The 137,500-nt window shown below is 44.6% G+C and overlaps 5 protein-coding genes, 3 long non-coding RNA genes and 1 other non-coding gene across 16 annotated transcripts in view; 4 read left to right on the forward strand and 5 right to left on the reverse strand.

Moving 5' to 3' along the window:
- Nucleotides 1–28,146: 28,146 nt before the first annotated feature.
- Nucleotides 28,147–43,499, reverse strand: LOC127924442 (cytoplasmic dynein 1 light intermediate chain 1-like). 3 transcript variants are annotated; one of them, XR_008117915.1, is made up of 14 exons: nt 41,813–43,311; nt 41,564–41,637; nt 37,035–37,151; nt 36,619–36,849; nt 36,239–36,407; nt 35,894–36,024; nt 35,513–35,648; nt 35,276–35,387; nt 34,734–34,793; nt 34,495–34,539; nt 34,205–34,295; nt 32,694–32,806; nt 32,292–32,402; nt 28,147–29,049 (listed from the first exon to the last, which is right to left on the reverse strand). XR_008117915.1 is itself a non-coding variant. In XM_052509175.1 (13 exons), the coding sequence occupies exons 1-13, from the start codon at nt 43,357–43,359 to the stop codon at nt 28,967–28,969; spliced, it is 1,368 nt and encodes a 455-aa protein (XP_052365135.1). In that variant the 5' UTR covers nt 43,360–43,499; the 3' UTR covers nt 28,147–28,966. The 3 variants fall into 3 exon arrangements, 2 of the variants coding, with proteins under 2 accessions (XP_052365135.1, XP_052365134.1); XM_052509175.1 differs by lacking the exons at nt 32,694–32,806; nt 41,813–43,311 and adding an exon at nt 43,352–43,499; XM_052509174.1 differs by lacking the exon at nt 32,694–32,806 and having other exon boundaries at nt 41,813–43,305.
- Nucleotides 29,056–32,285, reverse strand: LOC127924443 (uncharacterized). Of its 2 annotated transcripts, none has more exons than XR_008117917.1 (3): nt 32,122–32,285; nt 31,996–32,058; nt 29,056–31,890 (listed from the first exon to the last, which is right to left on the reverse strand). It is a non-coding gene; the product is annotated as an uncharacterized LOC127924443 (long non-coding RNA). The 2 variants fall into 2 exon arrangements; XR_008117916.1 differs by having other exon boundaries at nt 29,056–31,911.
- Nucleotides 43,500–43,631: 132 nt separating the features above from the next.
- On the reverse strand, nt 43,632–50,149 carry LOC118376539 (H-2 class II histocompatibility antigen, E-S beta chain-like). 4 transcript variants are annotated; one of them, XM_052509178.1, is made up of 7 exons: nt 49,882–50,149; nt 49,404–49,668; nt 49,006–49,287; nt 44,503–44,775; nt 44,096–44,377; nt 43,869–43,982; nt 43,632–43,779 (listed from the first exon to the last, which is right to left on the reverse strand). In XM_052509178.1, the coding sequence occupies exons 2-7, from the start codon at nt 49,660–49,662 to the stop codon at nt 43,724–43,726; spliced, it is 1,266 nt and encodes a 421-aa protein (XP_052365138.1). In that variant the 5' UTR covers nt 49,663–49,668; nt 49,882–50,149; the 3' UTR covers nt 43,632–43,723. The 4 variants fall into 4 exon arrangements, with proteins under 4 accessions (XP_052365138.1, XP_052365137.1, XP_052365136.1 ...); XM_052509177.1 differs by having other exon boundaries at nt 43,699–43,982; nt 49,404–49,642; XM_052509176.1 differs by having other exon boundaries at nt 43,699–43,982.
- Nucleotides 50,150–50,340: 191 nt separating this feature from the next.
- On the forward strand, nt 50,341–50,955 carry LOC118376537 (uncharacterized). The gene is made up of 2 exons (XR_004824050.2): nt 50,341–50,503; nt 50,590–50,955. It is a non-coding gene; the product is annotated as an uncharacterized LOC118376537 (long non-coding RNA).
- Nucleotides 50,956–52,021: 1,066 nt separating this feature from the next.
- Nucleotides 52,022–52,094, forward strand: trnat-ugu (transfer RNA threonine (anticodon UGU)). The gene has a single exon. It is a non-coding gene; the product is annotated as a tRNA-Thr (tRNA).
- A 271-nt stretch (nt 52,095–52,365) lies between these two features.
- ino80c (INO80 complex subunit C) lies at nt 52,366–55,406 on the reverse strand. Its single transcript, XM_052509180.1, has 5 exons — nt 55,075–55,406; nt 53,696–53,812; nt 53,474–53,585; nt 53,216–53,283; nt 52,366–53,079 (listed from the first exon to the last, which is right to left on the reverse strand). The coding sequence occupies exons 1-5, from the start codon at nt 55,291–55,293 to the stop codon at nt 52,948–52,950; spliced, it is 648 nt and encodes a 215-aa protein (XP_052365140.1). The 5' UTR covers nt 55,294–55,406; the 3' UTR covers nt 52,366–52,947.
- Nucleotides 55,407–75,185: 19,779 nt separating this feature from the next.
- Nucleotides 75,186–77,897, forward strand: LOC127924440 (myb-like protein F). The gene is made up of 2 exons (XM_052509171.1): nt 75,186–75,448; nt 76,886–77,897. Exons 1-2 carry the CDS (start codon nt 75,186–75,188, stop codon nt 77,895–77,897), a joined length of 1,275 nt encoding a protein of 424 aa, XP_052365131.1.
- Nucleotides 77,898–82,228: 4,331 nt separating this feature from the next.
- LOC127924438 (polypeptide N-acetylgalactosaminyltransferase 1-like) overlaps nt 82,229–137,500 on the forward strand; it is a 64,098-nt gene continuing 8,826 nt past the window's right edge. Inside the window, exons 1-4 of one of the 2 annotated variants that reach the window (XM_052509169.1) lie at nt 82,229–82,906; nt 113,594–113,705; nt 131,817–131,956; nt 132,142–132,310. In XM_052509169.1, the coding sequence (XP_052365129.1) occupies nt 131,818–131,956; nt 132,142–132,310 (308 nt within the window). In that variant the 5' untranslated portion in view covers nt 82,229–82,906; nt 113,594–113,705; nt 131,817. Of the gene's footprint in view, nt 82,907–113,591; nt 113,706–131,816; nt 131,957–132,141; nt 132,311–137,500 lie in introns of both variants that reach the window. The other variant, XM_052509170.1, reaches the window with a different exon arrangement.
- Nucleotides 122,641–123,996, reverse strand: LOC127924439 (uncharacterized). Its single transcript, XR_008117914.1, has 3 exons — nt 123,919–123,996; nt 122,782–123,085; nt 122,641–122,714 (listed from the first exon to the last, which is right to left on the reverse strand). It is a non-coding gene; the product is annotated as an uncharacterized LOC127924439 (long non-coding RNA).

A 137,500-nucleotide genomic window follows, 5' to 3' on the forward strand; every position in this document is an offset into this window, starting at 1 on the left:
GACAGCATACTGCTCTGAGGATCTGTCCCCACGCCGGACAGCATACTGCTCTGAGGATCTGTCCCCACGCCAGACAGCATACTGCTCTGAGGATCTGTCCCCACGCCAGACAGCATACTGCTCTGAGGATCTGTCCTCACACTATTCAGCTAGACAGTGATAAATGGCTACCGAAAACCCACAATAGACAGCAAACATGTTCTCACTGTAATACGGTGCTGAGCATAATGTGCCATATGTGGTTAAACTGTAAAGTATGTAGGCCTTTGTTCCATATTACAAGGTAAAATGCATCATGGTCTGTTTCCCCCCGGCCATAGTGTTAATGAAGCCACAGCTCTATATCTGAAGCTTTATTACATGACCAGACAGTCTGGCGTCAACTCTAATAAAGACTGGGCCTCCTACTCAAGAGGACATCTTCTGCAGCACCTTTAAGACTTCCTTTACAGTCTGTTGTGAGTGTGTGTTTAACTATTCTTGTGGGGACCAGTTAAATAAAGGTTAAACCAAATATTATTTTTAAGTACCCACAAGAAGAGTAAATAAACAACCATTTTGACCAATTGGGGGGTCAAGATCAAATGCTATTTCTAGGGGGTTTATGGTTAAGGTTAGAAATAGTGTTCAGGTTAGAATACGTTAAGCGTTAGGAGCTAGGGTTAGGTTTTTGGGATAAGGTTAGGGTATGAGTACAGGTTAGGGAAAATGGGATTTTGAAAAGCACTGAATTGTGTGTTCCCACAAGGTTAGCTGTGCAAGACTGTGTGTGCTCTCCACAATGTTAGCTGTGCAAGACTGTGTGCTCTCCACAATGTTAGCTGTGCAAGACTGTGTGCTCTCCACAATGTTAGCTGTGCAAGACTGTGTGTGTTCCCACAAGGTTACCTGTGCAAGACTGTGTGTTGCTCTCCACAATGTTAGCTGTGCAAGACTGTGTGTTGCTCTCCACAATGTTAGCTGTGCAAGACTGTGTGTTGCTCTCCACAATGTTAGCTGTGCAAGACTGTGTGTTGCTCTCACAATGTTAGCTGTGCAAGACTGTGTGTTGCTCTCCACAATGTTAGCTGTGCAAGACTGTGTGCTCTCCACAAGGTTAGCTGTGCAAGACTGTGTTGCTCTCCACAATGTTCTATGAACACACAACTCTTGTGTTGCAAGAGAAAGAGCAGAGAGCTAAAAAGCATTCGATTTGAGGGTTCTTTGTGGCTTTAAGCGGAAAATGCTTTAAATTACATTAAAATCCACAGATATTTATGTCCAATGAGCTTGCCAAGCATTCTTGCAATGTTGATCATATTTGGAGGAATCCATTGTTTCTCTCACACACAGTAAGAAGGTCAAACAGCAAGGCTTAAAATAACCCTGGTAATGACATTTTGCATCTGGCTGCTAATTTCATTTGCAGTGCACCGCTAGATGGTATTGGTAACACCTGACTCTGATTAGCTTGACTAAGGACCCAGTGATCTGAGGAAGACAGAGCCGTGTCATCACTGTCTGTCTCCAGACTGCAGTTCCACAAGAGACAAACTCTGAACCAACTCAGATTTCCTGCTTCAGAAGGAGATGAAATTCATTTTTTTTTCCCCCTGGACTAAGAGCTCAATCACAAACTATGGCAACTAGTAAACCTCGACCTCTAACCTGCTTACTCACAGGCCAACCAAATAGTACAAGAGGTGCCCTCACCCAAACAAGCCCTCCCTCTGCAGGGAAAGAGTTTGTTTCAAGATCTTATTAACTGGGGAGAAATACAAGATAGCAGCCATAAACCATGTGATTTGAATTCAATTGAAGATCATGTTTCACTGCAGTTAGGAAGGCAGTCAAATAGTTGAAGCCTTGACATTGGGGTCTAGGAATAAGAGTAAGCCATTCATGATATCCAGTTCAAATGTAGACATGTCACAGCTCTGCCACTTGTGATGACCAGCGGGACACAGAAAGGGGTCAAACATGAGTCAACAGCAGTCTGCTGTAGTAGCCTCATCCAATTCAACAGCAGTCTGCTGTAGTAGCCTCATCAATTCAACAGCAGTCTGCTGTAGTAGCCTCATCCAATTCAACAGCAGTCTGCTGTAGTAGACTCATCCAATTCAACAGCAGTCTGCTGTAGTATCCTCATCCAATTCAACAGCAGGCTGCTGTAGTATCCTCATCCAATTCAACAGCAGTCTGCTGTAGTATCTCATCAATTCAACAGCAGTCTGCAGTATTCAACAGTCTGCAGTCTCAACAGCAGTCTGCTGTAGTAGCCTCATCAATTCAACAGCAGTCTGCTGTAGTAGCCTCATCAATTCAACAGCAGTCTGCTGTAGTATCCTCATCTCAGTCTGCAGTATTCAATTCAACAGCAGTCTGCTGTAGTATCAACAGCAGTCTCATCCTCATAATTCAACAGCAGTCTGCTGTAGTATCCTCATCCTCAACAGCAGTCTGCAATTCAACAGCAGTCTGCTGTAGTATCCTCATCTCAATTCAACAGCAGTCTGCTGTAGTATCCTCATCAATTCAACAGCAGTCTGCTGTAGTATCTCTCATCAGCAGTATTCAACAGCAGTCTGCTGTAGTATCCTCATCCAATTCAACAGCAGTCTGCTGTAGTAGCCTCATCCAATTCAACAGCAGTCTGCTGTAGTAGCCTCATCCAATTCAACAGCAGTCTGCTGTAGTAGCCTCATCCAATTCAACAGCAGTCTGCTGTAGTATCCTCATCCAATTCAACAGCAGTCTGCTGTAGTATCCTCATCCAATTCAACAGCAGTCTGCTGTAGTATCCTCATCCAATTCAACAGCAGTCTGCTGTAGTATCCTCATCCTCAATTCAACAGCAGTCTGCTGTAGTATCCTCATCAATTCAACAGCAGTCTGCTGTAGTATCCTCAGTCTGCAATTCAACAGCAGTCTGCTGTAGTATCTCTCATCAATTCAACAGCAGTCTGCTGTAGTATCCTCATCAATTCAACAGCAGTCTGCTGTAGTATCCTCATCAATTCAACAGCAGTCTGCTGTAGTATCCTCATCCAATTCAACAGCAGTCTGCTGTAGTATCCTCATTCAATTCAACAGCAGTCTGCTGTAGTATCCTCATCCAATTCAACAGCAGTCTGCTGTAGTATTCAACAGCAGTCTGCTGTAGTATCAACAGCAGTCTCATCAATTCAACAGCAGTCTGCTGTAGTAGCCTCATCCAATTCAACAGCAGTCTGCTGTAGTATCCTCATCCAATTCAACAGCAGTCTGCTGTAGTATCCTCATCCAATTCAACAGCAGTCTGCTGTAGTATCCTCATCCAATTCAACAGCAGTCTGCTGTAGTATCCTCATCCAATTCAACAGCAGTCTGCTGTAGTATCCTCATCCAATTCAACAGCAGTCTGCTGTAGTATCCTCATCCAATTCAACAGCAGTCTGCTGTAGTATCCTCATCCAATTCAACAGCAGTCTGCTGTAGTATCCTCATCCAATTCAACAGCAGTCTGCTGTAGTATCCTCATCTAATTCAACAGCAGTCTGCTGTAGTATCCTCATCTAATTCAACAGCAGTCTGCTGTAGTATCCTCATCTAATTCAACAGCAGTCTGCTGTAGTAGCCTCACCCAATTCAACAGAATTGCTTTTAAAGACACCCCCACACCGAACATATGCGCACCACACACACACACTGACTTAAGCACGGCTGCTCTTTCATATAGGCAAACACGGAGGCATTTCAATTGTCTAAAATGGTTTCCGACCCAGTCTCCTCTTTAATATGTGAGCTAGGTGATATGTCCAACTGGAGTGCTGTTCTAGACAGGCTATATAGAGCTAAAGATACAGGATCTGATGTCAGCTACCCTCAACTGGTTACAGCAGCTCCATAGTGACTGATTTGGACTCTGAAACGTGAAAAACAACATAGCCGTCTTAGGCCTGACGATCAGTTAAAGGTTCCTGAGGGTCATCTATATGCTGACAAATACCCCAGGCCATCATGAAGGGGATGTGGGAGGACTGGTGGTGGTCTGATGAGTGTGTTCTGATGGATGCATCATCGCTGTTGCAACTGTTCTATAGAATGGTCTGACTTTCACATTTCAAGGAATAATCAAGAAAAACAGCTGACAATGGTCACACCCTAAGAAAGACAAAGGTTATGGTTTACAAACTGGCCTGTTAATTGTGGGGTAGAAAACCCCCAGTTTCTGGGAGCCGGATCCAGTTACATACAAAACAATGGTAGCATTTGAAAATCTGCATATTCTATTTATTACACGCAGACCATCCACTTACAAGGAATTTGGTATCATAACTGGCAAGGGAGATAGTAGGTGTTTATACTTGGACATTTTACATACTAACTTGTTCATCTGGTCTTATATCTGGAGCACAAAGTAAACATGTGATGACACCACTAGATAAAAGTCATATTGTCACCAGAGTTGATCTAACCCTGTTTTACTACTTGGTGCCATCAGAACAGACAGAAAGGTAGGAAGACAACCTTCTGGTCTCTCCTCTGAAATACAGAGCACAAATATAAAATGCAACCATTTCTAAGATGTTACTGAGTTACAGTTTATATAAGGGAATCAGTCAATTTAAATAAATGCATTGGGGCCTAATCTATAGATTTCACTTGACTGGGAATATAGATATGCATCTGTTGGTCACAGATACTTTTTTTAAAGGTAAGGATCAGAAAACCAGTCAGTATCTGGTGTGACCACCATTTGCCTCATGCAGTATGACATCTCCTTCACATAGAGTTGGCCAGGCTGTTGTGCGAAGTTGCTGGATATTGGCGGTAACATGAACACAATGTCGTACATGTCGATCCAGAGCATCCCAAAACGTGCTCAATGCGTCTGGCCATTGTATAACTGGGACATTTTCAGCTTGCAGGAATTATGTACAGATCCTTGCGACATGGGGCCGTGCGTTATCATACTAAAACACGAGGTGATGGAGGATTAATGGCATGACAATGGGCCTCCAGATCTCGTCCCGGTGTCTCTCTGCACTCAAATTGCCTTAGATAAAGTGCATTTGTGTTCATGGCCCACAGCTTATGCCCATACCATAACCCCCCACCACGGGGCACTCTGTTCACAACGTTGACATCAGCAAACCGCTCGCCCACACAACGCCATATACAGGGTCTGTGGTTTTGAGGCCGGTTGGACGTACTGCCAAATTCTCTAAAACGATGTTGAACATTCAATTCTCTAGCTACATTCCTGCAGTCAGGAATGTCCACCAGAGTCAGTCAGCATGCCAATTGCACACTCCCTCAGAACTTGAGACATCTGTGCGATTGTGTTGTGTTACAAAACTGCACATTTTAGAGTGGCCTTTTGTCCCCAGCACAAGGTACACCTGTGTAATGACCGTGCCGTTTAACCAGCTTCTTGATATGCCACACCTGTCAGGTGGATCAATTATCTTGGCAAAGAAATGCTCACTAACAGGGAGGTAAACAAATTTGTGCAAAACATGTTAGAGAAATAAGCTTTTTGTGCATAAGGAAAATGTCTGGGATCTTTTATTTCAGCTCATGAAACATGGGACCAACACTTTACGTTTGTTTGTTCAATGTTATGCTTGGATTAAGACTTGCCCAACACAGTGGAACATTAACAATAACAGTATCATAACAAGAACTATGACAAGAATATGACTTACCACTTCCACCACCTTTATCAAACATCGGACTTTATCCAAATTATCTGTTGGTACAATGAACCACTTTTTGGATTTGGTCTCTGAAACTGTTGTTGGACTGTAGACTGGTTCCGCGGCAGCCATGGTGTGACTGAAATGAATAGATTTGAAGAAGAAAAAGTACAACTTCAATAAGACTGCAACTATGTACTTCATGTTACAGTGTAGGCCTATAATGTATTAACAGTATCAGACCCGGGGCAAACTACAGAGCGAAAGCGTGGCATTTTGTTAACTTCAAAAGTCACGATGGAAGAAATAACTTGCTGTTAAATGTAGGGTAGGTAGCCTGTCACTGGACATTTTAAGAAGTATCGACTGATACTGACTCAATGTAGTCGAAAATTCATCGCCTCCGTACTCAACTCCATCGGGTATCTTGGCTAGGGTAGACTGCATCAAACACTCACATAAGTGAGAACATACAGCTAATAAAGATTAAATCAAATTGAAGGGGGCAACTAATAAAGGCTAAACAAGTATAAACGATGGACTCACGCGTCAAGTTTGGAGCAACCAACTGAATAGGTATGCCTTAGCGATAGATATCGTATTTCCACGACTTTCCAATGCAATGCCCTTTGTTGTTGCGTTCTTGTTTAAAACCTAGATCCACACTTCCGCAAATGAACGGCTTGTCTACACCCCTGTCGTTAACAGAAGAGTATGGGGGGTGACAAGTGCCAGAATTAAGCTTTAGGCAACTGTACCACCGTGTGGCTGTTGCCTACCATTGAACGTCTGACTGACATTACATGATACCAACGCCTTACTAACGTCTGCGTGACGCCTACATGTAACTAACATGTCGTCAGGATATATAGTATTTCACATTGTAATACATTACCCCTACATGACATTGTATTATAGGATATATACATATTTTACATTGTAATAAACTACCCCTACATGCCATTCTGTGCTGGAGCTATGGGTTTATTTTCCACTGACACTAGGCCTACACATTCACACTCAAACTGAATTGAATGGGGAATGCATAAGTACTTTTCATTGAAGAAGGGAAACGAGGTACAACATACAACTTTGATCAAAGGCCTAAAATCCTGCCTGACAAAGCCAATGAAATAACGGTATCCTAATATAGTCTGGATACAGGAGTAGCCTATTCTACAATAATGTAACTGTATATACTAGTATTATTTATCAAATTGATCAATGAAATTGTAAATGTGGGTGAATACGCTACTTCAATCAGCCTCACTGCAGCTGTTTTACCCACCACCCACACTGTTCTCTCTCCACAAGCAACCACATCCTCTTCTCCTGTTCAACTAATTTGCCGCCACACTGGAAAGGACTGTACATACAGTACCAGTCAAAAGTTTGGACACACCTACTCATTCAAGGGTTTTTCTTTATATTAATATTTTCTACATTGTATAATAATAGTGAAGACATCAAAACTATGAAATAACACACATGGAATCATATAGTAACCAAAAAAAGTGTTAAACAAATCCAAATATATTTTATATTTGAGATTCATCAAAGTAGCCACCCTTTGCCTTGATAAAAGCTTTTCTCAACCAGCTTCATAAGTTAGTCACATGGAATGCAATTCAATTAACAGGTGTGCCTTGTAAAAAGTAATTTTTGGAATTTCTTTCCTTCTTAATGTGTTTGAGCCACTTAGTTGTGTTTTTTTTATGGCAAGAACAGCTCAAATAAGCAAAGAGAAATGACAGCCCATCATTACTTTAAGACATGAAGGTCAGTCAATACGGGACATTTCAAGAATTCTTACAGTTTCTTCAAGTGCAGTCGCAAAAACCATCAAGCGCTATGATGAAACTGACTCTCATGAGGACCGCCACAGAAAAGGAAGACCCAGAGTTAGCTCTGCTGCAGAGGATAAGGTCATTAGCGTTGCCAGCCTCAGAAATGGCAGCCCAAATAAATGCTTCACAAAGTTCAAGTAACAAACACATCTCAACATCAACTGTTCAGAGGAGACTGCGTGAATCAGGCCTTCATGGTCGAATTGCTGCAAAGAAAATACTACTAAAGGACACCAATAAGAAGAAGAGACTTCATTCCATGTGTTATTTCATAGTTTTGATGACTTCACTATTAATCTACAATGTAGAAAATTGTAAAAAAAAATTAAAACCCTTGAATAGGTGTGTCCAAACTTTGGACTTGTACTGTACATACCCCTGTGCCCATCTCCTTGCAACATGATCCATCCAAGGCCTCAACTGGACACCTAAAATGTGAAAATTGTAAACAAGATGCTACAGCTGTGTGTGTGTGTGTGTGTGTGTGTGTGTGTGTGTGTGTGTGTGTGTGTGTGTGTGTGTGTGTGTGTGTGTGTGTGTGTGTGTGTGTGTGTGTGTGTGTGTGTGTGTGTGTGTGTGTGTGTGTGTGGAGTTCCAAGAAAAGACATGAGAAGATGGCAAAGGAGATAGTGATGAAAGTGAGAGCATACAGTGTGAAAATAAATACCCCTTGGGATCTAAAATGAGGGGTGCCTCTTGTGTCTCCTTTTTGTCCATTTGAGGATACTACAGTCACCCCTAGTGGAAGATCTTGGAACACTGCTATTTAATTCTGAGCAGAGGTTGCCGAAAACGTTCAGAGTTGCATGTTATCTTGAATACCAGGCAGATGTTTGAGTACAGAATTAAATTGTGTAAATGTAGGCTAAACTTGTTGAGTACACTCTTTTAGAAAGGGGTTCCAACAGGGATCTTTCGCAGTCACCAAAAGAGAACCCTTTTTGGTTATAGGTAGAAGTATTTTTGGTTCCATGTAGAACCTGCTTTGGAATGGAGCCCAAAAGGGTTATACCTAGGCACAGAAGGGTTTCTACCTGGAACCAAAAGGGTTATACCTAGGCACAGAAGGGTTTCTACCTGGAACCAAAAGGGTTATACCTAGGCACAGAAGGGTTTCTACCTGGAACCCAAACGGGTTATACCTAGGCACAGAAGGGTTTCTACCTGGAACCCAAACGGGTTATACCTAGGCACAGAAGGGTTTCTACCTGGAACCCAAAAGGGTTATACCTAGGCACAGAAGGGTTTCTACCTGGAACCCAAAAGGGTTATATCTAGGCACAGAAGGGTTTCTACCTGGAACCCAAAAGGGTTATACCTAGGCACAGAAGGGTTTCTACCTGGAACCAAAACGGGTTATACCTAGGCACAGAAGGGTTTCTACCTGGAACCCAAAAGGGTTATATCTAGGCACAGAAGGGTTTCTACCTGGAACCCAAAAGGGTTATACCTAGGCACAGAAGGGTTTCTACCTGGAACCCAAACGGGTTATACATTTACATTACATTTACATTTTACATTTAAGTCATTTAGCAGACGCTCTTATCCAGAGCGACTTACAAATTGGTGCATTCACCTTATGACATCCAGTAGAATAGTCACTTTACAATAGTGCATCTAAATCTTAAAGGGGGGTGAGAAGGATTACTTATCCTATCCTAGGTATTCCTTAAAGAAGTGGGGTTTCAGGTGTCTCCGGAAGGTGGTGATTGACTCCGCTGTCCTGGCGTCGTGAGGGAGTTTGTTCCACCATTGGGGGGCCAGAGCAGCGAACAGTTTAGACTGGGCTGAGCGGGAACTGTACTTCCTCAGTGGTAGGGAGGCGAGCAGGCCAGAGGTGGATGAACGCAGTGCCCTTGTTTGGGTGTAGGGCCTGATCAGAGCCTGGAGGTACTGAGGTGCCGTTCCCCTCACAGCTCCGTAGGCAAGCACCATGGTCTTGTAGCGGATGCGAGCTTCAACTGGAAGCCAGTGGAGAGAGCGGAGGAGCGGGGTGACGTGAGAGAACTTGGGAAGGTTGAACACCAGACGGGCTGCGGCGTTCTGGATGAGTTGTAGGGGTTTAATGGCACAGGCAGGGAGCCCAGCCAACAGCGAGTTGCAGTAGTCCAGACGGGAGATGACAAGTGCCTGGATTAGGACCTGCGCCGCTTCCTGTGTGAGGCAGGGTCGTACTCTGCGGATGTTGTAGAGCATGAACCTACAGGAACGGGCCACCGCCTTGATGTTAGTTGAGAACGACAGGGTGTTGTCCAGGATCACGCCAAGGTTCTTAGCGCTCTGGGAGGAGGACACAATGGAGTTGTCAACCGTGATGGCGAGATCATGGAACGGGCAGTCCTTCCCCGGGAGGAAGAGCAGCTCCGTCTTGCCGAGGTTCAGCTTGAGGTGGTGATCCGTCATCCACACTGATATGTCTGCCAGACATGCAGAGATGCGATTCGCCACCTGGTCATCAGAAGGGGGAAAGGAGAAGATTAATTGTGTGTCGTCTGCATAGCAATGATAGGAGAGACCATGTGAGGTTATGACAGAGCCAAGTGACTTGGTGTATAGTGAGAATAGGAGAGGGCCTAGAACAGAGCCCTGGGGGACACCAGTGGTGAGAGCGCGTGGTGAGGAGACAGATTCTCGCCACGCCACCTGGTAGGAGCGACCTGTCAGGTAGGACGCAATCCAAGCGTGGGCCGCGCCGGAGATGCCCAACTCGGAGAGGGTGGAGAGGAGGATCTGATGGTTCACAGTATCGAAGGCAGCCGATAGGTCTAGAAGGATGAGAGCAGAGGAGAGAGAGTTAGCTTTAGCGGTGCGGAGCGCCTCCGTGATACAGAGAAGAGCAGTCTCAGTTGAATGACTAGTCTTGAAACCTGACTGATTTGGATCAAGAAGGTCATTCAGAGAGAGATAGCGGGAGAGCTGGCCAAGGACGGCACGTTCAAGAGTTTTGGAGAGAAAAGAAAGAAGGGATACTGGTCTGTAGTTGTTGACATCGGAGGGATTGAGTGTAGGTTTTTTCAGAAGGGTGCAACTCTCGCTCTCTTGAGGACGGAAGGGACGTAGCCAGCGGTCAGGGATGAGTTGATGAGCGAGGTGAGGTAGGGGAGAAGGTCTCCGGAAATGGTCTGGAGAAGAGAGGAGGGGATAGGGTCAAGCGGGCAGGTTGTTGGGCGGCCGGCCGTCACAAGACGCGAGATTTCATCTGGAGAGAGAGGGGAGAAAGAGGTCAGAGCACAGGGTAGGACAGTGTGAGCAGAACCAGCGGTGCCGTTTGACTTAGCAAACGAGGATCGGATGTCGTCGACCTTCTTTTCAAAATGGTTGACGAAGTCATCTGCAGAGAGGGAGGAGGGGGGGGGGAGGAGGATTCAGGAGTGAGGAGAAGGTGGCAAAGAGCTTCCTAGGGTTAGAGGCAGATGCTTGGAATTTAGAGTGGTAGAAAATGGCTTTAGCAGCAGAGACAGAGGAGGAAAATGTAGAGAGGAGGGAGTGAAAGGATGCCAGGTCCGCAGGGAGGCGAGTTTTCCTCCATTTCCGCTCAGCTGCCCGGAGCCCTGTTCTGTGAGCTCGCAATGAGTCGTCGAGCCACGGGGTGGGAGGGGAGGACCGCGCCGGCCTGGAGGATAGGGGACATAGAGAGAAAGGATGCAGAAAGGGAGGAGAGGAGGGTTGAGGAGGCAGAATCAGGAGATAGGTTGGAGAAGGTATGAGCAGAGGGAAGAGATGATAGGATGGAAGAGGAGAGAGTAGCGGGGGAGAGAGAGCGAAGGTTGGGACGGCGCGATACCATCCGAGTAGGGGCAGTGTGGGAGGTGTTAGATGAGAGCGAGAGGGAAAAGGATACAAGGTAGTGGTCGGAGACTTGGAGGGGAGTTGCAATGAGGTTAGTGGAAGAACAGCATCTAGTAAAGATGAGGTCGAGCGTATTGCCTGCCTTGTGAGTAGGGGGAAGGTGAGAGGGTGAGGTCAAAAGAGGAGAGGAGTGGAAAGAAGGAGGCAGAGAGGAATGAGTCAAAGGTAGACGTGGGGAGGTTAAAGTCGCCCAGCACTGTGAGAGGTGAGCCGTCCTCAGGAAAGGAGCTTATCAAGGTATCAAGCTCATTGATGAACTCTCCGAGGGAACCTGGAGGGCGATAAATGATAAGGATGTTAAGCTTGAAAGGGCTGGTAACTGTGACAGCATGGAATTCAAAGGAGGCGATAGACAGATGGGTGAGGGGAGAAAGAGAGATTGACCACTTGGGAGAGATGAGGATCCCGGTGCCACCACCCCGCTGACCAGAAGCTCTCGGGGTGTGCGAGAACACGTGGGCGGACGAAGAGAGAGCAGTAGGAGTAGCAGTGTTGTCTGTGGTGATCCATGTTTCGGTCAGTGCCAAGAAGTCGAGGGACTGGAGGGAGGCATAGGCTGAGATGAACTCTGCCTTGTTGGCCGCAGATCGGCAGTTCCAGAGGCTACCGGAGACCTGGAACTCCACGTGGGTCGTGCGCGCTGGGACCACCAGATTAGGGTGGCCGCGGCCACGCGGTGTGGAGCGTTTGTATGGTCTGTGCAGAGAGGAGAGAACAGGGATAGACAGACACATAGTTGACAGGCTACAGAAGAGGCTACGCTAATGCAAAGGAGATTGGAATGACAAGTGGACTACACGTCTCGAATGTTCAGAAAGTTAAGCTTACGTAGCAAGAATCTTATTGACTAAAATGATTAAAATGATACAGTACTGCTGAAGTAGGCTAGCTGGCAGTAGCTGCGTTGTTGACATTACACTAATCAAGTCGTTCCGTTGAGTGTAATAGTTTCTGCAGTGCTGCTATTCGGGGGCTAGCTGGCTAGCTAGCAGTGTTCTTAGGTTACTTTTAATATAATCTCTCGTGGACAGATGAAACAGCGAGATTACGAGCAACAGTAGTTCTTGGTTTGGGGTTTTCGTCATTGATTATTTGGATGAATCGGGATTGGACGCAGGCGGTGATTAAACTGGTGCAGTGATTTTCAAGCCTGTGTGCGGATGATAAACGGTTTCCACTAGATTCCACAGTCACAAAGTCCAAATTGGCTGTATCGTAAAAACAAAAACAACATGATAAACACGGGTGAAATTAGTGGAAGGGAGGGGTTTGGCCAAGAGTTTCCGTTTGCGAGGGAGGAGACTTCGCTTCCTTCCTTTGCACCAGTGGTGTAAAGTACTTAAGTAAAAATACTTTTAACGTACTACTTAAGTAGTTTTTTTGGGGTATCTGTACTTTACTATTTATATTACTTTTACTCCACTACATTCCTAAAGAAAATAACATACTTTTTAATCCTTACATTTTCCCTGAAACCCAAAAGTACTCTTTACACTTTGATGCCTAGCAGGACAGGACAATTGTCTAATTCACACACTTATCAATAAAACATCCCTGGTCATTCCTACTGCCTCTCATCTGGAAGACTCACTAAACACAAATGCTCCCTTAGTAGATGTCTGAGTGTTGAAGTGTGCCCCTGGCTATCGTAAATTTAAAAAAAATATATATATTATTTTGATACTTAAGGATATTTTAGCGATTACATTTACTTTTCATACTTAAGTACATTTAGACTTTTACTCAAGTAGTATTTTACTGGGTGACTTTTACTCTAGTAATTTTCTTTGAAGGTTTCTTTACTTTGGGTACCTTTTCCACCACTTGCACAAAGATAATCACAATTGTTAATGGCATTCCCCAAAAGTAAAACAGAAAACGACAAACTTTTACGAGAGAATATTACTTCTGAGTTACCAGGATTACTTTTAAAATAAAGACTGTCTTTTACAGTTATATCAAGACTAGCCAAGAAAGACTAGATTTGTCTAAAAACACCAGATTAATGTGGAGGAAAGATTCCAGGTAGACTATAGAGTATACCTAGGCACAGAAGGGTTTCTACCTGGAACCCAAACGGGTTATACCTAGGCACAGAAGGGTTTCTACCTGGAACCCAAAAGGGTTATACCTAGGCACAGAAGGGTTTCTACCTGGAACCCAAACGGGTTATATCTAGGCACAGAAGGGTTTCTACCTGGAACCCAAACGGGTTATACCTAGGCACAGAAGGGTTTCTACCTGGAACCCAAAAGGGTTATACCTAGGCACAGAAGGGTTTCTACCTGGAACCCAAACGGGTTATACCTAGGCACAGAAGGGTTTCTACCTGGAACCAAAAAGGGTTATACCTAGGCACAGAAGGGTTTCTACCTGGAACCCAAACGGGTTATACCTAGGCACAGAAGGGTTTCTACCTGGAGCCCAAAAGGGTTATACCTAGGCACAGAAGGGTTTCTACCTGGAACCCAAAAGGGTTATACCTAGGCACAGAAGGGTTTCTACCTGGAACCCAAAAGGGTTATACCTAGGCACAGAAGGGTTTCTACCTGGAACCCAAACGGGTTATACCTAGGCACAGAAGGGTTTCTACCTGGAACCCAAACGGGTTATACCTAGGCACAGAAGGGTTTCTACCTGGAACCCAAAAGGGTTATACCTAGGCACAGAAGGGTTTCTACCTGGAACCCAAACGGGTTATACCTAGGCACAGAAGGGTTTCTACCTGGAACCCAAAAGGGTTATACCTAGGCACAGAAGGGTTTCTACCTGGAACCCAAACGGGTTATACCTAGGCACAGAAGGGTTTCTACCTGGAACCCAAAAGGGTTATACCTAGGCACAGAAGGGTTTCTACCTGGAACCCAAAAGGGTTATACCTAGGCACAGAAGGGTTTCTACCTGGAACCCAAAAGGGTTATACCTAGGCACAGAAGGGTTTCTACCTGGAACCCAAAAGGGTTATACCTAGGCACAGAAGGGTTTCTACCTGGAACCCAAAAGGGTTATATCTAGGCACAGAAGGGTTTCTACCTGGAACCAAAAGGGTTATACCTAGGCACAGAAGGGTTTCTACCTGGAACCAAAAAGGGTTATACCTAGGCACAGAAGGGTTTCTACCTGGAACCAAAAAGGGTTATCCATCTTGGCCATGTTCTGTTATAATCTCCACCCGGCACAGCCAGAAGAAGACTGGCCACCCCACATAGCCTGGTTCCTCTCTAGGTTTCTTCCGAGGTTTTGGCCTTTCTAGGGAGTTTTTCCTAGCCACCGTGCTTCTAAACCTGCATTGCTTGCTGTTTGGGGTTTTAGGCTGGGTTTCTGTACAGCACTTTGAGATATCAGCTGATGTACGAAGGGCTATATAAATACATTTGATTTGATTTGATTTGGGACAGTGGAAGAATCCTTTTAGGTTGTAGATATCACCTTTTTGAGTGCAGGCCTATATTGCAGTAGTGGTTCTGTTTTTTTGTAAAAATAAATGCAACAGGCCCTGTGCGTCTCTGGAGGATCTAGCAAGATAGCGAATGAATGCATCACCTACTCAGTATGACAATAATGAACATGCCTAATCTGCACCATTATGCAATTATTAAGAGACTAGATACACATAGATAATCCTGGCGACCAATGCTCTAGCATTAATGAATTGAGGCAAGCAGATCAGAGATGTCAAGGTGGTACCCAATAATATGCTACAGTATGTGTATAGTGTAAATAACAACTACCAATAGACCTTCTAAATTAGAATAATTTAGTCAATCAAATAATGACTCTGTAAACAAGGAATGAAGTTACTCTATTTAACTAATAGCATGAAATAATTGACACAAAAAATGACAGTGTACATGAAATACCTTATACATGACATAATAACACAGAGTATATGACTATCACCAATAGGCTAAAACAACGTGGTAACACGTGTCTTCAGTTCAGAATAGAGGCTCGAAGAGAAAACACAATGTGTGTCTGATACACACAGGAGCTTGGTAGCAAGTTCTCAAATTATGAACAAATTCACTGTCCTTTAAACCAAATTCAAGCAGAAACTGATACCCAACCTGAATGAACATTTCTTTGCACTTTTGACTGCTTAAAACAAAAGACAGGAAGACAGCCAGATTCAAATCTAATCAACTCAATGTAAATGATAGGAGTGTATCCTTGTGTCGCTCCCTCTTTAAACTATACGCTGCCCGACGAACAAAACAACACTCCCTGTAACAATACATCCCACAGCACTTACACTACAATAAAATATATACACATGTGTAGCTCTTTGTGAACTCTTGAAAAATTCAAACATGGCAATTCAATTGACATAGTAACATTAATTTAGTTGATTGACGTTTTCATCTGTCTTCACACCTCTCCTGGCGTCAGTGACCCCAGGACTTCCATGAGAACGTCTCTTCTTAGAGATTGCCATAGATACGGTATGTTTGAACCTTGTGATAGCCATCTGCCATGTAATAAATGGTGCTTGAGTCATTATGCTGGGCCTCGCACGCCAGCTCGTAACCAGTCGCGAGTATATCATCTTCTCTCATTCTTCTACTACAGTCGTCATTCATGGGAAACAAATTAAAAATCAAAGGGCCGAAACGTTTTGTTGTTTTTACCGATGCCTGTTTATTCATAAAAAGTAGACGATAGTAAATACCATTAATCACAATGGTTAACCTACGCAAATTAATAGCAAAACATTTCAAGCGTATTAATAGGATTACATTTAGCCTAATTGGGTACACATATGGCATGGGGAAAAGGCAAAGCAAGGAAAACACAACCAGATTCTAATCTAATCAACTATATTTAAATGATAGGAGCGCACCCTTGTGTCACACAGCCTGAACTATCCACAGTTTCCCTGTAACTATAAATCCATAGCACTAGCAGTACAATAAAATATATAAAAATTTAATAAAAAATTTTAAAAATCGTGAACTCTTGAACAATCCAAACATGACAATTTAATTCACAGTTACATTAATTTCTTTGAATCACCTTTACATCTGTCTTCACACCTCTCCTGGCGTCAGTGACCCCAGGACTACCATGGGAACGCCAGCCAGTCAGGAGTATTATCACCATCTCATCTTTCCACTACAGTAGTCATTTATGGAAAACAAATAAAACATTAACGGGCCTGTCATGCCAAATAGTGTTCCTCTGCAAAAAAAAGGTCTTTGGGTTTCAAGGACTTCACTGCCCAAACATTGCAGACAATACTGGTTGAAGATGCTTTTCTTTCTCAGGCCCCAGAGCCTGCAGGGATGGGTGTTGGCAGTTGAATCTGATTAAAGGATTATGTTGGGTTTTGTTTTTGTTTACTTTGTTAAGTATTTGGGCTGATATACAGCCAGGGCAGTGGATGGCAGCATGAGCCTGAGCCTGTGACACTTGTTTGCAAACCGCCATAGTATCAAAGAAGAAGACTCCGTATGTAGTTTGACAAATGTTTTCTTTACCATATATTTGTCTTCATATAACAAAATATTAAATAGGGGAAAAAATTAAGCTGCTTTTGGATTGGAATTGCTAGCTACTGTAACGTTACTTATTTACTTACATCAGCCTCCCTAGTCAGCTAGCCAGACAGATTTGTTTAGCTAACGTTAACTAGCTAGCTAACTGTTTTTGTAGCTTTCTGTTTGTATGTAGCTTGCACTTTAATGGCATCCCTCAAGGAGATGTTATTTTATCTTTCCAACCAGGTGAAGTACTATGAAGGCACCACTGATCTCGACAAGAGGCGCAACATTCGTAGGAGGCAGAAATTCACTATTCAGGGTAACGTAAAGCGGTTAACTTCTATTACATAACTGGAAGGATTTAGCTATGAACAACCATTTTTCAACAACCATTTTCCATCTAGAAGTTGCTAGTTATACATTTAGTTAAATGTCTGTCATATTGAGGTATCTAGCTATAAGTTAACCCTGATCAATCAAATGGATAGGTCTTACCAATTATGGTCATTCCAACTGCCCTTAACTAGCTCGCCTCCCTACCACTGAGGAAGTACAGTTCCCGCTCAGCCCAGTCAAAACTGTTCGCTGCTCTGGCCCCCCAATGGTGGAACAAACTCCCTCACGACGCCAGGACAGCGGAGTCAATCACCACCTTCCGGAGACACCTGAAACCCCACCTCTTTAAGGAATACCTAGGATAGGATAAAGTAATCCTTCTCCCCCCTTAAAAGATTTAGATGCACTATTGTAAAGTGGCTGTTGCACTGGATGTCATAAGGTGAATGCACCAATTTGTAAGTCGCTCTGGTTAAGAGCGTCTGCTAAATGACTTAAATGTAATGTAAATGTAGGTGTCTTTGCTAGACAGACACACAGACAGAGATGGGGAGAGGGATAAAGAAAGGATGAAACTGAGAGTGAAAGAGAGAGGTGGGGAGAGAGTGAAAGACAGAGAGAGATGGGGAGAGAGAGAAACAAAGAAAGACAGTCGTGCAAAATTACTTGGACTTGAGTATTTCAACAACTCTTGTATTCAAACCTGTTAGGCAATTACATGTACCTATGGGGGAAGGGTGGCCAGCCACACAGGAGGATGATTTTCACTGAGATGCATGGTGGCCATTTCAGTTTGAAGCCCATGATTGCCAAAATCAACATTCGCTTCTTTTCCCCCTAATTTTTCCCCCTTTTTGTGGTATCCAATTGTTTAGTAGGTTACGACAGAGCCTGGGCACGAACCCAGAGTCTCTAGTGGCACAGCAGTACAGCGCCCTTAACCACTGCGCCACCCAGGAGGCAACATATGCTTCTTTTGGCATGGGATTGTCAAGGATGTGGACAGCTGGGCAAGTAAAATAACCTTTTGTTTATCGATCACGTTCTATTATATCTGAAATGATTATGATTTCAATGAATGTCATACCAGAGACAACACAATGTTTCAATTTGTCACCTTGTGCTTAAAGGTCTAGCTTGACAGCAGTTTGAGAGGGTGAAGACTAGCGTAAGAGTTGAAGCCCATCAGTTGTTTTACCATGGCACATGATCGGTAAGTGTCGCAGTACAAATTTTTCCCTGATAAGTTGTTTTGTAATGGTTGCTTTATTTGACCAAAGCAGAGTTCTATAATATAGATGGTGTGTCTTACCCGTACAAATATGAAAATCTGCATACTGAACGACAGATATGGGTAAGAATTAAGTAATCTTCTCTCTACGACTTTCTATGTTTGGGGTGGACCTCATTGGACCCTTGACCAAATCCAGGAATGGCAACAGCTGGTGTCTGACGGCAACCAATTATTTTACCATATGGGGGGAGGCAGTACCCATTAAGGTCTGTAAAGGAAGAGAATGTGCTTAACTCTAAATTCCCTTCTGTAACCCATTTAAAAAGGGTGCTTGGAACCAAACATTTAGTTTATTTTGATGATACCCATCAAGGACAAGACTGGCGAGGCCACCTCCAAGGTGATGATGGACATCTTCAACACCTACGGTTCTCCTGAGGTCATCTTGATTGACCAAGGTCGTGAACTCTGAAACAAGGTACTATTAGTATTTGTTTTTCCATGGTACATAATCAGACATTTCAATATCTTCCATTGTCAGTAGATATCCCTTTCCTAGCCCCTCCTCTAGGTTTTGATGAACAGACCAACCACACCCTCAAGACTGCCATGGGCAAGTCCCTTGACGGGCTCCAGGAATGGTGGGAGGACAACCTGAAGGTCATTCTCTTTGCAATTCGAGCCCTGCTTTTAACCATAAGACATCTCCACAGAAACGTATAGCCTAACGATTGCATGGTGACAGTGATTGTGTCTGTTAAACCGGTAAACAGGAAGCTCAGGGGGGGAAAACTAGTTCACGTTATGATATCAGTGTTTTTCAGGTCAGAGAAAGATTTTCTGAATTGGAATTCCGAGTTGGATGACCATTCAAAACTATTTTTCCCAGTCTGAGCTTGCTTTTTTCCGAGTTCCCAGTTGCAGAGTTCTGAGTTTTTTTGAATGGCCACTAGAGAACTAGGCTACCTCTTTTTTCTGAATAGGGCTACCTCCAACAAAGAAGCGCTTGTGTCTGTATTGATGCGAGAAATAGGCATATCTTCACAGTCATGGTGGCTGGCTGCGATATCAACTAGCCTAATCATTTTTGTATTGAGGTGATATTCAATTGACAAATTTCAATTGAAATGGATTAGATTACTCTGGCAATGAAACATATTTAGATGTAAGGCGTTCATAGTGAGATCTTTAATAATAAAGTAAACAGACACTTAAACTAACACGACGCGTAACACATGTGGACGTTTAAGGCGCTCATGGTAAGATCATTCATAATAAACTTACAAGCAAACTGACACATGACGTATCAGTGCCACATTAATACATCTGTCTACATGACATATACGTGTCATGAACGTGAAGTGAACATGTCAGCAGTTTGACTTCTTAGAAAAAAACTGTCTCCATTGACAGTCCATGTTAATTCATGGTGGTATTTTATGACGCGAGGAAGACATTAAGTGACTATGTGAAAGGTATCAGCAGCTTCACAAGGCTTAATTCTGGCACTTATCACCCCCCATAGTAGAGTAGTCTAGCCTAGATAGACTACAGTCTAGTCTTCATACAGGATACTGTGACGCAACAATATTGTGAAACAAGTCAAAAGGCTTCTTATTCTTCTATGCTATAATGGCATTCGCAAAAATTAGATGTGCATTCCGCCACCTACTGTGAAGGTGGATAATAAGGATCCCAAAAAGGAAAACATTTGGGTAAAAATAAATAAAATATTATACAAACTATCAAAAAAGAAATTAACTAAACAAAATCAACATGCTTTTCTGTAAAAAACTCATTCTAATCAGGTCCCAACACAGCCTCAGAAGCCTCTGGTGAGGGCAGGACACAAAAGTCCTTGTAGTGCTTCTGCGGTGAAGTCTTGGAGCCCCAAAAACTTATCGGTGATCCGCTGTCAGCCCTGATCCTTGACACCTCGACCTCCTTCACCCTAACAGCGCACTCAAGTAAGTCCGGAGTATGATCCCCACCACAGTTGCAACATTTTCCATTCACAGATTCTTCAATATCATACTTCTTCCATCTGCAAAAATGTAACCCGTGCCCATGTGACCGATGTGAAATGGCTAGCTAGTTAGCGGTGGTGCGCGCTAATAGCGTTTCGATCGGTGACGTCACTCGCTCTGAGACCTTGAAGTAGTGGTTCCCTGTGGCTTTTGTGGAGCGATGGGTAACGATGCTTCGTGAGTGACTGTGGTTGATGTGTGCAGTGGGTCCCTGGTTCGAGCCCAGGTTGGGGTGATGAGAGGGACGGAAGCTATACTGTTACACCCATATCCTTTACAATTTCCACACTGTAATGGTTTGGACACAAATGTTCTCACCACATACCTCACATATTCAGGTAGAGTCTCCTCAAACAACAATAATATCGACAGGCTTTTCTCCTTCCTTCCATTTACCATACGGGTCAGGTGACGTGCACAGGCCACTCCTAGGGATTTTCTGACTAAGGTACTCATTATCTACATCCAACGAGACTCCAGCTATAACTCCTTTGGCAGGTGCCCTGCTCCGAAGATCAATACATCTAGGCAGATCCAGTGCAAGATTCTTCTGTTCTTCATCAACGCAATTAACCAAAACAAGGCCGCTTCTTGTCACCTTTATTGAAACCACCTTTCCCACTGCTTTCTTCACAGTACTCGATATTAACAAATGGATTTCCAAAATGAATCTCCTTGTCCAAAAAAAGGCAGTCTAATAAGAAATGCCTTATTGGACCGGTCCTTGTCTTCTATTACAACTTTTGCTTGTTTTGTTCCATTCTTTGATGTCACTATTTTCCATTCATTATTACACACTTTACTTGCCGTACTTTTGGATTCAAGCACAGTCGCCATTTCCTCCTCCTGTCCCACACCAGATTCACAGGCTCATTCGCCTTCCGTATCAAGGCTCCCCTTGCATCCCTTGAACAGAAATAAAGCATTTAAGATACAACTCTTCTTCGTCTTTTGGATTTGATATGGCGGGTGGCAACCAACGTTAAGGTGCATTACTGCCACCAACTGGACTGGAGGGTGGACCAGAGACAGTGAAGGTCAAAATCCTACCCAATAATCTCTTCTCCCTAAGGAAATGAAATACATAATTAAATAATACATCCCCTGAAGATTTCCCCAGCAGTTCACTTAATACTGGCTCTTCAGCCCCCTTACTCCTAAAATCTAATAACAATCACTCCCTTTCTCTCACATATTTCTGGCACTGAAATAGAACATGTTCCACTGTCTCCATCTCCTCTTGACAATGATCATCTCATTCTCTCTCTCAACTCTCGCAGGACCTGAGCCCTAGGACCATGCTTCAGGAGTACCTGGCCTGATGACTCCTTGCTGTCCCCATTTCACCTGGTCATGCTGCTGCTCTGGTTTCGGCTGTTCTGCCTGCGGCTGTGGAGCCATGGACTGTTCACCGGACATGCTGCCTTGTCCTGGACCTGCTGTTTTAGACTCTCTCTACTGCACCTGCTGTCTCTAACTCTGAATGATCGGCTATGAAAAGCCAACTGACATTTACTCCTGAGGTGCTGACCTGTTGCACCCTCTACAACCACTGTGATTATTATTTGACCCTGCTGGTCATCTATGAACGTTTGAACATCTTGGCCATGTTCTGTTATAATCTCCACCCGGCACAGCCAGAAGAGGACAGGCCACCCCTCATAGCCTGGTTCCTCTCTAGGTTTATTCCTAGATTCTGGTATTTCTACAGAGTTTTTCCTAGCCACTGAGCTTCTACATCTGCATTGCTTGTTGTTTGGGGTTTTAGGCTGGGTTTCTGTACAGCACTTTGTGGCATCGGCTGATGTAAAAAAGGGCTTTATAAATACATTTGATTGATTGATTAAACCCTTGGTTTTACCGACTGACAATTTTATCTCAACATTAGGATGGTTAAGAGCCTGCTTGTTTATAACATCCACCACCTCATTCCCCTCTATCTCAAGTGAGCTGGTACCCAGAGGAAGATCACAAATACACCGTCTCTTTCACCCTATACAAGCACTGCAAAACCTCACCCGTGCTGCATAGGAGTCAGAGCAGATTACACCACCTCCACCCACTCTGCAGCCAATAGTATGGCCAACAACTCCATTGTGTAAACAGATAAATGATCCATTGCTCTTTTCGTCACAGCCACCTTAAACTCAGGAACACCTAAAAACTGGTCCTGTCCTTCCTGTTTTAGGGTCCTTAGATCCATCTGTGAATATATTCAAGAAAGCATAGTATTGTGTTCTTAAATGTTCCCTTACAACTGAATCTACTCCTTCCTCAACATCTCTTACCTTCTCAAGCAACCCTAGACCCATCACTGGCTGAGGGAGAAACCAAGGTGGGATAGCAGGAAGAACCACAGAGGGGCTAAACTCCCTCCCAAACAACCCCATCTCTCTCTCCATGTAATTGCCTATCCACCCAAAGTTGTATTCAGATTTCTATTCATGTTCCCAGCCCTCTAAGAGCACCATTTTTGGAGGATGTCCTTGTAGATTTACCCAATATGTCATGGCTAACTGTTGTTTTCTTAACTTTAGCAGCATCTCTCCTAAATCTACCTGCATCGCTGCCACCAGGAGGTCCTAAGGGCTCCACAACATATTGTTAGGGCTTGAGCCTGGATAACATCCAGCTTTTTTAAAGATGTCTGAGCTGCTGATCCATATGCTATACTTCCATAATCCACTGATGAAATTAACAGCGCTATATATATCATTTTCAACACCATTCTATCTGTTACTCCATTCCTGACAAGCAACGCATCACACTCAATATTTTCTTTCCTTTGACAACTACTCAGTTAATATGCTCCGCCCATGTCATTTGAGTGTCAAACCAGACCCCCAGGAACCTAAACACCTCCCACCCTCTCCAGATTCCTTCCATACAGCTTCAAGTATATTTCCTCCCCAATCTTTCTTCTAGAAAAAAACACAGTCTGTGTTTTCTCAACTGAAAACTTGAAGCCCCACCTGAGGGACCACTGCTCTACTTTACGAATCACTTCTTGAACTCTCCTGGCTGTATGGGTAATATTTCTCCCACTCTTCCACAGTGCCCCATCATCCGCAAACAATGACCTCCCATTATCAGGTCTCACCTGGGAGAACACATCAATCATAGCAGAGAACAACAAAGGACTAATGACACTTCCCTGGGGGGGCCTTCCCTCCACATTATAAACCTTCTCTACATTGAAGAAAACAACTACCACCACCTCCTTATTTCCCTGTGCCTTCTATATGATTGACTCTAGGCACAGTGCAGGGTCAATCGTTCCCCTGCCTTTCCTGAACCCACTTTGATCTGGTGACATTAGTCCTCAACAGAACATACGTCAGCCTTTCTATAGTTTACATACGTGAGATGTCAACACTATCTGCCTATAGCTTAAAGGACTAGTAGGGTCTTTCCCTGGTCTCCGTATTGACACCACTACCGCCTGCTTCCAACTTCCAGGCAGTTTCCCTTCCTGCCCCACCTTATTGTAAAGGCCCAATACTTTCCCCATTGCAGTGTCACTGAGATGAGCCATCATGATGTAACACATCTCATCCTTCCCAGGAGATGTTACCCCAGCTTTAGCTAATGCACTCATCTCAGCCAACGTAAAAGGGCCATTCAATGTATCCCCCACCATCTCTCTCTGATCCAGGACCCCCAGATGTTCTCCTCTGACCCTCTCTCTCCCACCCTACCCCTCTTCTGTCAGATTATTTGAGTTGTGCACCTTCACAAATGCCTGGACTCGCATCTCCCCCTTTTCAGCACAGGGAGATCCCAATCTCTTCTGACCCCACTCATCCTCTTAATCATCCACCATACCTCTCCCACAGGAGTGGTCCTGCCCTTGTTTCCTGGCGCCAATACGCCCTCTTAGCTGTCCTAATGATCCTCCTTACTACTGCTTGTTTCTACTGTATCAGGTGCTGGTAATTATGGGTCCTTTTCAACATTCTGAAAGCCCTGTTCCTACTCTTCACTGCTGCTCTACACTCCACCAGGGGATTGTGTTACTCTTACCCATAGGAATCCCCAGTCCCCCCCATAGGAATCACCTACGGAACTCTTTCTCCCCCTGTACCCATAGGAATCACCTGCAGAACTCTCTCCCCCTGTACCCATAGGAATCACCTACGGAACTCTTTCTCCCCCTGTACCCATAGGAATCACCTGCAGAACTCTCTCTCCCCCTGTACCCATAGGAATCACCTGCAGAACTCTCTCCCCCTGTACCCATAGGAATCACCTGCAGAACTCTCTCCCCCTGTACCCATAGGAATCACCTGCAGAACTCTTTCTCCCCCTGTACCCATAGGAATCACCTGCAGAACTCTTTCTCCCCTGTACCCATAGGAACCTTTGCAGAACTCTTTCCCCTGTACCCATAGGAATCACCTGCAGAACTCTCTCCCCTGTACCCATAGGAATCACCTGCAGAACTCTCTCTCCCCTGTACCCATAGGAATCACCTGCAGAACTCTCTCCCCTGTACCCATAGGAATCACCTGCAGAACTCTCTCCCCCTGTACCCATAGGAATCACCTGCAGAACTCTTTCCCCCTGTACCCATAGGAATCACCTGCAGAACTCTTTCCCCTGTACCCATAGGAATCACCTGCAGAACTCTTTCCCCCTGTACCCATAGGAATCACCTGCAGAACTCTTTCTCCCCCTGTACCCATAGGAATCACCTGCAGAACTCTTTCCCCCTGTACCCATAGGAATCACCTGCAGAACTCTTTCCCCCTGTACCCATAGGAATCACCTGCAGAACTCTTTCTCCCCCTGTACCCATAGGAATCACCTGCAGAACTCTCTTTCCCCTGTACCCTTAGGAATCACCTGCAGAACTCTTTCCCCCTGTACCCATAGGAATCACCTGCAGAACTCTTTCTCCCCCTGTACCCATAGGAATCACCTGCAGAACTCTCTCTCCCCCTGTACCCATAGGAATCACCTGCAGAACTCTTTCTCCCCTGTACCCATAGGAATCACCTGCAGAACTCTTTCCCCCTGTACCCATAGGAATCACCTGCAGAACTCTTTCCCCCTGTACCCATAGGAATCACCTGCAGAACTCTTTCCCCTGTACCCATAGGAATCACCTGCAGAACTCTCTCTCCCCCTGTACCCATAGGAATCACCTGCAGAACTCTCTCCCCCTGTACCCATAGGAATCACCTGCAGAACTTTCTCCCCCTGTACCCATAGGAATCACCTGCAGAACTCTCTTTCCCCCTGTACCCATAGGAATCACCTGCAGAACTCTTTCTCCCCCTGTACCCATAGGAATCACCTGCAGAACTCTTTCTCCCCCTGTACCCATAGGAATCACCTGCAGAACTCTTTCCCCCTGTACCCTTAGGAATCACCTGCAGAACTCTTTCCCCCTGTACCCATAGGAATCACCTGCAGAACTCTTTCCCCCTGTACCCATAGGAATCACCTGCAGAACTCTCTTCCCCTGTACCCATAGGAATCACCTGCAGAACTCTCTCCCCCTGTACCCATAGGAATCACCTGCAGAACTCTCTCCCCCTGTACCCATAGGAATCACCTGCAGAACTTTCTCCCCCTGTACCCATAGGAATCACCTGCAGAACTCTTTCTCCCCCTGTACCCATAGGAATCACCTGCAGAACTCTCTCCCCCTGTACCCATAGGAATCACCTGCAGAACTCTTTCTCCCCCTGTACCCATAGGAATCACCTGCCTTACGACCCCTACTAAATTGTACCTCTTACTCTACATTATTGCCCATTTATATCTGAACTGAGATCAACCTGAGAGAGCTCCTGTTCACTCAACTCCTGAAACTGATCCCACTCCGTTTTCCCAAATATCCATCTCCTCAATCCATTTCCTACTGATTCTTCCTGATTCTCTCCTCAATCCTACAGTTAACAGGACAGTGATCACTACCCCCTGTAGATTCCTCCAACGCCTCCCAACTACATCTGCCTGCCATTCAACTTGAGAATAAAGTAAGATCCAGAGCAGATTCAATCCCAGTTACTGGGTCAATCCTGGTTCCCCGGCCATCATTAAAACTCACAAGGCCTTTCTCATCCAGTAGTTCCTCCAACACTTGTCTGTCTCTTATCAGTCTGTAACCCTCCCCAGAGCGTACTATGAGCATTAAGATCCCCCCCATCACATTACCTGTCTCCTATCTTTACCTTCTACATTTCCAAGGGCCAGAAACTCTTACACGGCTTGTAAAAGTTGACTATTACCATTTCCCCCCTTCCCTCCCAACCACAACATACTCCTGTCCCACACACCTATATGGGATCCCCTGCATTATCATCCCCCCTCCCCACCCTTATGTTTACAGACTGCAACATAACCTTGTAATACAACATCTAGACAAGGTTTTAGCCATGTCTCCTGGAGACCTATCACATCAGGTTGGCTGGTAACTCAAGAACCTGTTTGAACTCCTGCCCATTCACCATCAAACTTCTGGCGTTCCATTGAAGGATTAACACCATAATGAAAATTAACCAATACATGATTCCTGGCTGGACTGATTCTCAATCTTATCGAGGTCATCTTGTACATTTTCCCCTGTCAGTCCTGTGATCCCAAGATACCTCACTGCCTTCTCCACTATGATCTGTATCCGCATAGTCTTTGATTGTCATTTTTCTGTGCAATTGATTGCTGCTGTCACAAATGTAACAACCTTCCTCATGTCTACTACCATTCTTGTGTTCTCCCCCATTCTGCTCTCTACATCTGGCCCAACCTGCATTCCAATATGCCCTGGCATACCTGCTCTCCTCAGTGCCTCGATTGTTTCTGCCTGAACTACCTTCACTGCTTCTACATATGAGATGTTACGCTCACTCCTCACCTGCTGCACTTGCACCAGTCTTTACACCACTGAACAAGCCCCATACGTCACACTATGGGCGCCTCCCCACAGTTCCAGCACTTTAACTGGACCGTCTCCACGTATGTATGCCCCCCACCACCACCACACCACATGCCCAAACCTTTCACAGTTACAGCAACGCAATGGTGTCGGAACATATGTTCACACATAGTAACTCATACCCAATCCTAACTGTTCCTGACAATAACAATAGTAGCACTGACAAGCTATCCACCTTGCTTCCCATCTCATGTCATCTGGAGGTGCTTTGCCTCAATAAGAGAGCCGACCTTCAAGTGGTCCTTTATTTCTGGCATGTTAACACTTTCTGGAACTCCTGTAATAACTCCTGTAATAACTCCTGTAATAACTCCTGACCCACTGCCGTCCAGTTTGATCCAGCAGGCTACCATCAACCACACTTTACATACCTGCTTGAGTTTGAGCACCTTCTCATACTGTAACATTGAAACACACCAAACTTCCATCACAAAGAAATTTAGCAGACACCTCTCCTACTTCCTCACTCAACCCTAACCGCCCGACCTTCCTATCCATCTCTGCTCCAATCACAGCCCAGTGTTGCTCAACCACCTCCACTGGATTTCTCCCCGTTTCGTCAAGATCTTCTCCCTATTTGAAACTGAACGACGATGATTTTCTTAAGCACCCCGTTCCACGACCTCGTCTCCTTTTCGTATTTCAGACTTCCCGGCCAGTACCAGGATAGAACTCAATAATAGTGGTGTAAGTTACACAATACCATTGGCTATTGCACCATGCAAGAGGTACCGTAGGCCTAAAGAAACATGACAGAGACAAAAGCAGAGTCCTGATTAGTAATACAGCTTTATTGAATAATGGCAGATTTAACAGTTGAATAGTTCATGAGAACTTGACTACTTTAAGATTGTGATAGATGATTCCCCTATGCCAATAAAACACTCCAGAGGTCTGCCTATTCCCTAATCCAAACCAAGCAAATGAACACAAGTTAAAAAAAATAAAGAATAAATCATTTCCCTGGTTTTAGAGCATCATCCTTGACTCTGGATTCTTGAGTTCTAACAGAACCCTTGATTATGACCATTATAAGCACTAAAACACCAACTATTTCCATCATTCTGCCTGATTGTACAGCAGTCTTCATCCATCAGTGTTTCAGTGCATTATGACGTCACATAACAATGGACCTGCTGTCTACCAAAGACCCATCTCCACAAATGGCAAACATCAATCTCCTCCACTTTGAAAACCTCCTCGCAGACAGCCACAGTGCTCAGAGTGATATCAAGGATGTGCACTTGTCACAGTGGCTTCAAGACCACCCGCAAGATATCCAGTTCCTCTCATTTTAATGTTGCTGTCAAATAAAGCAACAACGAGTCAGACTTACTCCATTTCCCTCCAATATCCTGTGAGCTTATCTTCTATATAATACATTGATGGTTTTCAGTAAGTCCATGTTGTTTTGCTTTGGTGGTGGTTCAACGGATTGGCATGCAAGGCTCGGTCTCACGGCAACCGCTCCAAGACCGCTCTGTTCTGTTTCCAGCCCAGCTTCTGATCCATCTGACAGTCGAGGGTCTAAAGAGCGAGAGGACCCAGCAAGTGTGTGTGGGTGTGTGGTGGTGGGGAGGGTTTGGTGGTTCAGGACTCCTCCATGTCGGCTGGGGGTGAGGATGAGGTCGGGGAGGACGCCTCTGGCTCACCGTCAAGTCCCACCTTTGATACTGGAAGAGTTTGCAAAATAGGTGTAGGTGTTAAAAATACACTTTCTCCCAATTACTAGTATCGGGACAAAGATCAGTCTGCAGTTGTACTCTCTGTGGCAGCATTAGAAAACGACAAATAAAACACACATTTGAAACAAACTGATACAGTAAATTCTGAAAACAAAGAAATGAGTTGTAACCAACTACTAAGGCCGTGAAGACGCAGAGACATACAAAGGCCCAGAGACATACAAAGGCCCAGAGACATACAAAGACCCAGAGACATACAAAGGCCCAGAGACATACAAAGGCCCAGAGACATACAAAGGCCCAGAGACATACAAAGGCCCAGAGACATACAAAGGCCCAGAGACATACAAAGGCCCAGAGACATACAAAGGCCCAGAGACATACAAAGGCCCAGAGACATACTAAGGCCCAGAGACATACTAAGGCCCAGAGACATACTAAGGCCCAGAGACATACAAAGGCCCAGAGACATACAAAGGCCCAGAGACATACAAAGACCCAGAGACATACAAAGGCCCAGAGACATACAAAGGCCCAGAGACATACAAAGGCCCAGAGACATACAAAGGCCCAGAGACATACTAAGACCCAGAGACATACTAAGACCCAGAGACATACTAAGGCCCAGAGACATACTAAGACCCAGAGACATACTAAGACCCAGAGACATACTAAGACCCAGAGACATACTAAGGCCCAGAGACATACTAAGGCCCAGAGACATACTAAGGCCCAGAGACATACTAAGGCCCAGAGACATACTAAGGCCCAGAGACATACTAAGGCCCAGATACAGGTCTACAACCAGAGAGGATATGGAGGACATGAGCTCTGTGCTGTCTGTTAGTGGCAGACCTGCCTGACGTCTGGGGAGCCGATGGAGCACCCAGCCACTCATTTGGGCCAGGCAGGCTCTGTGCTGTCTGTTAGTGGCAGACCTGCCTGACGTCTGGGGAGCCGATGGAGCACCCAGCCACTCATTTGGGCCAGGCAGGCTCTGTGCTGTCTGTTAGTGGCAGACCTGCCTGACGTCTGGGGAGCCGATGGAGCACCCTGCCACTCATTTGGGCCAGGCAGGCTCTGTGCTGTCTGTTAGTGGCAGACCTGCCTGACGTCTGGGGAGCCGATGGAGCACCCTGCCACTCATTTGGGCCAGGCAGGCTCTGTGCTGTCTGTTAGTGGCAGACCTGCCTGACGTCTGGGGAGCCGATGGAGCACCCTGCCACTCATTTGGGCCAGGCAGGCTCTGTGCTGTCTGTTAGTGGCAGACCTGCCTGACGTCTGGGGAGCCGATGGAGCACCCTGCCACTCATTTGGGCCAGGCAGGCTCTGTGCTGTCTGTTAGTGGCAGACCTGCCTGATGTCTGGGGAGCCGATGGAGCACCCTGCCACTCATTTGGGCCAGGCAGGCTCTGTGTGCGCAGGCATTCAAATAAGGCAACACAAGGGCAGGGAAACAGGTCGTTCGGTCTAATTGACCAAGTACAACATAAAATAAGGGTTTGTTCAATGTTAATATGGCAACAGAGTGAGCACGCTCCGTGAATATGAACACATGCAGGAGAGTTACATGATACACCGACCTTAGCAGGGCCAGCATCCACTAACTAACACACACACACACACACACACACACACACACACGCGGCTCTAAAATACAATCCGTATTGACAACTCAGTTATGATCAATTGATCTCCCCTCCACATCATTAGACAAGTATAGATTACGTCACAATTATTAAAAGAAGGTTGAAAACCAGCAACAACAAAAAAGGTTCATTTAGGACAGAAATATTAACTACTGTGACCAACAGATGTATATCTGGATCCCCAGTTATGTGAAATCCATAGATTAGGGCATAATGCATTTATTTCAATTGACTGATTTCCTTTTGTGAACTGTAACTTTGTCAAATCTTTTAAATTGTTGCATGTATTTATATATTGTTCCATGTAAGATTGGTACATCCATCCATCTCTGAACCTGTGTTGATATGTAGCCATTTGTATTGGGAATATTTCAGATGAAAAAAGTTAATATTACCACAATACTTATTTATATGTTCTCCCTTTATGTAAAACACATGATTTTGAGTGTTTTATTTAGGACACTCATTGTTTATGGGTTGCTGGTCACTAGACTTGATAGTGAATGTTATGGATGTGCTCATATCTGTTGATAGTGATTGATGCCAGACTGGAGGTACGAGGACACTGATTGTTATTGTATTCTGTAGCACTAGCAGATGATGCCGTGACTTCCTACAAGCCTCTCGGCGGCGGGTGTTCACAGAACACTGTGTTGTGAGATTAGAACATAGGGCCTGCTTAGAGAAGGCCAGTTGGAAATGTTCCATTCTGGAGATTGTCTCCCTGTTGCAACTTGTATTAAACAGGATTGATTTCTGATTGATTTGATCAATGACTGCTCACCTTCTGGTTCTCATGGAAATTCTCTATTACACCAACAACTCTTAAAGAATATAACTTGTAAATGCCTTATGAGCTTAGTTACTGAGGTTTAGAACCGCTGGTAAAGACAATGGAAGGAGTGCGAGTCAGTCTAATAAAGGAGAGATCAGGGGGACAGAACACACACGTGCTCAGTGCACCTAAACAACCGCACCTAAACAACCGCACCTAAACAACCGCACAGTGCACCTAAACAACCGCGCAGTGCACCTAAACAACCGCGCAGTGCACCTAAACAACCGCGCAGTGCACCTAAACAACCGCGCAGTGCACCTAAACAACCGCGCAGTGCACCTAAACAACCGCGCAGTGCACCTAAACAACCGCGCAGTGCACCTAAACAACCGCGCAGTGCACCTAAACAACCGCGCAGTGCACCTAAACAACCACGCAGTGCACCTAAACAACCACACAGTGCACCTAAACAACCACGCAGTGCACCTAAACAACCACACAGTGCACCTAAACAACCGCGCAGTGCACCTAAACAACCGCGCAGTGCACCTAAACAACCGCGCAGTGCACCTAAACAACCACACAGTGCACCTAAACAACCACACAGTGCACCTAAACAACCACACAGTGCACCTAAACAACCACACAGTGACGGACTTACAGTGAGATGACAGAATGGATGTTTTCTATTTCATGTCTTTCTGTGGACATTTGGGGAAGAATACCTGTCACTGTGCTCCCTAGAACTTTACTAGAAGGTGTATGACAAAAGAGTTACAGATCTTCCATGTGTGGAGCAGTACCTGACTTCCGGACTGTTCTGGGCGTGTTGTTGGCCCCGCCCCCTTCCCCGGTCTTCTTGCTCAAGAGACTGTTGAAGAAGTTAGCCAGCACACCCTCGCTGGTCTGCCCGCCTAATGGCACAGCGAAAACAAAGAGACAAAACATCAGTTACTCAGCGAACTTGCACACACAAGGTTGGCAGGTATTGTTTAGAAAAAATAACAGTTAGGCTGGCGGTGTTATTCCCTACGTACAAAATATACAGTGCATTCAGATTTACACGTTTTCTTATGTTACAGCCTTATTCTGAATAGACGTGAATAAAACAAATCCTCAATCTACACACAACACCTCATATTAAAAAGTGAAAACTGGTTTAACATTTTTAGCAAATGTAATCAACATTAAAGAAACAGACATACCTTATTTACATAGGTATTCAGACCCTTTGCTATGAAACTCGAAATTGAGCTCAGGTGCATATGGTTTTCATTGATCATCCTTGAGATGTTTCTACAACTTGATTGGAGTCCACCTGTGGTAAATTTAATTGATGATTGGACATGAATTGGAAAGGCAGACACCCATCTATATAAGGTCCCACAGTTGATAATGCACGTCAGAGAAAACAAACAAGCCATGAGGTTGAAGGAACTGTCCGTAGAACTCCGAGACAGGATGTGTCGAGGCACAGATCTGGGGAAGGGTACCAAAACATTTCTGTAGCATTGAAGGTCTCCAAGAACACAGTGGCCTCCTCCATTCTTAAATGGAAGAAGTTTGGAACCACCAAGACTTCCAAGAGCCAGCCGCCAGGCCAAACTGAGCAATCGCGGGAGAAAGGCCTTGTTCAGGGAGGTGACCAAGAACCTGATGGTGACTGGCAGAGCTCCAGAGTTCCTCTGGGGACATGGGAGAACCTTCCAGAAGAACAACCATCTCTGCAGCACTCCACCAATCAGGCCTTTATGGTCGAGTGGCCAGACGGAAGCCACTTAAAAGGCACATGACAGACCGCTTGGAGTTTGCCCAAAGGCACCTAAAGGACTCTCAGACCGTGAGGAACAAGATTCTCTGGCCCGATTAAACTAAGATGGTATTCAGGCCAAATAATTAAAAGTGTCACATCTGGAGGAATCCTGGTACCATAAAAACAGTGAAGCATGGCGGAGGCAGTATCATGCTGTGGGGTTGTTTTTCAGCAGCAGGGGCGGAGAGACTAGTCAGGATCGAAGGAAAGATGAACGGAGCAAAGTACAGAGAAATCCTTGATGAATACCTGCTCCAGAGTGCTCAGGAACTCAGACTGGGGCAAAGGTTCACCTTCCAACAGGACAACAACCCTAAGCACACAGCCAAGACAAATGCAGGAGTGGCTTTGGGACAAGTCTCTGGTTCCACTCAAGGACACTATATGTCCTTGCGTGGCCCAGCCAGAGCCCGGACATGAACCCTATCGAACATCTCTGAAGAAAATAGCTGTGCAGCAACGCTCCCCATCCAACCTGACAGAACTTGAGAGGATCTGCAGAGAAGAATGGGAGAAACTCCCCAAATACAGGTGTGCCAAGCTTGTAGCGTCATACCCAAGAAGACTCAAGGCTGTAGTCGCTGCCAAAGGTGCTTCAACAAAGTACTGAGTAAAGGGTCTGAATACTTATGTAAATGTGATCGTTCAGTTTTATTTATATACATGGACAAAAACTTCTACAAAACATGTTTTGTTTGTCATTATGGGGTATTGTGTGTAGATGAATTAGGATTGACTTTAAAAAAAATCAATTTTAGAATTAGGCTGCAATGTAACAAAATGTGTAAAAAAGCCAAGGGTCTGAATTCCAAATGCACAGTAGGTGCAAACTTAATACAGGTGTCAAAGCTAATCTTTGTCATTTCAGTAGAATGAGTTATCGGGGATCTATGGTCTCAGTACCTGGTTGCATGGGCATCACATTGGCCACGTTTGCTGTTGCCGAGCGATTTGACACCCGTGGAGAGCCAGAGGGTGCTCTGTTTGTGGTGTCCTGAGATGAAAAGGAGAAGGAATGAAGGAGGGATGATACAGGAACAGTAGAGAGGAGAAGAAGAGGATGAGAAGGGAGGGGAGAGAAAGAGAAGAGACAGGAAAGGAAGAAGGAGTAGAGGATCATTAATTGCATATATCAGAAGACTTACATGAACTCTTTAGGTCCTTTACAGTAGCATGTTTCCCCAGACACTTACCACTGGTCTGCCTGCTGCCGCTGGGGGCTGCTTAGACAACAGGGTCTGTTAATAGACAACACAGAGCATGTAGTGTGAGAGTCCAGATAGAGTCTGAAGCCCTTAATACCACTAACCTAATTCATATGGTAACTGGCAGAATTAAACTTATCACAGCTGATGTCAGATTAGCATTATTACCAAAGTAATGTGTTGGGTCATACCAGCTGTACAAATACACACTGTACATTCTCCCTTACCTGAAGCTTGAGGAGAAACACTTGGTCATCCTCCGCACCTAGTTCCTTTTCATGTACAAACTGCTCAAAAAAACAAAACATCATAAACAAACACATACCTGTATACCTTTTCTCCACAAAATGACATGAAAGTCATCCTAATGTGTTAGTTTAGTGTACATCCGATGAAGTACATATTTGCCTGGCCTTGGCACCATAATCTGAGTACAGGCAGGCTCATCCTGGTAATCTGATGTTATTTGAGATTAATGGGCCCCTCATCCCAGGGCCCATTAAAGTCCAGAGGAGAGGACTGAAGAGAGCAAACACCCAGAATCCCCCAGTCCACCCAGGCACAGCACCAACCATGCATGCCGGTAGTAATCTCTGACCCTGATCAGGGCTAAGGATTTTGGATTCAGTCACAATTTTAATCAACTCCAAGATACTACCACTAGAGTGTAGGTCAGTTAAAAGGTCTGTTAAATTCTGTTAAATTACACTTGTTTCTAATATTTCATGTCTGTGCCAAAAATAAAAAGAAGATCTGGGAGTGATATTACCTTTCTAACAGGAGGCTGGATGATAACTTCCTCAAACTTGTCTTCCCTTTTCAACGACTGAAAGTTTTCATATAAAATGGCAACCTTTTTTTCATTATCCCATCCTGATGGGCTGGAAGACAATGAACCACAGAAGCATACAAAATATATATATTAAAAAATAACTCATGTCATTGTTAACAGCACATGAGAAAAAGGCTAAATGTTTCATTAGTGAGAACACTGAGTCACACTTACATGAATACTGAGTCTTTGTCCACCACCTGGGCCAGCATGTCAAAGGGAAACCCGTATAATCTATGGACCAGGTATTTATACAAAAGGTCTAGGTTTTTGTTTTCCTTCATTGACGTGTATAGCAGCGCTGCGCCATCTGAGAGACCACTACTTGTCAAGGATAGTATTATTGCTAGAATGGCCAACCATATCTTAAAGAGCCTCTACTACCTAGCTCAGAATAAACATGCTCACTTCACACAACAAAGAACAACCTGAAACTGGTGCCTGCACATGGTTGGTACATCTAAGAAAATATGAAAATCCATTAGTTTGAAAGAATAACGGCAGAGGAATGCCAACTCTTAGGGCAGAAAACCAGTCGGTGAGGCAGAAGGATACACTGCAAGCAGAAGTGTCGGATGTGAGACTGGATGAAGTCAAAGTGTTCTTCCCGGTAGTCATGCTCTTTCTCTAGACTGAGAAACATGTCACACTGCAAATGAGGGAAGTGAAGAGAGGGAAAGAGAATACTGAGAGAGAGAGAGGGTAAGCCACACAAGACAAGAATGAAAAAGAAATGTAAAGCAAAGATGAGAAAAGTGTAAAACAAAATGACAGATTTTACATCCTTTATACACATGAATAAAGAAACCATACCAATGCCGCTGAAAGTATCCTTTGATAAGTTGAGTTAACAAGGCAAGTTAATTTCTTTCCCTAATGCCAGAGCTTTGCCCACCTTACCTTTGTACACACCACCATAACAGGCACGCCCAGGTTGTGTGTGAGTGTGTTCTCTCCCAAGGGGAGCACCACACACTCCTCCTCAGCCTCCCCAGCCACGGGGTTCCTCCTCTTGGGAGAGGTGCTGTGGTCACCCCCTGGCTCTGAGTACTCCTGAACTGTCGGACCACTAGCGGTAGGGGAGAGGGTGGAAGAGATTCCGTTTTACAGCTATTGCTATTTTACCCTTTTTAATTCAAACTCTAAACAATTCATCTCAATTAACTTTATAGTTTATATCTCATGACTACTTAAAGTTAAAGAAATACTGTTGAAGTAGCTATTTCAAGTCTTTAATGTTATAAAGTAAGAACGTCTCTCTCTCAGATTCATAGACGTACATCTCTGTTCCATGTCCCTCAGTGTCTCTGGGTTGACTCGGAGCTTGTCGATGTGTTCTCGTAGCACACTGGCCCACTTCTGCAGAGAGTCCAGCACCGTCCACGGCCTGGACATGTCCACTACCAGCAGGGCCATAGTGTCGGCCATGTTCTCCCCACACACAGCAAACTTCTGGAGGCCTTTGTGGTACAGGTCACCGTCCAGAATCCATGCGTTACACATAGCATGATCTGCACACACACACACACACACAGTTTGGGGTCAAATCACACCAAAAGGAGAAATTGTACAAGGCTTTCCTATTGATCGCTACTGACCCATCATACACTGACACCCAAAGCTATATTATGAACTAAAACAAATCATCAAACTTAATAACCTTTGTTTTCTCATTATGTCCAAAAGACACACTTACCATCGATGTCATCATCGTGAACGTTAAAGTACAGGTACTCCAGTCCTCTGCCTTTCATGTATTCTTCAACTCCCTGCAGTTTGGCTATGAGAGTGGTCTTCCCTGCCCCCGTCTCACCTGTAGCATATATGAAACACATACGTGCAGGTAAACTGCATGCTAAGCAAAATCATTCAACTCCGTTATAGCCTACTGTAGGCTACATTAGGCCTTTAGGTCAGCTGCCTGCTGTGGCCAGTGTTCTAGGCCTATAAAACGTATATCATTTTGCATCAATGCAGCTATTGCTCACAAAATCAGTTAGGCCTATATGCAGGGCCGATACAATACCTTCAGAAAATACTCACACCACTTCACCTTTTTCAAAATTTTGTTCTGCTACAAAGTGGAATTCAAATTGATGTAATTGACCTTTTTTGTAAACGATCTGCACAAAATATTCTGTAATGTCAAAGTGGAAGAAAAATTCTAACATTTGTAAAATAAAAGATATATAAATAAATGAAACTCTTGATTAGATGTATTGACTCAGGGGGTTGAATACATGTTAGAATCACCTTTAGCTGAGATTACAGCTGTGAGCGATTTCAGTTTAAGAATTATTCCCACCTGGATTGCACAACATTTGCACATGACTATTTTTTTTTTAAGTTCTTCAAGTTGATTGTTGATCATTGGTAGACAGCCATTTTCAAGTCTTGCTATAGATATTTTTAAGTCAAAACTTTAACTAGGCTATTCAATGTCATCTTGGTAACCAACTTCAGTGTATATTTGGCCTTGTGTTTTAGGTTATTGTCCTGCTAAAAGGTGACCATCTCTCAGTGTCTACTGGAAAGCAGACTGAACCAGGTTTTCCTCCAGGATATTGCCACTGCTTAGCTCTATTAGATTTATCTTTATCATAAAGAAAACTCTAGTCCTTGCCAATGACAAGCATACTCATAACATGATGCAGCCACCCCTATGCTTGAAAATATGAAGAGCGGTACTCAGTGTTGTGTTGGATTTGCCCCAAACAGTGCATTATTGCAAACAGGATTAAGAGCCAATTCATGCTTGATCCAAAATGTGGTTGGAGGCACTGTATGAATGGTTCGACGCAATTGCGGACCTTCTGAAGGCACGTAGAGACCAAATTGAGCACCATACCGCATCGCTGTGCGCCTCCCAAATTTTTCCAACAATTGTTTATAGACAGATTATTTCTCTGTATCACAATTCCAGTGGGTAAAAAGTATACATACACTAAGTTGACTGTGCCTTTAAACAGCTTGGAACATTGAAAACAAATTATGTCATGGCTTTAGAAGCTTCTGATAGGCTAATTGACATAATTTGAGTCGATTGGAGGTGTACCTGTGGATGTATTTTAAGGTCTACCTTCAAAATCCGTGCCTCTTTGCTTGACATCATAGGAAAATCAAAAGAAATCAGCCAAGACCTCATTTCCAAATGCCTGAAGGTACCACGTTCATCTGTACAAACAATAGTATGCAAGTATAAAACACCATGGGACCATGCAGCAGTCATACGTTCTCCTAGAGTTGAACGTACTTTGGTGCAAAAAGTGCAAATCAATCCCAGAACAACAGCAAAGGACCTTATGAAGATGCTGGAGAAAACAGGTACAAAAGTATCTTTATCCACAGTAAAACAAGTCCTATATTGCCATAACCTGAAAGGCCACTCAGCAAGGAAGAAGCCACTGCTCCAAAACCACCATAAAAAAGCCAGACTATGGTTTGCAACTGCACATGGGGACAAAGATTTTACCTTTTGGAGAAATGTCCTCTGGTCTGATGAAACAAAAATAGAACTGTTTGGCCATAATGACCATCTTTATGTTTGGAGGAAAAAGGGGGAGGCTCGCAAGCCAAAGAACACCATCCCAACCGTGAAGCACGAGGGTGGCCGCATCATGTTGTGGGGGTGCTTTGCTGCAGGAGGGACTGGTGCACTTCACAAAATAGATGACATGAGAGAGGAAAATTATGTGGATATATTGAAACAGCATCTCAAGACATCAGTCAGGAAGTTAAAGTTGGTCGCAATGGGTCTTCCAAATGGACAATGACCCCAAGCATACTTCCAAAGTTGTGTAAAATTGGCTTAAGGACAACAAAGTCAAGGTATTGGAGTGGCCATCACAAAGCCCTAACCTCAATCCCATAGAAAATATGTGGGCAGAACTGAAAAAGCGTGTGCGAGCAAGGAGGCCTACAAACCTGACTCAGTTACACCAGCTCTGTCAGGAGGAATGGGCCAAAATTCACCCAACTTATTGTGGGAAGCTTGCGAAAGGCTACCCGAAACATTTGACCGAAGTTAAACAATTTAAAAGGAAATGTTACCAAATACTAATTGAGTATGTAAACTTCTGACCCACTGGGAATGTGATAAAAGCTTAAATAAATAAATCATTATCTCTACTATTATTCTGACATTTCACATTCTTAAAATAAAGTGGTGATCCTAACTGACCTAAGACAGGGAGTTTTTACTTGGATTAAAATGTCAGGAATTGTTAAAAACGGAGTTGAAATGTCTTTGGCTAAGGTGTATGTAAACTTCCGACTTCAACTTTAGCTCCGCATCGACATGATTGTTTGACGATAGGCGAGGGTGGGAGGTCCTGTAAACACAAACTCACTTCCTTGACAACTTCTTTCACAACAGGTCTGTGCTGCTCGGCGAAGCTCAAGAAGTATGAATGCCCTGACTTCTGCAGAGGCTGTGTCACCATAAATGCTGCAAGGCCAACGCAGACGTCGGAATGACCAAGCAGCACCTTTCATACACACTCCTCTGGCTCAGCAGCTCCAGAGACGTGCCTCCAACCCCCAACTGTCTGGCATATTTGCACAGGAAAATAAATCATGAGCATAGAGAAGACAGACATATCTAGAACTGATAATTGGTTGTATGGTGCAAGAATGACTGCATTGAATTGATTTAATGTTAAGATGGACACAGCTTAGTAGAACCAAACCATACACAGCCTCTGCTCAGCAAACTCGAACTTGAGAACGAATCCTTTGGTCGGCTGCAGTTCGTGAACGACTGAACTCTCCCAGCAGTCAAGCAATGCATCCCACCAAGAGTCGTTCACAATCTAGTCCGGTAGCAGCCACAGCTAGATGGACCTCGTTTCAAATGTATCAAGAAATAATGTAATTTGTATGCCTAGCAATTAACAAAATGTACATTGTTTAAAAGCACACATTTACAAGTCTCAGTCACAAATGACAGCTCCAATAAGCCCCCTACTGTGAATGACAGTCTTCAGTTTGTCGTAGAGCTGTTGTTAAGGATGTGAGTTTGTGTATACACAGGACTTATCGCCCTCACCTACCACCAACCAATCATGTAAATGCGGAGCCATCCACATAATTACAACATTTGAGCGGAGCACGGTGATGCGGTACAGAGCTCAATTTGGCCTCTGTGTGCCTCTGGAATTTCCAGATTTGAGTCACACGATCCATTGGGCGCCTCCGACCATATTTGGGATAAAGCATAAATTGGCTCTTACTGACTCAAATGAACAAAATTAGTCAAAAGATTCATTCTTTTGACTGAACGGGTCAATGATCTGAGTCAGTGAAAAGAGACGACTTCACCATCACTGAGTTAGGAAGGACGCCTGTATCTTTGTAGTGACTGGGTGTATTGATACATCATCCAGTAATGAATAACTTCACCATGTTTCAATGGGATATTCAATGTTTGCTTTCGGAATTGGAAAACCTTTGTGTTTCTGTATTTGAATCTGTGTTTAAAATTCACTGCTCAACTGAGGGATAATTGTAGGTGTGGGTTACAGAGATTCAAAAATCATGTTAAACACTTTGCACACAGTGACTCCATGCAACTTATTATGTGTCTTGTTAAGCACATTTTTACACCAAAACTTATTGACTCAAGACATTTCAGATTTCATTTTTGGTACATTTCAAAAAAACATACTTCCACTGTTACATTATGGGGTATTTGGTGTAGGCCAGTGACCAACTAATTTAAATTTAATCCATTTTAAATTCAGGCTGTAATAACAAAATGTGGAAAAAGTCAAGGGGTGTGAATACTTTCTGAAGGCACTGTAAACCACTAGTCGACCAGATAAGAAATATATGTAATCTCATTTGCTCGTTGAGGGATTTATTTTACAGATAAAACTAGCAGGTGTTGAATATAATCATTCTTTCAATGTGATTGGATCAGAGCCGATCTGACCTGCAGAAATTGCCATTTTTAGTCGTCTATGAAACACTGTCCATATTTTGTTGGACAATTATAAGCGGTGCTGTTATAAATGCATTCAACAATAGCCGGTTAATAATCAATTGGTTCTCAAACCTCGCAACAATAGTCCAATACTGTCTGTTATTGACATTGTAATGGAATACAGAACGCGTGGTGAGGCACTCCTTGTCTAGCATCCCGCACACTCTGAAGTAGCGGAGGGAGCAGGTGGTCCATCCCGTGCCAATATTACACAACGCAAGCAGAAAATTAAATAGGCTTACCCATAATAAGAACATTTTTCCCAGACGGCAATTTTGACCGTGAACGCGTCGAGACCTCACTCAAAATAGAGGACCTGCAAGAGAGACAATGACATCAGACAAATACCAAGCACCCATATCCCTGCTTTTCAGATGCGCTACTCCCTAGAACCAGATTTTTCAAACCCTAAAACCATTCAAAGTGGCTCTGCCAGGCGAGCCAGGCCTTTCTTACGCCATATTATTGTATAGTTCAGGACCAATATTCACCATAAATTCTGGCCATCCTCGTCGCTAGTTTGATTTTCTATAGAATTTAGTGTATTTGCAGTTGACGTAATTCTCACTGTCGAAGCCATCTTCTATCAGCCTTGAATGGATTAAGTGCCCGGATGTTTGAATTGGCATAATACAGGGCGCGTTCCAGATGCCCTTATTTATAAGTGCTGCGGTCACGGCAAGTTCAAATTTGAAACAAGGAAGCCACGCAGAATCACTGATCTAAAAATAATCAACTTGCAGCAGATCTGTGCAGCACCATGCACAGAGTGAAGGAGACATTTTAAACACGGGTATGTACAAAATGATAAATGATTCAATTATGCAGTTATACAATCTGTGTGTGCTCGGAATGGAAAAAGTTGCATTGATATATTTTTTGAAATTGACATTTTACTTTCAAGTTGTCTTCCAACTTGTATGTCATCTTTTTTGCAGTCACGCTTTGTAGATGAGCGTCACAACGTCTGGACTGTAGAAAGGCTCAGGAACCACATGAATAAGATACAGCAATCTTATTGAGCAAACTGTGGCTGCAAAAAAAGATGACCTGGAACGCAAACTAATCCTCTGGCACGGAGTGTCTGCTGGTGCTGGACTTCTGTGTCCTAGCCTCCTTTCCTGTGACCTAGCCTAACCTCTTTTCCTATGTCCTAGCCTAGCCTCCTTTCCTGTGTCTTAGCCTCCTTTCCTTGATTTGCACTGATCTGAAAGCAAAGGATGAGTGAAAACAATATGGAGGATGTTTATTTTCAAATGGCTTTCATTATTTAATTTTATTTTATTTTTTGCATAAGTGTCCATGAAGGAAGGGAAAGCATGAGAGGAAGTAATTTGACTTATAGCCTTATATAGCTTTTCACTAATATAGACATTTATAAACTGGGTAGTTTGGCTTCTGGATGCTGATTGGCTGAAAGACGTGGAATATCAGACGGTATGGTTGCTTTCCACTGCTTAGACGTTGCATGAATCAACCAATGGTTGCATGCCACGTCATCGACTGTCGACTGTGTCCATCGACTTGTCATCGACTGACAGATTGCTATGACATATGTGGTTAGCTGAAAGGTAAAATACCTATCTAGGTGTTGTAAGATCTGGCAGCGTCTAAGCAGTGGGACGTGACCTGAACTACGGGTATGATGCAACATTTCTTGTTTACAGTCATTTATGTTGGTAACTTGTTTATAATAACAATAAGGCACCTTGGAGGTTTGTAGTATATGGCCAATATGTCACTGCTAAGGGCGGTATCCAGGCACTCAGCGTTGTGTCGTACTAAAGAACAGCCCGTTGGTATGGTATATTGGCCGTATACCACACCTCCTTGGACCTTATTGGTTAAATATAGCCTACCCCTTGCGAATCTATCAACAAATACCCAAACAAATGAAAACTGCAAAATAAAACTATTTTCACTAGTTAACAATAACATCATTTGCCAATAGAAACAAGAATTAGAATCAAAACCTAAGGATGAACAATTCCATAAACCAATCGTGTTTGTCGCATCTGAAAATGTCTTACCATATCATATCCTAGGTCTAACGTCTCAGACGCACAGAATGTGGACATAGATTTGATCAAGTTGGCCACTCGGTGGTAAACTCTTGATTTGAATGCCGGGATTCTGATCCCCATAGAAGGGCCTTGGGAGTTTCTGGCTGCAACCTCTCCTCCAATGCAAAAGGCCTGGGAGACTGAGAAGACATTGTGCTTGGAATTATTAAGTGGTAGTCTGGGTACCAGTCTTTTTAGCTGACATTCCACTACTTGACCTCCTTGGCATATGTCACGGAAAAGGCAACAAGGAGTGGAATGTTAGCTAAAAAGACTGGTACCCAGACTAATTAAGTGGGTTCAGATCACAACCTTCAGAAGGAAGACTGGTGTGAACCACTAGATGGTGCCATAACTTTCTGGCAGCGCCATGGTCGGCACCAACACTCGTCCTTCTGAAAGTGAACGAAAAAGATAAAGTTGCATTTCAAATTTGGACTTAAAGTATTTGGTTGGTTTGACATAGAATAGCCTGTCTCCTCACCAGTAGATTTCTTCATGTAGTAGATCAGTCCAGCTGCTATAAAGACCACCCCCAGCAGCAGCCCACAGGCCCCGATCACCATCTTATTCTTCTCAGGACCCGGCATGGAGGGGTCTGTAATCACACAGACAATTAAGACATACATCTTATAATAAATAGACTTATAAACCCTCCCTCCCAAGCACTCGTATCTCATTCAGACACTCCAAGTCCACACACACACTTACCCCAGTCATACAGTTTGGGCTCAGTGAGGCTGAAGTGCTCCACCATACAGGCGATTCTCTCTCCAGGTGTGGGTGTGTACTCCAGGTGCGAGTGGATCTGGTAGGTCCAATCCCCATTGACCAGCTCCTCTGTGGAAGTCACATTTGAGGTCACTTCCTGTCCGTCCCTCAGCCACATCACTCTGATGGGTTTGGGGTAGAAGTCGTAGGCGCTGCACACGAGCATGGCCAGATGTCTGATACTGAACGGCTCCACTGACCTCAGCTTGATGTAGGGCTCAACTGGAGAGGGAAGAACATACTAGGTTCTTCAGGGCTCGCCTCATGCTTTTTCATGATGTTCATCTATCTCATCTAGTATGTACTCCTCCTTATCACTACCATTAAGTATGTACTCATTCACTCACCTGCCTTATCTAGTAAGTACCCATACACCACAGGAACGTTGCTGCTGCAGTATTTCCTCATTTCGTCTCTCCTCGCGGCCAGAAAAGCAGGGCCTTTGCAGGCCGTTTCAGTGAAGTTCTTCATCCATTGTGTGTAGACCGTACATTTCTCTGTTGTGCTGTTGTATTGTCCCAGTAACTTCTTGTTGCCGTAGACCTGCAGCAGAAACTCAATATCACGGGGCTCCTCGGAGCTGAACCGACACCTCATCTCAAAGTGTCCAAAATAGCCATCTGTCAAATAAACAGTCACAAACAAGATGAGATCTGGAGGTCTCGTTTCTCTTCTATCATAATGTGGATTTCACTCTTTATGTATCTTTGTCTATAGAAATATAAGATGGAATAATTCTTTATCAAAATACAAACATGTTTAGTGCACGATTTCATCAGTGCACGATTACAAGAACGCAGAGGATGACACACTTTGGCCACTACTTAAATCAAGGGTGAAATTGTAGTGTAGATATTGGAGGGGGGTATTTTGGAGGGGTATTTTGAAAACACAGTATAAGTGGAAAGTTGAAGGCCCCTCCCCCCAAGATAAAAAAAAATGAATATCATTTTTAGGGAAAACAAACTTTGGGGGGGGGGGAAACAGCTAAGAGAACATTTTGCAGCTTTATACTGCTATTCTACACATTTTGTCATGAATCAGAGACAATTTTGAAGTTTAATGTGATTTCTTGCAATTCTACACATTTTGGACAGAGAAAAAAAATGCTATTTTATAGCTCATCTCATGCTATTCTTCAGATTTTTTCCCTTCAGTTTTAAAGCAGGTTTCCTGCTACTCTACACATTTTGACATGAGGCTGAGAGAAAATGTTGCCATTTTAAAGTAACTGTCCAGTGAAAATCTCCCTTTTAAAAGTGAATATTCTGTTAACTCATTCTGTTGATGGGGTACACCCACACCATTCTTTTGATGGGGTACACCCACACCATTCTGTTGATGGGGTACACCCACACCATTCTGTTGATGGGGTACACCCACACCATTCTGTTGATGGGGTACACCCACACCATTCTGTTGACGGGGTACACCCACACCATTCTGTTGACGGGGTACACCCACACCATTCTGTTGACGGGGTACACCCACACCATTCTGTTGATGGGGTACACCCACACCATTCCCACCCACACCATTCTGTTGATGGGGTACACCCACACCATTCTGACGGGGTACACCCACACCATGGGGTACACCCACACCATTCTGTTGATGGGGTACACCCACACCATTCTGTTGGGGTACACCCACACCATTCTGTTGATGGGGTACACCCACACCATTCTGTTGACGGGGTACACCCACACCATTCTGTTGATGGGGTACACCCACACCATTCTGTTGATGGGGTACACCCACACCATTCTGTTGATGGGGTACACCCACACCATTCTGTTGATGGGGTACACCCACACCATTCTGTTGATGGGGTACACCCACACCATTCTGTTGTTGGGGTACACCCACACCATTCTGTTGTTGGGGTACACCCACACCATTCTGTTGTTGGGGTACACCCACACCATTCTGTTGTTGGGGTACACCCACACCATTCTGTTGTTGGGGTACACCCAGACCATTCTGTTGTTGGGGTACACCCAGACCATTCTGTTGTTGGGGTACACCCACACCATTCTGTTGTTGGGGTACACCCACACCATTCTGTTGTTGGGGTACACCCACACCATTCCAAACCTGAATGGAAAACAGTTTCACACTTATTGTAATTAATTATATATCAAATTTCATAGAAATCTGGAAACACTGGACAGTTACTTTAAAAGTCAAATTTGGGCAAAATCCCCAGCAAAAACAACAGCTTTAAACTGTATAACTGATCAACCCACCATCATACCAGGTCATGTAATGTTTAAAAAAAACTCAAATGGATGAATAAGATATTTGGCTACTTTTGGCCATTTCTTACCAATCTCTACAGCTTCCATCCAGAAACAAATCCTGTGAAATTATATCAATACATATTGGAGTTATTCCTAAAGAAAAGAATGTACTTTTCACTCCGTACATTTTCCCTGACACCCAAAATTATTCGTTACATTTTGAATGCTTAGCAGGACAGGAACATGGTCCAATTCACGCACTTGTCAAGAGAACACATGGTCATCTACTGCCTCTGATCTGGCAGACTCACTAAACACAAATGCGTCATTTGTAAATGATGTCTGAGTGTTGGAGTGCGCCCCTGGATATCTGTCAATTTTAAAAACAAGAAAATGGTGCCGTCTGCTTTGCATAATATAAGGAATTTGAAATTATTTACACTTTTACTTTTGATATTTAAGCATATTTTAGAAATTATATTTACTTTGATACTTAAGTATATTTAGAACCAAATACTTTTAGACGTTTACTGAAGTAGTATTTTACTGGGTGACTTCCACTTTTACTTGAGTAACTTTCTATTAAAAAGGTATCTATATTTTTACTCATGTATCACAAGTGGGTGATTATTCCACCACTAGACTTCAATCCCTTCAGTCTCTCTGTACAGAGACCACAAACAACAGCATTAATGTTGACTATCTCACCACTAGACTTCAATCCCTTCAGTCTCTCTGTACAGAGACCACAAACAACAGCATTAATGTTGACTATCTCACCACTTGTTCTCAACTAGCCTACCTGGTTAAATAAAGGTGAAATAAAAAATAAATAAAAAAACTAGACTTCAGTTCCTTCAGTCTCTCTGTACAGAGACTACAAACAACAGCATTAATGTTGACTATCTCACCACTAGACTTCAGTTCCTTCAGTCTCTCTGTACAGAGACCACAAACAACAGCATTAATGTTGACTATCTCACCACTAGACTTCAATCCCTTCAGTCTCTCTGTACAGAGACCACAAACAACAGCATTAATGTTGACTATCTCACCACTAGACTTCAATCCCTTCAGTCTCTCTGTACAGAGACCACAAACAACAGCATTAATGTTGACTATCTCACCACTAGACTTCAATCCCTTCAGTCTCTCTGTACAGAGACCACAAACAACAGCATTAATGTTGACTATCTCACCACTACAAGTGTCTATAATGGCAGTCATTTTGCAAAGCTCAAGACGATAACTGAGACTTCGGACTAACTTTGTGTATCTTGATCAATTCAAAGTCATTCTGTGGTTCCTGTCAAACCTGATCACATCTATAGGACAGGAGCAGATTTTTACTCACCTACTCCAGACAGAGAGGAGAAGAGAAGCAATAGGTGGATGGACGAGAGATTCAGCACAGACATGTTTACTTCTCAGAACGAGAACAGAGTTTGATACCTCCTTCTGTGTCTCTATATGGTTCATGTTGGCCTGTGTCTATAACGGAATGGAACAGAATGAGGAATCAGATTGGATGGACCAATGTCAGTCCAGTAGTGAAACAGCTCTAAAGTCTTTCAGGAAGTAATTGGTTATAATATTGCTATGCTCTCTCTCTCACTAAGCATATCACAAAGCACTGCAATTCATGACTGTGTAATTACATTACCAGCTAAAATATTGCAATCAGATTACAAATTCTTTTGAAAAACTAGATTACATCTCGAATTACTTTTAAATTCAGAATCGATGTTTGTGAAAAAATACATTGACACTTTGTTTTCTCAATTTCATTCAATTCAGCGTTGAAAAATTGTGCAAGTTTAAGTTTGTCCGCCTGAGCGAGTATGACCACAAGTCAGAGACCACTGACACACCAAATGTGTTGGATGGATCCTTTGTCTTTTTCTAACGCCTCTTTAAAGGGAAAGTAATTCAAAAGTAACTGAACGTAATCTGTTAGTTTGGGTAATTCACAAGTTACGCTACGGATTACAATGACACTTAACTAGTAACGGATTACATTTAGAAAGTAACCTACCGACCCTGTTTATGATTATTGATTTGACACCAGGCAAAGTCCCATACCAATTATTGCATACGATAAAACTCTTATTTCTGTCACTGTGTGTAAATATTAACCAACCTACTACTTTACAGTCTTGTTTGAGTTTCTATGGTATTGGTCCCACAATAGCTCAGACATGCTCTCCCATTCTCACTCACAGTTTCAATACATTGTAGAAAAACTTCACACTTCCTCCTGTTTACCACACAACTGATAGTTAGTAGTAAATGGTGAAATGACATTAAAGTTTGATCATGTAAGTATTGATGACAGAGGGGGGAATTACCCATTTGCAGTGTACAATGTAAAAGACGGGAACAATTAATGAATGTGATCCATTCATGTGTCTATTATTATTAAACGTCTCAGGTTGGGTGCATATTTATGATACCTTTGATTGTTTTCCGAAAAAAAAATCAAGATTTTATTGACAGGCAAAAAATGTAACCGTTACAGAGTAGTTAATAATATTATTTGCACTGGCGTACCCCCTCTCCAAAAGAAAAGGTGGGAACACCCTGGAGGTCACCCTGGAGGTTTCTCACCCCAGAACCTGGTTTTGGGGTCCTCCAAGGCTGTGTGCTCCACAGTGCAGGCATAGACATCCCCCTCCTGTGGAGTGAAACTCAGGCTGGAGAACTGGTGGAACGTTCCATCTTTATTAGGATAGTACCGACTGAGAGACGCTCCCTCAGTCACCTCCAGGCCACTCTTGGTCCAGTGGATTTTGACAGGCGGGGGGTAGAAATGATTGGCAAAGCAGATTAGGGTGTTCTCCACCCCCAGCACCTCCTCAGCCCTGGGGTAGATGGTGCTCTCAGGGGCATCTGGGGGGGGGATGGGATACAACCAATAGCTTTAAAATCAATCTCTCACTGTAATACAGAAATTTCACTTTTCATCTTCGTTTTAATTATTGTCATAAAGTTGATTTGCTCTTTACCTTTTACCTCAGGTGGACACTTTTCTTCTAATATCCAAAGAGCCAAGGCATCCTGACACAATCGTCTGCCTTTAACGGCATTCTTGTAGAAGTTACGAACAGTGGAGCTTGGGAATGGCCCCAGGAACTCTGGGCAATGTCCAAACTTCCTGTCCACTCTGGAAGTCAGCATGTACCACTTCCTCCCCATCCACCTGAAGCTCTGCCTCCGCCTCCACCTTTGTCTTCTCAAGACAGCCCTGCACATAGACGGTCTCATGAGGAACTGGAAACCCAAACAGATAACATACAAGTTCAGTTGAGTGATAAATACACCAAATCATTTACATCAGCTTCAATCTTTACAAAGTGATTGAACCAAATACTGGTTCAAAGTCTATTTTAAACCGTTATCACACTTCATATACCCAGTACCTTGAATAAATTAATATGACCCTGGCCCTAATTCAAATGGCATTAAAATCAATAAAAGACTTACTTTCTGCCGAAGTGCAGACGACCGCAGTAAGAACGACAATAGCCACAGAGAGGTTCATCTCTCAGTTCGTGAGCGTGTGGGAGAACTTTGCCGAGAACAAGGCACTGACAACTCCAGTGCTGGTCCTTCCTCTCGTTTACAGATACTACTGCTGAACATGCATTACCTAGACTAGAACCAATCAGAACATTTATGTCACTCTCACTCTGTATCCAGGAGGAAACAGTTTAGACCAGATGCCTCATTTATAAAACTGGGCGGGGGATTCACGTCAAAAGGTGGCGTACGGACAAAATACAGAAAGTGCTTACATACAAAAATATTCTGATTTTTAACAGTGCGTATGCACGTCCCACGCCGGTTTTCCGTTAGAAATCACAATCAACTCGACATTTGGCGCACGTGAGCGAGCGTCTTGTCCCACCCTTTTAACCGCCATAGGTGCCTATAAATAGTCAGTGAAACGCCACTAATTGATATTCCTCCATACTGACTGCATGACAACAAATCTCGACAGAAAGGCAATAAAAAGAAACATTTCACCCAGTGTGAAATGGAAGTTCTTGTAGGGGAGGATGAAGAAAGAAAATAGAAAGAAAGAAAGAAACACCGGATGATCCAGGTACGTAAATAGTATTCACACGTTTGAAAAGAATAAAGCAGATGCATTCAAGTTGTTTAAACATTTACACATTCTATTGTTTTTAGTCTGCGTGTTCCAGTGGGGTCGGTGGTGGAGCAGGAGTTGAGTGCCCCCAGCCCCGGCGTCTCCACTGCACCTTGTGAGTCACTACCCTCCAGCGGCCGTGTCCTCACAGATGCAGTCCTGCAAACGCAGAGACACCATCAACGCTATTAACTTTGTTTGTGCTGGCGCTTCTCTGTAAAGCTGGGCCCACTACAACACAGATCCAAGAGAACAGCTCTTGGTAATGGGAACCAGCTCATAAGCCACTCCTTATCATTGGCCAGTAGATCTTGCTGGTCTCTGATAAGTCGCTCTCGCCAAATCATTTCATAACATGCATGTATTGTTTAATAATTACAGATCCAATTAAAAGATTCCCGATTAAACTGTACAACATGAGGGGTTCTTTGCAAAAACATATCTCCGTTTGTATTGACCCTAAATCGTGTATTTCGTGTGTGTGTGTGTGTGTGAACTCCAGGTAACTCATACCATGAGGTAGTATTTCCATTTATTTCACACATTGGTATTAATTTCAAAGCGTTTCTTGAGTTTCCATCCTTCTGCCATCGGAGTCGTAGTTTCTCATTTCTCGAGTTTGTGTGTGTCCATGGAGGACCGCACATTCTCCCGTCAAGTTTTTATTTTTTATAAATCATTTTGCTTAAAGTGACGTACGCCTTCTGTGCGTAGCAACGTTTATAGAGGACTCTGGCACTATATTTAAGCAATAAGGCAAAGGGGTGTAAGCATATGGCCAATAATATACCACGGCAAGAGCTGTTCTTCTGCAATAATAACCACCAAGGTGACTTATTGCTATTATAAACTGGTTACCAACGTAACTGAAGCAGTAAAAATAGATGTTATCATACCAGTGGTATATAGTCTGATATACCACGACTGTCAGCCAATTCAGGACTTGAACCACAGTTTATGATCTTGTTTTAAACACTTTATACCACCAGGAGGCACTGTCACGTCACCTACTGTATTTCTCTATATTAGAAGGCAGGATAAATCCAGTCTTCTATTAGCTTTTTGATAAACCCTTTGAAATCTTGTTTTTCCTGGCCCAGTCAAGAATTTCATAATCAAAGCTGTCTGAATGGTCAAACACAGTTCACGGTTCAAACTAGACTGGATGATAACAAAGACAAGCAGAGATCCAGCATTATCTTGTGTCTCTCTGGGTAGCTCGGTGTAATCTTTCTGCCCAACTGTCATTGATAAGCCTAAACCTTGTCTTGGGTCTTAGTATATCTCAATGTGGTACTCACTTGATATCATTTACAATGGTGGTTCGGAAGGCTTTGTGGGATCATACCGGCAGCTATCGTTACTTGTATTTATATAAGGAGTCTGACATATTACTGAGGTGTGGCATCTGCATTGTAGCCAGTAGGGGTGTGGTAATTAAATAGCATATTCTCTGTGTTGCTATACAAGTAAGGCTCCATAGCTCAGTGGTTAGAGCACTGGTCTTGTAAACCAGGGGTCGCGAGTTCAATTCTCGCTGGGGCCTGACATATTTTGGCCCAGCTGATTTGTGACCCTGAGACCAGTAGCACCTGTTGTCACACAGCAGCAGCCATTGTACTGTTGCTCTCTACATTTAGCCAGCAACTCAAACTAACACAGCCCTGGAAAACACATTAGGAAGTCTGTACTCTACTTCATCTCCCAGTTTTGCTCCCAAGCAAAAAGATAACAGCGTCTGAAAGAGAAAGTCATCTTTTAAAGATGTCAAATCTCATTACAGCAGGTGATTACAGAATGTGGCACAACTAGTTGGCTCATTAAGGATGATAAGTATTTAGTTTTTTAAATACATTAAAAAACAGGTAACAATATGTTGAGTGTTATCTTACAGAGGGCAGATAAAACAAGTAGCAACACTATCATCATACAGCAACATAAAACACAAATATGATTTCAGACAGATCAAGGAGCAATCATCATAGTAAGGTCAAGTTATTCACTCTATTGTTTTTCCTGTAGACAGCCAACTCAGATGTGTAGACAGTAGCTAGCTCAAAAGGTCTGTGTAGACAGTAGTTAGCTCAAAAGGTCTGTGTAGACAGTAGTTAGCTCAAAATATCTAAGTAGACAGTAGCTAGCTCAAAATGTCTGTGTAGACATCCCCATCATGACGTCAGCCAGATTGGGAGTGATAGTCTCTCGACACTAGAGGCGCTTCCCTTGTTGTCGAAAGGGGACCAAAGGTATCCATTGGATCCTCTCTCTGTAACAGTACCTGTTGGTCCCTCTCCCTGAGAGTCTGACACCTCCTAGACATTGTTCCCCATAATGGTCAATGTCCCTCCCAGGCCATGACAGACATACGCTGAACTCCCATCTCCCAGCAGGCCTTGCGGTCAGGGTACAATGCAGGTGGCCTTGCGGAGCGCCAGGTAACCGGTGACGGCGTCAGTGGGGAGCAGGCGCAGGAAGGAGAACTCCTCAGATGACGTGAACCTCAGCTTGGTCTGGGGGTCAGTGTAGTTCGCCTGACACATGGACACATAGCATAATGCAGAGTGAGTGTGTGTGTGTGTAGTTCACCTAACAACACATACAAAATGACAACAGCTCACAGAGAGTCCATAAACATGTGTGAAGACTGTGTGTGTGTCAGTTACTCACGGGGAGTCCAGAGATGTCTGAGTATTTCTTGGCTGGCTTCAGGGAGGGAGGGGCATCGATGCTGTAGTCTGAACACAGCAGGCTCAAAGGTCAAATTCAGGCAATCAGAGAAGGCTCAGAAAGAATCAGGTCATGTGTAATACTGCACAGAGAAGTAGCTTATAGTAGCTTAAAATCCCCAAAATGGGTATTCATTTTCACTGTAATCATCTTTCAAAGCAGAAACATTGACCCCAAACATCTTTCAGACACACTCACAATTGGGGTCATTGATCTTCCAGGGTAGAGTCCGTTCCACTGCCAGAATCTGTTTCAGGTTTTTCCAGGTCCGGTTCTTTTTTCCTGCTGCAGCTCCCCCTATCCCTGAATGCTGTAAAAAGGGGGGAGAGAGGAGTGAGGCGAAGACAAGTGAGGGAAAGACAGAAAATGCTCTATCAACCAGTTATCATTTCACAAGTGTTCCCCCCCCAGTCTGCTCACCACAAATATTGGGTCTTTGAAGGGCAGCGGTTTGGCTGCTGGTTCCGTTGTGGCTGGACCTACAGCGTCAGACACACCCACTGCCTTCCCCTCAGACACCGCCTCCACTGCAGTCACCTACAGGGTCAGTTTAGCAGGATGCAACATTTTGGAATGTTTAGATAGAAATATGCCAGTGTAACGGATGTGAAATGACTAGCTAGTTAGCGGTGGTGCACGCTAATAGCGTTTCAATCGGTGACGTCACTTGCTCTGAGACCTTGAAGTAGTGGTTCCCCTTGCTCTGCAAGGGCCATGGCTTTTGTGGAGGGATGGGTAACAATGCTTCGTGGGTGTCAGTTGTTGATGTGTGCAGAGGGTCCCTGGCTTGAGCCCGGGTATGGGCGAGGGGACGGACTAAAGTTATACTGTTACACTATGTTTATACAACATGCCTCTCTGACATGTAAAATAAGTGATCGTGTAGGCTCTATTCATGGCATTTCTATCTGCAACGTTGTTTGGCAACTGAACTTGGCCCAGGGGACAGCTCAGCTGTTACATAACTAGCTAGATCAACCAGTTTGGACAAAGTGCAGCCAGCATTACAACCATTATGTAATCTCCCTACTTTTCAAGTTTTTTGAGTGATCTTTGGTGTTTAGAAAAACAAAAAAGAGATTAGAGTTTGACTGCAGATCGTAGATCATAGTTTTCACTGGGACTGATCTGGAGATGATGAATACGAGGTTAAAAAGTGGTGAAGTGAGGCTTTAACCGGGCACCCTAGTCATGGACTGTTCTCTGTACTACCTCAAGCCTAGGTCCAAAAGGCTTCATAACAGCTTCTACCCCCAATCCATAAGACTCCTGAACAGCTAATCAAAGGGCTACCCAGACCCCTCTTTTACACTGCTGATACTCTCTGTTTATTACCTATACATAGTCACTTTAACTCTACCTACATGTACATATTATCTCAATTACCTCAACTAACCGGTGCCCACGCACATTGACTCTGTACCGGTACCCCCTGTATATTGTTACTTGATATTTATTTATTATATTGATATTGTTATTTTACTGCTGCGGTTTAATTATTTGTTACTTTGATTTTCTATGTTTTACTTAACTTCTTAAAACATTGTTGGTTAAGGGCTTGTAAGTAATCATTTCACTGTAAGGTCTACCTACACCTGTTGTATTCGGCGCATGCGACAAATACAATTTGATTTAACTGTATTTTTGTAATGGGGGAGGACCCCTTACCACGACCAACAAAAGTATTGTTACTGTATCATCGAAATCAGATTTTAAAAAATTAATTGGTCTGTCTATTCCTCTGCGTATGTAGTAGCTTTCAAGCTAGCTAACTAACTAGCGAGCTTCGGGGAAACTACCTGTGCTTGTGTTGGGTTTGCGATGGGCTGACATTTCTTCTTCTTGCTGTTGTTCCCACTGGCGAGTACAGCAGGAGAGGTGGCGGTGTTAGCAGGTCTCTTCTTACCGCGGAGCCCGGCCAGGCTAGAAGCCAAAACCAACGTCTGTACTTTACCAGCTGGCGAAGCCGTTACCCTGACCGCCCCTTCTACACCCGGGCTATGGTTCGGAGAAGCCATTTCTCTGTAAATGATTTACGCAAAAAGACGGTTGAAATGTTCATAACACATGTTCTACTGTCATTGAAAATATTTTTCGCGTAATCACTTCCGGGTCAAAACTAGTTCTAACCGCCTTCTTCTGTCAGGTTTTGTGGCAGACTACAACCTACTAGTGTTTTTTGCCGCCACCTACTGTTTGGCTGTTTGTCAGCCTACTATTCTGCATTATTAATTCATTATGCTGTGAAGAATTTCCCTACCAACTAACCCAACACCCTCACCACCACCACAGGACCCCATCTGATCCTACACCAGGCCAACAGCCTGGTAGGACAGGACACTATCACAAACAGCTTGTAACTCTTCTGCAGTACAATCACGTCAGTGGCTGCTGCTGAGGGGAGAACATAGCAAATGGAATGGCATCAAACACCTGGAAACCATGCGTTTAAAGTATTTGATACCATTCCACGGATTCCTCTTCAGTTATCACCACGAGCTCCTCCTCCCCAATTAAGATGCCACGGAAGTGAAATGGCTAGCTAGTTAGCGGTGGTGCGCGCTAATAGCGTTGAGCCCCTGAAGTAGTGGTTCCCCTTGCCTTGCAAGGGCCACGGCTTTTGTGGAGCGATGGGTAACGATGCTTCGTGGGTGACTGTTGTGTGCAGAGAGTCCTTGGTTCGAGCCCGGGTATGGGCGAGGGACAGACTAAAGTTATACTGTTACACCACCAACCTCCTGTGAATCACGTACACCCAAATACTTATCTGCAGCTGCCACCACAACATCTATCCTCTGTGATTTACTGCTGCGGTTTATTTACTGCTGCGGCTCATTTACTGTAGTCTTCTTCTACTGTTTAACTCTAAAATTCTATTTGGAGAACAGTTAAAACAAACAAAAATGTCCCCCAGACATTATCACCACAATATTAGGTTTATGACTCATCATACACAGCCTACTTGTGGAACAGTGCAACTTGAAATAGATGCATAAAACACGCCAAGGCCGACGTCAAATACCCACATCAATGTGAAAGTAACCGGAGCAGAAAACAGCTGACTGTGAACGCAGACGATGCCACAGACGATGCCACAGACAATGCCAGATAAATCCTACAGATGCATTGAAATAAAATGCATACGTTAAAGGAATTACTTAGGCCTACAATCGACAAGAACGCATAAAGACAAACAAAATCGACCAAGGAATGAAGAAAAACCTACACATTAAGGCGGCGCCTGTGATTCAGCACCGCTGAATGGACAGCGCCTTGGTCAGGTCGACATAGTGGAGCTCCGTGGGGTGTGACTGTCCAGTAGCCAGCTAGAATTAGGCTATTCACTTTAGACATTTTCTGGGCACAGTTGAGTAGCCTACAACGCGTATATGAAAATCATAACTGGCACATAGATCTTTAGAAGTTGTAGGATCAATTGTAACTCATGAAGAAGGTTTCAGACCCCCTGCTATAGGCTATATGAAGGCATGCTTGTGGAACAGAGCATACAGTGTACAATGACAGTTCCCACCAAATGTGTTGCTCTGCATTCAGAGATGTTGCTTATAATGTGTAAGGCCAGCTGATGTTTGTATTTGCCTGTCTGCATTATTCACCAGGGAAGTGAAACGTTTTGCGAAATATTGAAGCATTGCATCAACAAGGTGTTTCTGAGAATATTCAAATGTGTCAAAGGAACAAGGCGGCTTGGATAATATTGAAACATTTTGTATCAACAAGACTACTCTGAGAGTACTAATATTGCAACATCATAGGCAACACAGAGGCGGCCCGCAAACATTTCCCCCCGGCCAGCTTGTCTCTGTCTTTATATTATAGTGTGGCCTACGCAGCATTCATTATATCCAACAAAAACAGCTCCATATCTACACTAGAGCTAAATAACTTTGCAATATTTCATTCAGTTTTGTCAGCAAGATTGATCTATTAGAATATTCAGGAAGATGGTCAAGCAAGACTGATAGAGGGATAGGTGAACATACATTATACCAGGGCAGGTAGGCTACAGGTAGAGATGCAGGCAGAGGATGACGATGTAGGTCTACAGCAAGAGGTTTAAAAAGTTCGCCCAACTAGGTCATCAATAATGCTCAATTATTTCCATTATCATTCTGTCACTGCTTGACAATGGACATTTGTTACAGCCTACAATCATTTGTTATTGTCTTTGAAGCCAAAAACAAGACATGCATTTGTGGGAAATGCTCTAAATAGAAAATTGTTCAGTTGTTTATTTTCATACCAATAGGCTTACGTGAAACCAAAATTGCACTAGCCTACTGGGTGAATAAATGAAAATAACAATTAGGCATACAGCTATCACAACAGATATTTTTAAACAGCAACAAAACAGCTTTTGGTTTCGAATGGTCACCATCAACGAGGGCTCCCCACCTCCCAATTAACCTCTAGCTATCAGATTAGAACAAGGTTTACAAGGCCATGTTCAAATGCCAACGTCAAATCCAAAGCAAAATGGTGCACTGCCTAATCAGCTGACAGGCAAAGAACATGGCACTGTCTCTCTGCTTTCTAAAAGTGACTGAAAATGGCACTGTCTCTGCACTCTGCTTTCTAAAAGTGACAGAAAATGGCACTGTCTCTGCACTCTGCTTTCTAAAAGTGACAGAAAATGGCACTGTCTGCACTCTGCTTTCTAAAAGTGACAGAAAATGGCACTGTCTCTGCACTCTGCTTTCTAAAAGTGACAGAACATGGCACTGTCTCTGCACTCTGCTTTCTAAAAGTGACAGAAAATGGCACTGTCTGCATTCTGCTTTCTAAAAGTGACAGAACATGGCACTGTCTCTGCACTCTGCTTTCTAAAAGTGACAGAACATGTCACTGTCTCTGCACTCTGCTTTCTAAAAGTGACAGAACATGGCACTGTCTCTGCACTCTGCTTTCTAAAAGTGACAGAACATGGCACTGTCTCTGCACTCTGCTTTCTAAAAGTGACAGAACATGGCACTGTCTCTGCACTCTGCTTTCTAAAAGTGACAGAAAATGGCACTGTCTCTGCACTCTGCTTTCTAAAAGTGACAGAACATGGCACTGTCTCTGCCCTCTGCTTTCTAAAAGTGACAGAACATGGCACTGTCTCTCTGCTTTCTAAAAGTGACAGAACATGGCACTGTCTCTGCACTCTGCTTTCTAAAAGTGACAGAACATGGCACTGTCTCTGCACTCTGCTTTCTAAAAGTGACAGAACATGGCACTGTCTCTGCACTCTGCTTTCTAAAAGTGACAGAACATGGCACTGTCTCTGCACTCTGCTTTCTAAAAGTGACAGAACATGGCACTGTCTCTGCACTCTGCTTTCTAAAAGTGACAGAACATGGCACTGTCTGCACTCTGCTTTCTAAAAGTGACAGAACATGGCACTGTCTCTGCACTCTGCTTTCTAAAAGTGACAGAACATGTCACTGTCTCTGCACTCTGCTTTCTAAAAGTGACAGAACATGTCACTGTCTCTGCACTCTGCTTTCTAAAAGTGACAGAACATGGCACTGTCTCTGCACTCTGCTTTCTAAAAGTGACAGAACATGGCACTGTCTCTACACTCTGCTTTCTAAAAGTGACAGAAAATGGCACTGTCTCTGCACTCTGCTTTCTAAAAGTGACAGAACATGGCACTGTCTCTGCACTCTGCTTTCTAAAAGTGACAGAAAATGGCACTGTCTCTGCACTCTGCTTTCTAAAAGTGACAGAACATGGCACTGTCTCTGCACTCTGCTTTCTAAAAGTGACAGAAAATGGCACTGTCTCTGCACTCTGCTTTCTAAAAGTGACAGAAAATGGCACTGTCTCTGCACTCTGCTTTCTAAAAGTGACAGAACATGGCACTGTCTCTGCACTCTGCTTTCTAAAAGTGACAGAAAATGGCACTGTCTCTGCACTCTGCTTTCTAAAAGTGACAGAACATGGCACTGTCTCTGCACTCTGCTTTCTAAAAGTGACAGAAAATGGCACTGTCTCTGCACTCTGCTTTCTAAAAGTGACAGAACATGGCACTGTCTCTGCACTCTGCTTTCTAAAAGTGACAGAACATGTCACTGTCTCTGCACTCTGCTTTCTAAAAGTGACAGAAAATGGCACTGTCTCTGCACTCTGCTTTCTAAAAGTGACAGAACATGTCACTGTCTCTGCACTCTGCTTTCTAAAAGTGACAGAACATGGCACTGTCTCTGCACTCTGCTTTCTAAAAGTGACAGAAAATGGCACTGTCTCTGCACTCTGCTTTCTAAAAGTGACAGAAAATGGCACTGTCTCTGCACTCTGCTTTCTAAAAGTGACAGAACATGGCACTGTCTTTGCTTTCTAAAAGTGACAGAAAATGGCACTGTCTCTGCACTCTGCTTTTTAAGTGAAAGAAACATTCCCTAACCAGAAACCGTGGATTGATGGCAGCATTCGCGTGAAACTGAAAGCTCGAACCACTGCTTTTAATCAGGGCAAGGTGTCTGGTAACATGACCGAATACAAACAGTGCAGCTATTCCCTCCGCAAGGCTATCAAACAAGCTAAGCGTCAGTACAGAGACAAAGTAGAATCTCAACTCAACGGCTCAGACACAAGAGGCATGTGGCAGGGTCTACAGTCAATCACGGACTACAGGAAGAAATCCAGCCCAGTCACGGACCAGGATGTCTTGCTCCCAGGCTGCAACAGAAACATGCTGTCTCTCCTTCACTGCAGCCGAGGTGAGTAAGACATTTAAACGTGTTAACCCTCGCAAGGCTGCAGGCCCAGACGGCATCCCCAGCCGCGCCCTCAGAGCTATGCTCTGACTACTCTGATCCTGGCAACTTTAACCTGCCTCTCTCACATGACATTTCCAATCGCCAGCACCACGGGTCCCCCAAAGTTTACACACACCACTTTTTTCACCGTTTACACACATTCCTTTGTGTCATGTCCTCCTGCACACTTCTCACATCTAGGAATCTCCCACCTACACACTACTGCAACATGAGCTTAACATCTGAAATAAACTTAGTGGGTTCTGCACAAATGGTCTCACAGGATAACTGACACATCCTAACTTAACTTTATCAGGTAAAGACTCTGCATCAACACTCAGCAGGACAGACAGTCATCTGTGTTTCACCATGCTCTCCACCGGCTATGAGTCGCACCAAGCGGCGGGCGTCATACACCGGGAATCTTCCATTTCAGTTGCTCCTTCTAAACACAATGCTACCCCAGTTATCACTCCTTTCAACGGCTCCAACCTTTGGGATATGGAGGTGTCATAATACCCATAAAACCTAGCGGTCAAACACGGAAATGGTTCCAATTGTAATGTTTCACTATATTGGATCACTCCAATAAATTGGTATCCGGTATCACTCCACGGAGGAGGGATACATCGGAGGTGAGGATTTACAGATTTACTCCCGTGTACACCTGTGTCACGGCTGGTCTCTACATCATTTTTGAGGCGCACCAGCACCGTAGAGGATTGGAGTGATCCATATAGCTCACATAACCGTGGTTACATACATAACCTTCTTTATGTTTCACTACATTGGATTACTCCAATACATTGGTATACCCGTACCAGATTAGTCGGTGCTAGAGGGACCTGGCCAGCCAGCAACGAAGTCCCAGTGCGGGACCGAGACGCATGGGCCGTCAGTGTGGAAGGGGGGTCCCGACACAGTCCCCGGAAGGGGCGGCAACGCCCAGGACCGTTGAACCAACCGCAGAGGGAGGTGCCACATTTACCCGATAGTACCTAGAAAAGGTGCAAGAGGAAGCCCAGCTGGCCGCAGCACCAATCTCATCGAGGGGCACTCCTCTCAGTGGAGCCCAGGACGCAGTCACACCTCGTGTTGAATGTGCCATTACAGATCCCAGCACTGGCATGCAAGACAGATTTGAGAAACACTTAAAGTAAGGGCTGTATTTATATTTGGCTCTATTTAGGCTACGATTCAAAAATGCTAATTAGCGTCAAAGTAGACATCATATAAGACTACAAATCCCTGCAAGCTCCTGCACGTCATCTCTAGGAAGTCACCTTTGCTAACAGGTACAATTAAAGAAATGTAGCCAATTTACTCATTGCTACATTAGATAGTTAATCCAGAGATTCTTACCTTTGCCTCTATTCGGCAGTCTTGTCCAGATCTTGATGGCATTTGTAGTTCTTTATGATGGCCACATTATCAGCAAATTAACGTTTCATTTGTTGGGGGTAAACACAGGCGAATACACTGATAAAAGCTTCTCCAAGAGACATTTACATGGTTATTAAAACGTCATGCCAGGGTAAGCATACACAAAACATAGTTCTTATTTTGTGTTTCTAAAATCTCCTGTGAGAAAAACTGAATGATGGAAAAATGATTGGAACCATTTCCCTGTTTTGTAGGTTTTATGGGTATTATGACTCATAATGTGGTACTCTATTAGCATCTCCCTAACACAGGGGTAAACTACTCCATTTATACTTCCGCAAACCTTCCAAGAGGCCTTCAAAATAAAAGTATTATTTTTTGTGTGAATTACTGGCAGACTAGAGGCTGTGTTGCGTATTGCTGCATTTTGCAGGCTGTTGTGCACATTTTGGTCCACCGAAAATGGAGGAAGGGGAAATGTTACATTTCACCCCCATCTAACCCTGCACCTATACACTTGCCGCATTCAAAACAACTGTGAATTGGGAACTCTGAAATCTCTGACTTCAGACTTTGTTCAAGACAACTGGGAAGTTGGGGGAAAAAACCATTTCAGACTGGGAAAAATAGTTTGGAATGGTCCAAATCAGAATTCCAAGTCGGAAACTCAGGCATCTTTCTAGCGCTCCGACTTTCCGGCCTGAAGATCACTGACATCATGATTTGACCTTTGAGTTCCCAGTTATCTTAAAGCACCAACTATCCCCCCCAAAAAGAACCCACCACCCCATCACTCTACTTTCACACTAAACGATCCTACATCAGGCCTGGGAGGATGGAACCCCTTCTTTCAAGACTCCCTGGAGATCTTCTGCACTAAAATCTATCACACCCAAATATTTATCCCTGCTGCAACTACCACATCTATCTTCTGTGATTTCTGCACCATCAGCATAGAGCGGTTGATCACAATGGCTAGAAATGCTAGAAATCCAACCTTACTAAAACTCATCCTCTCTGGATCTCTCTTCAGGCCGACTCACTGGGGGGGCTCCCAGTCAAATCACTCACCCTTGGGCTCTTCCCCCCCAACTCAAACTCTGGTAATCTCAACCCTTCGCTCTCTCACAGGGCTCTTTGGATCACCTGCTGCATGGGAACATAGTCCCTTGAAAAAGTATTCATCCTCTTGGCGTTTTTCCTATTTTGATGCATTACAACCTGGCATTTAAATTGATTTGAATTTGGATTTCATGTAATGGACATACACAAAATAGTCCAAATGGGTGAAGTGAAATTAAAAAATAACTAGTTAAAGAAAAGAAAAAACAGAAAAGTGGTGTGTGCATATTTATTCAACCCCTTTACTATGAAGTCCCTAAATAAGATCTGGTGCAACCAATTACCCTCAGAAGTCACATAATTAGTTAAATACATGATCTGTCACATTATCGCAGTGTATATACACCTGTTCTGAAAGGCCCCAGAGTCTGCAACATATCTAAGTAAGGGTAACCACCAAGCAAGCAGTACCATGAAGACCAAGGAGCTCTCCAAACAGGTCAGGGACAAAGTTGTGGAGAAGTACAGATCAGGGTTGGGTTATAAAAAAATATCTGAAACTTTGAACATTCCACTGAGCACCATTAAATCCACTATTAAAAAATGGAAAGAATAAGGCACCACAACAAACCTGCCAAGAGAGGGTCGCCAAAACTCACGGACCAGGCAAGGAGGGCATTAATCACAGAGGCAACAAAGAGACCAAAGATAACCCTGAAGGAGCAGCAAAGCTCCACAGCGGAGATTGGAGTATCTGTTCATAGGACAACTTTAAAGCCATACACCCCTACAGAGCCGGGCTTTACGGAGGAGTGGCCAGAAAAGAAGGCATTGCTTAAAGAAAAAAAATAAGCAAACACGTTTGGTAATCGCCAAAAGGCATGTGGGAGACTCCCCAAACATATAGAAGAAGGTACTCTGGTCAGATGAGACTAAAATTGATATTTTTGGCCATCAAGGAAAACGCTATGTCTGGCTCAAACCCAACACCTCTCATCACCCCGAGAAGACCATCCCCACAGTGAAGCATGGTGTTGACAGCATCATGCTGTGGGGATGTTTTTCATTGGCAGGGACTGGGAAACTGATCAGAATTGAAGGAATGATGGATGGCGCTAAATTTAGGGAAATTGTTGAGGGAAACCTGTTTCAGTCTTCCAGAGATTTGAGACTGGGATGGTGGTTCACCTTCCAGCAGGAAAATGACCCTAAGCATACTGCTGAAGCAACACTCGAGTGGTTTAAGGGGAAACATTTAAATGTATTGGAATGGCCTAGTCAAAGCCCAGATGTCAATCCAATTGAGAATCTGTGGTATGACTTAAAGATTTCTGTACACCAGCGGAACCCATCCAACTTGAAGGAGCTGGAGCAGTTTTGCCTTGAAGAATGGGCAAAATTCCCAGTGGCTATATGTGCCAAGCTTATAGATACATACCCCAAGAGACTTGCAGCTGTAATTGCTGCAAAAGGTGGCTCTACAAAGTATTGACTTTTGGGGGTGAATAGTTATGCAGACTCAAGTTTTCTGTTTTGTTTGTCTTGTTTCTTATTTGTTTCACAATAAAAATATATTTTGCATCTTCAAAGTGGTTGGCATGTTGTGTAAATCAAATGATACAACCCCCCACCCCCCAAAAATCAATTTTTATTCCCAACAAAATAGGAAAAATGCCAAGGGGGTGAATACTTTCACAAGCCACTGAAGGACCTCACAGAATAACAACTATAACCTAACCTGATCAGGCAGAAACTCTGTCAAAGCTCAACAAGACAGACTGGGTATTCTCAGTCTCGCCATTAACACCAGGTTTACGTTTCACCAAACACCAGGAATATTATTTTTCATTTGATCCAACTTTACACTCAACGCTACCCTACAGATCACTCCTTTGAGCAGCGCCCTGCTCCGAAGAGCAAAGCACGAGGCCTCGACACGCGCAGCGCCAGCCGCCTGTGGGCGGAGGATGCACAAAAAATCTAAACAATTCCACTTCTCGAAACTTTCACATGTAACCGCTCCCAATTTGTCCTTTACCCAGCCTGAAACAACGTACGGGTCGGGGAAAAAGCAGGTATCCAGTTTTTAAATTCCTATCGGTCCAAAATCCTCTCTGATAGGTCTCCCATGGCAAACACTGGAAGTGTGTACCACAGCTGTCGCTGCAGGTACTTCACCGCGGTCTGGATCAACTTCAGAGCGCTCACTACTGCCAACAGACTCAAGGTTCTCAAGAGAGCAAGTAGATTTATAGGTCATTTTACTTGGTTTGTATTCAGGAGACGAAAGTAGGCACTCAGGAGAGGAAGGTTTGTTCTCCGGAGACATTGGCTGGTATTTTGAGCAGAACATCCCAAATAACACATATACACTTGATTGCTATAACTAATTTCAAACAGCTTATTGAGAAATGATCATGCAGAAATACTAATGAGGAAAACAACATATCTCAATGGGCAAAAGTGCTACTATTAAATAACATTGTGTAATAGGACATTTATCAGATTTGAACAATTTAATTTATTTTGGTCTTTCAAAAGTTTCTTCAAGTGCAGTCGCAAAAACCATCAAGCGCTATGATGAAACTGGCTCTTGTGAGGACCGCCACAGGAAAGTAAAACCCAGAGTTACCTCTGCTGCAGAGGATAAGTTCATTAGAGTTACCAGCCTCAGAAATTGTAGGCCAAATAAATGCTTCACAGAGTTCAAGTAACAGACACATCTCAACATCAACTGTTCAGAGGAGACTGCGTGAATCAGGCCTTCAGGATCAAATTGCTGCAAAGAAACCACTACCAAAGGACACCAATCATAATAAGAGACTTGTTTGGGCCAAGAAACATGAGCAATGGGCATAAGACCGGTGGAAATCTGTTGTTTGGTCTGGAGTCCAAATTTGAGATTTTTGGTTCCAACCACCGGGTCTTTGTGAGACGCAGTGTAGGTGAATGGAGGATCTTGCCACCGTGAAGCATGGAGGAGAAGGTGTGATGGTCTGGGGTTGCTTTGCTGGTTACACTGTCTGTGATTTATTTAGAATTCTAGGCACACAACAGCATTCTGCAACGATACGCCATCCCATCTGGTTTGGGCTTAGTGGGACTATCATTTGTTTTTCAACAGGACAATGACCCAACACACCTCCAGGCTGGGTAAGGGCTATTTGACCAAGAAGGAGAGTGATGGAGTGCTGCATCAGATGACCTGGATTCCACAGTCACCCACCCTCAACCCAAATTAGATGGTTTGGGATGAGTTGGACCGCAGAGTGAAGGTAAAGCAGCCAACAAGTGCTCAGCATATGTGGGAACTCCTTCAAGACTGATGGAAAAGCATTCCAGGTGAAGCTGGTTGAAAGAATGCCAAGAGTGTGCAAAGCTGCCGTCAAGGCAAAGGGTGGCTACTTTGAAGAATCTCCAATATAAAATATATTTAGATACGTTTAACACTTTTTTTGGTTACTACATGATTCCATATGTGTTATTTCAACAGATGAATCATGAAAAGACCAGTGTTGAATATTGTGTTTTATCAATGTGAGTGGCAGAGGTGGAGTCTGGCAAATTAGGTGAGAGGTGGAGAGGCAATTAGCACACTATGCTAGCAGCTGTCTAAGAGTAAACAGCTCTGGTGGGAAATGAGATTCATTATTCCACCTGACAGAGGGACTGTGTGTCTGAAGGCAAACAATGTTGACGTGTTGGTTATTTTTAATTATAGTATATAGTGAGAGGGGGAACTATAACTCCTCAAATGCACTCCTCCAATAAAGCCCTAGTCTCTTTTTCACACACATATACACTCCTCGAGTTGAAGTTTAACACTGGGGAATATTGCTGGAGGCAGACTGGGGAATATCACCGTCCCAAGGAGGAGCTGGAGGCAGATGGGGAATTCACCGTCCCAAAGATGAACTGTGTTAGTCCATGTCTAGTCAGGCATATGCTGTGCTGGTGATGTTCCATAGAACCCTCAGTGTTCTCTGGGAGTGTCCTCCTCATCACCTGCCTCATGCCAAAACCATCAGCTCCTGGAGAGGGGAGGAGGACTCATATTTGGGCTAAGCAGTGGGTACCTGCTGGGGAATATCACCGTCCCATGAGAGCTGGAGGCAGACTGGGGAAAACCTTGAGCCCTGGGGAATATCACCGTCCCAAGGAGGAGCTGGGACTGGGGAATATCACCGTCCCAAGGAGGAGCTGGAGGCTGGGTCACCGTCCCAAGGAGGAGCTGGTCCAGTCCACTTTTCAGGGAATATACTGTACAGGTGTAATTTTAAATGTCTGCTAAGAAGTTTTTGATGGATATTCACAGAAAACCACCATGTTATTCTGTTTGTTCCATTATTGTTCCTTTAACAACAGTTTATTAGAGAAGATGCCATTCCTTTGCCACTTGTTCACCATCCCAAGGAGGAGCCAGTTATTCTATCCCAAAGGAGCTGGAGGCAGACTGGGGAATATCACGTCCCAAGGAGGAGCTGGAGGCAGACTGGGGAATATCAGTCCCAGTCACCTTTGTCCCAAGGAGGAGCTGGAGGCAGACTGGGGCTATGCAAAGACTGGAGGCAGACTGGGGTCTCACAGTAGTTGACTGAATATTAATTAATTTAAACACATTTAGCATCTCCTGATCTCCCCCATACAAGCTGCTGATGCCTGCTTTTGGAACATCTACATTTTAAAAAGTATAATAAATCAATTGAATATACAACGTCACAATAAATCCATTCTTTATTTTAGGCAGTCTAAAGAAACTGGACAGAATAGGAGTTGACCTAGGAATATCACCGTCCCAAGGAGGAGCTGGAGGCAGACTGGGGAATATCTGGCTTTGTGTCCCAGCTGGAGGCAGACTTCCACCACTGTTCGGTGGGGCGTCAAGGAGGAGCTGGAGGCAGACTGGGGAATATCACCGGTCAAGGACTAGCTGCCACCGATTCCCTTTTCCTTTTCTGTTGAATATGTCCCAAGGAGGAGCTGGAGGCAGACTGGGGAATATCACCGTCCCAAGGAGGAGCTGGAGGCAGACTGGGGAATATCACCGTCCCAAGGAGGAGCTAATGGGCAGGTGGAGGAGCTGGAGGCAGACTGGGGAATATCACCGTCCCAAGGAGGAGCTGGAGGCAGACTGGGGAATATCACCGGCCAGGAGCTGGAGGAGAATGGGGAATATCCCATGTCCCAAGGAGGGGCTGGAGGCAGACAGAAACCAAGGAGGACCAAGCAGCGTGGTTTCTGGGGGACTCATGGACTTGGGGAATATCACCGGTCCCAGGAGAGCTGGAGGCAGACTGGGGAATATCACCATCCCAAGGAGGAGCTGGAGGCAGACTGGGGAGGTGAGGCTGGAGGCAGACTGGGGAATATCACCGTCCCAAGGAGGAGCTGGAGGCAGACTGGGGAATATCACTGTCCCAGGAGGAGCAGGCAGACTGGGGAATATCACCATAGCTGGAGGCAGACTGGGGAATATCACCATCCCAAGGAGGAGCCAGACTGGGGAATATCACCGTCCCAAGGAGGAGCTGGAGGCAGACTGGGGACCGTCCCAAGGAGGAGCTGGAGGCAGGCTGGGGAATATCACCGTCCCAAGGAGGAGCTGGAGGCAGACTGGGGAATATCACCGTCCCAAGGAGGAGCTGGAGGCAGGCTGGGGAATATCCCTGTCCCAAGGAGGAGCTGGAGGCAGGCTGGGGAATATCACCGTCCCAAGGAGGAGCTGGAGGCATCCCAAGGAAGCTGGAGGAGCTGGAGGCAGGCTGGGGAATATCCCGTCCCAAGGAGGAGCTGGAGGCAGCTGGGGAATATCACCGTCCCAAGGAGGAGCTGGAGGCAGACTGGGGAATATCCCATCCCAAGGAGGAGCTGGAGGCAGACTGGGGAATATCACCGTCCCAAGGAGGAGCTGGAGGCAGGCTGGGGAATATCACCGTCCCAAGGAGGAGCTGGAGGCAGACTGGGGAATATCCCGTCCCAAGGAGGAGCTGGAGGCAGACTGGGGAATATCACCGTCCCAAGGAGGAGCTGGAGGCAGACTGGGGACCGTCCCAAGGAGGAGCTACTGGGGAATATCCCGTCCCAAGGAGGAGCTGGAGGCAGACTGGGGAATATCACCGTCCCAAGGAGGAGCTGGAGGCAGCTGAGGAGCAGGCAGACTGGGGAATATCACCGTCCCCAAGGAGGAGCTGGAGGCAGACTGGGGAATATCCCCGTCCCAAGGAGGAGCTGGAGGCAGACTGGGGAATATCCCCGTCCCAAGGAGGAGCTGGAGGCAGCTGGAGGCAGACTGGGGAATATCACCGTCCCAAGGAGGAGCTGGAGGCAGACTGGGGAATATCACCATCCCAAGGAGGAGCTGGAGGCAGACTGGGGAATATCACCGTCCCAAGGAGGAGCTGGAGGCAGACTGGGGAATATCCCCGTCCCAAGGAGGAGCTGGAGGCAGACTGGGGAATATCACCGTCCCAAGGAGGAGCTGGAGGCAGACTGGGGAATATCACCGTCCCCCAGACTGGGGAGGAGGAGCTGGAGGCAGACTGGGGAATATCCCGTCCCAAGGAGGAGCTGGAGGCAGACTGGGGAATATCACCGTCCCAAGGAGGAGCTGGAGGCAGACTGGGGAATATCACCGTCCCAAGGAGGAGCTGGAGGCAGACTGGGGAATATCACCGTCCCAAGGAGGAGCTGGAGGCAGACTGGGGAATATCACCGTCCCAAGGAAGGAGGAGCTGGAGGCAGGCTGGGGAATATCACCGTCCCAAGGAGGAGCTGGAGGCAGACTGGGGAATATCCCCGTCCCAAGGAGGAGCTGGAGGCAGGCTGGGGAATATCACCATCCCAAGGAGGAGCTGGAGGCAGACTGGGGAATATCCCCGTCCCAAGGAGGAGCTGGAGGCAGGCTGGGGAATATAACCATCCCAAGGAGGAGCTGGAGGCAGACTGGGGAATATGTCCCAAGGAGGAGCTGGAGGCAGACTGGGGAATAGTCCCAAGGAGGAGCTGGAGGCAGACTGGGGAATATCCCCATCCCAAGGAGGAGCTGGAGGCAGACTGGGGAATATCCCCGTCCCAAGGAGGAGCTGGAGGCAGGCTGGGGAATATAACCATCCCAAGGAGGAGCTGGAGGCAGCAAAGGCGGAACGGCATTGTTATGAGGGAACACGGCTAGCAAGGAAGCGAGGAGGCAGCCCCAATAATTTTTTGGGGGTGGCACACGGGGAGATTGGCAGAGTCGGATTATAGACCTGAGCCAACTCCCCGTGTTTACCGTGGCGAGCGTCGTACTGGTCAGGCACGGTGTTATGCGGTGGAGCGCACGGTGTCTCCAGTGCACGTTCACAGCCCGGTGCGCTACATCCCAGCTCCCCGCATCTGCCGGGCTAGGGTGAGCATCCAGCCAGGACGGATGGTGCCGGCTCAGCGCGCCTGGTCTCCAGTGCGTCTCTTCGGCCCAGGATATCCTGCGCCGGCTCTGCGCACTGTGTCTCCGGTACATCTGCACAGCCCAGTGCGTCCTGTGCCAGCGCCCCGCATTTGCAGGGTGAATATAACCACCACAAAAGGAATATGTACGCTCCCCACGCTGCACCTTGGTCCACTTCCTTTGATGGCCGTGACACTATGCGCCATGCCATAGGCTGTAGGCTTGTTCATTTAGCAGACAAGACATGCTTATAAGTCCCATGCCATTATTTTATATTATTTGATTTTAAAGTAAGGACATTATAAATTAACTGAATAAAATAAGCTGAATAAAATAGAAATGATTTTTTAAATAAAATGTATCATTTGAAACAGGTACTATATGCTAGTTATTTGGCAACTTTAGTTGTGAATGATACAAACCCTAGAATGTCTTACCAATCAAAAGGTGTTGCTCTGTTCCTTGCATCAGGCAGCACTAGCTGTTCTCTCCAGCTCTCATCAAGTGATAATTATTTCACCCATCAGACTATTTTTCATTTAATTTTGTCTTTACTAATATGTAAAATGAGTTTAGATTTAGAGTGTCCCATTATGAAATGGGCAGAAACAGGGGCAAGAGGGAAATCCATATCATCCGTATGCAAATGGAGGCTACAGGTCATTCCATGTTGGGTCGGCTACACAGGTTATTCTTCCACGCAACAGGTGATATTGCACACAAACTCTGTATGTCATGGGCTCTCCAACCCTGTTCCTGCAGCTACCCAGTGCTTAATTTGTGAAACCAAGTGAAATCTGTTGTGGAACATGATAGTAACATGTTTTCCCAACTAAACATATTTCATTAAATTGTTGACAGCCCCTCTCTGTGTGCTGGAGAAAGGAATGAAGGAGAGAGGGGAAGAAATGGAAATGCGTTGGTTCAGATATTGTGTAGCTAAAGGTAATGTGTCAGCCTATTGATTATATAAAACATATTTAAATAATGCCCTTTTACTAGGCTATTCAAAATCAAATAGAAATTCACTATAATGTAGTCTAACTCTGAATTTGTTTAATATAGACTAGACAAATGATGTACCATAGATCTCTTAAATCAGTTATCTTCTGCCTTCTGTAATATGTGTCTAGGCTATGTACTGTATAACAGCACAATCATTTCTTAAATTCAGCTTTTATTTTATATATTCAAATGGGTGTTTTGAATGAATCATCACCTTAGAAAGCACTGTCCATTCTGTTGTGTTAGTCTTTTGAAACAACATCCACAAAGACCATGTTTTCCATTCAGTTTCAACCTGTTGTTGAACTTCTTTCTTCAAATTGAGTTTTAAAAGCACATAGTGTTTTGATGTGATTTTCCATTGCATTTGCATTGATGTCAGAGTCGTTGGAGGGACGGTAGAGCCCTGAGTACCAGGCCATTAGCGACCTAATGATCGTTAGTGAGTTGGGTACTACTAACACTAACTGTCCAGAGTGCATAAGAGGAGATTACACACACACACACACACACACACGCACACGCACGCACGCACACACACACACACACACACACACACACACACACACACACACACACACACACACACACACACACACACACACACACACACACACACACACACACACACACACACACACACTAAAAAGCAAATGGTCCTATTAGTAACTCAGGGAGACTAAGGCCTGTCTCCATTCTACCCTGGTATAGAGTTTCTATCCACCTCGGTGGCATGATATATGTCTTAGTGTTCATGACCATCTGAAAACATTCAGTGAGGTTATTATCTAATCTTCTTTGCCACTGCCTTCAGGCAGCAGAGGAGTTCCTCAGGCAATACTAAAGTCAATAATCCCCTTTCCACTGTACCTAACAGGTACCTGGGGTTAATGTGCCAACACGGTAAAGAACTGAGTCAGGGCTGTGGTTACTACTGTGTAATGACGGTGTTACTAAGGACTGTGGTACTGTACATGCTTACGCTGTGGTCGTTCAAACAGACTTATGCCTTTCACAAACATCTGTTACAGAGACTTGCCTTCAGGAGAGCCATCAGCTCACAGCAGCTCCCCCAGAGAAAGACCTGTCAGCATCCCTACGTCAACACAGGATGAAGATAATATAATAATACATCATATATACATAATATAATATATACATGCCATTTATATAGGCCAGATGTGCAGTAGGCTTTGTGTGTGTGAATGTGTGTGCACAACAGTGTTGCCTGTTGTGTATCTGTGAAGGAAGGAATCTGTTGAGACAGGGGAAGCCTCTGACATCTCATCCATATTACATCCCCAGCAGGATGCTGCTACATGATACACATAAGTAAGGCATTTCTGGAGACTCTGGTGCAAACAGGCATGAATGTTTTATGAACAAGGTTAAACTGTGAGCTGTAACTGTGGGGCACTGGACCTCCCAACTTCCCTGTCTTTAACGGACACATCAACTGTCAGATAACTGACTTCAAGAGACGTTTACATCAGAGCCATCTTGTTTATATTCAAACATCAGCTGCCCTCCAGCTGGAGATCTACAATACATGTTCCTGGGTGCTACAGAGGGCTCTGTACTCCACCTGGAGATCTACAATACATGTTCCTGGGTGCTACAGAGGGCTCTGTACTCCACCTGGAGATCTACAATACATGTTCCTGGGTGCTACAGAAGGCTCTGTACTCCACCTGGAGATCTACAATACATGTTCCTGGGACTGTGAGGGCTCTGTAATCGTAGTATTGATTAGATGCTCTTGCTTTCTAGTGGTCTAAATGAGTACGGAGGCCTTGTTTTCATTAAAAGATATCTGCGTGTCAATCTTCAATATTCATCAATCAATACAGGACTTGCAGGCAATTATGAGATGCAGGTTGGGATTCTATTGTGCCAAATAGAATACCTCACAACATGTTATTAGGAGCCTTTCTATCCAGCTATTTCTCAATGAACACAATCTCAGTGTCACTCGAGTGTGAGAGAGGAGGGCCATGGCATGCATGCAGCCGCATCATATATCTCCAATCCAAAATGAAATCTACAATCGGCTTCCTATTTCATAACAAAGCATCCTTCACTCATGCCGCCAAACTTACCCTCGTAAAACGGACTATTCTGCCAATCCTTGACTTCGGCAATGTCATTTACAAATTAGCCCCCAACACTCTACTCAGCAAACTGGATGTAGTCTTTCACAGTGCCATCGGTTTTATCACCAAAGCCCCATATACTAACCACCACTGCAACCTGTATGCTCATGGCTGACCCTCACTACATATAGTCGCCAAACCCACTGGCTCCTGGTCATCTATAAGTCTTTGCTAGGTAAAGCCCCGCCATATCTCAGCTCACTGGTCACCATAGCAACACTCACCCGTAGCACGCGCTCCAGCAGGTAATTGCACTGGTCATCCCCAAAGCCAACACTTACTTTGGCAGCCTTTCCACCCAGTTCTCTGCTGCCAATGACTGGAACAAATTGCAAATATCTCTGAAGCTGGAGTCTTATATCTCCCTCTCTAACTTTAAGCATCAGCTGTCAGAGCATCTTACCGATCACTGTACCTGTACTCAGCCAATCTGTAAATAGCACACCCAACTACCTCATCCCCATATTGTTACTTATCCTCTTGCTCTTTTGCACCCCATTATCTCTACTTGCACATCATCATCTGCACATCAATCCAGTATTAATGCTAAATTGTAATTATTTTCCTTACTCTTCTACATTTGCACACACTGTACATTTTTCTATTTTTCTTTTCTTTTGCGTTATTGACTGTACGTTTGTTTATGTGTAACTCTGTGTTGTTGTTTTTGTCGCACTACTTTGCTTTATCTTGACCAAATCGCAGTTGTAAATGAGATCTTGCTCTCAACTGGCTTTCCTGGTTAAATAAAGGTGAAATAAAATAAATTAATTAAAAAATCGATTTTGTTCTTGAAGGTTGTGATTTAAAAGCGGATTAATGTCACAGAGTTGATACAGTCTTCTGCTCCATTGACTCTCTAGATATGAGCCAAAGATCAGACCCAGAGCCTGCAGCACCACACCATTGATCTGTGTCAGGAGGCCTTCGACTGGCGCCGGATATGAGTGAATGATGTGTACGGTGAAATGGCTGGCTCAAATGTGTGTATGTTTGAACTAATGTGTTGGGGTCAAATCCATTTAAATTCCAGTCAATTCCAAATGTAAACTAGGTTCCAATTCCACATTATGCTCATTAAAAGGCATTGAAGATCAAAGGAATTTCAGGGTACTTACTGAATTGACACCGAAACCTGGTGTGCTGTCTGCGTGTTAACGGAGGTGTCTCGCAAGGTGTGTATGTGTGAGAGAGATATAAAGATTGATCACATCTGATGTGTGTGCTTGTGTGTGTGTTTGCCCCCAGGGAAGAGAGACCAGACCATCAGCTCATATTTCACACTCAGCTTTGGTGTCATTCCATATCAGTGGACACTGAGGGGGAGAGACAGCTGGCCTTGGAGAAGAATGGCTAACAGAATGTGAGGTCTACCCTATTGAACCTTTATGCACCTATAAGTTGCTCTGGATCAGAGTGATGCGAGTGCTAAATGACTGGATTATAAGTGTGTGGCCAATAAGCAATGAGGCCAATAAGCACTGTGAGGCCAATAAGCAATGAGGCCAATAAGCACCATGAGGCCAATAAGCAATGAGGCCAATAAGCACTATGAGGCCAATAAGCAATGAGGCCAATAAGCAATGAGGCCAATAAGCAATGAGGCCAATAAGCACTATGAGACCAATAAGCACTATGAGACCAATAAGCAATATGAGACCAATAAGCAACAAGGCCAATAAGCACTATGAGGCCAATAAGCAATGAGGCCAATAAGCAATGAGGCCAATAAGCAACAAGGCCAATAAGCAATGAGTTCAATAAGCACTATGAGACCAATAAGCAATATGAGACCAATAAGCAACAAGGCCAATAAGCACTATGAGACCAATAAGCAATATGAGACCAATAAGCAACAAGGCCAATAAGCACTATGAGACCAATAAGCACTATGAGACCAATGAGCACTATGAGACCAATAAGCACTATGAGACCAATAAGCAACAAGGCCAATAAGCACTATGAGACCAATAAGCAACAAGGCCAATAAGCACTATGAGACCAATAAGCACTATGAGACCAATAAGCAACAAGGCCAATAAGCACTATGAGACCAATAAGCACTATGAGACCAATAAGCAACAAGACCAATAAGCAATATGAGATCAATAAGCAATATGACCAATAAGCACTATGAGACCAATAAGCAATATGAGACCAATAAGCACTATGAGACCAATAAGCACTATGAGACCAATAAGCACTATGAGACCAATAAGCACTATGAGACCAATAAGCACTATGAGACCAATAAGCACTATGAGACCAATAAGCACTATGAGACCAATAAGCACTATGAGACCAATAAGCAATATGAGACCAATAAGCACTATGAGACCAATAAGCACTATGAGACCAATAAGCACTATGAGACCAATAAGCACTATGGTGGAACAACAATGGTGGAACAAACTCCCTCACGACGCCAGGACAGCGGAGTCAATCACCACCTTCCGGAGACACCTGAAACCCCACCTCTTCAAGGAATACCTAGGATAGGGTAAGTAAGGGTAAGTAATCCTTCTCCCCCAACAAGATTTAGATGCAAGTGGCTGTTCCACTGGTTGTCATAAGGTGTATGCACCAATTTGTAAGTCGCTCTGGATAAGAGCGTCTGCTAAATGACTTAAATGTAATGTAAATGAGATCAATAAGCAATATGAGACCAATAAGCACTATGAGGCCAATAAGCACTATGAGACCAATAAGCACTATGAGACCAATAAGCAATATGAGACCAATAAGCACTATCAAATCAAATGTATTTATATAGCCCCTCTTACATCAGCTGATATCTCAAAGTGCTGTACAGAAACCCAGCCTAAAACTCCAAACAGCAAGCAATGCTGGTGTAGAAGCACGGTGGCTAGGAAAACCTCCCTAGAAAGGCAAAAACCTAGGAAGAAACCGAGAGAGGAACCAGGCTATGAGGGGTGGCCAGTCCTCTTCTGGATGTGTCTGGTGGAGATTATAACAGAACATGGCCAAGATGTTCAAATGTTCATAAATGACCAGCATGGTCAAATAATAATAATCACAGTGGTTGTCAAGGGTGCAACAGGTGCAGCACCTGAGTAAATGTCAGTTGGCTTTTCATAGCCGATCATTGAGAGTATCTCTACCGCTCCTGCTGTCGAGAGAGTTGAAAACAGCAGGTCTGGGACAGGTAGCACGTCCGGTGAACAGGTCAGGGTTCCATAGCCGCAGGCAGAACAGTTGAAACTGGAGCAGCAGCACGGCCAGGTGGACTGGGGACAGCAAGGAGTCATTATGCCAGGTAGTCCTGAGGCATGGTCCTAGGGCTCAGGTCCCCCGAGAGAGAGAAAGAAAGAAAGAAAGAGAGAAAGAGAGAAAGAGAGAATTAGAGAGAGCATACTTAAATTCACACAGGACACTGGAGCAATACTCCAGATATAACAGACTGACCCTAGCCCCCGACACATAAACTACTGCAGCAAAAATACTGGAGGCTGAGACAGGAGGGGTCAGGAGACACTGTGGCCCCATCCGATGATACCCCCGGACAAGGCCAAACAGGCAGGATATAACCCCAAACAGCAAGCAATGCTGGTGTAGAAGCACTTTGCCAAAGCACAGCCCCCACACCACTAGAGGGATATCTTCAACCACCAACTTACCATCCTGAGACAAGGCCGAGTATAGCCCACAAAGATCTCCGCCACGGCACAACCCAAGGGGGGGATGCCAACCCAGACAGGAAGACCACGTCAGTGACTCAACCCACTCAAGTGACGCAACCCTCCTAGGGACGGCATGGAAGAGCACCAGTAAGCCAGTGACTCGGCCCCTGTAATAGGGTTAGAGGCAGAGAATCCCACTATGAGAACAATAAGCAATATGAGACCAATAAGCACTATGAGACCAATAAGCACTATGAGACCAATAAGCACTATGAGACCAATAAGCACTATGAGACCAATAAGCACTATGAGACCAATAAGCAATATGAGACCAATAAGCACTACGAGACCAATAAGCACTATGAGACCAATAAGCACTATGAGACCAATAAGCACTATGAGACCAATAAGCACTATGAGGCCAATAAGCACTATGAGACCAATAAGCAATATGAGACCAATAAGCACTATGAGACCAATAAGCACTATGAGACCAATAAGCAATATGAGACCAATAAGCAATATGAGATCAATAAGCAATATGAGACCAATAAGCACTATGAGACCAATAAGCACTATGAGACCAATAAGCACTATGAGACCAATAAGCACTATGAGACCAATAAGCACTATGAGACCAATAAGCACTATGAGACCAATAAGCACTATGAGACCAATAAGCACTACGAGACCAATAAGCACTATGAGACCAATAAGCACTATGAGACCAATAAGCACCATGAGATCAATAAGCACTATGAGGCCAATAAGCACTATGAGACCAATAAGCACCATGAGATCAATAAGCACTATGAGACCCATAAGCACTATGAGACCAATAAGCACCATGAGATCAATAAGCACTATGAGACCCATAAGCACTATGAGACCCATAAGCACTATGAGACCAATAAGCACTATGAGGCCAATAAGCACTATGAGACCAATAAGCACTACGAGACCAATAAGCACTATGAGACCAATAAGCACTATGAGACCAATAAGCAATATGAGACCAATAAGCACTATGAGACCAATAAGCACTATGAGACCAATAAGCACTATGAGACCAATAAGCACTATGAGACCAATAATCACTATGAGACCAATAAGCACTATGAGACCAATAAGCAATATGAGACCAATAAGCACTATGAGGCCAAAAAGCCTGTGAGGAAAACCAGTTAGAAGACTGTAAATTGCTGTGGATTATAGTGTCTGGATTATAATAAGAAATAAGGTTGTGTGAGGAGACTGTCTGTACTATGATATGCACAACTGTCTGTACTAAACCCTTGAGTTGTCAGTGTTCATAATCAATCCAATCCAACCACACTAGTGGTCTCACTATGAACCTAAAATAGCAGAAGAGCATCATTTTTCAAGTCTCACAAAATTACACCACAATCATTTGATTTTGTATTAGTGAGAGATAGCTCCCCTCCAGGAGTTGATGGTGTGCAGTGGGAGTAAGTTAGAGCTATGTTAAAGGAAGAGAATTTACATTCGTTCTGCCTGGACTCCATTCAGTTACACCAGAGCAGGCCTGTTATGAGAAAGGGAATTTGTGTCTGTGCAAGAGTACTCAGGCTACAGCATATACAGTGCCTTAGGAAAGTATTCAGACCCATTGACTTTATCCACATTTTGTTACATTACAGCCTTATTCTAAAATTGATAAAACTGTATTTTTTCCTTATCAATCTACACATAATATCACACAATGCCAAAGCAAAAATAGGTTTATAGACATTTTTTGCAAATGTATTACAAATATAAAACGGAAATATCACATTTACGTAAATACTCAGACCCTATACTCAAAACTTGGATGGGGATCGTTGCTGCACAGCTATGTTAAGGTCTCTCCAGAGATGTTCAATCGGGTTTAAGTCTCTGGCTCTGGCTGGGCCACTCAAGGACATTCAGAGACTTGTCCCAAAGCCACTCCTGCGTTGTCTTGGCTGTGTGCTTAGGGTTGTTGTCCTGTTGGAAGGTGAACCATCGGCCCAGTCTGAGGTCCTGAGCGCTCTGGAGCAGGTTTTCATCAAGGATCTCTCTGTACTTTGCTCCGTTCATCTTTGCCTTGATCCTGACTAGTCTCTCAGTCCTTTCTACTGAAAAACATCCCTATAGCATGATGCTGCCACCACCATGCTTCACCTTATGGATGGTGCCAGGTTTCCTCCTGATGTGACACTTGGCAATCAGGCCAAAGAGTTCCATCTTGGTTTCATCAGACCAGAGAATCTTGTTTCTCATGGTTTGAGCCTTTAGGTGCCTTTTTGCAAACTCTAAGCTGGTTTTCATGTGATTTTTACTGAGGAGTGGCTTCCGTCTAGCCACTCTACCATAAATGCCTGGTTGTCCTTCCGGAAGTTTCTCCCATCACCACAGAGGAACTCTGGAGTCTCTGTCAGAGTGACCATCGGGTTCTTGGTCACCTCCCTGAGCGGCCCTGACATGCACTGTCAACTGTGGGACCTTATATAGGTGGGTGTGTGCCTTTCCAAATCATGTCCAATCAATTCAATTAACCACAGGTGGACTACAACCTAAGTTGTAGAAACATCTCAAGGACGATCAATGGAAAGCTCAATTTCGAGTCTCATAACAAAGGGTATGAATACTTATGTAAATAAGGTATTTCTGTTTTAAAAAATTATACATTTGCAAAAAATTCTCAGAACCTGTTTTCACTTTATCATTGTGGGGTATTGTGTGTAGATTGATGGGTACAAATATGAATTCAATCCATGTTAGAATAAGGCTGTAAAGTAACAAAATGTGGGAAAAAGTCAAGGGGTTTGAATACTTTCCGATTGCACTGTATATAATGTGATATTTTTCTATACAGCACAGAATACCTACCAATCATTATAGCCTATACTGCCTATTTAAATGGATGAGATTAATTGCCATAGAATATGAGTTTGGGGAGGGGGAAATAGGTTGGCCTATAGCTTGCATGGAATAAGAAACGAGTGGTCGGAAATTGGCTTTTACAGCACAGTAACGTCACTGTTATGGACTTTGCATTTCCTCTATACAACATTCTATCAATAAGATGTCCGTGTGGATTGTTTACTACCTGCTTCATCAGTTCATCTGGGATGGTTTAAGTGTGTTCCCAGACAGCACTGTATCTTTCCTCATAATTTACTATGCCAATAAGAGAGGAGGTGCCAGGGAACGCTCAAGCATTACCTCCACCAGACAGTGAGAGAGCGAGAGAGTCAGAGAGAGAGTCAGAGAAAGAGAGAGGGAGAGGGACAGAGAGAGAGTCAGAGAGAGAGAGGGAGAGAGACAGAGAGAGAGGGAGAGAGACAGAGAGAGAGGGAGAAAGAGAGACAGAGAGACAGACAGAGAGAGAGAGAGAGAGAGGAGAGAGAGAGAGAGAGAGAGAGAGAGAGCGAGAGAGAGAGAAAGCAATCAGAATCAATGACTTCATTTTCTCCAGTTAATAAGAAGCGCGACCCATTCACAGTCGTGGTGAATGGAACATGCTGATAGTCAGGCCCAGAGTGTAATTTAATGAGGGAAACATGTATAATATCTGACACTGTTGGCCTACCGTGTCTTCGAAAAGTATTCAGACCCCTTGACCTTTTCCGCATTTTGTTACGTTACAGCCTTATTCTAAAATGGATTAAATAAATAAAAATCCTCAGATATCTACACAAAATACCCCATAATGACAAAGCGAAAACAGTTCCTTAAATACCTTATTTACATACTGTAAGTATTCAGACCCTTTGCTGTGAGACTCAAAATTGCTGTTTCCATTGAACATCCTTGAGATGTTTCTACAACTTAGGTTGTGTAGAACATGATTTCTTAAGGCACACACCCGTCTATATAAGGTCCCACAGTTGACAGTGCATGTCACAGCAAAAACAAAGCTATGAGGTTGAAGTAATTGTCCGTAGAGCTCAGAGACAGGATTGTGTCGAGGCACAGATCTGGAGAAGGGTACCAAAACATTTCTGCAGCTTTGAAGTTCCCCTAGAACACAGTGGTCTCCATCATTCTTAAAAGGAAGAAGTTTGGAACCACCAAGACACTTCCTAGAGTTGGCTGCCCGGGCCTTGGTCAGGGAGTGGACCAAGAACCACATGGTCCCTCTGACAGAGCTCCAGAGTTCCTCTGTGGAGATGGGAGAAACTTCCAGAAGGACAACCAGGCATTTATGGTAGAGTGGCTAGACGGAAGCCACTCCTCAGTAAAAATCACATGAAAACCCGCTTGGAGTTTGCAAAAAGGCACCTAAAGACTCAAACCATGAGAAACAAGATTCTCTGATCTGATGAAACCAAGATGGAACTCTTTGGCCTGATTGCCAAGTGTCTGGAGGAAACCTGGCATGATCCATAAGGTGAAGCATGGTGGTGGCAGCATCATGCTATGGGGATGTTTTTCAACGGCAGGGACTAGGAGACTAGTCAGGATCGAGGGAAAAAAAAAAAAAAAAGCAAAGTACAGAGAGATCCTTGAGAGTGCTCAAGACCTCAGACCGGGTCGAAGGTTCACCTTCCAACAGGACAACAACCCTAAGCACACAGTCAAGACGATGCAGGAGTGGCTTCATAACAAGTCTCTGAATGTCCTTGAGTGGCCCTGTCAGAGTCCAGAGTTGAATCGGACCGAACATCTCTGGAAACCTGAAAATAGCTGTGAAGCAATGCTCCCCGTCCAACCTGACAGAGCTTGAGAGGGTCTGCAGAGAAGAATGGGAGAAACTTCCCAAATACAGGTGTGCCAAGCTTGTAGTGTCATACCCAAGAAGACTCAAGGCTGTAATCACTGCCAAAGGTGCTTCAACAAAGTACTGAGTCAAGGGTTTGCATACTTATGTAAATGTGATACTTAAGTTTTTTATTTTTAACAAAATTTGCAAAAATGTCTAAAAACCTGTTTTTGCTTTGTCATTATGGGTTATTGTGTGAAGATTGATGAGGAAAAAAGTGATTTAATACATTTTAGAATAAGGATTAACTTAAGAAAAGTCAACGGGTCCGAATACTTCCCGAATGCACTGTACATTGTGTCCAACAGGTGTTATTAAAATGTCATTCACATGCTATTCTTATTTACACCCAATGTCATCAAGGAAAACCTATGAAACACAACACAGCATTGAGAATTAAAGCACTTTTCTTAGACTGGATAGAATGGGCCTATAGCCAGTAAATGAACCAACTACAACTAGGCCCCTGCCATGCAGGACTGTAGTGGAAATAGGAGATTGAACAATCTCCATAAATGGGTCGTGTAGATGGCGCTACAGGACTTGAATTAGCCTATTCTTGAGAGGGGCAGGGCATTATTACATGGAGTTTGATGAATAGCAACAAAATAGGCCAATTTGTTGATCTGACCCAAGTAGGCTAAAAAGTCGCATATGCTTTTCTTAATAAGTCATCCTAATTAAATGTGTAAACCATTTCAAAGCCACCAGTATATTACGAATGACGTTACTGCAGTGTTGTAATTTTCTTCCGGGTTGGGCTGGAGAGGGAGGATGCTTTCATATCGGGATCACAGTCATTGGGTGCGATGCTGCCTCTGGGTGCTCTGCAACCGACAGCCGCCCGACCGACTGCCGCAGGGGCTTTCTGAACCCGAGCCGAGTGCTGCCTACACACACAAGCTACCAGCTCTCATACTCGGCAAAATTTCTCTGCTATCACGTACTGACCTAACAGTATACGATGTTTTCAATGGACGCCGTTTCGCACGACATTTTTTAAATCGCAGTTTTCGAACATGGAAATGACCTCTTCTCGGATTATTTTTGGGGTACAACTGTGATCTCTTCATCACACATCGACTGGAGCAGAGTCAGACACTCCATTTGCTAGCGCATGCGAACATCCCGTCTTTGGCAGTTAGCTTGGTAACGTTAGTCGACGTGTCTAGCTTTCTGGATGTTTAGTGTCCATAATACTGGATTTAGTTTTCAGTTGCCCTTGGCATCGAGCTAGTTTTAGATTGGGTATTGTTTTAAACACCATTATCTAGATAAAGCTGGCTAGCTGCGTGTTATAACAAGCAAGGGAGATTTTGTTCGTCAAAGCACATCTGACTGGTTCGAGATCAGCAGGGGGTTCGTTGGGATACGGAATGCGACTCGCTAAATAACCAAGCCTCGGCTACACAGGAGAAACCACATACATTTCTCCGTTTTCATTCAAAAGGTACGTATTTAAATGTTAGCAAACAATATCCGACATGTATTGCTGGAAAAGTGGTGTTGAATTGTGTTGTTTATGCTAAACCAGTCGGCAATTGAGCTAGCTAATCCATAACCAGCTAGCTGGCAAGCAAGGCACTGCCGTTGTCGATGATTGACAGCGTCTGGCCAGGTAACGGTAACTAACGGTCACATGGTCCGCTGGAGGAAGGCTGGAGATGTTGTGTTGGACATCTGTAGACCACGACAGGAAATATATGCCTGTACATGAAAAGCTGCTGTGTAATTTCATTATTCATGCTGTCATCAATTATTCTACTGAAATATGTATTTTACTGTAGCAAGTAAAACATCTAGTCTTTGCTTAAACTGTCCCCAAAATGTTTATTTTCTGTGAGCATTTGGATGGAATGGTCTAACTACTCACAAATGCTCTTGTTATGATGATATATTGCTCTCAATAATGACTTATCACAAAATAGCATTGACCTGAAAGTAAGCCACGGTTTAGGCCTAGTCACTAACACTTCATATAGCCTATTGTTAGTTGCTCCCCGTGTCTGTATTAATGTCAGTAGGTCTACTTAAAATAGCCTTGTAATGGAGTGGTTTGGGTAGCTATCACACAAATGCAATAAGTAACAGCCCCTATTCCAACCAACTCTAGTATAATGCAATCATCAAAAGTACTAGTGTAACAAATGAACATCTTTACAATAGTAATTACAGCGTTACAACACATGTATAAGAGCAACTAAATATGACTGTATGACTTCTTACCACCAGCTGTGAACTCTGAGTCAGTTGGATTCGGTCCAGAACGAGGCCTATAGCAATGCATGCCTCTCCCAGCTCCAGCTCGTGCTCTTACAATAGGCCTGAAGTTGATTACATTTCACGTAACCTAATCCGGATGGGACCTTTTATAGAGGCGCGTTAATGTATGTGGATTCCGGGCCAGAGCAGGTCTATGTGTGTGTGTGTTTCTGTGTGTGAAAGAGAGTGTTTGTCTTTGTATGCGAGCAGAGCGAGCCAGTGAGCGTGCACTCACAGTGCTGTAATTATACATCTGATAGATAAGGAAATGGATTCACAATCAATCCTGTAACTCTCTGGCTGCAGATGAAGATGTAGGGGAATGAAATGAGTCTGTCATGTTTCTCCAGGGGCAGGAAGAGATGGGCATCCATTATTTATACTCTGTGCCTGTGGATGAGGCCCAGGCTCTGTGTCTCTGGCTTGCACAATAGGAGAACATGTGCAGAACAGAGCAGTGCTGGAGGGAAACTATCTGGCCTTATCTGTTAGCAAGGGCCCCCCGCTACCCAGAGCACAATGTGGCCAGAGGGCATGGATGGCTGTGTACACTGAAACACAACACTGTGTTATTGCTTACAGCAGCAGAGAGCTGAGCTTGGAGTGACGACTGCAGCTGAACCGCAGAGGGAGAGAGAATACAGTTGTCCTTTAGCAACAGTTGAAATGTAATGACAGTTGCACAAGCTCTCTCTCTCTCTCTCTCTCTCTCTCTCCCTCACAAACACACACACACACACACACACACACACACACACACACACACACACACACACACACACACACACACACACACACACACACACACACACACACACACACACACACACACACACACACACACACACACACACACTTTTTCAAACCATGTGTGACTTCAGGCATTTGATGTTCAAAGCCCCTCTAAGTCCTCGGTCTGGCGATGTTGTGCCATGTTTTGAATCCCCCCTCAGTGAGACTGAAAGTCATTGTGTCATGTTTACTACCCTTCTACAGTGGAAATGCTGCGGGTTAGCCAATAGCCAAGCCCTGTTTTAAGGCATTACTGTCCAGCATTCACAGGAAATGAATCATGTTCCTCAATTCAAGGCCGTGGCGTCTGCATGATGTGTTTCCTGTCCTGCTGCGTGTTCAGGTCCAGACCACAGCAGATGTGCTCCCCTATTTGGTGTGTGTGTGTGTTTCTGAGTCTGTCTGTGTGTTTCTCTAAGAGGGTGGATTTAGTGAGTGTGTGTAGTTTGGAGTTGCTCTGGTGGAACAATAGCTCTATTCTGCGCTGTGTCTCTGGAGGAAGGCAGCGTTGGTTCTCCCTGAGCTGTGCCAGTGAGGCAGGCTCAGACTCAAACTGGGTGACTGGGGTTGGGTAGGATTGGGTTTCCCCAGCCACCTGGAGCTCCCAGCACAAGAATGCCATTGTTCCCTCTGGTCCGTGGCCGGAACATAGAACCCTGCAGACTGGGGATGAGGAGTCACCTTGTATCACCTGATATCTAAACCCTGTATCATTATAACTGACCCACAGAGATCTATATCACTGCAGCCTGTAGATTTGACTCATTTAGCATACGCTCTTATCCGGAGAGACTTAGAGGAGCAATTAGGGTTAATTGCCTTGCTCAAGGGCATCTCTGCAGATTTTTAACCTAGTCGGCTCGAGGATTCGAACCAGCGACTTTTCAGTTAATGTCCCGATGCTCTTAACCGCTAGGTTACCTACCAGAATCCCATATTAATAACTCAGACTGACCTTCATCACTGGCCCATGTAGCCTAGGCCTAGTTTATCTCCCTGTATCGAAGGCTGGGACAGGGGAACAACACTAGGAGTGGGATTAAGTTGGATATTGACGGTGATCCAAGGTCGTGTTGTCTTTTCACATAATGGGTAAAGTTAGGATTTGGGGAAGGCAAGCTGATCCTAGATCTGTGCCTAAGAACAACTTCTGTCCAGAACGGGATGAATTGGATGGTTATCTATTTTATAGTTAGAAGGAAGGAAGGAAGGAAGGATGTACTGTTGTATTTCCTGTTGATCCCCAGTATTGATCGATGCAACTGACACGACAATGAGATTATCTCAGATGATCGCACCACAACGCTACTGATGTTAGCTAATAAGATGATGTCATAATAACAACAACAGCATCACTCAGACACACATAGGGGGCTATACCTCTGATGGCTATAAGGAAAGCTGCTGCCAGAGAGAATTCTCTCTCACCTTCTTTCTCTATCCTTCTCTCTCTCTCTCTCTCTCTCTCTCTCTCTCTCTCTCTCTCTCTCTCTCTCTCTCTCTATCTCTCTCTCTCTCTCTCTCTCTCTCTCTCTCTCTCTCTCTCTCTCTCTCTCTCTCTCTCTCTCTCTCTCTCTCTCTCTCTTCATTGTTTTTTAAACATGTCGCGAGCTGCAATTTCTTTTCTAGCTTTCAAATAGGCATGTAGTTCTCCACTCCTCTGCAACTCTTCCCCAGATCCTTAGTGCACTACTTTCTCTTGTACACTATGTTTTCTGTCAACCTGGTCAAATAATGGTTCATAAACAACCAAAATATGTTTTATATTTTCCAAAATTGTTTTCTCAGTTGTATTTTTCCTGGTTTTAGATTGTTGTGGCTTTTGACTCTCAAAATTACCATTGTTCATAGAGAAACAATGACATTTGATCTTCTGTTAAATCACATCAAAAAACTTTTTGGGGGGTCTGGAAGAAAACTAACACATTTTTATTTTAGAGTGTAATTCCCCTTTAATTGGCATCTATCAAGTGAGGAATGTGCTGAGGAATGTGCTGTCTAATGTGCCAGTCTAGCCATGGTTCTGTAAGCTACTGCTGCTGCTCTTTTCATGGTTTGAAGTTTGAAAATAACAAATAATAGATAGAAATGATATACTTACTCATGATATACTTCTGCCAGGTAAGCCTACTTTGCAGTTAACATTATATCTAGAAAGTTTTGGGGAAAGTATTTCAGTCAACCCACAAGATGGTTATCACATCCACTGGCTACACACAGAGTGATAGACAAACGCCTGCACCACACAGACAGACAGGGGAAATATTGCTGGAAATAAATAGGCAGATATTGTGTTAGGTTTGGCTTTTTAAGACAATAGTGTCTAACCAGGGGTGGGATGATGTCAATGTTGTGTTGATTAGATAGTAGCTGACTGCTTGCTGTGTCTAATACTTGTGAAGTTTGATAATGACTGTTTGCGGTGGAACATGTGAAAATTGCATGTACTTTCAGAATTGTTTGGCAAGCTACTCATAGGTAGGCTCACAATTAACCTGTTGGAGACTCCTGGTTTACAGAGACTCATGGTGAAATCTGACTGCTGGTCAGAACCGCCATTGATTGTAGTGTCACGCCCTGACCTTAGAGAGACGTTTTATTTCTCTATTTGGTGAGGTCAGGGTGTGATGTGGGGTGGTCAGTCTATGTTTTGTATTTCTTTGTGTTTGGCAGAGTGTGGTTCCCAATCAGAGGCAGCTGTCTATCGTTGTCTCTGATTGGGAATCATACTTAGGTAGCCTTTTTCCCACCTATGTTGTGGGATCTTGTTTTTGTACAGCTCTTGTAGCCTACGGAACGGAACGTTCGTTTTGGTTTCACTTTGTTATTTTGTTGCTGGTTCTCATTTAAATAAATATGATAACCACAAATTACACTGCGCCTTGGTCTCCTTCAAAAAACGCATGTTACATGTACACACACACACACACACACACACACACACACACACACACACACACACACACACACACACACACACACACACACACACACACACACACACACACACACACACACACACACACACACACACACACACAGCCCTATTTTACAAGATATTCATATTAAAAGAACAGTTTTGACACAAGGAGGGTTTTTCTTGACTTTGAGGCTAGTCAGGCAAACATCAGCAAATAGCTTAACGATTCTCTATTTGATCAGTCAGTTTTTAGCTAATGTACTTTAAAAACACTCAAATCAAACTGAGTTTTGGATTTCAACATTGACTGACCTTCGGAACAGGAAGATGTCATAAATGAAACATACTCTGATTTTCTTTTTCATCTTCAAAAGGTTCTGAATTTTAGAATGGCCTTATTTATGAAGATTGTGTCTAGCATCTTTCAGAGACGTCTGTAGCATCTAGGCTACCACACGCTCTCCATAATCCTAGTGCAGTGTTGATCAGATACATTCACTCTACCAGTCTGCTTTATCATGTTCTTCTCTCTGATCTGATGGTCTGATATAAACTGATATACTGCACACTCCTTACCTGGGAGGTTTTTCCCGGATGTTTGTCATAGTTAGATCAGATAGCAGAGGCACTGATTGTAAACTCAGAGGCACCATGGAGAGAGAAGGAGCGAGATACAGAGAGGGGAGTGAGGCAGAGGGGTGGCGTGAGAGAGAGAGCACCATGTTACTGTTTTTGCCTCTCAGGCTTTGTGTGTGTGTGTGTTGTGTGGGTCCTCTGGCTGCTCATAGGGTCATATCAGGGATATAATTGCACGCAGAAGTGGGTCAGGTCAGCCTGTGCCACTGGGGAGCCTTGCCAGCTCCACACACACACACTGAGTGTACAAAACATTAGGAACTCTTTCCTTGCTCTTTCTATGACATAGACTGACCAGGTGATTCCAGGTAAAACCTATGATCCCTTATTGATGTCATTTGTAATTCCACTTCAATCGGTGTAGATGAAGATGTTGAGACAGGTTAAAGAATGATGTTTAAGACTGGAGACATACAGTAATATGTGTATGTGTGCCTTTCAGAGGGTGAGTGGGCAAGACAAAAGATTTAAGTGCCTTTGAACTAGAACTGCAACGCTGCTGGGTTTTTCACACTCAACAGTTTCCTGTGTGTATCAAGAATGGTCCAGCATCCAAAGAACATCCAGCCAACTTGACACAACTGTGGGAAGCATTGGAGTCAACATGGGCCAGCATCCCTGTGGAATGCTTTCAACACCTTGTAGACCCCACCCCAACGAATTGAGGCTTTTCTGAGGGCGAAGGGGGGTGCAGCTCAATGTTTGGAAGGTGTTCCTTATTTTTTGTACACTCAGTGTAGGTATATATATATAGATACAGTGGGGAGAACAAGTATTTGATAACCTGCCGATTTTGCAGGTTTTTCTACTTACAAAGCATGTAGAGGTCTGTAATTTTTTTAAAATCATAGGTACACTTCAACTGTGAGAGACGGAATCTAAAACAAAAATCCAGAAAATCACATTGTATGATTTTTAAGTAATGAATTTGCATTTTATTGCATGACATAAGTATTTGATACATCAGAAAAGCAGAACTTAATATTTGGTACAGAATCCTTTGTTTGCAATTACAGAGAATATATGTTTCCTGTAGTTCTTGACCAGGTTGCACACACTGCAGCAGGGATTTTGGCCCACTCCTCCATACAGACCCAGATCCTTCAGGTTTTGGGGCTGTCGCTGGGCAATACGGACTTTCAGCTCCCTCCAAAGATTTTCTATTGGGTTCAGGTCTGGATACTGGCTAGGCCACTCCAGGACCTTGAGATGCTTCTTACGGAGCCACTCCTTAGTTGCCCTGGCTGTGTGTTTCGGGTCGTTGTCATGCTGGAAGACCCAGCTACGACCCATCTTCAATGCTCTTACTGAGGGAAGGAGGTTGTTGGCCAAGATCTCGCGATACATGGCCCCATCCATCCTCCCCTCAATACGGTGCAGTCGCCCTTTGCAGAAAAGCATCGCCAAAGAATGATGTTTCCACCTCCATGATTCAAGGTTGGGATGGTGTTCTTGGGGTTGTACTCATCCTTCTTCTTCCTCAACACGGCGAGTGGAGTTCAGACCAAAAAGCCCTATTTTTGTCTCATCAGACCACATGACCTTCTCCCATTCCTCCTCTGGATCATCCAGATGGTCATTGGCAAACTTCAGATGGGCCTGGACATCCGCTGGCTTGAGCAGGGGGACCTTGCGTGCGCTGCAGGATTTTAATCCATGACGGCGTAGTGTGTTACTAATGGTTTTCTTTGAGACTGTGGTCCCAGCTCTCTTCAGGTCATTGACCAGGTCCTGCCGTGTAGTTCTGGGCTGATCCCTCATCTTCCTCATGATCATTGATGCCTCACAAGGTGAGATCTTGCATGGAGCCCCAGACCGAGAGTGATTGACCGGCATCTTGAACTTCTTCCATTTTCTAATAATTGCACCAACAGTTGTTGCCTTCGAACCAAGCTGCTTGCCTATTGTCCTTTAGCCCATCCCAGCCTTGTGCAGGTCTACAATTGTATCCCTGATGTCCTTACACAGCTCTCTGGTCTTGGCCTTTGTGGAGAGGTTGGAGTCTGTTTGATTAAGTGTGTGGACAGGTGTCTTTTATACAGGTAACGAGTTCAAACAGGTTCAGTTAATACAGGTAATGAGTGGAGAACAGGAGGGCTTCTTAAAGAAAAACTAACAGGTCTGTGAGAGACGGAATTCTTACTGATTGGTAGGTTTTCAAATACTTATGTCATGCAATAAAATGCTAATGAATTACTTAAAAATCATACAATGTGATTTTCGGGATTTTTGTTTTAGATTCCGTCTCTCACAGTTGTAGTGTACCTATGATAAAAATTACAGACCTCTACATGCTTTGTAAGTAGGAAAACCTGCAAAATCGTCAGTGTGTCAAATACTTGTTCTCCCCACTGTAATACATATATATAACCACACACACTCTCTCTCTCCTCTCACACACACACACACACACACACACACACGCACACACGCACGCACACACACACACACACACACACACACACACACACACACACACACACACACACACACACACACACACACACACACACACACACACACACACACACACACACACACACAGGCACGAATCACCTATCGCACACTCTATGGTCAACACATACGTTCTGGCTGGGTAGTGTGTCTCTGCTATGTGAGGTTGATAATGCGCCAAGGCTAACTAACACCATGTGGGAGGGTGTGATGCCACCAAGGAATCACTGTGAGATGACTGTGTGTGTCTCACCATTTAAGACAGGAGAACCATAAACGTCAGGTTTTACAAACCTTTTTTTACAGCCCTGATTGGTCATCTGTAGCTCAGTAGGTAGAGCATGGCGCTTGCAATGCCAGGATAGTGAATTCCATGTATGCACACATTACTTTAAATTGCTTCAGATTGAAGCATTTGGTAAATGTAACTTTTTTTATTTTGTGTGTGTGTGTGTGTGTCAGTGTCCGCCCCCTCCTTAGCCCCACCCAGGGGCACCAAGATGCTGTATTGAACCAAGAGCTCGCTATGCAAGAGCTCACTAGGCAATAGTTTTCTATAGTCTAGAGTTCACATGATGTTAGTCATGTTTTCCATTCTAGTGAAGCCTCTCATTTACTTCCTCTCTTATATGCTGTAATAGAACGCAGGAACCACTCAGAGCTCTCAAGGGAGTGTAGAAGTCAGGAACCACTCAGAGCTCTCAAGGGAGTGTAGAAGTCAGGAACCACTCAGAGCTCTCAAGGGAGTGTAGAAGTCAGGAACCACTCAGAGCTCTAAAGGGAGTGTAGAAGTCAGGAACCACTCAGAGCTCTAAAGAGAGTGTAGAAGTCAGGAACCACTCAGAGCTCTAAAGGAAGTGTAGAAGTCAGGAACCACTCAGAGCTCTCAAGGGAGTGTAGAAGTCAGGAACCACTCAGAGCTCTAAAGGGAGTGTAAGAGTCAGGAACCACTCAGAGCTCTAAAGGAAGTGTAGAAGTCAGGAACCACTCAGAGCTCTATAGGGAGTGTAGAAGTCAGGAACCACTCAGAGCTCTATAGGGAATGTAGAAGTCAGGAACCACTCAGAGCTCTAAAGGAAGTGTAGAAGTCAGGAACCACTCAGAGCTCTATAGGGAGTGTAGAAGTCAGGAACCACTCAGAGCTCTAAAGGAAGTGTAGAAGTCAGGAACCACTCAGAGCTCTAAAGGAAGTGTAGAAGTCAGGAACCACTCAGAGCTCTCTAAGGAGTGTAGAAGTCAGGAACCACTCAGAGCTCTAAAGGGAGTGTAGAAGTCAGGAACCACTCAGAGCTCTAAAGGGAATGTAGAAGTCAGGAACCACTCAGAGCTCTAAAGGAAGTGTAGAAGTCAGGAACCACTCAGAGCTCTAAAGGAAGTGTAGAAGTCAGGAACCACTCAGAGCTCTAAAGGAAGTGTAGAAGTCAGGAACCACTCAGAGCTCTAAAGGAAGTGTAGAAGTCAGGAACCACTCAGAGCTCTAAAGGAAGTGTAGAAGTCAGGAACCACTCAGAGCTCTAAAGGAAGTGTAGAAGTCAGGAACCACTCAGAGCTCTAAAGGAAGTGTAGAAGTCAGGAACCACTCAGAGCTCTAAAGGGAGTGTAAAGCCTCGTGATGTTTATGGTGCTCCTCTCTTAAATGGTGGAATAGAATGTTTATGATGGAGAGACTCGGGACATAATGGTAGACTAGTGGTTCATGTTTAGTGTGAGGTCAGACAGAAGATGACAGTGTGTACTATGTACCAGTCAGATGGACAGTGTTTCTAGTCTAATGTTTCTCTCTGGGTTTCCCAGAGCTTCAAGACAAGCTGTTCCCCCTTTTATCCAAAATCACTGATTCAGTTCTTCATCCAGTTTTTCTGCAGTTTGTTTTTCAGCTGTTTGTGTTGTTCTGCAGATTAGTATTCAGATGATGTTGTGCCAGATATCCTCCGGTCCTCTCTGCCTCCTGATAGACATAGAGGCAGAGCCTCCAGTGTCCTCAACAGTGAGGACACTGGGCCTAGTTTCACCCCCTCCCCTCCTGACAATGTGTGCTGTGGTCGTGTGTATTTGTACATGTGTATGTGTGGTTGTGTACGTGTGTATGTGTACGTGTGTATGTGTGGTTGTGTACGTGTGTCAGGGTTTCTGTTAACTGGCTTTTGTCCAGGAAAAAAATAGAAAAGTTGATTAAATAAAGTTGCCGCAGGCAAGAATAATAAAATCATTTTTAAAAAACATTGCGAAATAATGCTTTTTAGCCGATTCATTGATGGGAAATAGTGTCATTATTCCATCCTCAAGGCAATCAAACAAGCGAATTGTTGGTACAGGGACATGTTGGAGTCGCAATTCAACCGCTCAGACACGAGACGTATGTGGCAGGGTCTACAGGAAATCACGGACTACAAAACAAAAACAGCCACGTCATGGATACCAACGTCATGCTTCCAGACAAACTAAACACCTTCTTTGCCCACTTTGAGGATAATACAGTGCCACCGTCTCGGCCCGCTAACAAAGTCTGCGCCCTCAAAAACAGATATTTATCTTGTTTCAGTCTTGGGGAGCGAGCTATATCTGTTCCTGTTGATCAGGCAACAGCTGGAGTTTTCACAAGAGGCTGTGTTTACATTGAAGATAGAAGCAGGCCATTGGCTGCCTTCATCACGAGGGGTGTTTATGGGAGTTCTGATTGATTCCAAGTTTAACAGTTGGGCAAATTTGTGTTGAAATATTTTTTTATGAGAAAATGTGCAGGAATTGAAGGTGCCAACAAATGTTATAGTCATCATAAAATAGTTTTACAGTCGTATATAAAAAAGAATCTCCTCCCTCGACGGGGCTTCGGCCCACCACCCTGTGTGTGCACCTCTCCTTCAGCATCTGTTTTAGCATGAGATACGACCCCCACAGGAAAGGCCTGGTTTCCATGGTGTGTCCCCCTCAGAGGAAATGTAATGTGTCCAAATTCTGCTGACTCATTGAGTCAATCACACACACACACACACACACACACACACACACACACACACACACACACACACACACACACACACACACACACACACACACACACACACACACACACACACACACACACACACACACACACACACACACACACACACACGTCTCCAATCACAAGAGTCTTCAGTCTATCTGTCTGTCTGTGAATGATTGAGTATGTCTCTGTGTCTGTCTGCTTTGTGAGTGAGTGTGTTTCATTGTCATGTGTGCTGTGCGTATGGTGTGTGTGTGTGTTGGCTGGGTGCCCCAGTCAGAGCAGAGCTGGTTAAGTCAGGAAGGCCTGGAGTAGACAGGATTTAGAGGGATAACTGGGAGCAGAGCAGTACTACTCCACTCACCCTACAGACCAACAGAGGATAGCTTTCTATTGGACTGGCCTATTGTGGCCTAGCTTTCCCTTTCACAGTGGCTCACATCTTTTTCACATGTCTGTTATTTCACCCAGCCCACTGTTGTGTGAGGAGATGAGAGATGGGGAGACCGAGAGAGTAGAGAGACCCCTTCCCCTCTCTCTTTCTCTCTTTCCTTCTCTCTCTCTCCTTCTGATAAGCATATCTACCCTCAGCCGCTGGGCTAGAGAACAACAGGCCCATTGTGTGTGTGTGTGTGTGTGTGTGTGTGTGTGTGTGTGTGTGTGTGTGTGTGTGTGTGTGTGTGTGTGTGTGTGTGTGTGTGTGTGTGTGTGTGTGTGTGTGTGTGAGATCAGTGGCAACCTGCCTCATGTGGGTCAGCAGCCACAGATCAGAATGACTTTTCTGGATGTCTCAACTCTGCTCCCACTAGTGTTGGGAGGAGTTAGAACGGACCTCTAGTGTTGGGAGGAGTTAGAACAGACCTCTAGTGTTGGGAGGAGTTAGACCGGACCTCTAGTGTTGGGAGGAGTTAGAACGGACCTCTAGTGTTGGGAGGAGTTAGAACGGACCTCTAGTGTTGGGAGGAGTTAGAACGGACCTCTAGTGTTGGGAGGAGTTAGGGAGTGTTGGGAGGTGTTAGAACTGACCTCTAGTGTTGGGAGGAGTTAGAACGGACCTCTAGTGTTGGGAGGAGTTAGAACGGACCTCTAGTGTTGGGAGGAGTTAGAACTGACCTCTAGTGTTGGGAGGAGTTAGAACGGACCTCTAGTGTTGGGAGGAGTTAGAACGGACCTCTAGTGTTGGGAGGAGTTAGAACGGACCTCTAGTGTTGGGAGGAGTTAGAACGGACCTCTAGTGTTGGGAGGAGTTAGAACGGACCTCTAGTGTTGGGAGGAGTTAGAACTGACCTCTAGTGTTGGGAGGAGTTAGAACGGACCTCTAGTGTTGGGAGGAGTTAGAACGGACCTCTAGTGTTGGGAGGAGTTAGAACGGAACTCTAGTGTTGGGAGGAGTTAGACCGGACCTCTAGTGTTGGGAGGAGTTAGAACGGACCTCTAGTGTTGAGAGGAGTTAGAACGGACCTCTAGTGTTGGGAGGAGTTAGAACGGACCTCTAGTGTTGGGAGGAGTTAGAACTGACCTCTAGTGTTGGGAGGAGTTAGAACGGACCTCTAGTGTTGGGAGGAGTTAGAACGGAACTCTAGTGTTGGGAGGAGTTAGACCGGACCTCTAGTGTTGGGAGGAGTTAGAACGGACCTCTAGTGTTGGGAGGAGTTAGAACGGACCTCTAGTGTTGGGAGGAGTTAGACCGGACCTCTAGTGTTGGGAGGAGTTAGAACGGACCTCTAGTGTTGGGAGGAGTTAGAACGGACCTCTAGTGTTGGGAGGAGTTAGAACGGACCTCTAGTGTTGAGAGGAGTTAGAACGGACCTCTAGTGTTGGGAGGAGTTAGAACGGACCTCTAGTGTTGGGAGGAGTTAGAACAGACCTCTAGTGTTGGGAGGAGTTAGAACGGACCTCTAGTGTTGGGAGGAGTTAGACCGGACCTCTAGTGTTGGGAGGAGTTAGAACAGACCTCTAGTGTTGGGAGGAGTTAGAACAGACCTCTAGTGTTGGAAGGAGTTAGAACGGACCTCTAGTGTTGGGAGGAGTTAGACCGGACCTCTAGTGTTGGGAGGAGTTAGAACAGACCTCTTGGCCTACACTGTCGAATACCAATATCACACTTCTAGACTGTGTGTGTGTGTGTGTGTGTGTGTGTGTGTGTGTGTTTTGATATAGTTCTATTTTGCATTGCTACTGGTGCTGGCCCAGGTTAGGTTTGTGTGTGTGTGTGTGTGTGTGTGTGTGTGTGTGTGTGTGTGTGTGTGTGTGTGTGTGTGTGTGTGTGTGTGTGTGTGTGTGTGTGTGTGTGTGTGTGTGTGTGTGTGTGTGTGTGTGTGTGTGTGATTGTGCATGTGATTATGCGTGACTGTGTGTGTCTGGGTCTGTGCCTAGTCGATGATAGTTACATTTTACAGCAACCAACAGTCTATTGAGTGGCTTATTTATTACTCCTACTTTATCGGTGTAGCGTCTGTAGTGAGAGAGGATGGAGGGCTGGGGGGTTGCAGACAGACAGACAGACAGACAAAGCAGTTGTGCGTTTCTGTGTGTGTTTGTGTAAAACCATATCCCAGGGTGTATCAACCTGTCCCATGGCTTCTGGCTTTTTACTGGAAGAGGAAGCGAGTGTGGTCATGTGACTAAAAATGTTCAACATTTTCCTGCATGAGTCATTTGGCTGGGAATGCCAACCCAGCTGGGATTGAGAATGTTGGGAATGTCATGCTGGCGTCAGAAACATGAGAAAAATGAGAAATGTTAGGAAGAGGAGAAGAGAATAGGAAAGGAGATCAGAGGGGATATGAAGAGAGGGGATGAGAGGAGAAGAGAATAGGAAAGGAGATCAGAGGAGATATGAAGAGAGGGGATGAGAGGAGAAGAGAATAGGAAAGGAGATCAGAGGAGAAATGAAGAGAGGGAATGAGAGGAGAAGAGAATAGGAAAGGAGATCAGAGGAGATATGAAGAGAGGGAATGAGAGTAGATGAATCCCCGAGCCGACTAGAGGAAAGATCTGCCGATGTGCCCTTGTGCAAGGCACTTAACCCTAATTGCTCCTGGAAGTCGCTCTGGATAAGAGTGTCTGCAAAATGAAAAATGAGAAGAGGGGATGAGAGAGGGGATGAAGGGGAGAGGGGATGAGAGGAGAGAATAAGATGATAGGAGGAGAGGGGATAAGAGGAAAGGAGATAAGGGGGGAGAATGAGTTGGAGGGGAGAGAGCGAGAGGGATTAATACATCTGGACTGTTACTACAGGATATAACCTACTGTAGCTAGAGGACAAGAGAACTGGACTGTGACTACAGGATATAACCTACTGTAACTAGAGGACAAGAGATCTGGACTGTGACTACAGGATATAACCTACTGTAGCTAGAGGACAAGAGATCTGGACTGTGACTACAGGATATAACCTACTGTAACTAGAGGACAAGAGATCTGGACTGTGACTACAGGATATAACCTACTGTAGCTGGGAGGACAAGAGATCTGGACTGTGACTACAGGATATAACCTACTGTAGCTAGAGGACAAGAGATCTGGACTGTGACTACAGGATATAACCTACTGTAGCTAGAGGACAAGAGATCTGGACTGTGACTACAGGATATAACCTACTATAGCTAGAGGACAAGAAATCTGGACTGTGACTACAGGATATAACCTACTGTAGCTCGAGGACAAGAGATCTGGACTGTGACTACAGGATATAACCTACTGTAACTAGAGGACAAGAGATCTGGACTGTGACTACAGGATATAACGGATATAACCTACTGTAGCTAGAGGACAAGAGATCTGGACTGTGACTACAGGATATAACCTACTGTAGCTGGGAGGACAAGAGATCTGGACTGTGACTACAGGATATAACCTACTATAGCTAGAGGACAAGAGATCTGGACTGTGACTACAGGATATAACCTACTGTAGCTAGAGGACAAGAGATCTGGACTGTGACTACAGGATATAACCTACTGTAGCTGGGAGGACAAGAGATCTGGACTGTGACTACAGGATATAACCTACTATAGCTAGAGGACAAGAGATCTGGACTGTGACTACAGGATATAACCTACTGTAGCTAGAGGACAAGAGATCTGGACTGTGACTACAGGATATAACCTACTGTAGCTAGAGGACAAGAGATCTGGACTGTGACTACAGGATATAACCTACTATAGCTGGGAGGACAAGAGATCTGGACTGTTACTACAGGATATAACCTACTGTAGCTGGGAGGACAAGAGATCTGGACTGTTACTACAGGATATAACCTACTATAGCTAGAGGACAAGAGATCTGGACTGTGACTACAGGATATAACCTACTATAGCTAGAGGACAAGAGATCTGGACTGTGACTACAGAATATAACCTACTGTAGCTAGAGGACAAGAGATCTGGACTGTGACTACAGGATATAACCTACTGTAGCTAGAGGACAAGAGATCTGGACTGTGACTACAGGATATAACCTACTGTAGCTAGAGGACAAGAGATCTGGACTGTGACTACAGGATATAACCTACTATAGCTAGAGGACAAGAAATCTGGACTGTGACTACAGGATATAACCTACTGTAGCTCGAGGACAAGAGATCTGGACTGTGACTACAGGATATAACCTACTGTAACTAGAGGACAAGAGATCTGGACTGTGACTACAGGATATAACGGATATAACCTACTGTAGCTAGAGGACAAGAGATCTGGACTGTGACTACAGGATATAACCTACTGTAGCTGGGAGGACAAGAGATCTGGACTGTGACTACAGGATATAACCTACTATAGCTAGAGGACAAGAGATCTGGACTGTGACTACAGGATATAACCTACTGTAGCTAGAGGACAAGAGATCTGGACTGTGACTACAGGATATAACCTACTGTAGCTGGGAGGACAAGAGATCTGGACTGTGACTACAGGATATAACCTACTATAGCTAGAGAACAAGAGATCTGGACTGTGACTACAGGATATAACCTACTGTAGCTAGAGGACAAGAGATCTGGACTGTGACTACAGGATATAACCTACTGTAGCTAGAGGACAAGAGATCTGGACTGTGACTACAGGATATAACCTACTGTAGCTAGAGGACAAGAGATCTGGACTGTTACTACAGGATATAACCTACTATAGCTAGAGGACAAGAGATCTGGACTGTGACTACAGGATATAACCTACTATAGCTAGAGGACAAGAGATCTGGACTGTGACTACAGGATATAACCTACTGTAACTAGAGGACAAGAGATCTGGACTGTGACTACAGAATATAACCTACTGTAACTAGAGGACAAGAGATCTGGACTGTGACTACAGAATATAACCTACTATAGCTAGAGGACAAGAGATCTGGACTGTGACTACAGGATATAACCTACTATAGCTGGGAGGACAAGAGATCTGGACTGTTACTACAGGATATAACCTACTGTAGCTGGGAGGACAAGAGATCTGGACTGTGTACAGGAGCTAGAGGACAAGAGATCTGGACTGTGACTACAGGATATAACCTACTGTAGCTAGAGGACAAGAGATCTGGACTGTGACTACAGGATATAACCTACTGTAGCTAGAGGACAAGAGATCTGGACTGTGACTACAGGATATAACCTACTATAGCTGGGAGGACAAGAGATCTGGACTGTTACTACAGGATATAACCTACTGTAGCTGGGAGGACAAGAGATCTGGACTGTTACTACAGGATATAACCTACTATAGCTAGAGGACAAGAGATCTGGACTGTGACTACAGGATATAACCTACTGTAGCTGGGAGGACAAGAGATCTGGACTGTGACTACAGGATATAACCTACTGTAGCTAGAGGACAAGAGATCTGGACTGTTACTACAGGATATAACCTACTATAGCTAGAGGACAAGAGATCTGGACTGTGACTACAGGATATAACCTACTATAGCTAGAGGACAAGAGATCTGGACTGTGACTACAGGATATAACCTACTATAGCTAGAGGACAAGAGATCTGGACTGTGACTACAGGATATAACCTACTATAGCTAGAGGACAAGAGATCTGGACTGTGACTACAGGATATAACCTACTGTAGCTGGGAGGACAAGAGATCTGGACTGTTACTACAGGATATAACCTACTATAGCTAGAGGACAAGAGATCTGGACTGTGACTACAGGATATAACCTACTGTAGCTGGGAGGACAAGAGATCTGGACTGTGACTACAGGATATAACCTACTGTAGCTAGAGGACAAGAGATCTGGACTGTGACTACAGGATATAACCTACTATAGCTAGAGGACAAGAGATCTGGACTGTGACTACAGGATATAACCTACTGTAGCTGGGAGGACAAGAGATCTGGACTGTTACTACAGGATATAACCTACTATAGCTAGAGGACAAGAGATCTGGACTGTGACTACAGGATATAACCTACTATAGCTAGAGGACAAGAGATCTGGACTGTGACTACAGGATATAACCTACTATAGCTAGAGGACAAGAGATCTGGACTGTGACTACAGGATATAACCTACTGTAGCTAGAGGACAAGAGATCTGGACTGTGACTACAGGATATAACCTACTGTAGCTGGGAGGACAAGAGATCTGGACTGTTACTACAGGATATAACCTACTATAGCTAGAGGACAAGAGATCTGGACTGTGACTACAGGATATAACCTACTATAGCTAGAGGACAAGAGATCTGGACTGTGACTACAGGATATAACCTACTGTAACTAGAGGACAAGAGATCTGGACTGTGACTACAGGATATAACCTACTGTAACTAGAGGACAAGAGATCTGGACTGTGACTACAGAATATAACCTACTGTAACTAGAGGACAAGAGATCTGGACTGTGACTACAGGATATAACCTACTGTAGCTAGAGGACAAGAGATCTGGACGGTGTTGGTTTGTGTAGGTGGACTGGTGTACATGTAGGCCCAGGTCTGTCAATGTGGTTTCAGTGTCTATGTTGTTCCTTTTCCTCTGCTCAGCAGTCACCACTCTCTGTAAACAGGAAGCAGCTCAAACACCTCCTCAACCCTCAAACAGCTCCTCAAACAGCTCCTCAAACAGCTCCTCAAGCCTCAAACAGCACCTCAATCCTCAAACAGCTCCTCAAACAGCTCCTCAAACCTCAAACAGCTCCTCAAACAGCTCCTCAAACACCTCCTCAACCCTCAAACAGCTCCTCAAACAGCTCCTCAAACAGCTCCTCAAGCCTCAAACAGCACCTCAATCCTCAAACAGCTCCTCAAACCTCAAACAGCTCCTCAAACAGCTCCTCAAACAGCTCCTCCAGCCTCAAACAGCTCCTCAATCCTCAAACAGCTCCTCAAACAGCTCCTCAAACAGCACCTCAATCCTCAAACAGCTCCTCAAACAGCACCTCAATCCCCAAACAGCTCCTCAAACAGCACCTCAATCCTCAAACAGCTCCTCAAACAGCTCCTCAAACCTCAAATAGCTCCTTCGTTGCTGCTGGAGTGAAACATGTTTTTATAAGCTCAATCATTGCACAACAATCCGAAATGCAATCGCGTGTTAAAAACTTCTTAAGGATGACGCAGAATACAGTTCCCGTGCAGGAACATCACTCAGCGGAATTTCAGAGCGCCACCTATAGTTTTTGATAAAACTCAAACTTTCATTAAACTTTCATTAAAATACACATTCAAGGTAGTGAATTAAAGCTACACTCGTTGTGAATCTATCCACCAAGTCAGATTTGTAAAATGCTTTTCGGCGAAAGCATGAGAAGCTATTATCTGATAGCATGTACCCCCAAAATACTGCAACGTCACCTAACACGACAGATTTTGCGGTAGCCGGCGCATTCTATTGGATACAACCAATAGAATGTTATGTGGAGGATACAACCAACAGAATGTTATGTGGAGGATACAACCAACAGAATGTTATGTGGAGGATACAACCAACAGAATGTTATGTGGAGGATACAACCAACAGAATGTTATGTGGGGATACAACCAACAGAATGTTATGTGGAGGATACAACCAATAGAATGTTATGTGGAGGATACAACCAATAGAATGTTATGTGGGGATACAACCAACAGAATGTTATGTGGGGATACAACCAATAGAATGTTATGTGGAGGATACAACCAATAGAATGTTATGTGGGGATACAACCGACATAATGTTATGTGGGGATACAACCAACAGAATGTTATGTGGGGATACAACCAACAGAATGTTATGTGGAGGATACAACCAACAGAATGTTATGTGGAGGATACAACCAACAGAATGTTATGTGGAGGATACAACCAATAGAATGTTATGTGGGGATACAACCAACAGAATGTTATGTGGGGATACAACCAACAGAATGTTATGTGGGGATACAACCAACAGAATGTTATGTGGGGATACAACCAACAGAATGTTATGTGGAGGATACAACCAACAGAATGTTATGTGGAGGATACAACCAACAGAATGTTATGTGGAGGATACAACCAATAGAATGTTATGTGGGGATACAACCGACATAATGTTATGTGGAGGATACAACCAATAGAATGTTATGTGGAGGATACAACCAACAGAATGTTATGTGGAGGATACAACCAATAGAATGTTATGTGGGGATACAACCAACAGAATGTTATGGGGATACAACCAACAGAATGTTATGTGGGGATACAACCAACAGAATGTTATGTGGGGATACAACCAACAGAATGTTATGTGGAGGATACAACCAATAGAATGTTATGTGGAGGATACAACCAACAGAATGTTATGTGGGGATACAACCAACAGAATGTAGAATGTTATGTGGAGGATACAACCAATAGAATGTTATGTGGGGATACAACCAACAGAATGTTATGTGGAGAATGTTATGTGGGGATACAACCAATGGAATGTTATGTGGAGGATACAACCAATAGAATGTTTATGTGGGGATACAATAGAATGTTATGTGGGGATACAACCAATAGAATGTTATGTGGGGATACAACCAATAGAATGTTATGTGGGGATACAACCAGAATGTTAGAGGATACAACCAACAGAATGTTATGTGGGGATACAACAGAATATGTGGGGATACAACCAACAGAATGTTATGTGGGGATACAACCAATAGAATGTTATGTGGAGGATACAACCAATAGATGTTATACAACCAACAGAATGTTATGTGGGGATTGGAGGATACAACCAACAGAATGTTATGTGGGGATACAACCAACAGAATGTTATGTGGAGGATACAACAGAATGTTATGTGGAGGATACAACCAACAGAATGTTATGTGGGGATACAACCAACAGAATGTTATGTGGAGGATACAACCAATAGAATGTTATGTGGAGGATACAACCAATAGAATGTTATGTGGAGGATACAACAACAGAATGTTATGTGGAGAATGTTATGTGGAGGATACAACCAACAGAATGTTATGTGGAGGATACAACAATGGAGGATACAACCAACAGAATGTTATGTGGGGATACAACCAACAGAATGTTATGTGGGGGATACAACCAACAGAATGTTATGTGGGGATACAACCAATAGAATGTTATGTGGAGGATACAACCAATAGAATGTTATGTGGAGGATACAACCAATAGAATGTTATGTGGAGGATACAACCAATAGAATGTTATGTGGGGATACAACCAATAGAATGTTATGTGGGGATACAACCAATAGAATGTTATGTGGGGATACAACCAATAGAATGTTATGTGGGGATACAACCAATAGAATGTTATGTGGAGGATACAACCAATAGAATGTTATGTGGGGATACAACCAACAGAATGTTATGTGGGGATACAACCAACAGAATGTTATGTGGAGGATACAACCAATAGAATGTTATGTGGAGGATACAACCAACAGAATGTTATGTGGAGGATACAACCAACAGAATGTTATGTGGAGGATACAACCAACAGAATGTTATGTGGAGGATACAACCAACAGAATGTTATGTGGGGATACAACCAACAGAATGTTATGTGGAGGATACAACCAATAGAATGTTATGTGGAGGATACAACCAACAGAATGTTATGTGGGGATACAACCGACATAATGTTATGTGGGGATACAACCGACATAATGTTATGTGGAGGATACAACCAACAGAATGTTATGTGGGGATACAACCGACATAATGTTATGTGGAGGATACAACCAACAGAATGTTATGTGGGGATACAACCGACATAATGTTATGTGGAGGATACAACCAACAGAATGTTATGTGGGGATACAACCAACAGAATGTTATGTGGAGGATACAACCAACAGAATGTTATGTGGGGATACAACCGACATAATGTTATGTGGAGGATACAACCAATAGAATGTTATGTGGAGGATACAACCAATAGAATGTTATGTGGGGATACAACCAATGGAATGTTATGTGGAGATACAACCAATAGAATGTTATGTGGGGATACAACAATAGAATATTATGTGGAGGATACAACCAATAGAATGTTATGTGGGGATACAACCAATAGAATGTTATGTGGGGATACAACAATAGAATATTATGTGGGGATACAACAATAGAATATTATGTGGGGATACAACAATAGAATATTATGTGGGGGATACAACCATCCCAGTTGTCCAGGTTTGGCTGTGAAGAGACAGAATCATTACATCACTTGTTTTGGTACTGTTCATATTAGAGGTCCTTCTGTAGCTCATTTGGTAGAGCATGGCGCTTGTAACGCCAGGGTAGTGGGTTTGATTCCCGGGACCACCCATACGTAGAATGTATGCACACATGACTGACTGTAAGTCGCTTTGGATAAAAGCGTCTGCTAAATGGCATATGTTATATTATTATTAGGTCAGCCGATTAATCGGAATGGCCGATTAATTAGGGCTGATTTCAAGTTTTCATAACAATCGGAAATCTGTATTTTTGGACGCCGATTTTGCCGATTTTTATTTTTATTCGATTTTTATATTTTATTCTTAAATATATATATATATATTCACAACTTGATTTAACTAGGCAAGTCAGTTAAGAACACTTTCTTATTTTCAATGACGGCCTAGGAACGGTGAGTTAACTGCCTTGTTCAGGGGCAGAACGACAGATTTTTACCTTGTCACCTCAGGGATTCAATCTTGCAACCTTACGGTTAACTAGTCCAACGCTCTAACCACCTGCCTCACGAGGAGCCTGCCTGTTACGCGAATGCAGTAAGATATATTGTATATATATATATATATTTAAACCTGCATATTTAGCTAAAAGAAATCCAGGTTAGGAGGCAATATTAACCAGGTGAAATTGTGTCACTTCTCTTGCGTTCATTGCACGCAGAGTCAGGGTATATGCAACAGTTTGGGCCGCTTGGCTCGTTGCGAAATAATTTGCCAGAATTTTACGTAATCATGACATAACATTGAAGGTTGTACAATATAACAAGAATATTTAGACTTAGGGTTGCAACCCGTTAGATAAAATACCGAACGGTTCTGTATTTCACTGAAAGAATAAACTTTTTGTTTTCGAAATTATAGTTTCTGGATTCAACCATATTAATGACCTAAGGCTCGTATTTCTGTGTGTTATTATGTTATAATTAAGTCTATGATTTGATAGCGCAGTCTGACTGAGCGATGATAGGCACCAGCAGGCTCATAAGCATTCATTCAAACAGCACTTTCGTGCGTTTTGCCAGCAGCTCTTCGCAATGCTTCAAGCATTGCGCTGTTAATGACTTCAAGCCTATCATCTCCCGAGATTAGGCTGGTGTAACTGATGTGAAATAGCTAGCTAGTTAGCGGGGTGCGCGCTAATAGTGTTTCACATGTCACTTGCTCTGAGACTTGGAGTAGTTGTTCCCCTTGCAGCTTTTGTGGAGCGATGGGTAACGATGCTTCGAGGGTGGCTGTTGTTGATGTGTTCCTGGTTCGAGTCCAGGTAGCGGCGAGGAGAGATGGAAGCTATACTGTTACACTGACAATACTAAAGTGCCTATAAGAACATCCAGTCAAAGGTTAATCAAAGGTTAATCAAATTAATCAAAGGTTAATGAAATACAAATCGTATAGAGAGAAATAGTCCTATAATTCCTAGAATAACTATAACCTAAAACTTCTTACCTGGGAATATTGAAGACTCATGTTAAAAGGAACCACCAGCTTTCATATGTTCTCATGTTCTGAGCAAGGAACTGAAACGTTAGCTTTCTTACATGGCACATATTGCACTTTTACTTTCTTCTCCAACACTTTGTTTTTGCATTATTTAAACCAAATTGAACATGTTTAATTATTTATTTGAGGCTAAATTGATTTTATTGATGTATTATATTAAGTTAAAATAAGTGTTAATTCAGTATTGTTGCAACTGTCATTATTACAAAAAAATAAAAAATAATGTCTGATTAATTGGTATCGTCTTTTTTGGTCCTCCAATAATCTGCATCGGTATCGGCGTTGAAAAATCATAATCAGTCGACCTCTAGTTCAATATGTCTAGCTTGGTGTTTGGTCGCAGGTTCAGGAACGGCTGAGAAATCACAACATTAACCTGGAGCTAAGTCTGCAGATTGTACTACTGGGTGATCTGAAAGCCATAGCCATTCAATGACTCGTATAATAATACTCTGAGTAAAAATGTTCATCTTTAATTTACTATCTGTAGAATCTATGAGAATAGAAAGGATCAGAACTTTTGTGAAACATCACAGCGCCGTTGAAAAATATTTGGCAAGTAGAAATCCAAACGGGATGGTTTTCAGAGATAAATTGAAAAATATATATATATATATATAAAAAATGCACCTTTATCTAACCAGGTAGGTCAGTTGAGAACACCTTTATCTAACCAGGTAGGTCAGTTGAGAACACCTTTATCTAACCAGGTAGGTCAGTTGAGAACACCTTTATCTAACCAGGTAGGTCAGTTGAGAACACCTTTATCTAACCAGGTAGGTCAGTTGAGAACACCTTTATCTAACCAGGTAGGTCAGTTGAGAACACCTTTATCTAACCAGGTAGGTCAGTTGAGAACACCTTTATCTAACCAGGTAGGTCAGTTGAGAACACCTTTATCTAACCAGGTAGGCTAGTTGAGAACACCTTTATCTAACCAGGTAGGCCAGTTGAGAACACCTTTATCTAACCAGGTAGGCCAGTTGAGAACACCTTTATCTAACCAGGTAGGCCAGTTGAGAACACCTTTATCTAACCAGGTAGGCCAGTTGAGAACACCTTTATCTAACCAGGTAGGCCAGTTGAGAACACCTTTATCTAACCAGGTAGGCCAGTTGAGAACACCTTTATTTCACCAGGTAGGCCAGTTGAGAACACCTTTATTTCACCAGGTAGGCCAGAACAAGTTCTCATTTACAACTGGGACCTGGCCAAGATAAAGCAAAGCAGTGGTACACAAACAACAACACAGAGTTACACATGGAATAAACAAACAGAGACAATAACACAATAGAAAAAGTCTATATGCAGTGTGTGTAAATTGCGTGGGGAGGTAAGGCAATACATAGGCCATAGTAGCGAAGTAATTACAATTTAGCAAATTAACACTGAAGTGATAAATGTGCAGATGATGATGATGTGCAAGTAGAAATACTGGTGTGCAGAGGGGGCAGAAAAGTAAATAAAAACAAAATGGGGATGAGGTAGGGAGATTGGGTGGGCTATTTACAGATGGGCTATGTACAGCTGCAGCGATCGTATAGCTGCTCAGATAGCTGATGTTTAAAGTTAGTGAGGGAAATATAAGTCTCCAACTTCAGAGATTTTTGCAATTCGTTTCAGTCATTGGCAGCAGAGAACTGGAAGGAAAGGCGGCCAAAGGGGGTGTTGGCTTTGGGGATGACCAGTGAGATATACCTGCTGGAGAGCGTGCTACGGGTGGGTGCTGTTGATGGGAAGGGTTGAGGGTAGCTGAAGGGTGGGACTAAAATAATAGATAACTAGTGTGAAATGTGCCATGTGTTTAATGTAGATAGTATGTATCAACTAGAAGTAGAAGCCTAAGTATTGTTGACCATTAATTTACTCCAATTAGGGGAGGGGTGGTAGGGTTAAGGGAAAATAATACAATAGAATGTTTGTTAAAAAAAATGTATAGGGGATTGGAAATGATACAGACAATTACATTAAAAGAACCCACACTCTATCTGCAGTATTACAGCTGATCTTCCCCTGAAAATAAATAATCATTATTTGCTGCCGGTCAAATGTCCGGAGCCACATTTTCCTAACGGAAACCCTGGTGTGTGTGTTGGCATCGTCATTGTTGTTGAGAGCAGAGGATGTCGTCCTTGGAGACCTCTCTGTTTCGGCATACGCTAGCCTCTGACACACACTTACACAGGCGCGCACACACACACACACACTTGTGGACTGTGAACAGACAGCTGGGCTGGCACACAAGCTCATACTCGAACACACACATGCCTCCACAACACACACACAACAGACATACTGCCATGGCCTAACTGCTTGCTGATGGCCAGACAGCTGTTGCTACAACAGTTACACAGCCAACTCCTTTCAGATCTCCTCTTCTACCACCCTTTCTCTCTCTTCTCTCTCTCTTCTCTCTCTCCCTCCATCTCTCTCTCTTTCTTTCTTTCTCTCTCTCTCTCTCTCTCTCTCTCTCTCTCTCTCTCTCTCTCTCTCTCTCTCTCTCTCTCTCTCTCGCTCTCTCTCCCAGCTCCTAGTGTGGTTGCCATGGTGGTTCTGTGAAGAGTGGTTGCTGGGCTGTGGACAGAGAAAGAGAGAGAGAAGGATGAAGGGAGGTTCTACAGCCATTCTGAGCTGACTTTACATGCTCAGAATGGCCTGACTGTGCTGAAATGGAACTCCTCCACCATGTTTAGTTCCAGAACAGTGGAGCTGTTTATTATCTGTGTTAAGGTACCATACGAGTGTGTGGAGAGAGGACTGTCCTCTACACTCCTACGCTCCTGATATCCTAACACTTCAAATACTCCTACACCCCGAGTGTGCCCCTCTGTCTCTCTCCTTCCTCAGGAATGGTATTTATACAGACAGAATGGAAACAGGGCAGCGTGGGAGAGGAGGAGTGAATGCAGGGGAGAAAGGAAAGGAGGGTGTTGCCTGAGACTGGTTTCTGTAGTGCTGTTGGGGCTAGGTGGAGGACAGGAGATGAGAGGAGAGAAGAAGGGAGGAGAGGAGAGAATAAGGTAGGAGAGGAGAGAAGGGAGAGAGGAGAGGAGAGAATAATGGAAGAGAGGAGAGAAGAAGAGACGAAGGGAGGAGAGAATAAGGGAGGAGAGGAGAGAAGAAGGGAGGAGAGGAGAGAAGAAGGGAGGAGAGGAGAGAAGAAGGTAGGAGAGGAGAGAAGGGAGAGAGGAGAGGAGAGAATAAGGGAGGAGAGGAGAGAAGAAGAGAGGAAGGGAGGAGAGAGTAAGGGAGGAGAGGAGAGGATAAGGGAGGAGCGGAGAGAAGAAGAGAGGAGAGAAGGGAGGAGAGGGGTTCTAGAGAGTGATGTCATAGCAGGCGTCAGGGTTTGTGGTTTTGACAGGCATAGCTGGAGCGGCCTGTTAATCACCATGATAATCATGAAGTACAGTCAGTCTCAGCTGGCACACAGTAGACGGACAGACAGAAAAACAAGTCTAGTTCTACCTTCCATTGACACAGTCATACCTGGACGACTGTCTCACTGTGCTGGGGCTACACATGACATGTATGTAGTCTGAAGAACGCCTCAGTGCCTTTAGGAAACATCACATCTCAGTGACATATGAGCGTCTAACGGTTGATGATTTATGTTTAAGCGTGTTTATATGACATTATATGTTGTTTTGAGCGGATGCGTTTGGGTGACATAACATGTATGTTGTTGTAGCATGTTGATGCTCTTTACCACTGCGCGCGTGGGTCTGTGTTTATGCAGATGTGAAAGAGAACATAGTATGTACCAAAGCTAAATCAGTCTGTGTGGCACGTGCAAGTGCTTGTCCATGTGTGTGTGAGAGCAGAGAATGTGTAATATGTTGTGTGTAATATGTCAGACAGACATTATATGCAGTGCCTTGCGAAAGTATTCGGCCCCCTTGAACTTTGCGACCTTTTGCCACATTTCAGGCTTCAAACATAAAGATATAAAACTGTATTTTTTTGTGAAGAATCAACAACAAGTGGGACACAATCATGAAGTGGAACAACATTTATTGGATATTTAAAAAAAATAATAAAAATAAAAAAAACTGAAAAATTGGGCGTCGCAAAGTTCAAGGGGGCCGAATACTTTCGCAAGGCACTGTAATGTTTTGAGGCTCTCTGTTAGTGCCCTCTATTCTTTGTTAGAGCTCTCTACTCTCTGTTAGAGCTCTCTACTCTCTGTTAGTGCTCTCTACTCTCTGTTAGAGCTCTCTACTCTCTGTTAGTGCTATCTACTCTCTGTTAGTGCTCTGTACTCTCTGTTAGGGCTCTCTACTCTCTGTTAGAGGTCTCTACTCTCTGTTAGAGCTCTCTACTCTCTGTTAGAGCTCTCTACTCTCTGTTAGAGCTCTCTACTCTCCGTTAGTGCTCTCTACTCTCCGTTAGGGCTCTCTACTCTCTGTTAGAGCTCTCCACTCTCTGTTAGAGCTCTCTACTCTCTGTTAGAGCTCTCTACTCTCTGTTAGAGCTCTCTACTCTCTGTTAGAGCTCTCTACTCTCTGTTACGCTCTTTTAGAGCCCTCTCTACTCTCTGTTAGAGGTCTCTACTCTCTGTTAGAGGTCTCTACTCTCCGTTAGTGCTCTCTACTCTCTGTTAGAGCTCTCTTCTCTCTGTTAGAGCTCTCTACTCTCTGTTAGTGCTCTCTACTCTCTGTTAGAGCTCTCTACTCTCTGTTAGAGCTCTCTACTCTCTGTTAGAGCTCTCTACTCTCTGTTAGAGCTCTCTACTCTCTGTTAGTGCTCTCTACTCTCTGTTAGAGCTCTCTACTCTCTGTTAGTGCTCTCTACTCTCTGTTAGAGCCCTCTACTCTCTGTTAGAGCTCTCTACTCTCTGTTTGGTAGACCTGGCTCTGCTTTCTCTGCTATCTTAGAGCTCTCTATCTCTGTTATTTGTCACTCTACTCTCTGTTAGCAGATGTTAAATGCTGTTAGTAGCTCTCTCTCTGTTCCGACAATGCAGTGATAACCAACAAGTAATCTAACTAACAATTCTACTGTTCTGTTAGAATATGTACATAAGGATATATGCTGAGCTGCTACTCTACAGTATATACTCTGTTAGAGCTCTCTACATAAGGATGCTCTGTTAGAGTGTATTTATCTACTCTCTGTTAGTGCTCTCTATATCTCTGTTAAAGTGGAGTGCTCTCTACTCTCTGTTAGTTGGGCTCTCTACTCTCTGTTAGCAGCCACTCACACTCTGGCTGTTTAACTCTGTTAGCTGTTTTTCTACTCTCTGTTAGAGCCCTCTACTCTCTGTTAGAGCTATCTACTCTCCGTGGAATGTGTTGTTGGTAGACCTGGCTGTCTGCTTTGGAGAGGAGCCTAGTGACTGCTATCTGCTGCACTGTTATTAACACTTCACACACCTGACCTCACACACACACAAAGCACACTTACACAGACAGACACACAAATATATACACACACTCACTGGGCTAGAGAACGCAAACTGGCAGGAGGTTCAGTGAGCCACTGGCTTGAGAAGATGGGGAGGGAGGGAGAATTAGAGAGATGCATGGACATCCTCCTATCATTGGTACTAGATAGGGTGATGTTTTGTGATGCCTGCCTGGGTCTGGAGGGAGGGATGGGATGCAGGTTAGTGATGATTGCCAGGCAGTGTAGCAGTGTATTTATAGATGCTCTCCTTGCTTGTTCTTCTCTAATCTTCACATTACACTACAACTGAAACATTTTCTAGCTCTGCATCACAGAGCATGGTGTGTGTGTCGAGGGGGTTACACACACACACACACACACACACACACACACACACACACACACACACACACACACACACACACACACACACACACACACACACACACACACACACACACACACACAGCCCACTTGGCACACACTGGTTGAATTAACGTTGTTTCCATATAATTTAAATTAAATGACTTTGAACCAACGTGGAATAGACGTTGACTTGACGTCTGTTCCCAGTGGCAGATCTCTTTGCCATCAGACGCTGAAGGACGACATTATCTGCTACAGTGGAAACCCAATGCCTCGCATTCACACATTCTGTCAGGATAAAGCCCCACTAGACCAGACTGATGTCTCGGTTGTATGTAGGCCAAGAACCAGACTGTGGTTCTGGAGGACGTCTTTCTCTCTCACTCTCTCTCTCTCTCTCTCTCTCTCTCTCTCTCTCTCTCTCTCTCTCTCTCTCTCTCTCTCTCTCTCTCTCTCTCTCTCTCTCTCTCTCTCTCTCTGTCTCTCTCTGTCTCTCTCTCTCTCTCTCTCTGTCTCTGTCTCTGTCTCTCTCTTTCTCTCTGTCTCTCTGTCTCTCTGTCTCTCTTTCTCTCTCTCTCTTTCTCTCTTTCTCTCTGTCTCTCTGTCTCTCTGTCTCTCTTTCTCTCTCTCTCTCTCTCTCTCTGTCTCTCTGTCTCTCTGTCTCTCTCTCTCTTTCTCTCTCTCTCTCTCTGTCTCTCTGTCTCTCTCTCTGTCTCTCTCTCTCTCTCTCTCTCTCTCTCTCTGTCTCTCTCTCTCTCTCTCTCTCTCTCTCTCTCTCTGTCTCTCTTTCTCTCTCTCTCTCTCTCTCTCTCTCTCTCTCTCTCTCTCTCTCTCTCTCTCTGTCTCTGTCTCTGTCTCTCTCTCTCTCTCTCTCTCTCTCTCTCTCTCTCTCTCTGTCTCTCTCAGTCTCTGTCTCGCTCTCTCTCTGTCTCTCTCTTTCTCTCTGTCTCTCTCTCGCTCTCTCTCTCTGTCTCTCAGTCTCTGTCTCTCTCTTTCTCTCTGTCTCCCTCTCTCTCTCTCTCTCTCTCTGTCTCTCTCAGTCTCTGTCTCTCTCTCTCTCTCTCTCTCTCTCTCTCTCTCTCTCTCTCTCTCTCTTTTCTCTCTCCCTCTCTCTGTCTCTCTTTCTCTTTCTCTCTCTGGGGAGGTTTATTTCTGTTTGTCAGAAATAGAAGATTAATCCCCTAAAATGAGCAGCTCTGAGAATCTTCAGCCCTCCCTCAATCCATTCCTCATGCGTCACTCCGGCCTCTCATCCTGCTGCTGGTTCTTGAGCCTCCAGTGTAGTGTGTGTGTGTGTGTGTGTGTGTGTGTGTGTGTGTGTGTGTGTGTGTGTGTGTGTGTGTGTGTGTGTGTGTGTGTGTGTGTGTGTGTGTGTGTGTGTGTGTGTGTGTGTGTGTGTGTGTGTGTGTGTGTGTGTGTGTGTGTGTGTCTTTGTACCATCACAGGTTCATCTTTGGCTGGATGTTATTTGTCTTCTTTGATTGAAATATATTTGAGCCCATTAGTCCATTGAAACCATAGAGGATTGGTCTTGGGAGGTGAGACATACTGAGGCTGCTGTGAAGCTGTGAGCAGTGAATCATGCTGATGACAGAGATGATCTGGATCCTGCTCTATGTTCTGAGTGATAGACAGCCAGGTGATATGATGTGATGGTGATGATGCATTTCCTGCCACAGAGGGAAGTGGTGAAGGAAGTGTGTGTTAGCCTGTTGAGTGACATGCCATCTGATCTCTCTTCCACTCCCCGTGACGCCGTTCGTTCTCTCTCTCTGGATGTGTGTGTCCCTGAGGTGTGATGGGAACACTGTGGCGGTGGGTTGGGTCAGGTCGGGTCCAGAGTGAGGGGTCAGGAACATGTGGTGTCCACACAGAGGAGAGGAGTGAGAGACAGATCACTGAACAGGGGCTTCCTGAGCCCTTCTGAACTCTCACACTGTAGAAGGCTGTAAACCACACGTCAGTGGACGTGTTGGTCTGAAGTCTGACGTAGCCACAGGTTTGGGGCTGAGTTAGTCCTGTTTCTTCACCTTAAACCACACTAGTCTTCTCATGGTCTTGCCAGTGGGGCGACACTTGGACTCAGGTCTGTATTGTCTGTGTCTGTATGTGTGAGGGAGTTGCTTGAAGACTGACCAATGTGTTTCTGTGTCTCCAGGGAGCATGTTTGAGTGACAAGCGAAGGAGGAAGTGGGATCTCTGAAGCTCCTCCCCCTGCTGGTGGAGCCTCTGTACATCTGGACCAGAGACCCCTTTACTCAGCAGGACAGGTACAGCTTTGTGTGTGTGTGAGAGAGGACCAGTTATATGTTAGTTTTACTACTACAGCTTTGTGTGTGTGAGAGAGAGGACCAGTTCTGTTAGTTTTACTACTACAGCTTTGTGTGTGTGTGAGAGGGGACCAGTTATATGTTAGTTTTACTACTACAGCTTTGTGTGTGTGAGAGAGAGGACCAGTTATATGTTAGTTTTACTACTACAGCTTTGTGTGTGTGTGAGAGAGGACCAGTTATATGTTAGTTTTACTACTACAGCTTTGTGTGTGTGTGAGAGAGGACCAGTTATGTTAGTTTTACTACTACAGCTTTGTGTGTGTGTGAGAGAGGACCAGTTATATGTTAGTTTTACTACTACAGCTTTGTGTGTGTGTGAGAGAGGACCAGTTATATGTTAGTTTTACTACTACAGCTTTGTGTGTGTGAGAGAGGACCAGTTATATGTTAGTTTTACTACTACAGCTTTGTGTGTGTGTGAGAGAGGACCAGTTATATGTTAGTTTTACTACTACAGCTTTGTGTGTGTGTGAGAGAGGACCAGTTATATGTTAGTTTTACTACTACAGCTTTGTGTGTGTGTGAGAGAGGACCAGTTATATATTAGTTTTACTACTACAGCTTTGTGTGTGTGAGAGAGAGGACCAGTTCTGTTAGTTTTACTACTACAGCTTTGTGTGTGTGTGAGAGAGGACCAGTTATATTAGTTTTACTACTACAGCTTTGTGTGTGTGTGAGAGAGGACCAGTTCTGTTAGTTTTACTACTACAGCTTTGTGTGTGTGTGAGAGAGGACCAGTTATATGTTAGTTTTACTACTACAGCTTTGTGTGTGTGTGAGAGAGGACCAGTTCTGTTAGTTTTACTACTACAGCTTTGTGTGTGTGTGAGAGAGGACCAGTTATATTAGTTTTACTACTACAGCTTTGTGTGTGTGTGAGAGGGGACCAGTTATATGTTAGTTTTACTACTACAGCTTTGTGTGTGTGTGAGAGAGGACCAGTTATATGTTAGTTTTACTACTACAGCTTTGTGTGTGTGTGAGAGGGGACCAGTTATGTTAGTTTTACTACTACAGCTTTGTGTGTGTGTGAGAGAGGACCAGTTATATGTTAGTTTTACTACTACAGCTTTGTGTGTGTGTGAGAGAGGACCAGTTATGTTAGTTTTACTACTACAGCTTTGTGTGTGTGTGAGAGAGGACCAGTTCTGTTAGTTTTACTACTACAGCTTTGTGTGTGTGTGAGAGAGGACCAGTTATGTTAGTTTTACTACTACAGCTTTGTGTGTGTGAGAGAGAGGACCAGTTCTGTTAGTTTTACTACTACAGCTTTGTGTGTGTGTGAGAGAGGACCAGTTCTGTTAGTTTTACTACTACAGCTTTGTGTGTGTGTGAGAGAGGACCAGTTATATTAGTTTTACTACTACAGCTTTGTGTGTGTGTGAGAGGGGACCAGTTATATGTTAGTTTTACTACTACAGCTTTGTGTGTGTGTGAGAGAGAGGACCAGTTATATGTTAGTTTTACTACTACAGCTTTGTGTGTGTGTGAGAGAGGACCAGTTCTGTTAGTTTTACTACTACAGCTTTGTGTGTGTGTGAGAGAGAGGACCAGTTCTGTTAGTTTTACTACTACAGCTTTGTGTGTGTGTGAGAGGGGACCAGTTATATTAGTTTTACTACTACAGCTTTGTGTGTGTGTGAGAGAGGACCAGTTATATGTTAGTTTTACTACTACAGCTTTGTGTGTGTGTGAGAGAGGACCAGTTATATGTTAGTTTTACTACTACAGCTTTGTGTGTGTGTGTGAGAGGGGACCAGTTCTGTTAGTTTTACTACTACAGCTTTGTGTGTGTGTGAGAGAGGACCAGTTCTGTTAGTTTTACTACTACAGCTTTGTGTGTGTGTGAGAGAGGACCAGTTATATGTTAGTTTTACTACTACAGCTTTGTGTGTGTGTGAGAGGGGACCAGTTCTGTTAGTTTTACTACTACAGCTTTGTGTGTGTGTGAGAGAGGACCAGTTCTGTTAGTTTTACTACTACAGCTTTGTGTGTGTGTGAGAGAGAGGACCAGTTCTGTTAGTTTTACTACTACAGCTTTGTGTGTGTGTGAGAGAGGACCAGTTATATGTTAGTTTTACTACTACAGCTTTGTGTGTGTGTGAGAGAGAGGACCAGTTATATTAGTTTTACTACTACAGCTTTGTGTGTGTGTGAGAGGGGACCAGTTCTGTTAGTTTTACTACTACAGCTTTGTGTGTGTGTGAGAGAGGACCAGTTATATGTTAGTTTTACTACTACAGCTTTGTGTGTGTGTGAGAGGGGACCATGTTAGTTTTACTACTACAGCTTTGTGTGTGTGTGAGAGGGGACCAGTTATGTTAGTTTTACTACTACAGCTTTGTGTGTGTGTGAGAGAGGACCAGTTATGTTAGTTTTACTACTACAGCTTTGTGTGTGTGTGAGAGAGGACCAGTTATATGTTAGTTTTACTACTACAGCTTTCACATGGCTAAACTGTAGTCATCCGACATTGACTGGACCAGGTCAATATGACACAGAGGGACTGATAGAAGTCTGCTGGGTCAAACTGCTCACAGAGATGCTTGTGTGATTTGATCGTGTGTGTGTGTGTGTGTGTGTGTGTGTGTGTGTGTGTGTGTGTGTGTGTGTGTGTGTGTGTGTGTGTGTGTGTGTGTGTGTGTGTGTGTGTGTGTGTGTGTGTGTGTGTGTGTGTGTGTGTGTGTGTGTGTGTGTGTGTGTGTGTGTGTGTGTGTGTGTGTGCGTGCAAAGCCTCAGAGATGTAGTCACCACGCCCCAATTACAAGTTGTGTTAAAAGAGCAATTACACAGGATTCATAGAGGCCAGGGGGAGGAGGGGAGCTGTGGTTTATAAGACTGGTTGGGTGTGTGTTGGTGCTAGGAAACACCCTCACAGTGACAGTAATGTGTATTGATTCCAGTCCTAAAATGCCTGAGTGATTTGAGATTGAAGTGTTTCATTCCACTTTGCATTGGTGCCAAGCTTTGCATCAGTAATCAATTTGACAGTGCTTTTATTTTGCCTTTGTGGGCAGTTTCTCTCTCTTTACCCCTCCCTCTACCTCCCTCTCACTCCCTCTACCTCCCTCCCCCCTCCCTCCCCCTCCCTCCCTCACTCCCTCTACCCCCCCCCTCTACCTCCCCCTCCCCTACCTCCCCTCCCTTCCACCTCCTTCTACCCCCTCCCTTTCTACCTCCCCCCTCCCTCCCTACCTCCCTCTACCGCCTTCCCCCTCCTACCTCCCTCCCTTTCTACCTCCCTCCCTCCCTCCCTCTACCTCCCTCTACCTCCCCCTCCCTCTACCTCCCTCTACCGCCTTCCCCCTCCTTCTACCTACCTCCCTCCCTTTCTACCTCCCTCTACCTCCCCTCCCTTTACCTCCCCTACCGCCTTCCCCTCCTTCTACCTCCCTCCCTTTCTACCTCCCTCTACCTCCCCTCCCTTTACCTCCCTCTACCCCTCCCCTCCTTCTACCTCCCTCCCTTTCTACCTCCCCCTCCCCTCCCTCCCCCTCCCTACCTCCCTCTACCTCCCCCTCCTTCTACCTCCCTCCCTTTCTACCTCCCCCTCCCTCTCCCTCCCCCTCCCTCTACCTCCCTCTACCGCCTTCCCCTCCTTCTCCTCCCTCCCTTCTACCTCCCTCTACCTCCCCCTCCCTTTCTACCGCCTCCCCCCCTTCTACCTACCTCCCTCCCTTTCTACCTCCCTCCCTCTACCGCCTTCCCCTCCTTCTACCTCCCTCCCTTTCTACCTCCCTCCCTCCCCTCCCTCTACCTCCCTCTACCGCCTTCTCCCTCCTTCTACCTCCCTCCCTTTCTACCTCCCCCTCCCCTCCCTCCCCTCCCTCTACCTCCCCACCTTCCCCCTCCTTCTACCTCCCTCCCTTTCTACCTCCCTCTACCTCCCCCTCCCTTTACCTCCCTCTACCGCCTTCCACCTCCTTCTACCTCCCTCCCTTTCTACCTCCCTCTACCTCCCCCTCCCTTTACCTCCCTCTACCACCTTCCCCCTCCTTCTATCTCCCTTTCTACCTCCCTCTACCTCCCCCTCCCTTTACCTCCCTCTACCGCCTTCCACCTCCTTCTACCTCCCTCCCTTTCTACCTCCCTCTACCTCCCCCTCCCTTTACCTCCCTCTACCGCCTTCCCCCTCCTTCTACCTCCCTCCCTCTCTAACTCCCTCTACCTCCCTCCCTCCCTCCCCTCCCTCTACTGCCTTCCCCCTCCCTCCCCCTCCCTCCTTCTACCTCCCTCTCTCCCTCCTCCCCCCCCTCACTCTCCCTCCCCTCCTTCTACCTCCCTCTACCTCCCCCTCCCTTTCTACCTCCCTCTACCTCCCCCTCCCTCTCCCTCCCCCTCCCTCTACCTCCCTCTACTGCCTTCCCCTCCTTCTCCCCTCCCCCTCCCTTTCTACCTCCCTCTACCTCCCCCTTTCCCTTTACCTCCCTCCCTACCTTCCCCTTCCCCTCCCTTTCTACCTCCCTCTACCTCCCCCTCCCTTTACCTCCCTCTACCGCCTTCCCCCTCCTTCTACCTCCCTCCCTTTCTACCTCCCTCTACCTCCCCCTCCCTTTACCTCCCTCTACCACCTTCCCCCTCCTTCTACCTCCCTCCCTTTCTACCTCCCTCTACCTCCCCCTCCCTTTACCTCCCTCTACCGCCTTCCACCTCCTTCTACCTCCCTCCCTTTCTACCTCCCTCTACCTCCCCCTCCCTTTACCTTCCTCTACCGCCTTCAGAAGTGTGTGTGTGTGTGTTAGGGCTGTGACGCTCCTGGAATTTCAGATGACAGTAATTGGTCAGTCAAACAACTGTGTCTCCGTAATAACCGTCCAAATAGCAAAAAATAATCATTGGGGGACACATTTTCTCCTCTCCTCTGCATGTGCTGCCATAGAAATAGAATGAGTAGAATGGGCATAATGGGTGGACTGGCAGGAATTGCGTACCCATAGGAGCAAAACAGGAAGTAAAAACAGGAAGTAAAAACAGGAAGTAAAAGCAGGAAATATACTCTGTGATTTGCTGATTCAACTCAAGTGACTAGGGATGTGCATCTCTCCTTACAAGCACGATTTGACACACATCTAGATACATGGGCTCCGATATGATACAGGAACGATATACGTTTGAAACCAAAAGTATCGGTGTGATTCGGTTTGAATAGGGGAAGGAATTGATGTGATTGTGTTCGATACCATTCGATCCATTAACATCTGTTGCATGAACACATTCATTCTATTGCATAGCTTTGGGTTTGAAAAGTGAATGGTTTTGACGGTTTGCAAAGTTCCGGAGGAGAGCTGGTGTTCTCCTGCTCAGACTCAGACCACAGGCCTACAGTGCAGCTGTCCTAGTTAGGAAATTACAACTTTATCATGTTCATGTAAAAATGAAAGCAAAACTACCAAAATAATGTGTCATGGTGAATCTGTCCATCTAAAAGCCCAATCAGCAGTAAGATGTGCAGTCTGTAGGATGTGAGTTGTGTCCACTCTGGTAGCCTACACAAATCTGTCAGTAAAACACCCTTTTCTACTGTGCATTTGGTAACAATGACCCAGCAAATGACATTGTCACCCAACTAATAAAGCCTATGATTTGACATTGCGAGAGCCATTTTCCATGCGTTTGAATGCTGAAGGCGCCGTGCAGATATAGGAGTATTTGATCGGGGAGGTTCTGGTTGACGTGAGCAGCTGTGCTCTGTATGCACAGGTGGAATCTGACTTGGAGATCAATACGGTCATTTCCCTGCTTAGTTCAATAGGAGAAGACGCATCTATTAACTCACAAAAGATTCCAGATATTTTCAGAGGGGAAATAAAATGATGTGAGTAAACAACGTCAGTGAACTGGCGGTTCGAAACGTTTCAATGGTTTTTCTGACTGATTCATGCTACATTTGGATGGGTTTGGGCTCCACGGGCCGATGCACTCGTATCTTCAACATTTGAACCGGGGAACCATGCATATTTCAGTCAGCTGTTCATTCCCAACTCAGACTTGTTTTAGAATTGTTTTTATTACAAATAATTAATGGTTATGACGGTTCATTTATTTCCATGACTTCTTCATCCGTCATTTACATGGTAATTGTGCAAGTCCTAGTGTGTGTGTGTGTGTGTGTGTGTGTGTGTGTGTGTGTGTGTGTGTGTGTGTGTGTGTGTGTGTGTGTGTGTGTGTGTGTGTGTGTGTGTGTGCGTGCCTGGGCTGCTCACACAAACACACTATGATCATTTATGACCGTGTGTGTGTGCTTTTGTGTGCTTGATAATGCACTGGGTTCTAAATTCTGGTGTCATGACAACACACGCACACAGGACACACAGAGAATCCCATTGAGCACATTCCTCATAGCAACTCCATAAATCCTTGAGTAGTGAACATCTCCAAGCCTCAGAGGATCATTATTCTCTGGCTGTAACCCAGTAGTTGTGTAATCTCCCTCGAACGGAGGATTAAACCAGCGGAGGAAGGAGAGAGGAAGAGAGGAGGGGATCTCCTCTGTGAAGGCAAGTAGGGATGGCAACCACTCTGGAAAGGAGAAAACGTAATGGAGAGAGGGGAGGGGAGATGGGAGGGGGAGGGGAGATGAGAGAGGGGAGAGAGGAGAGGGTGGAGGGGATAGAGGGGAGGGGAGATGAGAGAGGGGAGGGGAGGGGAGATGAGGGGAGAGGGGGATGGGAGGGGGGAGGGGAGATGAGAGAGGGGAGGGGAGGGGAGATGAGAGAGGGGGGGGGAGGGGGAGGAGATGGAGAGGGGAGATGAGAGAGGGATGTTAATCGAAGGGAGGGGGAAATGGAGTGAAGATATGGAGATGAAAAAGGTAGAGTGAAAAGAAAGAGGGAGGGATTTGAGAGAGAGAGGGGGTTGTCTGTGTTGTGTCAGAGAGGCAGTCTATTTTTGTCAGAGACTAGAAATACTAACAAACTGAAAACTGAAATGTAATATAGACATACTCACTCACTCACTCACTCACTCACTCACTCACTCACTCACTCACTCACTCACTCACTCACTCACTCACTCACTCACTCTCACTCACTCACTCACTCACTCACTCATACACACACACACACAGAGTGAGCCAGAAGCCAACGTGAGCAGGGAAGAGATAGTGGGGTGTCCTCTGCCATCCCAGATTAGAAATACAGTCTGCAGAGAAGGCAAACTGAGGGACTGTGTGTGTGTGTGTGTGTGTGTGTGTGTGTGTGTGTGTGTGTGTGTGTGTGTGTGTGTGTGTGTGTGTGTGTGTGTGTGTGTGTGTGTGTGTGTGTGTGTGTGTGTGTGTGTGTGTGTGTGTGTGTGTGTGTGTGTGTGTGTGCTAGCGGTTGACTGATTAATCGGAATGGCCGATTAATTAGGGCAGATTTAAAGTTTTCATAACGATCAGAAATCTGGATTTTTGGGCGCCGATTTTGCAGATTCTAATTTTATTTTTATTTATTTTTATAATATTTTTTTTACACCTTTATTTAACTAGGAAAGTCAGTTAAGAACACATTCTTATTTTCAATGACGGCCTTGGAACGGTGGGTTAACTGCCTTGTTCAGGGGCAGAACGATAGATTTGTTCCTTGTCAACTTGGGGATTCGTCTTGCAACCTTACAGTTAACTAGTCCAATGTTCTAACCACCTGATTAGCACCTGAGGCTGCCTGTTACGTGGATGCAGTAAGCCAAGGTAAGTTGCTAGCTAGCATTAAACTTATCTTATAAAAACAATCAATCAACGACTGTCGTTGCTCCAACGTGTACCTAACCATAAACATCAATGCCTTTCTTAAAATCAATACACAGAAGTATATATTTTTAAACCTGCATATTTAGCTAAAAGAAATCCAGGTTAGCAGGCAATATTAACCAGGTGAAATTGTGTCACCTCTTGCGTTCATTACACGCAGAGTCAGGGTATATGCAACAGTTTGAGCCGCCTGGCTCTTTGCGAACTAATTTGCCAGAATTTTACGTAATTATGACATAACATTGAAGGTTGTGCAATGTAACAGGAATATTTAGACTTAGGGTTGCCACCCGTTAGATAAAATACGGAACGGAATAAACGTTTTGTTTTCGAGGTGATAGTTTCCGGATTTGGCCTAAGGCTCATATTTCTGTGTGTTTATTATAGTTAAGTCTGTGATTTGATATTTGATAGAGCAGTCTGACTGAGGGGTAGTAGGCAGCAGCAGCCTCGTAATAGTCAAAGGTATATGGTTTAGAGAGAAATAGTTGACGCGTTATAATTCCTGTAATAACTTGCGGCTGAACTTAAAAGGGGTTCATGTCTTCCACAGAGAATGTCTTGATCTACTTCCAATAAGGTCTGTGTTTGGTTCAGGCTTAAACCACCTCTGTTCATGTCTTCCATAGAGGATGTCTTGATCTACTTCCAATAAGGTCTGTGTTTGGTTCAGGCTTAAACCACCTCTGTTCATGTCTTCCATAGAGAATGTCTTGATCTACTTCCAATAAGGTCTGTGTTTGGTTCAGGCTTAAACCACCTCTGTTCATGTCTTCCATAGAGAATGTCTTGATCTACTTCCAATAAGGTCTGTGTTTCGTTCAGGCTTAAACCACCTCTGTTCATGTCTTCCACAGAGAATGTCTTGATCTACTTCCAATAAGGTCTGTGTTTCGTTCAGGCTTAAACCACCTCTGTTCATGTCTTCCATAGAGGATGTCTTGATCTACTTCAGATAAGGTCTGTGTTTCGTTCAGGCTTAAACCACCTCTGTTCATGTCTTCCATAGAGAATGTCTTGATCTACTTCCAGATAAGGTCTGTGTTTCGTTCAGGCTTAAACCACCTCTGTTCATGTCTTCCATAGAGAATGTCTTGATCTACTTCAGATAAGGTCTGTGTTTGGTTCAGGCTTAAACCACCTCTGTTCATGTCTTCCATAGAGAATGTCTTGATCTACTTCCAATAAGGTCTGTGTTTCGTTCAGGCTTAAACCACCTCTGTTCATGTCTTCCATAGAGAATGTCTTGATCTACTTCCAATAAGGTCTTCAGGCTTAAACCACCTCTGTTCATGTCTTCCATAGAGAATGTCTTGATCTACTTCAGATAAGGTCTGTGTTTCGTTCAGGCTTAAACCACCTCTGTTCATGTCTTCCATAGAGAATGTCTTGATCTACTTCCAATAAGGTCTGTGTTTCGTTCAGGCTTAAACCACCTCTGTTCATGTCTTCCATAGAGAATGTCTTGATCTACTTCCAATAAGGTCTGTGTTTCGTTCAGGCTTAAACCACCTCTGTTCATGTCTTCCATAGAGAATGTCTTGATCTACTTCAAATAAGGTCTGTGTTTCGTTCAGGCTTAAACCACCTCTGTTCATGTCTTCCATAGAGAATGTCTTGATCTACTTCAGATAAGGTCTGTGTTTCGTTCAGGCTTAAACCACCTCTGTTCATGTCTTCCATAGAGAATGTCTTGATCTACTTCAGATAAGGTCTGTGTTTGGTTCAGGCTTAAACCACCTCTGTTCATGTCTTCCATAGAGAATGTCTTGATCTACTTCCAATAAGGTCTGTGTTTCGTTCAGGCTTAAACCACCTCTGTTCATGTCTTCCATAGAGAATGTCTTGATCTACCAATAAGGTCTGTGTTTCGTTCAGGCTTAAACCACCTCTGTTCATGTCTTCCATAGAGAATGTCTTGATCTACTTCAGATAAGGTCTGTGTTTCGTTCAGGCTTAAACCACCTCTGTTCATGTCTTCCATAGAGAATGTCTTGATCTACTTCAGATAAGGTCTGTGTTTCGTTCAGGCTTAAACCACCTCTGTTCATGTCTTCCATAGAGAATGTCTTGATCTACTTCAGATAAGGTCTGTGTTTCGTTCAGGCTTAAACCACCTCTGTTCATGTCTTCCATAGAGGATGTCTTGATCTACTTCCAATAAGGTCTGTGTTTCGTTCAGGCTTAAACCACCTCTGTTCATGTCTTCCATAGAGGATGTCTTGATCTACTTCAGATAAGGTCTGTGTTTCGTTCAGGCTTAAACCACCTCTGTTCATGTCTTCCATAGAGGATGTCTTGATCTACTTCAGATAAGGTCTGTGTTTCGTTCAGGCTTAAACCACCTCTGTTCATGTCTTCCATAGAGGATGTCTTGATCTACTTCAGATAAGGTCTGTGTTTGGTTCAGGCTTAAACCACCTCTGTTCATGTCTTCCATAGAGGATGTCTTGATCTACTTCAGATAAGGTCTGTGTTTCGTTCAGGCTTAAACCACCTCTGCGTTTTGATACCCATGTAAATCTCACTAGGAAAAGGTAACGTTTGTCAACATATTTTCATAAATCCACTCTACAAAAAAAAAGATCTTCGCTTATATTTAGCCAATATTGATCAGAGTTACCTTGTCCTATGGATATCTACACAGTTATAAAATTGGCACGGTGGTGTAAGCACACAAAACACAGACCTTATTTTAAGTGAGTCTAAAAAATATCCTATGGACTAAATGAATAAAGGAACCAATTTTCAGATTTTGCTAGAAGGTGTCATGGGAAATATGACTCGCACTCTGGTAGTCAATTCTTACCATGTCCATTATTAAAATAGGATTTCCTGCATATAGAAATGACAGTTTTTGTTTTCAACATTCATCACAGGTAACTTAAACTCTATTTTTATTCAAACAGTTGAGTGTATTTGTCTCCTAAGCAGACTCTTCAGTATCATTGTCACTTCAGTGCTTTGAGAGACTAGTCAAGGACCATATCACCTCCACCCTACCTGACACCCTAGACCCACTCCAATTTGCTTACCGCCCAAATAGGTCCACAGACGATGCAATCTCAACCACACTGCACACTGCCCTAACCCACCTGGACAAGAGGAATACCTATGTGAGAATGCTGTTCATCGACTACAGCTCGGCATTCAACACCATAGTACTCTCCAAGCTCGTCATCAAGCTCGAGACCCTGAACCCCGCCCTGTGCAACTGGGTACTGGACTTCCTGACGGGCCGCCCCCAGGTGGTGAGGGTAGGCAACAACATCTCCTCCCCGCTGATCCTCAACACGGGGGCCCCACAAGGGTGCGTTCTGAGCCCTCTCCTGTACTCCCTGTTCACCCACGACTGCGTGGCCACGCACGCCTCCAACTCAATCATCAAGTTTGCGGACGACACAACAGTGGTAGGCTTGATTACCAACAACGACGAGACGGCCTACAGGGAGGAGGTGAGGGCCCTCGGAGTGTGGTGTCAGGAAAATAACCTCACACTCAACGTCAACAAAACTAAGGAGATGATTGTGGACTTCAGGAAACAGCAGAGGGAACACCCTCAAACTGAATTGGTTCACTCACACTGACAGCGTCGTGAAGAAGGCGCAGCAGCGCCTCTTCAACCTCAGGAGGCTGAAGAAATTCGGCTTGTCACCAAAAGCACTCACAAACTTCTACAGATGCACAATCGAGAGCATCCTGGCGGGCTGTATCACCGCCTGGTACGGCAACTGCTCCGCCCTCAACCGTAAGGCTCTCCAGAGGGTAGTGAGGTCTGCACAACGCATCACTGGGGGCAAACTACCTGCCCTCCAGGACACCTACACCACCCGATGTTACAGGAAGGCCATAAAGATCATCAAGGACATCAACCACCCGAACCACTGCCTGTTCACCCCGCTATCATCCAGATGGCGAGGTCAGTACAGGTGCATCAAAGCTGGGACCGAGAGACTGAAAAACAGCTTCTATCTCAAGGCCATCAGACTGTTAAACAGCCACCACTAACATTGAGTGGCTGCTGCCAACACACTGTCATTGACACTGACCCAACTCCAGCCACTTTAATAATGGGAATTGATGGGAAATTATGTAAATATATCACTAGCCACTTTAAACAATGCTACCTTATATAATGTTACTTACCCTACATTATTCATCTCATATGCATATGTATATACTGTACTCTACATCATCGACTGCATCCTTATGTAATACATGTATCACTAGCCACTTTAACTATGCCACTTTGTTTACTTTGTCTACATACTCATCTCATATGTATATACTGTACTCGATACCATCTACTGTATGCTGCTCTGTACCATCACTCATTCATATATCCTTATGTACATATTCTTTATCCCCTTACACTGTGTATAAGACAGTAGTTTTGGAATTGTTAGTTAGATTACTTGTTGGTTATCACTGCATTGTCGGAACTAGAAGCACAAGCATTTCACTACACTCGCATTAACATCTACTAACCATGTGTATGTGACAAATACAATTTGATTTGATTTGATTTTCAGAGCTGTGTGTGTTTTACAGATGGCAGAGAAAAGCAGAGCACCAGTGTGGGACTATTACATGGAATTGGCACCAGGGAAAGCAAGGTGTCTTATTTGTGATAAAGATGTAAACATGGGGTCAGCAACGACTAAATCAAAACATACCACCAACCTGTGGAATCACCTTAAGAACACCCATCCAAAAGACCATAATATGTATTATATTAAGTTAAAATAAAAGTGTTCATTGTTCATTCAGTATTGTTGCAATTGTCATTTTTACAAAGATGTGTGTGTATATATATATATAATTTATATATAAATACATTTTTTTTAAGTCGGCAGATTAATCGGTATCGCCCCCCCCCTCCAATAATCTGTATCGGTATCGGCATTGAAAATCATATAATCGGTCGACCTCTAGTGTGCACGTGTGCGTGTCTCAGTGTGTGTGTATGTCGTTTTAGGTCAGTGAAGTTCACATGAGGTCAGTGTGAGCTGGTATTGGCCCAGCTCCCACATTAGAGACAGAGTGACAGAGCGAGTGTGACAGAGCGAGAGTGACAGAGAGAGAGTGAGGGAGAGTAAGAAGAGAGAAAGAGAGGATCGAGAGAGAGAAAGAGAGGAGCGAGAGAGAGAGAGAGAGAGAGAGAGAGAGGAAGAGAGAGAGAGCGAGAGAGAGAAAGAGAGGAGAGAGAGAGAAAGAGAGGAGAGAGAGAGAGGAGAGAGAGAGAGAGAGAGAGAGAGAACGAGAGAAGAGAGAAATAGAGAAGAGAAAGAGAGGAGAGAGAGTGAAAGAGAGGAGAGAGAGAGAGAATGAGAGGAGAGAGAGAAAGAGAGGAGAGAGAGAGAGAGAACGAGAGAAGAGAGAAAGAGAGAAGAGAAAGAGAGGAGAGAGAGTGAAAGAGATGAGAGAGAGGAGAGAGAGAGAGAAAGAGAGGAGAGGGAGAGAGAAAGAGAAAGAGAGGTAATAAGATGAACACCAGGAAGTTAACCTCAAACCTCCTCATTATGTTACAGAGAGAAAAGTCTAGTAGGAGAAAGAGAGAGAAAGTGATAAGAATAGAGTTTGTTTAGGAAAGACTAAAGATGAGAGAGTGAGCCAGAAATAATGAGATTAGCAGAGATGTATTTTTAGTGAGGAGGAGACCTATTCAGTGGTTTCTCTCTGCCCACGCTTTGTCACTCAGCTGTGAGGAGTAACAACGTTGTGTGCGAACACGCTGCGCCAGATAACACACATCCATGAACAACACTCACTCTCTCTCTTTCACGAACACACATCCTCTTAAACACACACACACACACTTCTCTCCACCAGGCCACCGTACTCTGCCCAGTGGAGGGGCCAGTGAGGATAGAGTAAGACAGGGAGAGGTAGAAGAGGAGACAAAAGCGTATCAAGCTGTACTATACCGTTGATGAAATGAAACATTTAAAGGTCAAGCTCCTGAGCTCTTAGGAGGAAATATAATCTCTGGTAACTGTAGACTCTGGCCCTGAGGAAGCCTGGCCTGTTCATTCACTGTGAACTCTATAGAGGGGAGGAGATGTTGGCATGGCTGACTGCAGAATGGCTTTCCTCCTCCTGAGAGGCACGTGACAGAGAGAGAGAGAGAGAGAGAGAGAGAGAGGAGACCACTGCACAGTTAGAGAGAGAGGAGACCACTGCACAGTTAGAGAGAGAGGAGACCACTGCACAGTTAGAGAGAGTGAGAGAGGAGACCACTGCACAGTTAAAGGAGAGAGAGAGGGGAGACCACTGCACAGTTAGAGAGACAGAGAGAGAGAGGAGAGCACTGCACAGTTAGAGAGAGACAGAGAGAGGAGACCACTGCACAGTTAGAGAGGAGACAGAGAGAGAGAGAGGAGACCACTGCACAGTTAGAGAGGAGACAGAGAGATAGAGAGAGGAGACCACTGCACAGTTAGAGAGAGAGAGACAGAGAGAGAGAGGAGACCACTGCACAGTCAGAGAGGAGACAGAGAGAGAGACAGAGAGAGAGAGGAGACCACTGCACAGTTAGAGGAGAGAGAGACGGTGAGTGAACAGAAAATGAAATAGAAAGAAAGGCACCTAGAAAGAGGGGACAAGGTAGCTGAGTCACACGAACACACACACAGGAAGTGACAGAGAGAGAGACTATACTGTGCTTGTTTTGGGCTGTTTCTTAAAATGAAGAGGTGACCTCTAGAGAGAGAACTGATAACCACACAGCAGATAAGAGATGAGAGAGGACAGGTTTTTAGGACAGGGTGTGTTAACCACACGGCAGATAAGAGATGGGAGAGGACAGGTTTTTAGGAAAGGGTGTGTTAACCACACGGCAGATAAGAGATGGGAGAGGACAGGTTTTTAGGACAGGGTGTGTTAACCACACGGCAGATAAGAGATGGGAGAGGACAGGTAAATTTTAGGACAGGGTGACAGGTTAACCATATGGCAGATAAGAGATGGGAGAGGACAGGTAAATGGACAGGGTGTGTTAACCACACGGCAGATAAGAGATGAGAGAGGACAGGTTTTAGGACAGGTGTGTTAACCACACGGCAGATAAGAGATGGGAGAGGACAGGTGGGAGAGGAAGGTAAATGGACAGGGTGTGTTAACCACACGGCAGATAAGAGATGGGAGAGGACAGGTTTTAGGACAGGGTGGACCACACGGGTAAGAGATTAGGACAGGGTGTGTTAACCACATGGCAGATAAGAGATGGGAGAGGACAGGTAAATGGACAGGGTGTGTTAACCACACGGCAGATAAGAGATGGAGAGGACAGGTAAATGGGGAGCAGATAAGAGATGGGAGAGGACAGGTAAATGGACAGGGTGTGTTAACCACACACGGCAGATAAGAGATGGGAGGAGGGAGAGGACAGCAGATAAGAGATGGGAGAGGACAGGGTAAATAGGACATGGGGTGTGTTAACCACACGGCAGATAAGAGATGGGAGAGGACAGGTGTTTAGGACAGGGTGTGTTAACCACACGGCAGATAAGAGATGGGAGAGGACAGGTAATTGGACAGGGTGTGTTAACCACACGGCAGATAAGAGATGGGAGAGGACAGGTGTTAGGACAGGGTGTGTTAACCACACGGCAGATAAGAGATGGGAGAGGACAGGTGGTTAGGACAGGGTGTGTTAACCACACGGCAGATAAGAGATGGGAGAGGACAGGTGGTTAGGACAGGGTGTGTTAACCACACAGCAGATAAGAGATGGGAGAGGACAGGTAATAGGAGGACAGGTGGGAGAGGGAGAGGACAATAGGACAGGGTGTGTTAACCACACGGCAGATAAGAGATGGGAGAGGACAGGTGAATGGACAGGGTGGACACAGCAGATAAGAGATGAGAGAGGACAGGTTTTAGGACAGGGTGTGTTAACCATATGGCAGATAAGAGATGGGAGAGGACAGGTAAATGGACAGGGTGTGTTAACCACACGGCAGATAAGAGATGAGAGAGGAGAGGACAGGTTTAAGAGATGGGAGAGGACAGGTAAATGGACAGGGTGTGTTAACCACACGGCAGATAAGAGATGGGAGAGGACAGGTAAATGGATACAGCAGATGGGAGAGGACAGGTTTTAGGACAGGGTGTGTTAACCACACAGCAGATAAGAGATGGGAGAGGAGGGACAGGTTTTAGGACAGGTGTTAACCATAAATGGCAGATAAGAGATGGGAGAGGACAGGTTTTAAATAGGACAGGGTGTGTTAAATATGGCAGATAAGAGATGGGAGAGGACAGGTAAATGGACAGGGTGTGTTAACACGGCAGATAAGAGATGGGAGAGGACAGGTAAATGGACAGGGTGTGTTAACCACACGGCAGATAAGAGATGGGAGAGGACAGGTAAATGGACAGGGGTGTGTTAACCACACAGCAGATAAGAGATGGGAGAGGACAGGTTTTTAGGACAGGGTGTGTTAACCACACAGCAGATAAGAGATGGGAGAGGACAGGTAATAGGACAGGGTGTGTTAACCACACGGCAGATAAGAGATGGGAGAGGACAGGTTTTTAGGACAGGGTGTGTTAACCACACAGCAGATAAGAGATGGGAGAGGACAGGTAAATGGACAGGGTGTGTTAACCACACGGCAGATAAGAGATGGGAGAGGACAGGTTTTTAGGACAGGGTGTGTTAACTACACAGCAGATAAGAGATGGGAGAGGACAGGTGAATAGGACAGGGTGTGTTAACCACACGGCAGATAAGAGATGGGAGAGGACAGGTGAATAGGACAGGGTGTGTTAACCACACAGCAGATAAGAGATGGGAGAGGGAGAGGACAGGTAATTAGGACAGGGTGTGTTAACCACACAGCAGATAAGAGATGGGAGAGGGAGAGGACAGGTGAATAGGACAGGGTGTGTTAACCACACGGCAGATAAGAGATGGGAGAGGACAGGTGAATAGGACAGGGTGTGTTAACAACACAGCAGATAAGAGATGGGAGAGGACAGGTAATAGGACAGGGTGTGTTAACCACACGGCAGATAAGAGATGGGAGAGGGAGAGGACAGGTAATTAGGACAGGGTGTGTTAACCACACAGCAGATAAGAGATGGGAGAGGACAGGTGTTAGGACAGGGTGTGTTTTGGTCAGCAGAGAAAGGAGATAGATACGAGACAGAGGGAGAGAGAGAAAGAGAGCTTCAATTGATCCACAAAAAGGGTTCCAAAATGGTAGTTCAGCTGTCCCCATGAAGAACCCTCTGTGAAAATTTTCTTCATGGAACCCAGAAGGGTTTTTACTAGGAACCAAAAATGTTTCTTCAAAGGGTTCTCCTATGGGGACAGCCGAAGAACCATTTTAGGTTCTAGATAGCACCTTTTTTTCTAAGAGTGTAAGGTGTGTGATTGTGCTGTTTGTGACTAGCCCTTTCTCTCTGTAACATAATGAGTAGGTCTGAGGTTAACTTCCTGGTGTTCATCTTATTACCTCTCTCCTCTCTCTCTCTCTCTCTCTCTCTCTCTCTCTCTCTCTCTCTCTCTCTCTCTCTCTCCTCTCTCCTCTCTCTCCTCTCTCTCTCTCTCTCTCTCTCTCTCTCTCTCTCTCTCTCTCTCTCTCTCTCTCTCTCTCTCTCTCTCTCTCTCTCTCTCTCTCTCTCTCTCTCTCTCTCTCTCTCTCTCTCTCTCTCTCTCTCTCTCTCTCTCTCTCTCTCTCTCTCTCTCTCTCTCTCTCTCTCTCTCTCTCTCTCTCTCTCTCTCTCTCTCTCTCTCTCTCTCTCTCTCTCTCTCTCTCTCTCTCCTCTCTCTCTCTCTCCTCTCTCTCTCTCTCTCTCTCTCTCTCTCTCTCTCTCTCTCTCTCTCTCTCTCTCTCTCTCTCTCTCTCTCTCTCTCTCTCTCTCTCTCTCTCTCTCTCTCTCTCTCTCTCTCTCTCTCTCTCTCTCTCTCTCTCTCTCTCTCTCTCTCTCTCTCTCTCTCTCTCTCCCTCTCTCTCTCTCTCTCTCTCTCTCTCTCTCTCTCTCTCTCTCTCTCTCTCTCTCTCTCTCTCTCTCTCTCTCTCTCTCTCTCTCTCTCTCTCTCTCTCTCTCTCTCTCTCTCTCTCTCTCTCTCTCTCTCTCTCCTCTCTCTCTCTCTCTCTCTCTCTCTCTCTCTCTCTCTCTCTCTCTCTCTCTCTCTCTCTCTCTCTCTCTCTCTCTCTCTCTCTCTCTCTCTCTCTCTCTCTCTCTCTCTCTCTCTCTCTCTCTCTCTCTCCTCTCTCTCCTCTCCTCTCCTCTCTCTCTCCTCTCTCTCCCTCCTCTCCTCTCCCCTCTCCGTCTCTCTCCTGTCTCCTGTCTCTCTGTCTCTCTAGGATGCGGAGGTTTGCCTACTGTAAGGTGGTTCTGGCCACCTCCTTGGTGTGGGTGATGTTGGACATGTTCATCCTGCTCTACTTCAGCGAGTGTAATAAGTGTGATGACAAGAGGGAGAGGGGCCTGCCAGGCAGGGACGGTGAGCACACACACACATACACACAAACACATTGCACACTCATACTCACACACACACACACACACACACACACACACACACACACACACACACACACACACACACACACACACACACACACACACACACACACACACACACACACACACACACTCACACCTCTCTCTCACGCTGTGGTGTTGTAGATACAGTATTGCGTCCCAGGGAGGGTCCAGGAGAAGGAGGTAAACCTGTGGTGATTTCTAAAGAGAACCAGGAGAAGATGAAGGAGATGTTTAAGATCAACCAGTTTAACCTGATGGCCTCGGAGATGATCGCATTCAACAGAACCCTGCCTGATGTCCGCCTGGAGGGGTGAGTCTATAGCTGGTAATCCATCTTTATTGTCCATTATACAGTGAACAACAGATCCTCTCTAGTCTGGAGATAATCACCTACAACAGATCCTCTCTAGTCTAGAGATAATCACCTACAACAGATCCTCTCTAGTCTAGAGATAATCACCTACAACAGATCCTCTCTAGTCTAGAGATAATCACCTACAACAGATCCTCTCTAGTCTAGAGATAATCACCTACAACAGATCCTCTCTAGTCTAGAGATAATCACCTACAACAGATCCTCTCTAGTCTAGAGATAATCACCTACAACAGATCCTCTCTAGTCTAGAGATAATCACCTACAACAGATCCGCTGTAGTCTAGAGATAATCACCTACAACAGATCCTCTATTGTCTAGAGATAATCAACTACAACAGATCCTCTCTAGTCTAGAGATAATCACCTACAACAGATCCTCTCTAGTCTAGAGATAATCACCTACAACAGATCCGCTGTAGTCTAGAGATAATCACCTACAACAGATCCTCTATTGTCTAGAGATAATCAACTACAACAGATCCTCTCTAGTCTAGAGATAATTACCTACAACAGATCCTATCCAGTCTAGAGATAATTGCCTACAACAGACTAATACCATATCTTTATTAAAGCTGTGCTATATTGTCCATGTTACAGTGAACAACATATCCTCTATAGTCTCGAAATAATCACCTACAACATATCCTCTCTAGTCTAGAGATAATCACCTACAACAGATCCTATCTAGTCTAGAGATAATCACCTACAACAGATCCTCTCTAGTCTAGAGATAATCACCTACAACAGATCCTATCTAGTCTAGAGATAATCACCTACAACAGATCCTATCTAGTCTAGAGATAATCACCTACAACAGATCCTCTATAGTCTAGAGATAATCACCCACAACAGATCATCTCTAGTCTAGAGATAATCACCTACAACAGATCCTCTATAGTCTAGAGATAATCACCTACAACTGATCCTCTCTAGTCTAGAGATAATCACCTACAACAGACTAATAACATATCTTTATTAAAGCTGTGCTATATTGTCCATGTTACAGTCAACAACAGATCCTCTCTAGTCTAGAGATAATTACCTACAACAGATCCTCTCTAGTCTAGAGATAATCACCTACAACAGATCCTATACAGTCTAGAGATAATTACCTACAACAGACTAATACCATATCTTTATTAAAGCTGTGCTATATTGTCCATGTTACAGTCAACAACAGATCCTCTCTAGTCTAGAGATAATTACCTACAACAGATCCTCTCTAGTCTAGAGATAATTACCTACAACAGATCCTCTCTAGTCTAGAGATAATTACCTACAACAGATCCTATACAGTCTAGAGATAATTGCCTACAACAGATCCTCTCTAGTCTCGAAATAATCACCTACAACAGACTAATACCATATCTTTATTAAAGCTGTGCTATATTGTCCATGTTACAGTGAACAACATATCCTCTATAGTCTAGAGATAATCACCTACAACAGATCCTCTATAGTCTAGAGATAATCACCTACAACAGACTAATAACATATCTTTATTAAAGCTGTGCTATATTGTCCATGTTACAGCGAACAACAGATCCTCTATAGTCTAGAGATAATCACCTACAACAGACTAATAACATATCTTTATTAAAGCTGTGCTATATTGTCCATGTTACAGTGAACAAAAGATCCTCTATAGTCTCGAAATAATCACCTACAACAGACTAATAACATATCTTTATTAAAGCTGTGCTATATTGGCCTTATGCCACAAACCCAGAGGTGCCTTGTTGATATTACAAACTGGTTACTAAGGTAATTAGAACATTAAAAATAATGTTTTTGTTACACCCATGGTATACAGTCTGATATACCACAGCTTTCAGCCAATCAGCAATCAGGCCTCAAACCAACCAATTTATATTTAGCAATAAGGCCCAAGGGGGTGTGATATATGGCCAATATACCACGGCTAAGGGCTCTTCTTATTCCTGGATACAGCCCTTAGCCGTGATATATTGCCCATATATCACAAACCCTCGAGGTGCCTTATTGCTATTATAAACTGGTTACCAATATAATTAGAGCAGTGAAAATAAATGTTTTGTCTTACCCATGGTATACGGTCTGATATACCACGGCTGTCAGCCAATCAGCATTCGGGGCCTGAACCAGACAGTTTTTAATATAATATAGATAATTGCAGTGATTTGGTATTAGGTTATTATTGATGATTATTAGTTATTGTTATGGTTTGTTAGTTAGTTACAGATGATTAGTTATAGGTCATTAGATATAGATGTTAGACAAATATCTGTTATTATCTAGTTTGTTATTGACGATTAGTTAAAGATGATTCGTTATAGATGAAACGTTATAGATTATGTTAATGACTCGACCTTCCAGGCGTATGAAAGATCTGTTTGTGTTCTTCATTTCAGCTGTCACATTATTTGACATTATGAAGCGTAGTTCCCCAGAACACTTGAGTCTCTCTTCTGCAGCGCACATGAGATGAATTTACACTACAATTCACTATTAAACGTTTGCCACCCGATATCTTATAATGTCTTTCTGCCAGAAATCAAAAAGTTCTGGGTGAGTTATCTGTACTGCTGCTAAATCTCTCCCTGTGCTTCCTTTAGCGTTTATATCTTCTACCTTTCTTCTCCCCTCTGCTCCTCTAGCTATGCTTGTGTAACTTTGTGAGCAGGATTTGCATTTGCGATTAGTTTATGTTAGTTTTCGCTCATTTGCGTTTAGCTAACAGCATCTATGTGATATAGCTATTAGTTTGTGCGAATTTTGTTAGCATTCTGGTATTAGAGGCCCAATGGGCTTTTCTTGTGTTTCTAGCACCCCCTTGTGTGCTGTGCCGGTTATACCGTAAATCCCGGGATGAGAGAAGGTTGGGATGACGAACATCTGGATACCGCCCATGCCTAACACACACACACACACATCCTTGCCTGGAGTCAGACAGTGCACATTGATGTGTGAAATGTGTTTCTCTTTCTGAGCTTTAGTTGATTACTGAGAGTGTTTTGTCCCAGGCTCGTCTCCCTCCACCTGCTTTTCCAATTAACAGATAAGACTCAGTCAATAGCAGCAGTGACTGGGCTGGAGTTGGGCTGGGTGGGGGTGAAGCTGGGCTGGATAGGGATGGGGCTGGGCTGGGTGGGGGTGGAGCTGGGCTGGATGGGGCTGGGCTGGGTGGGGGTGGAGCTGGGCTGGATAGGGGCTGGGCTGGTTGGGGGTGGAGCTGGACTGGGTAGGGTAGGGGTGGAACTGGGCTGGATAGGGGTGGGGCTGGGTAGGGTTGGAGCTGGTCTGGGGCTGGGTGGGCCTGGAGCTGGTCTGGGGCTGGGTGGGTTTGGAGCTGGTCTGGGTCTGAGTGGGCCTGGAGCTGGTCTGGGTCTGGGTGGGCCTGGAGCTGGTCTGGGTCTGGGTGGGCCTGGAGCTGGTCTGGGTGGGGCTGGAGATGGGTGGGGCTGGAGCTGGTCTGGGTGGGGCTGAAGCTGGTTTGGGAATGGGTGGGGCTGGAGCTGGTCTGGGTGGGGCTGGAGCTGGTCTGGGATTGGGTGGGGCTGGAGCTGGTCTGGGTGGGGCTGGAGCTGGGTGGGGCTGGAGCTGGTCTGGGTGGGGCTGGAGCTGGAGCTGGTTTGGGAATGGGTGGGGCTGGAGCTGGTCTGAGTGGGGCTGGAGCTGGTCTGGGATTGGGTGGGGCTGGAGCTGGTCTGGGATTGGGTGGGGCTGGAGCTGGTCTTTGGCTGGTTTGGGTGGGGTGGGAGTGGTGAGAAATCAAAGACAACACATTAAATCACATACTAGACCAGCATGAGCCAAGATCCCTTCTGATGCTTTATAATTCAACTGTTAGTATGGAGGTTGGATGGGGAGGTCAATAGGATACTGCTGTATTGTGTGTGTGTGTGTGTGTGTGTGTGTGTGTGTGTGTGTGTGTGTGTGTGTGTGTGTGTGTGTGTGTGTGTGTGTGTGTGTGTGTGTGCTCCAGAGTTCCCCGTGTTTAATCAGAACCAGTGTGCAGCCCGTACTGACCTCCCCCACAATGTACTGACCTCCCCCACAATGTACTGACCTCCCCCACAATGTACTGACCTCCCCCACAATATACTGCCTCATCCATCACCCAGTTGTTCCTTTCACAACTTGTCTACTCTCTCTTTCTCCATGTGTCTCACACACACACACACACACACACACACACACACACACACACACACACACACACACACACACACACACACACACACACACACACACACACACACACACACACACACACACACACACACACACACACACACACACACACACACACACAAACAAACACACTCTTGATGATGATGAGTTATAGACGTCATGTTTTCTGTCTGTCTCGGAGCATAGATCATGTCTGGAAAGTCATGCTAGTAGCTCAACTGACGCAACTGTTTTACCCCCTCCCTAAGAGCAGAAACAACACACACACACACACACACACACACACACACACACACACACACACACACACACACACACACACACACACACACACACACACACACACACACCACGATTGTGTGTGTGTGAGGTAATAGGTTCCAGAGACAGAGCAGCTGGAGGAGGGAAGGAATCCTCACCTCTTCTCTCACCTCTCCTCCCCTGCTACATTCCATCACTCTGAGGGAGGGGTGGGGAGAGAGGGAACATTCTGCAGATATATGGAGGGAGGGCGGGAGGAAGCAGGAGGGAGGGAGGGAGCAGGAGTGAGGGAGGGAGGCAGGGCGGGAGGGAGCAGGAGTGGGGAAGGGAGCAGGAGTGAGGGAGGGAGGGCGGGAGGAAGCAGGAGGGAGGGAGGGAGGGAGGGCGGGAGGAAGCAGGAGGGCGGGAGGGAGCAGGAGTGAGGGAGGGAGCAGGAGTGGGGGAGGGAGCAGGAGTGGGGGAGGGAGCAGGTGTGGGGGAGGGAGTGAGGGAGCAGGAGGGGGAGGGAGGGAGGGAGCAGGAAGGGGAGGGAGGTATGGAGGGAGGGAGCAGGAGTGATTGAGGGAGGTAGGGGGGAATGAGTGAGTGAGGGTGGGAGGGAGGGAGGGGCGGGAGGGAGGGGCGGGAGGGAGCAGGAGTGGGGGGGAGGAGGGAGGGAGCAGGAGGGGGGAGGGAGGGAGGGAGGGAGCA

The sequence above is a fragment of the Oncorhynchus keta genome, unplaced genomic scaffold (assembly GCF_023373465.1).
Source record: "Oncorhynchus keta strain PuntledgeMale-10-30-2019 unplaced genomic scaffold, Oket_V2 Un_contig_406_pilon_pilon, whole genome shotgun sequence".
Taxonomy (NCBI): domain Eukaryota; kingdom Metazoa; phylum Chordata; class Actinopteri; order Salmoniformes; family Salmonidae; genus Oncorhynchus; species Oncorhynchus keta.

Excerpts from the sequence above, each read along its gene's own strand:
- LOC127924442 (XM_052509174.1), bottom strand. The coding sequence starts at position 41,901 with ATGGCTTCGACAGTGAGAATTACGTCAACTGCAAATACACTAAATTCT. Across the intron at positions 37,152-41,563 it reads GAAAAATGTTCTTATTATGG|GTGAGACGGGGGCAGGGAAG; the intron begins GTAAGCCTATTT and ends TATATGCTACAG. Across the intron at positions 32,403-34,204 it reads TGTGATGCCCATGCAACCAG|GCGGGCAGACCAGCGAGGGT; the intron begins GTACTGAGACCA and ends CTGTGCCATTAG.
- LOC118376539 (XM_052509176.1), bottom strand. The coding sequence starts at position 49,662 with ATGAGACCGTCTATGTGCAGGGCTGTCTTGAGAAGACAAAGGTGGAGG. Across the intron at positions 49,288-49,403 it reads GTGTCCACCTGAGGTAAAAG|ATGCCCCTGAGAGCACCATC; the intron begins GTAAAGAGCAAA and ends TCCCCCCCCCAG. Across the intron at positions 43,983-44,095 it reads GCCCAAACTGTATGACTGGG|ACCCCTCCATGCCGGGTCCT; the intron begins GTAAGTGTGTGT and ends GTGTGATTACAG.
- ino80c (XM_052509180.1), bottom strand. The coding sequence starts at position 55,293 with ATGGCTTCTCCGAACCATAGCCCGGGTGTAGAAGGGGCGGTCAGGGTA. Across the intron at positions 53,284-53,473 it reads GAAGATCAATGACCCCAATT|ACTACAGCATCGATGCCCCT; the intron begins GTGAGTGTGTCT and ends TGCTGTGTTCAG. Across the intron at positions 53,080-53,215 it reads CAGACATCTCTGGACTCCCC|GCGAACTACACTGACCCCCA; the intron begins GTGAGTAACTGA and ends TCCATGTGTCAG.
- LOC127924440 (XM_052509171.1), top strand. The coding sequence starts at position 75,186 with ATGACCAATAAGCACTATGAGACCAATAAGCAATATGAGACCAATAAG. Across the intron at positions 75,449-76,885 it reads AAGCACTATGAGACCAATAA|GGTTAGAGGCAGAGAATCCC; the intron begins GCACTATGGTGG and ends CCCCTGTAATAG.